Genomic DNA, 144,179 nt, shown 5'->3' with positions numbered 1-144,179 from the left:
AAATCTAATACCCGGCCAAGCCAAAAATGGCTGATTTTCATCCAAAATTTTTCTCCACAAATCAAACACGCACTATACCCCCTCTTTGGGAACTCTTTTGGGATGCTTTCCAACATAGTTTTAACCCTCTAGATGTAGAAGTAGGGGAATTAAGTGATTTTTCGCAAAACCTGAAAACGTCAAAAAATCTAATACCTGGCCAAGCCAAAAATGGCTGATTTTTAGCCAAAATTTTTTTTTCCACAAATCAAATACGCACTATACCCCCTCTTTGGAAACTCTTTTGGGATGCTTTCCAACATAGTTTTAACCCTCTAGATGTAGACGTAGGATAATTAAGTGATTTTTCGCAAAACCTGAAAGCGTAAAAAAATCTAATACCCGGCCAAGCCAAAAATGACTGATTTTCAGCCCAAATTTTTTTTCCACAAATCAAACACGCACTATACCCCCTCTTTGGGAACTCTCTTGGGAAGCTTTCCAACATAGTTTTAACCCTCTAGATGTAGAAGTAGGAGAATTAAGTGATTTTTTGCAAAACCTGAAAACGTCAAAAAATCTAATACCCGGCCAAGCCAAAAATGGCTGATTTTCAGCCAAAATTTTTTTTTCCACAAATCAAACATGCACTATACCCCCTTTTTGGGAACTCTTTTGGGATGTTTTCCAACATAGTTTTAACCCCCTAGATGTAGAAGTAGGAGAATTAAGTGATTTTTCGCAAAACCTGAAAACGTAAAAAAATCTGATACCCGCCCAAGCCAAAATTGGCAGATTTTCAGCCAAAAATTTTTTTTACACAAATTAAACACGCACTATACCCCCTCTTTGGGAACTCTTTTGGGATGCTTTCCAGCATAGTTTTAACCCTCTAGATGTAGAAGTAGGGGAATTAAGTGATTATTCGCAAAACCTGAAAACGTCAAAAAATCTAATACCCGGCCAAGCCAAAAATGGCTGATTTTCATCCAAAATTTTTCTCCACAAATCAAACACGCACTATACCCCCTCTTTGGGAACTCTTTTGGGATGCTTTCCAACATAGTTTTAACCCTCTAGATGTAGAAGTAGGGGAATTAAGTGATTTTTCGCAAAACCTGAAAACGTCAAAAAATCTAATACCCGGCCAAGCCAAAAATGGCTGATTTTCATCCAAAATTTTTTTTTCCACAAATCAAACACGCACTATACCCCCTCATTGGGAACTCTTTTGGGATGTTTTCCAACATAGTTTTAACCCTCTAGATGTAAAAGTAGGGGAATTAAGTGATTTTTTGCAAAACCTGAAAACGTCAAAAAATCTGATACCCGGCCAAGCCAAAAATGGCTGATTTTCATCCAAAAATTTTTTTTCCACAAATCAAACATGCACTATACCCCCTCTTTGGGAACTCTTTTGGGATGCTTTCCAACATAGTTTTAACCCTGTAGATGTAGAAGTAGGAGAATTAAGTGATTTTTCGCAAAACCTGAAAACGTCAAAAAATCTAATACCCGGCCAAGCCAAAAATGGCTGATTTTTAGCCAAAAAACCTTTTTCCACAAATCAAATACGCACTATACCACCTCTTTGGGAACTCTTTTGGGATGCTTTCTAACATAGTTTTAACCCTCTAGATGTAGAAGTAGGAGAATTAAGTGATTTTTCGCAAAACCTGAAAACGTCAAAAAATCTAATACCCGGCCAAGCCAAAAATGGCTGATTTTCAGCCAAAATTTTTTTTCCCACAAATCAAACATGCACTATACCCCCTCTTTGGGAACTCTTTTGGGATGCTTTCCAACATAGTTTTAACCCTCTAGATGTAGAAGTAGGGGAATTAAGTGATTATTCGCAAAACCTGAAAACGTCAAAAAATCTAATACTCGGCCAAGCCAAAAATGGCTGATTTTCATCCAAAATTTTTTTTTCCACAAATCAAACACACACTATACCCCCTCTTTGGGAACTCTTTTGGGATGCTTTCCAACATAGTTTTAACCCTCTAGATGTAGAAGTAGGAGAATTAAGTGATTTTTTGCAAAACCTGAAAACGTCAAAAAATCTAATACCGGCCAAGCCAAAAATGGCTGATTTTCATCCAAAAATTTTTTTTCCACAAATCAAACGCGCACTATACCCCCTCTTTGGGAACTCTTTTGGGATGCTTTCCAACATAATTCTCCTACTTCTACATCTAGAGAGTTAAAACTAAGTGATTTTTCGCAAAACCTGAAAACGTCAAAAAATCTAATACCCGGCCAAGCCAAAAATGGCTGATTTTCATCCAAAACTTTTTTTCCACAAATCAAACACGCACTATACCCTCTCTTTGGGAACTCTTTTGGGATGCTTTCCAACATAGTTTTAACCCTCTAGATGTAGAAGTAGGAAAATTAAGTGATTTTTCGCAAAACCTGAAAACGTCAAAAAATCTAATACCTGGCCAAGCCAAAAATGGTTAATTTTTAGCCAAAAACCTTTTTTCCACAAATCAAATACGCACTATACCCCGTCTTTGGGAACTCTTTTGGGATGATTTCCAAAATAGTTTTAACCCTCTAGATGTAGTAGGGGAATTAAGTGATTTTTCGCAAAACCTGAAAACGTCAAAAAATCTAATACCCGGCCAAGCCAAAAATGGCTGATTTTCATCCAAAATTTTTTTTTCCACAAATCAAACACGCACTATACCCCCTCTTTGGGAACTCTTTTGGGATGCTTTCCAACATAGTTTTAACCCTCTAGATGTAGAAGTAGGAGAATAAAGTGATTTTTCGCAAACAAACCTGAAAACATCAAAAAATCTAATACCTGGCCAAGCCAAAAATGGCTGATTTTTAGCCAAATTTTTTTTTCCCACAAATCAAATACGCACTATACCCCCTCTTTGGAAACTCTTTTGGGATGCTTTCCAACATAGTTTTAACCCTCTAGATGTAGACGTAGGAGAATTAAGTGATTTTTCGCAAAACCTGAAAGCGTAAAAAAATCTAATACCCGGCCAAGCCAAAAATGACTGATTTTCAGCCCAAATTTTTTTTTCCACAAATCAAACACGCACTATACCCCCTCTTTGGGAACTCTTTTGGGAAGCTTTCCAACATAGTTTTAATCCTCTAGATGTAGAAGTAGGAGAATTAAGTGATTTTTTGCAAAACCTGAAAACGTCAAAAAATCTATTACCCGGCCAAGCCAAAAATGGCAGATTTTCATCCAAAATTTTTTTTTCCACAAATCAAACACGCACTATACCCCCTCTTTGGGAACTCTTTTGGGAAGCTTTCCAACATAGTTTTAACCCTCTAGATGTAGAAGTAGGAGAATTAAGTGATTTTTCGCAAAACCTGAAAACGTCAAAAAATCTAATACCCGGCCAAGCCAAAAATGGCTGATTTTCAGCCAAAATTTTTTTTTCCACAAATCAAACATGCACTATACCCCCTTTTTGGGAACTCTTTTGGGATGTTTTCCAACATAGTTTTAACCCCCTAGATGTAGAAGTAGGAGAATTAAGTGATTTTTCGCAAAACCTGAAAACGTAAAAAAATCTGATACCCGCCCAAGCCAAAATTGGCAGATTTTCAGCCAAAAATTTTTTTTACACAAATTAAACACGCACTATACCCCCTCTTTGGGAACTGTTTTGGGATGCTTTCCAACATAGTTTTAACCCTCTAGAAGTAGAAGTAGGGGAATTAAGTGATTTTTCGCAAAACCTGAAAACGTCAAAAAATCTAATACCCGGCCAAGCCAAAAATGGCTGATTTTCATCCAAAATTTTTTTTCCACAAATCAAACACGCACTATACCCCCTCTTTGGGAACTCTTTTGGGATGCTTTCCAACATAGTTTTAACCCTCTAGATGTAGAAGTAGGGGAATTAAGTGATATTTCGCAAAACCTGAAAACGTCAAAAAATCTAATACCCGGCCAAGCCAAAAATGGCTGATTTTCATCCAAAATTTTTTTTTCCACAAATCAAACACGCACTATACCCCCTCATTGGGAACTCTTTTGGGATGTTTTCCAACATAGTTTTAACCCTCTAGATGTAAAAGTAGGGGAATTAAGTGATTTTTCGCAAAACCTGAAAACGTCAAAAAATCTGATACCCGGCCAAGCCAAAAATGGTTGATTTTCATCCAAAAATTTTTTTTCCACAAATCAAACATGCACTATACCCCCTCTTTGGGAACTCTTTTGGGATGCTTTCCAACATAGTTTTAACCCTGTAAATGTAGAAGTAGGAGAATTAAGTGATTTTTCGCAAAACCTGAAAACGTCAAAAAATCTAATACCCGGCCAAGCCAAAAATGGCTGATTTTTAGCCAAAAAACCTTTTTCCACAAATCAAATACGCACTATACCACCTCTTTGGGAACTCTTTGGGATGCTTTCCAACATAGTTTTAACCCTCTAGATGTAGAAGTAGGAGAATTAAGTGATTTTTCGCAAAACCTGAAAACGTCAAAAAATCTAATACCCGGCCAAGCCAAAAATGGCTGATTTTCAGCCAAAATTTTTTTTCCCACAAATCAAACATGCACTATACCCCCTCTTTGGGAACTCTTTTGGGATGCTTTCCAACATAGTTTTAACCCTCTAGATGTAGAAGTAGGGGAATTAAGTGATTATTCGCAAAACCTGAAAACGTCAAAAAATCTAATACTCGGCCAAGCCAAAAATGGCTGATTTTCATCCAAAATTTTTTTTTCCACAAATCAAACACACACTATACCCCCTCTTTGGGAACTCTTTTGGGATGCTTTCCAACATAGTTTTAACCCTCTAGATGTAGAAGTAGGAGAATTAAGTGATTTTTCGCAAAACCTGAAAACGTCAAAAAATCTAATACCGGCCAAGCCAAAAATGGCTGATTTTCATCCAAAATTTTTTTTTCCACAAATCAAACGCGCACTATACCCCCTCTTTGGGAACTCTTTTGGGATGCTTTCCAACATAATTCTCCTACTTCTACATCTAGAGAGTTAAAACTAAGTGATTTTTCGCAAAACCTGAAAACGTCAAAAAATCTAATACCCGGCCAAGCCAAAAATGGCTGATTTTCATCCAAAATTTTTTTTCCACAAATCAAACACGCACTATACCCCCTCTTTGGGAACTCTTTTGGGATGCTTTCCAACATAGTTTTAACCCTCTAGATGTAGAAGTAGGAAAATTAAGTGATTTTTCGCAAAACCTGAAAACGTCAAAAAATCTAATACCTGGCCAAGCCAAAAATGGCTAATTTTTAGCCAAAAAACTTTTTTCCACAAATCAAATACGCACTATACCCCGTCTTTGGGAACTCTTTTGGGATGATTTCCAAAATAGTTTTAACCCTCTAGATGTAGAAGTAGGGGAATTAAGTGATTTTTCGCAAAACCTGAAAACGTCAAAAAATCTAATACCCGGCCAAGCCAAAAATGGCTGATTTTCATCCAAAATTTTTTTTTCCACAAATCAAATACGCACTATACCCCCTCTTTGGAAACTCTTTTGGGATGCTTTCCAACATAGTTTTAACCCTCTAGATGTAGACGTAGGATAATTAAGTGATTTTTCGCAAAACCTGAAAGCGTAAAAAAATCTAATACCCGGCCAAGCCAAAAATGACTGATTTTCAGCCCAAATTTTTTTTCCACAAATCAAACACGCACTATACCCCCTCTTTGGGAACTCTTTTGGGAAGCTTTCCAACATAGTTTTAACCCTCTAGATGTAGAAGTAGGAGAATTAAGTGATTTTTTGCAAAACCTGAAAACGTCAAAAAATCTATTACCCGGCCAAGCCAAAAATGGCAGATTTTCATCCAAAATTTTTTTTTCCACAAATCAAACACGCACTATACCCCCTCTTTGGGAACTCTTTTGGGAAGCTTTCCAACATAGTTTTAACCCTCTAGATGTAGAAGTAGGAGAATTAAGTGATTTTTCGCAAAACCTGAAAACGTCAAAAAATCTAATACCCGGCCAAGCCAAAAATGGCTGATTTTCAGCCAAAATTTTTTTTCCCACAAATCAAACATGCACTATACCCCCTCTTTGGGAACTCTTTTGGGATGCTTTCCAACATAGTTTTAACCCTCTAGATGTAGAAGTAGGGGAATTAAGTGATTATTCGCAAAACCTGAAAACGTCAAAAAATCTAATACTCGGCCAAGCCAAAAATGGCTGATTTTCATCCAAAATTTTTTTTTCCACAAATCAAACACACACTATACCCCCTCTTTGGGAACTCTTTTGGGATGCTTTCCAACATAGTTTTAACCCTCTAGATGTAGAAGTAGGAGAATTAAGTGATTTTTCGCAAAACCTGAAAACGTCAAAAAATCTAATACCGGCCAAGCCAAAAATGGCTGATTTTCATCCAAAATTTTTTTTTCCACAAATCAAACGCGCACTATACCCCCTCTTTGGGAACTCTTTTGGGATGCTTTCCAACATAATTCTCCTACTTCTACATCTAGAGAGTTAAAACTAAGTGATTTTTCGCAAAACCTGAAAACGTCAAAAAATCTAATACCCGGCCAAGCCAAAAATGGCTGATTTTCATCCAAAAATTTTTTTCCACAAATCAAACACGCACTATACCCCCTCTTTGGGAACTCTTTTGGGAAGCTTTCCAACATAGTTTTAACCCTCTAGATGTAGAAGTAGGAGAATTAAGTGATTTTTCGCAAAACCTGAAAACGTCAAAAAATCTAATACCTGGCCAAGCCAAAAATGGCTAATTTTTAGCCAAAAAACTTTTTTCCACAAATCAAATACGCACTATACCCCGTCTTTGGGAACTCTTTTGGGATGATTTCCAAAATAGTTTTAACCCTCTAGATGTAGAAGTAGGGGAATTAAGTGATTTTTCGCAAAACCTGAAAACGTCAAAAAATCTAATACCCGGCCAAGCCAAAAATGGCTGATTTTCATCCAAAATTTTTTTTTCCACAAATCAAACATGCACTATACCCCCTCTTTGGGAACTGTTTTGGGATGCTTTCCAACATAGTTTTAACCCTCTAGATGTAGAAGTAGGAGAATTAAGTGATTTTTCGCAAAACCTGAAAACGTCAAAAAATCTAATACCCAGCCAAGCCAAAAATGGCTGATTTTCATCCAAAATTTTTTTTTTCAACAAATCAAACACGCACTATACCCCCTCTTTGGGAACTCTTTTGGGATGCTTTCCAACATAGTTTTAACCCTCTAGATGTAGAAGTAGGAGAATAAAGTGATTTTTCGCAAAAAAACCTGAAAACATCAAAAAATCTAATACCTGGCCAAGCCAAAAATGGCTGATTTTTAGCCAAAATTTTTTTTTCCACAAATCAAATACGCACTATACCCCCTCTTTGGAAACTCTTTTGGGATGCTTTCCAACATAGTTTTAACCCTCTAGATGTAGACGTAGGATAATTAAGTGATTTTTCGCAAAACCTGAAAGCGTAAAAAAATCTAATACCCGGCCAAGCCAAAAATGACTGATTTTCAGCCCAAATTTTTTTTCCACAAATCAAACACGCACTATACCCCCTCTTTGGGAACTCTTTTGGGAAGCTTTCCAACATAGTTTTAACCCTCTAGATGTAGAAGTAGGAGAATTAAGTGATTTTTTGCAAAACCTGAAAACGTCAAAAAATCTATTACCCGGCCAAGCCAAAAATGGCAGATTTTCATCCAAAATTTTTTTTTCCACAAATCAAACACGCACTATACCCCCTTTTTGGGAACTCTTTTGGGATGTTTTCCAACATAGTTTTAACCCCCTAGATGTAGAAGTAGGAGAATTAAGTGATTTTTCGCAAAACCTGAAAACGTAAAAAAATCTGATACCCGCCCAAGCCAAAATTGGCAGATTTTCAGCCAAAAATTTTTTTTACACAAATTAAACACGCACTATACCCCCTCTTTGGGAACTCTTTTGGGATGCTTTCCAGCATAGTTTTAACCCTCTAGACGTAGAAGTAGGGGAATTAAGTGATTATTCGCAAAACCTGAAAACGTCAAAAAATCTAATACTCGGCCAAGCCAAAAATGGCTGATTTTCATCCAAAATTTTTTTTTCCACAAATCAAACACACACTATACCCCCTCTTTGGGAACTCTTTTGGGATGCTTTCCAACATAGTTTTAACCCTCTAGATGTAGAAGTAGGAGAATTAAGTGATTTTTCGCAAAACCTGAAAACGTCAAAAAATCTAATACCGGACAAGCCAAAAATGGCTGATTTTCATCCAAAAATTTTTTTTCCACAAATCAAACACGCACTATACCCCCTCTTTGGGAACTCTTTTGGGATGCTTTCCAACATAGTTTTAACCCTCTAGATGTAGAAGTAGGAGAATTAAGTGATTTTTTGCAAAACCTGAAAACGTCAAAAAATCTAATACCGGCCAAGCCAAAAATGGCTGATTTTCATCCAAATTTTTTTTTTCCACAAATCAAACACGCACTATACCCCCTCTTTGGGAACTCTTTTGGGATGCTTTCCAACATAATTCTCCTACTTCTACATCTAGAGAGTTAAAACTAAGTGATTATTCGCAAAACCTGAAAACGTCAAAAAATCTAATACCCGGCCAAGCCAAAAATGGCTGATTTTCATCCAAAAATTTTTTTCCACAAATCAAACACGCACTATACCCCCTCTTTGGGAACTCTTTTGGGATGCTTTCCAACATAGTTTTAACCCTCTAGATGTAGAAGTAGGAGAATTAAGTGATTTTTCGCAAAACCTGAAAACGTCAAAAAATCTAATACCTGGCCAAGCCAAAAATGGCTAATTTTTAGCCAAAAAACTTTTTTCCACAAATCAAATACGCACTATACCCTGTCTTTGGGAACTCTTTTGGGATGATTTCCAAAATAGTTTTAACCCTCTAGATGTAGAAGTAGGGGAATTAAGTGATTTTGCGCAAAACCTGAAAACGTCAAAAAATCTAATACCCGGCCAAGCCAAAAATGGCTGATTTTCATCCAAAAATTTTTTTTTCAACAAATCAAACACGCACTATACCCCCTCTTTGGGAACTCTTTTGGGATGCTTTCCAACATAGTTTTAACCCTCTAGATGTAGAAGTAGGAGAATTAAGTGATTTTTCGCAAAAAAACCTGAAAACATCAAAAAATCTAATACCTGGCCAAGCCAAAAATGGCTGATTTTTAGCCAAAATTTTTTTTTCCACAAATCAAATACGCACTATACCCCCTCTTTGGAAACTCTTTTGGGATGCTTTCCAACATAGTTTTAACCCTCTAGATGTAGACGTAGGAGAATTAAGTGATTTTTCGCAAAACCTGAAAGCGTAAAAAAATCTAATACCCGGCCAAGCCAAAAATGACTAATTTTCAGCCCAAATTTTTTTTTCCACAAATCAAACACGCACTATACCCCCTCTTTGGGAACTCTTTTGGGAAGCTTTCCAACATAGTTTTAACCCTCTAGATGTAGAAGTAGGAGAATTAAGTGATTTTTTGCAAAACCTGAAAACGTCAAAAAATCTATTACCCGGCCAAGCCAAAAATGGCAGATTTTCATCCAAAATTTTTTTTTCCACAAATCAAACACGCACTATACCCCCTCTTTGGGAACTCTTTTGGGAAGCTTTCCAACATAGTTTTAACCCTCTAGATGTAGAAGTAGGAGAATTAAGTGATTTTTCGCAAAACCTGAAAACGTCAAAAAATCTAATACCCGGCCAAGCCAAAAATGGCTGATTTTCAGCCAAAATTTTTTTTTCCACAAATCAAACATGCACTATACCCCCTTTTTGGGAACTCTTTTGGGATGTTTTCCAACATAGTTTTAACCCCCTAGATGTAGAAGTAGGAGAATTAAGTGATTTTTCGCAAAACCTGAAAACGTAAAAAAATCTGATACCCGCCCAAGCCAAAATTGGCAGATTTTCAGCCAAAATTTTTTTTTACACAAATTAAACACGCACTATACCCCCTCTTTGGGAACTGTTTTGGGATGCTTTCCAACATAGTTTTAACCCTCTAGATGTAGAAGTAGGGGAATTAAGTGATTTTTCGCAAAACCTGAAAACGTCAAAAAATCTAATACCCGGCCAAGCCAAAAATGGCTGATTTTTAGCCAAAAAACCTTTTTCCACAAATCAAATACGCACTACACCACCTCTTTGGGAACTCTTTTGGGATGCTTTCCAACATAGTTTTAACCCTCTAGATGTAGAAGTAGGAGAATTAAGTGATTTTCCGCAAAACCTGAAAACGTCAAAAAATCTAATACCCGGCCTAGCCAAAAATGGCTGATTTTCAGTCAAAATTTTTTTTCCCACAAATCAAACATGCACTATACCCCCTCTTTTGGAACTCTTTTGGGATGCTTTCCAACATAGTTTTAACCCTCTAGATGTAGAAGTAGGGGAATTAAGTGATTATTCGCAAAACCTGAAAACGTCAAAAAATCTAATACTCGGCCAAGCCAAAAATTGCTGATTTTCATCCAAAATTTTTTTTTCCACAAATCAAACACACACTATACCCCCTCTTTGGGAACTCTTTTGGGATGCTTTCCAACATAGTTTTAACCCTCTAGATGTAGAAGTAGGAGAATTAAGTGATTTTTCGCAAAACCTGAAAACGTCAAAAAATCTAATACCGGACAAGCCAAAAATGGCTGATTTTCATCCAAATTTTTTTTTTCCACAAATCAAACACGCACTATACCCCCTCTTTGGGAACTCTTTTGGGATGCTTTCCAACATAATTCTCCTACTTCTACATCTAGAGAGTTAAAACTAAGTGATTTTTCGCAAAACCTGAAAACGTCAAAAAATCTAATACCCGGCCAAGCCAAAAATGGCTGATTTTCATCCAAAATTTTTTTTCCACAAATCAAACACGCACTATACCCCCTCTTTGGGAACTCTTTTGGGATGCTTTCCAACATAGTTTTAACCCTCTAGATGTAGAAGTAGGAGAATTAAGTGATTTTTCGCAAAACCTAAGAACATCAAAAAATCTAATACCTGGCCAAGCCAAAAATGGCTAATTTTTAGCCAAAAAACTTTTTTCCACAAATCAAATACGCACTATACCCCCTCTTTGGGAACTCTTTGGGGATGATTTCCAAAATAGTTTTAACCCTCTAGATGTAGAAGTAGGAGAATTAAGTGATTTTTTGCAAAACCTCAAAACGTCAAAGAATCGAATACCCGGCCAAGCCAAAAATGGCTGATTTTCAGCCAAAATTTTTTTTTCCACAAATCAAACACGCACTATACCCCCTCTTTGGGAACTCTTTTGGGATGCTTTCCAACATAGTTTTAACCCTCTAGATGTAGAAGTAGAAGAATTAAGTGATTTTTCGCAAAACCTGAAAACGTCAAAAAATCTAATACCCGGCCAAGCCAAAAATGGCTAATTTTCATCCAAAAATTTTTTTTCCACAAATCAAACACACACTATAACCCCTCTTTGGGAACTCTTTTGGGATGCTTTCCAACATAGTTTTAACCCTCTAGATGTAGCTAGATGTAGAAGTAGGAGAATTAAGTGATTTTTCGCAAAACCTGAAAACGTCAAAAAATCTAATACCCGGCCAAGCCAAAAATGGCTGATTTTCATCCAAAATTTTTTTCTCCACAAAACAAACACACACTATACCCCCTCTTTGGGAACTCTTTTGGGATGCTTTCCAACATAGTTTTAACACTCTAGATGTAGAAGTAGGAGAATTAAGTGATTTTTCGCAAAACCTGAAAACGTCAAAAAATCTAATACCCGGCCAAGCCAAAAATGGCTGATTTTTAGCCAAAAAACTTTTTTCACAAATCAAATACGCACTATACCCCCTCTTTGGGAACTCTTTTGGGATGCTTTCCAACATAGTTTTAACCCTCTAGATGGAGAAGTAGGAGAAGTAGGAGAATTAAGTGATTTTTCGCAAAACCTGAAAACGTCAAAAAATCTAATACCAGGCCAAGCCAAAAATGGCTGATTTTCAGCCAAAATTTTTTTTTCCACAAATCAAACACACACTATACCCCCTTTTTGGGAACTCTTTTGGGATGCTTTCCAACATAGTTTTAACCCCCTAGATGTAGAAGTAGGAGAATTAAGTGATTATTCGCAAAACCTGAAAACGTCAAAAAATCTAATACCCGGCCAAGCCAAAAATGGCTGATTTTCATCCAAATTTTTTTTTTCCACAAATCAAACACACACTATACCCCCTCTTTGGGAACTCTTTTGGGATGCTTTCCAACATAGTTTTAACCCTCTAGATGTAGAAGTAGGAGAATTAAGTGAGTTTTCGCAAAACCTGAAAACGTCAAAAAATCTAATACCGGCCAAGCCAAAAATGGCTGATTTTCATCAATAAAATTTTTTCCCCAATTTAAACACGCACTATACCCCCTCTTTGGGAACTCATTTGGGATGCTTTCCAACATAGTTTTAACCCTCTAGATGTAGAAGTAGGAGAATTAAGTGATTTTTCGCAAAACCTGAAACGTCAAAAAATCTAATACCCGGCCAAGCCAAAAATGGCTGATTTTCATTCAAAAATTTTTTTTCCACAAATCAAACATGCACTATACCCCCTCTTTGGGAACTCTTTTGGGATGCTTTCCAACATAGTTTTAACCCTCTAGATGTAGAAGTAGGGGAATTAAGTGATTTTTCGCAAAACCTGAAAACGTCAAAAAATCTAATACCCGGCCAAGCCAAAAATGGCTGATTTTCAGCCAAAAATTTTTTTTTCAACAAATCAAACACGCACTATACCCCCTCTTTGGGAACTCTTTTGGGATGCTTTCCAACATAGTTTTAACCCTCTAGATGTAGAAGTAGGAGAATTAAGTGATTTTTCGCAAAAAAACCTGAAAACATCAAAAAATCTAATACCTGGCCAAGCCAAAAATGGCTGATTTTTAGCCAAAAAACTTTTTTCCACAAATCAAATACGCACTATACCCCCTCTTTGGAAACTCTTTTGGGATGCTTTCCAACATAGTTTTAACCCTCTAGATGTAGAAGTAGGAGAATTAAGTGATTTTTTGCAAAACCTGAAAACGTAAAAAAATCTAATACCCGGCCAAGCCAAAAATGGCTGATTTTCAGCCAAAATTTTTTTTCCACAAATTAAACACGCACTATACCCCCTCTTTGGGAACTGTTTTGGGATGCTTTCCAACATAGTTTTAACCCTCTAGATATAGAAGTAGGAGAATTAAGTGATTTTTTGCAAAACCTGAAAACGTCAAACAATCTAATACCCGGCCAAGCCAAAAATGGCTGATTTTCATCAAAAAATTTTTTTCCACAAATCAAACACGCACTATACCCCCTCTTTGGGAACTCTTTTGGGATGCTTTCCAACATAGTTTTAACCCTCTAGATGTAGAAGTAGGAGAATTAAGTGATTTTTCGCCAAACCTGAAAACGTCAAAAAATCTAATACCTGGCCAAGCCAAAAATGGCTAATTTTTAGCCAAAAAACTTTTTCCACAAATCAAATACGCACTATAACCCATCTTTGGGAACTCTTTTGGGATGCTTTCCAACATAGTTTTAACCCTCTAGATGTAGAAGTAGGAGAATTTAGTGATTTTTCGCAAAACCTGAAAACGTCAAAAAATCTAATACCCGGCCAAGCCAAAAATGGCTGATTTTTAGCCAAAAAACTTTTTTCACAAATCAAATACGCACTATACCCCCTCTTTGGGAACTCTTTTGGGATGCTTTCCAACATAGTTTTAACCCTCTAGATGTAGAAGTAGGAGAAGTAGGAGAATTAAGTGATTTTTCGAAAACCTGAAAACGTCAAAAAATCTAATACCCGGCCAAGCAAAAAATGGCTGATTTTCATCCAAATTTTTTTTTTCCACAAATCAAACACACACTATACCCCCTCTTTGGGAACTCTTTTGGGATGCTTTCCAACATAGTTTTAACCCTCTAGATGTAGAAGTAGGAGAATTAAGTGATTTTTCGCAAAACCTGAAAACGTCAAAAAATCTAATACCGGCCAAGCCAAAAATGGCTGATTTTCATCCAAAAATTTTTTTTCCACAAATCAAACACGCACTATACCCCCTCTTTGGGAACTCTTTTGGGATGCTTTCCAACATAGTTTTAACTCTCTAGATGTAGAAGTAGGAGAATTAAGTGATTTTTCGCAAAACCTGAAAACGTCAAAAAATCTAATACCCGGCCAAGCCAAAAATGGCTGATTTTCATCCAAATTTTTTTTTCCACAAATCAAACACGCACTATACCCCCTCTTTGGGAACTCTTTTGGGATGCTTTCCAACATAGTTTTAACCCTCTAGATGTAGAAGTAGGAGAATTAAGTGATTTTTCGCAAAACCTGAAAACGTCAAAAAATCTATTACCCGGCCAAGCCAAAAATGGCAGATTTTCAGCCAAAATTTTTTTTTCCACAAATCAAACACGCACTATACCCCCTCTTTGGGAACTCTTTTAGGAAGCTTTCCAACATAGTTTTAACCCTCTAGATGTAGAAGTAGGAGAATTAAGTGATTTTTCGCAAAACCTAAAACGTCAAAAAATCTAATACCCGGCCAAGCCAAAAATGGCTGATTTTCATTCAAAATTTTTTTTTCCACAAATCAAACACGCACTATACCCCCTCTTTGGGAACTCTTTTGGGATGCTTTCCAACATAGTTTTAACCCTCTAGATGTAGAAGTAGGAGAATTAAGTGATTTTTCGCAAAACCTGAAAACGTCAAAAAATCTAATACCCGGCCAAGCCAAAAATGGCTGATTTTCAGCCAAAAATTTTTTTTCCACAAATCAAACACGCACTATACCCCCTTTTTGGGAACTCTTTTGGGATGCTTTCCAACATAGTTTTAACCACCTAGATGTAGAAGTAGGAGAATTAAGTGATTTTTCGCAAAACCTGAAAACGTAAAAAAATCTGATACCCGGCCAAGCCAAAATTGGCAGATTTTCAGCCAAAATTTTCTTTTCCACTAATCAAACACGCACTATACCCCCTCTTTGGGAACTGTTTTGGGATGCTTTCCAACATAGTTTTAACCCTCTAGATGTAGAAGTAGGAGAATTAAGTGATTTTTCGCAAAATCTGAAAACGTCAAAAAATCTAACACCCGGCCAAGCCAAAAATGGCTGATTTTCATCCAAAATTTTTTTTCCACAAATCAAACACGCACTATACCCCCTCTTTGGGAACTCTTTTGGGATGCTTTCCAACATAGTTTTAACCCTCTAGATGTAGAAGTAGGAGAATTAAGTGATTTTTCGCAAAACCTGAAAACGTCAAAAAATCTAATACCCGGCCAAGCAAAAAATGGCTGATTTTCATCCAAAAAATTTTTTTTCAACAAATCAAACACGCACTATACCTCCTCTTTGGGAACTCTTTTGGGATGCTTTCCAACATAGTTTTAACCCTCTAGATGTAGAAGTAGGAGAATTAAGTGATTTTTCGCAAAACCTGAAAACGTCAAAAAATCTAATACCTGGCCAAGCCAAAAATGGCTGATTTTTAGCCAAAAAACTTTTTTCCACAAATCAAATACGCACTATACCCCCTCTTTGGAAACTCTTTTGGGATGCTGTCCAACATAGTTTTAACCCTCTAGATGTAGAAGTAAGAGAATTAAGTGATTTTTCGCAAAACCTGAAAGCGTAAAAAAATCTAATACCCGGCCAAGCCAAAAATGACTGATTTTCAGCCCAAATTTTTTTTTCCACAAATCAAACACGCACTATACCCCCTCTTTGGGAACTCTTTTGGGAAGCTTTCCAACATAGTTTTAACCCTCTAGATGTAGAAGTAGGAGAATTAAGTGATTTTTCGCAAAACCTGAAAACGTCAAAAAATCTATTACCCGGCCAAGCCAAAAATGGCAGATTTTCATCCAAAAATTTTTTTTCCACAAATCAAACACGCACTATACCCCCTCTTTGGGAACTCTTTTGGGAAGCTTTCCAACATAGTTTTAACCCTCTAGATGTAGAAGTAGGAGAATTAAGTGATTTTTCGCAAAACCTGAAAACGTCAAAAAATCTATTACCCGGCCAAGCCAAAAATGGCAGATTTTCATCCAAAAAATTTTTTTCCACAAATCAAACACGCACTATACCCCCTTTTTGGGAACTCTTTTGGGATGCTTTCCAACATAGTTTTAACCCCCTAGATGTAGAAGTAGGAGAATTAAGTGATTTTTCGCAAAACCTGAAAACGTAAAAAAATCTGATACCCGGCCAAGCCAAAATTGGCAGATTTTCAGCCAAAAATGTTTTTTCCACAAATTAAACACGCACTATACCCCCTCTTTGGGAACTGTTTGGGGATGCTTTCCAACATAGTTTTAACCCTCTAGATGTAGAAGTAGGAGAATTAAGTGATTTTTCGCAAAACCTGAAAACGTCAAAAAATCTAATACCCGGCCAAGCCAAAAATGGCTGATTTTCATCCAAAAATTTTTTTCCACAAATCAAACACGCACTATACCCCCTCTTTGGGAACTCTTTTGGGATGCTTTCCAACATAGTTTTAACCCTCTAGATGTAGAAGTAGGGGAATTAAGTGATTTTTCGCAAAACCTGAAAACGTCAAAAAATCTAATACCCGGCCAAGCCAAAAATGGCTGATTTTCATCCAAATTTTTTTTTCCCACAAATCAAACACGCACTAAACCCCCTCATTGGGAACTCTTTTGGGATGTTTTCCAACATAGTTTTAACCCTCTAGATGTAAAAGTAGGGGAATTAAGTGATTTTTCGCAAAACCTGAAAACGTCAAAAAATCTGATACCCGGCCAAGCCAAAAATGGCTGATTTTCATCCAAAAATTTTTTTTCCACAAATCAAACACGCACTATACCCCCTCTTTGGGAACTCTTTTGGGATGCTTTCCAACATAGTTTTAACCCTCTAGATGTAGAAGTAGGAGAATTAAGTGATTTTTCGCAAAACCTGAAAACGTCAAAAAATCTAATACCCGGCCAAGCCAAAAATGGCTGATTTTCATCCAAAAAATTTTTTCCACAAATCAAACACACACTATACCCCCTCTTTGGGAACTCTTTTGGGATGCTTTCCAACATAGTTTTAACCCTCTAGATGTAGAAGTAGGGGAATTAAGTGATTTTTCGCAAAACCTGAAAACGTCAAAAAATCTAATACCCGGCCAAGCCAAAAATGGCTGATTTTCATCCAAATTTTTTTTTCCACAAATCAAACACGCACTATACCCCCTCTTTGGGAACTCTTTTGGGATGCTTTCCAACATAGTTTTAACCCTCTAGATGTAGAAGTAGGAGAATTAAGTGATTTTTCGCAAAACCTGAAAGCGTAAAAAAATCTAATACCCGGCCAAGCCAAAAATGACTGATTTTCAGCCCAAATTTTTTTTTCCACAAATCAAACACGCACTATACCCCCTCTTTGGGAACTCTTTTGGGAAGCTTTCCAACATAGTTTTAACCCTCTAGATGTAGAAGTAGGAGAATTAAGTGATTTTTCGCAAAACCTGAAAACGTCAAAAAATCTATTACCCGGCCAAGCCAAAAATGGCAGATTTTCATCCAAAATTTTTTTTTCCACAAATCAAACACGCACTATACCCCCTCTTTGGGAACTCTTTTGGGAAGCTTTCCAACATAGTTTTAACCCTCTAGATGTAGAAGTAGGAGAATTAAGTGATTTTTCGCAAAACCTGAAAACGTCAAAAAATCTATTACCCGGCCAAGCCAAAAATGGCAGATTTTCATCCAAAAATTTTTTTTCCACAAATCAAACATGCACTATACCCCCTTTTTGGGAACTCTTTTGGGATGCTTTCCAACATAGTTTTAACCCCCTAGATGTAGAAGTAGGAGAATTAAGTGATTTTTCGCAAAACCTGAAAACGTAAAAAAATCTGATACCCGGCCAAGCCAAAATTGGCAGATTTTCAGCCAAAAATGTTTTTTCCACAAATTAAACACGCACTATACCCCCTCTTTGGGAACTGTTTGGGGATGCTTTCCAACATAGTTTTAACCCTCTAGATGTAGAAGTAGGAGAATTAAGTGATTTTTCGCAAAACCTGAAAACGTCAAAAAATCTAATACCCGGCCAAGCCAAAAATGGCTGATTTTCATCCAAAATTTTTTTCCACAAATCAAACACGCACTATACCCCCTCTTTGGGAACTCTTTTGGGATGCTTTCCAACATAGTTTTAACCCTCTAGATGTAGAAGTAGGGGAATTAAGTGATTTTTCGCAAAACCTGAAAACGTCAAAAAATCTAATACCCGGCCAAGCCAAAAATGGCTGATTTTCATCCAAAATTTTTTTTTCCACAAATCAAACACGCACTATACCCCCTCATTGGGAACTCTTTTGGGATGTTTTCCAACATAGTTTTAACCCTCTAGATGTAAAAGTAGGGGAATTAAGTGATTTTTCGCAAAACCTGAAAACGTCAAAAAATCTGATACCCGGCCAAGCCAAAAATGGCTGATTTTCATCCAAAAATTTTTTTTCCACAAATCAAACATGCACTATACCCCCTCTTTGGGAACTCTTTTGGGATGCTTTCCAACATAGTTTTAACCCTGTAGATGTAGAAGTAGGAGAATTAAGTGATTTTTCGCAAAACCTGAAAACGTCAAAAAATCTAATACCCGGCCAAGCCAAAAATGGCTGATTTTTAGCCAAAAAACCTTTTTTCCACAAATCAAATACGCACTATACCACCTCTTTGGGAACTCTTTTGGGATGCTTTCTAACATAGTTTTAACCCTCTAGATGTAGAAGTAGGAGAATTAAGTGATTTTTCGCAAAACCTGAAAACGTCAAAAAATCTAATACCCGGCCAAGCCAAAAATGGCTGATTTTCAGCCAAAATTTTTTTTCCCACAAATCAAACATGCACTATACCCCCTCTTTGGGAACTCTTTTGGGATGCTTTCCAACATAGTTTTAACCCTCTAGATGTAGAAGTAGGGGAATTAAGTGATTATTCGCAAAACCTGAAAACGTCAAAAAATCTAATACTCGGCCAAGCCAAAAATGGCTGATTTTCATCCAAAATTTTTTTTTCCACAAATCAAACACACACTATACCCCCTCTTTGGGAACTCTTTTGGGATGCTTTCCAACATAGTTTTAACCCTCTAGATGTAGAAGTAGGAGAATTAAGTGATTTTTCGCAAAACCTGAAAACGTCAAAAAATCTAATACCGGCCAAGCCAAAAATGGCTGATTTTCATCCAAAATTTTTTTTTCCACAAATCAAACGCGCACTATACCCCCTCTTTGGGAACTCTTTTGGGATGCTTTCCAACATAATTCTCCTACTTCTACATCTAGAGAGTTAAAACTAAGTGATTTTTCGCAAAACCTGAAAACGTCAAAAAATCTAATACCCGGCCAAGCCAAAAATGGCTGATTTTCATCCAAAACTTTTTTTCCACAAATCAAACACGCACTATACCCTCTCTTTGGGAACTCTTTTGGGATGCTTTCCAACATAGTTTTAACCCTCTAGATGTAGAAGTAGGAAAATTAAGTGATTTTTCGCAAAACCTGAAAACGTCAAAAAATCTAATACCTGGCCAAGCCAAAAATGGCTAATTTTTAGCCAAAAAACTTTTTTCCACAAATCAAATACGCACTATACCCCGTCTTTGGGAACTCTTTTGGGATGATTTCCAAAATAGTTTTAACCCTCTAGATGTAGAAGTAGGGGAATTAAGTGATTTTTCGCAAAACCTGAAAACGTCAAAAAATCTAATACCCGGCCAAGCCAAAAATGGCTGATTTTCATCCAAAATTTTTTTTTCCACAAATCAAACACGCACTATACCCCCTCTTTGGGAACTCTTTTGGGATGCTTTCCAACATAGTTTTAACCCTCTAGATGTAGAAGTAGGAGAATAAAGTGATTTTTCGCAAACAAACCTGAAAACATCAAAAAATCTAATACCTGGCCAAGCCAAAAATGGCTGATTTTTAGCCAAAATTTTTTTTCCCACAAATCAAATACGCACTATACCCCCTCTTTGGAAACTCTTTTGGGATGCTTTCCAACACAGTTTTAACCCTCTAGATGTAGACGTAGGAGAATTAAGTGATTTTTCGCAAAACCTGAAAGCGTAAAAAAATCTAATACCCGGCCAAGCCAAAAATGACTGATTTTCAGCCCAAATTTTTTTTTCCACAAATCAAACACGCACTATACCCCCTCTTTGGGAACTCTTTTGGGAAGCTTTCCAACATAGTTTTAATCCTCTAGATGTAGAAGTAGGAGAATTAAGTGATTTTTTGCAAAACCTGAAAACGTCAAAAAATCTATTACCCGGCCAAGCCAAAAATGGCAGATTTTCATCCAAAATTTTTTTTTCCACAAATCAAACACGCACTATACCCCCTCTTTGGGAACTCTTTTGGGAAGCTTTCCAACATAGTTTTAACCCTCTAGATGTAGAAGTAGGAGAATTAAGTGATTTTTCGCAAAACCTGAAAACGTCAAAAAATCTAATACCCGGCCAAGCCAAAAATGGCTGATTTTCAGCCAAAATTTTTTTTTCCACAAATCAAACATGCACTATACCCCCTTTTTGGGAACTCTTTTGGGATGTTTTCCAACATAGTTTTAACCCCCTAGATGTAGAAGTAGGAGAATTAAGTGATTTTTCGCAAAACCTGAAAACGTAAAAAAATCTGATACCCGCCCAAGCCAAAATTGGCAGATTTTCAGCCAAAAATTTTTTTTACACAAATTAAACACGCACTATACCCCCTCTTTGGGAACTGTTTTGGGATGCTTTCCAACATAGTTTTAACCCTCTAGATGTAAAAGTAGGGGAATTAAGTGATTTTTCGCAAAACCTGAAAACGTCAAAAAATTTGATACCCGGCCAAGCCAAAAATGGTTGATTTTCATCCAAAAAATTTTTTTCCACAAATCAAACATGCACTATACCCCCTCTTTGGGAACTCTTTTGGGATGCTTTCCAACATAGTTTTAACCCTGTAAATGTAGAAGTAGGAGAATTAAGTGATTTTTCGCAAAACCAGAAAACGTCAAAAAATCTAATACCCGGCCAAGCCAAAAATGGCTGATTTTCAGCCAAAATTTTTTTTCCCACAAATCAAACATGCACTATACCCCCTCTTTGGGAACTCTTTTGGGATGCTTTCCAACATAGTTTTAACCCTCTAGATGTAGAAGTAGGGGAATTAAGTGATTATTCGCAAAACCTGAAAACGTCAAAAAATCTAATACTCGGCCAAGCCAAAAATGGCTGATTTTCATCCAAAAATTTTTTTTCCACAAATCAAACACACACTATACCCCCTCTTTGGGAACTCTTTTGGGATGCTTTCCAACATAGTTTTAACCCTCTAGATGTAGAAGTAGGAGAATTAAGTGATTTTTCGCAAAACCTGAAAACGTCAAAAAATCTAATACCGGCCAAGCCAAAAATGGCTGATTTTCATCCAAAATTTTTTTTTCCACAAATCAAACGCGCACTATACCCCCTCTTTGGGAACTCTTTTGGGATGCTTTCCAACATAGTTTTAACCCTCTAGATGTAGAAGTAGGAGAATAAAGTGATTTTTCGCAAAAAAACCTGAAAACATCAAAAAATCTAATACCTGGCCAAGCCAAAAATGGCTGATTTTTAGCCAAAATTTTTTTTTCCACAAATCAAATACGCACTATACCCCCTCTTTGGAAACTCTTTTGGGATGCTTTCCAACATAGTTTTAACCCTCTAGATGTAGACGTAGGATAATTAAGTGATTTTTCGCAAAACCTGAAAGCGTAAAAAAATCTAATACCCGGCCAAGCCAAAAATGGCTGATTTTCATCCAAAATTTTTTTTTTCAACAAATCAAACACGCACTATACCCCCTCTTTGGGAACTCTTTTGGGAAGCTTTCCAACATAGTTTTAACCCTCTAGATGTAGAAGTAGGAGAATAAAGTGATTTTTCGCAAAAAAACCTGAAAACATCAAAAAATCTAATACCTGGCCAAGCCAAAAATGGCTGATTTTTAGCCAAAATTTTTTTTTCCACAAATCAAATACGCACTATACCCCCTCTTTGGAAACTCTTTTGGGATGCTTTCCAACATAGTTTTAACCCTCTAGATGTAGACGTAGGATAATTAAGTGATTTTTCGCAAAACCTGAAAGCGTAAAAAAATCTAATACCCGGCCAAGCCAAAAATGACTGATTTTCAGCCCAAATTTTTTTTCCACAAATCAAACACGCACTATACCCCCTCTTTGGGAACTCTCTTGGGAAGCTTTCCAACATAGTTTTAACCCTCTAGATGTAGAAGTAGGAGAATTAAGTGATTTTTTGCAAAACCTGAAAACGTCAAAAAATCTATTACCCGGCCAAGCCAAAAATGGCAGATTTTCATCCAAAATTTTTTTTTCCACAAATCAAACACGCACTATACCCCCTCTTTGGGAACTCTTTTGGGAAGCTTTCCAACATAGTTTTAACCCTCTAGATGTAGAAGTAGGAGAATTAAGTGATTTTTCGCAAAACCTGAAAACGTCAAAAAATCTAATACCCGGCCAAGCCAAAAATGGCTGATTTTCAGCCAAAATTTTTTTTTCCACAAATCAAACATGCACTATACCCCCTTTTTGGGAACTCTTTTGGGATGTTTTCCAACATAGTTTTAACCCCCTAGATGTAGAAGTAGGAGAATTAAGTGATTTTTCGCAAAACCTGAAAACGTAAAAAAATCTGATACCCGCCCAAGCCAAAATTGGCAGATTTTCAGCCAAAAATTTTTTTTACACAAATTAAACACGCACTATACCCCCTCTTTGGGAACTCTTTTGGGATGCTTTCCAGCATAGTTTTAACCCTCTAGATGTAGAAGTAGGGGAATTAAGTGATTATTCGCAAAACCTGAAAACGTCAAAAAATCTAATACCCGGCCAAGCCAAAAATGGCTGATTTTCATCCAAAATTTTTCTCCACAAATCAAACACGCACTATACCCCCTCTTTGGGAACTCTTTTGGGATGCTTTCCAACATAGTTTTAACCCTCTTGATGTAGAAGTAGGGGAATTAAGTGATTTTTCGCAAAACCTGAAAACGTCAAAAAATCTAATACCCGGCCAAGCCAAAAATGGCTGATTTTCATCCAAAATTTTTTTTTCCACAAATCAAACACGCACTATACCCCCTCATTGGGAACTCTTTTGGGATGTTTTCCAACATAGTTTTAACCCTCTAGATGTAAAAGTAGGGGAATTAAGTGATTTTTTGCAAAACCTGAAAACGTCAAAAAATCTGATACCCGGCCAAGCCAAAAATGGCTGATTTTCATCCAAAAATTTTTTTTCCACAAATCAAACATGCACTATACCCCCTCTTTGGGAACTCTTTTGGGATGCTTTCCAACATAGTTTTAACCCTGTAGATGTAGAAGTAGGAGAATTAAGTGATTTTTCGCAAAACCTGAAAACGTCAAAAAATCTAATACCCGGCCAAGCCAAAAATGGCTGATTTTTAGCCAAAAAACCTTTTTCCACAAATCAAATACGCACTATACCACCTCTTTGGGAACTCTTTTGGGATGCTTTCTAACATAGTTTTAACCCTCTAGATGTAGAAGTAGGAGAATTAAGTGATTTTTCGCAAAACCTGAAAACGTCAAAAAATCTAATACCCGGCCAAGCCAAAAATGGCTGATTTTCAGCCAAAAATTTTTTTCCCACAAATCAAACATGCACTATACCCCCTCTTTGGGAACTCTTTTGGGATGCTTTCCAACATAGTTTTAACCCTCTAGATGTAGAAGTAGGGGAATTAAGTGATTATTCGCAAAACCTGAAAACGTCAAAAAATCGAATACTCGGCCAAGCCAAAAATGGCTGATTTTCATCCAAAATTTTTTTTTCCACAAATCAAACACACACTATACCCCCTCTTTGGGAACTCTTTTGGGATGCTTTCCAACATAGTTTTAACCCTCTAGATGTAGAAGTAGGAGAATTAAGTGATTTTTTGCAAAACCTGAAAACGTCAAAAAATCTAATACCGGCCAAGCCAAAAATGGCTGATTTTCATCCAAAAATTTTTTTTTCCACAAATCAAACGCGCACTATACCCCCTCTTTGGGAACTCTTTTGGGATGCTTTCCAACATAATTCTCCTACTTCTACATCTAGAGAGTTAAAACTAAGTGATTTTTCGCAAAACCTGAAAACGTCAAAAAATCTAATACCCGGCCAAGCCAAAAATGGCTGATTTTCATCCAAAACTTTTTTTCCACAAATCAAACACGCACTATACCCTCTCTTTGGGAACTCTTTTGGGATGCTTTCCAACATAGTTTTAACCCTCTAGATGTAGAAGTAGGAAAATTAAGTGATTTTTCGCAAAACCTGAAAACGTCAAAAAATCTAATACCTGGCCAAGCCAAAAATGGCTAATTTTTAGCCAAAAAACTTTTTTCCACAAATCAAATACGCACTATACCCCGTCTTTGGGAACTCTTTTGGGATGATTTCCAAAATAGTTTTAACCCTCTAGATGTAGTAGGGGAATTAAGTGATTTTTCGCAAAACCTGAAAACGTCAAAAAATCTAATACCCGGCCAAGCCAAAAATGGCTGATTTTCATCCAAAATTTTTTTTTCCACAAATCAAACACGCACTATACCCCCTCTTTGGGAACTCTTTTGGGATGCTTTCCAACATAGTTTTAACCCTCTAGATGTAGAAGTAGGAGAATAAAGTGATTTTTCGCAAACAAACCTGAAAACATCAAAAAATCTAATACCTGGCCAAGCCAAAAATGGCTGATTTTTAGCCAAAATTTTTTTTCCCACAAATCAAATACGCACTATACCCCCTCTTTGGAAACTCTTTTGGGATGCTTTCCAACATAGTTTTAACCCTCTAGATGTAGACGTAGGAGAATTAAGTGATTTTTCGCAAAACCTGAAAGCGTAAAAAAATCTAATACCCGGCCAAGCCAAAAATGACTGATTTTCAGCCCAAATTTTTTTTTCCACAAATCAAACACGCACTATACCCCCTCTTTGGGAACTCTTTTGGGAAGCTTTCCAACATAGTTTTAATCCTCTAGATGTAGAAGTAGGAGAATTAAGTGATTTTTTGCAAAACCTGAAAACGTCAAAAAATCTATTACCCGGCCAAGCCAAAAATGGCAGATTTTCATCCAAAATTTTTTTTTCCACAAATCAAACACGCACTATACCCCCTCTTTGGGAACTCTTTTGGGAAGCTTTCCAACATAGTTTTAACCCTCTAGATGTAGAAGTAGGAGAATTAAGTGATTTTTCGCAAAACCTGAAAACGTCAAAAAATCTAATACCCGGCCAAGCCAAAAATGGCTGATTTTCAGCCAAAATTTTTTTTTCCACAAATCAAACATGCACTATACCCCCTTTTTGGGAACTCTTTTGGGATGTTTTCCAACATAGTTTTAACCCCCTAGATGTAGAAGTAGGAGAATTAAGTGATTTTTCGCAAAACCTGAAAACGTAAAAAAATCTGATACCCGCCCAAGCCAAAATTGGCAGATTTTCAGCCAAAAATTTTTTTTACACAAATTAAACACGCACTATACCCCCTCTTTGGGAACTGTTTTGGGATGCTTTCCAACATAGTTTTAACCCTCTAGAAGTAGAAGTAGGGGAATTAAGTGATTTTTCGCAAAACCTGAAAACGTCAAAAAATCTAATACCCGGCCAAGCCAAAAATGGCTGATTTTCATCCAAAAATTTTTTTCCACAAATCAAACACGCACTATACCCCCTCTTTGGGAACTCTTTTGGGATGCTTTCCAACATAGTTTTAACCCTCTAGATGTAGAAGTAGGGGAATTAAGTGATATTTCGCAAAACCTGAAAACGTCAAAAAATCTAATACCCGGCCAAGCCAAAAATGGCTGATTTTCATCCAAAATTTTTTTTTCCACAAATCAAACACGCACTATACCCCCTCATTGGGAACTCTTTTGGGATGTTTTCCAACATAGTTTTAACCCTCTAGATGTAAAAGTAGGGGAATTAAGTGATTTTTCGCAAAACCTGAAAACGTCAAAAAATCTGATACCCGGCCAAGCCAAAAATGGTTGATTTTCATCCAAAATTTTTTTTTCCACAAATCAAACATGCACTATACCCCCTCTTTGGGAACTCTTTTGGGATGCTTTCCAACATAGTTTTAACCCTGTAAATGTAGAAGTAGGAGAATTAAGTGATTTTTCGCAAAACCTGAAAACGTCAAAAAATCTAATACCCGGCCAAGCCAAAAATGGCTGATTTTTAGCCAAAAAACCTTTTTCCACAAATCAAATACGCACTATACCACCTCTTTGGGAACTCTTTGGGATGCTTTCCAACATAGTTTTAACCCTCTAGATGTAGAAGTAGGAGAATTAAGTGATTTTTCGCAAAACCTGAAAACGTCAAAAAATCTAATACCCGGCCAAGCCAAAAATGGCTGATTTTCAGCCAAAATTTTTTTTCCCACAAATCAAACATGCACTATACCCCCTCTTTGGGAACTCTTTTGGGATGCTTTCCAACATAGTTTTAACCCTCTAGATGTAGAAGTAGGGGAATTAAGTGATTATTCGCAAAACCTGAAAACGTCAAAAAATCTAATACTCGGCCAAGCCAAAAATGGCTGATTTTCATCCAAAATTTTTTTTTCCACAAATCAAACACACACTATACCCCCTCTTTGGGAACTCTTTTGGGATGCTTTCCAACATAGTTTTAACCCTCTAGATGTAGAAGTAGGAGAATTAAGTGATTTTTCGCAAAACCTGAAAACGTCAAAAAATCTAATACCGGCCAAGCCAAAAATGGCTGATTTTCATCCAAAATTTTTTTTTCCACAAATCAAACGCGCACTATACCCCCTCTTTGGGAACTCTTTTGGGATGCTTTCCAACATAATTCTCCTACTTCTACATCTAGAGAGTTAAAACTAAGTGATTTTTCGCAAAACCTGAAAACGTCAAAAAATCTAATACCCGGCCAAGCCAAAAATGGCTGATTTTCATCCAAAATTTTTTTTCCACAAATCAAACACGCACTATACCCCCTCTTTGGGAACTCTTTTGGGATGCTTTCCAACATAGTTTTAACCCTCTAGATGTAGAAGTAGGAAAATTAAGTGATTTTTCGCAAAACCTGAAAACGTCAAAAAATCTAATACCTGGCCAAGCCAAAAATGGCTAATTTTTAGCCAAAAAACTTTTTTCCACAAATCAAATACGCACTATACCCCGTCTTTGGGAACTCTTTTGGGATGATTTCCAAAATAGTTTTAACCCTCTAGATGTAGAAGTAGGGGAATTAAGTGATTTTTCGCAAAACCTGAAAACGTCAAAAAATCTAATACCCGGCCAAGCCAAAAATGGCTGATTTTCATCCAAAATTTTTTTTTCCACAAATCAAACACGTACTATACCCCCTCTTTGGGAACTGTTTTGGGATGCTTTCCAACATAGTTTTAACCCTCTAGATGTAGAAGTAGGAGAATTAAGTGATTTTTCGCAAAACCTGAAAACGTCAAAAAATCTAATACCCAGCCAAGCCAAAAATGGCTGATTTTCATCCAAAATTTTTTTTTTCAACAAATCAAACACGCACTATACCCCCTCTTTGGGAACTCTTTTGGGATGCTTTCCAACATAGTTTTAACCCTCTAGATGTAGAAGTAGGAGAATAAAGTGATTTTTTGCAAAAAAACCTGAAAACATCAAAAAATCTAATACCTGGCCAAGCCAAAAATGGCTGATTTTTAGCCAAAATTTTTTTTTCCACAAATCAAATACGCACTATACCCCCTCTTTGGAAACTCTTTTGGGATGCTTTCCAACATAGTTTTAACCCTCTAGATGTAGACGTAGGATAATTAAGTGATTTTTCGCAAAACCTGAAAGCGTAAAAAAATCTAATACCCGGCCAAGCCAAAAATGACTGATTTTCAGCCCAAATTTTTTTTCCACAAATCAAACACGCACTATACCCCCTCTTTGGGAACTCTTTTGGGAAGCTTTCCAACATAGTTTTAACCCTCTAGATGTAGAAGTAGGAGAATTAAGTGATTTTTTGCAAAACCTGAAAACGTCAAAAAATCTATTACCCGGCCAAGCCAAAAATGGCAGATTTTCATCCAAAATTTTTTTTTCCACAAATCAAACACGCACTATACCCCCTCTTTGGGAACTCTTTTGGGAAGCTTTCCAACATAGTTTTAACCCTCTAGATGTAGAAGTAGGAGAATTAAGTGATTTTTCGCAAAACCTGAAAACGTCAAAAAATCTAATACCCGGCCAAGCCAAAAATGGCTGATTTTCAGCCAAAATTTTTTTTCCCACAAATCAAACATGCACTATACCCCCTCTTTGGGAACTCTTTTGGGATGCTTTCCAACATAGTTTTAACCCTCTAGATGTAGAAGTAGGGGAATTAAGTGATTATTCGCAAAACCTGAAAACGTCAAAAAATCTAATACTCGGCCAAGCCAAAAATGGCTGATTTTCATCCAAAATTTTTTTTTCCACAAATCAAACACACACTATACCCCCTCTTTGGGAACTCTTTTGGGATGCTTTCCAACATAGTTTTAACCCTCTAGATGTAGAAGTAGGAGAATTAAGTGATTTTTCGCAAAACCTGAAAACGTCAAAAAATCTAATACCGGCCAAGCCAAAAATGGCTGATTTTCATCCAAAATTTTTTTTTCCACAAATCAAACGCGCACTATACCCCCTCTTTGGGAACTCTTTTGGGATGCTTTCCAACATAATTCTCCTACTTCTACATCTAGAGAGTTAAAACTAAGTGATTTTTCGCAAAACCTGAAAACGTCAAAAAATCTAATACCCGGCCAAGCCAAAAATGGCTGATTTTCATCCAAAATTTTTTTTCCACAAATCAAACACGCACTATACCCCCTCTTTGGGAACTCTTTTGGGATGCTTTCCAACATAGTTTTAACCCTCTAGATGTAGAAGTAGGAAAATTAAGTGATTTTTCGCAAAACCTGAAAACGTCAAAAAATCTAATACCTGGCCAAGCCAAAAATGGCTAATTTTTAGCCAAAAAACTTTTTTCCACAAATCAAATACGCACTATACCCCGTCTTTGGGAACTCTTTTGGGATGATTTCCAAAATAGTTTTAACCCTCTAGATGTAGAAGTAGGGGAATTAAGTGATTTTTCGCAAAACCTGAAAACGTCAAAAAATCTAATACCCGGCCAAGCCAAAAATGGCTGATTTTCATCCAAAATTTTTTTTTCCACAAATCAAACATGCACTATACCCCCTCTTTGGGAACTGTTTTGGGATGCTTTCCAACATAGTTTTAACCCTCTAGATGTAGAAGTAGGAGAATTAAGTGATTTTTCGCAAAACCTGAAAACGTCAAAAAATCTAATACCCAGCCAAGCCAAAAATGGCTGATTTTCATCCAAAATTTTTTTTTTCAACAAATCAAACACGCACTATACCCCCTCTTTGGGAACTCTTTTGGGATGCTTTCCAACATAGTTTTAACCCTCTAGATGTAGAAGTAGGAGAATAAAGTGATTTTTCGCAAAAAAACCTGAAAACATCAAAAAATCTAATACCTGGCCAAGCCAAAAATGGCTGATTTTTAGCCAAAATTTTTTTTTCCACAAATCAAATACGCACTATACCCCCTCTTTGGAAACTCTTTTGGGATGCTTTCCAACATAGTTTTAACCCTCTAGATGTAGACGTAGGATAATTAAGTGATTTTTCGCAAAACCTGAAAGCGTAAAAAAATCTAATACCCGGCCAAGCCAAAAATGACTGATTTTCAGCCCAAATTTTTTTTCCACAAATCAAACACGCACTATACCCCCTCTTTGGGAACTCTTTTGGGAAGCTTTCCAACATAGTTTTAACCCTCTAGATGTAGAAGTAGGAGAATTAAGTGATTTTTCGCAAAACCTGAAAGCGTAAAAAAATCTAATACCCGGCCAAGCCAAAAATGGCAGATTTTCATCCAAAATTTTTTTTTCCACAAATCAAACACGCACTATACCCCCTCTTTGGGAACTCTTTTGGGAAGCTTTCCAACATAGTTTTAACCCTCTAGATGTAGAAGTAGGAGAATTAAGTGATTTTTCGCAAAACCTGAAAACGTCAAAAAATCTAATACCCGGCCAAGCCAAAAATGGCTGATTTTCAGCCAAAATTTTTTTTTCCACAAATCAAACATGCACTATACCCCCTTTTTGGGAACTCTTTTGGGATGTTTTCCAACATAGTTTTAACCCCCTAGATGTAGAAGTAGGAGAATTAAGTGATTTTTCGCAAAACCTGAAAACGTAAAAAAATCTGATACCCGCCCAAGCCAAAATTGGCAGATTTTCAGCCAAAAATTTTTTTTACACAAATTAAACACGCACTATACCCCCTCTTTGGGAACTCTTTTGGGATGCTTTCCAGCATAGTTTTAACCCTCTAGATGTAGAAGTAGGGGAATTAAGTGATTATTCGCAAAACCTGAAAACGTCAAAAAATCTAATACTCGGCCAAGCCAAAAATGGCTGATTTTCATCCAAAATTTTTTTTTCCACAAATCAAACACACACTATACCCCCTCTTTGGGAACTCTTTTGGGATGCTTTCCAACATAGTTTTAACCCTCTAGATGTAGAAGTAGGAGAATTAAGTGATTTTTCGCAAAACCTGAAAACGTCAAAAAATCTAATACCGGACAAGCCAAAAATGGCTGATTTTCATCCAAAAAATTTTTTTCCACAAATCAAACACGCACTATACCCCCTCTTTGGGAACTCTTTTGGGATGCTTTCCAACATAGTTTTAACCCTCTAGATGTAGAAGTAGGAGAATTAAGTGATTTTTTGCAAAACCTGAAAACGTCAAAAAATCTAATACCGGCCAAGCCAAAAATGGCTGATTTTCATCCAAATTTTTTTTTTCCACAAATCAAACACGCACTATACCCCCTCTTTGGGAACTCTTTTGGGATGCTTTCCAACATAATTCTCCTACTTCTACATCTAGAGAGTTAAAACTAAGTGATTATTCGCAAAACCTGAAAACGTCAAAAAATCTAATACCCGGCCAAGCCAAAAATGGCTGATTTTCATCCAAAATTTTTTTTCCACAAATCAAACACGCACTATACCCCCTCTTTGGGAACTCTTTTGGGATGCTTTCCAACATAGTTTTAACCCTCTAGATGTAGAAGTAGGAGAATTAAGTGATTTTTCGCAAAACCTGAAAACGTCAAAAAATCTAATACCTGGCCAAGCCAAAAATGGCTAATTTTTAGCCAAAAAACTTTTTTCCACAAATCAAATACGCACTATACCCTGTCTTTGGGAACTCTTTTGGGATGATTTCCAAAATAGTTTTAACCCTCTAGATGTAGAAGTAGGGGAATTAAGTGATTTTTCGCAAAACCTGAAAACGTCAAAAAATCTAATACCCGGCCAAGCCAAAAATGGCTGATTTTCATCCAAAAAATTTTTTCCCACAAATCAAACACGCACTATACCCCCTCTTTGGGAACTGTTTTGGGATGCTTTCCAACATAGTTTTAACCCTCTAGATGTAGAAGTAGGAGAATTAAGTGATTTTGCGCAAAACCTGAAAACGTCAAAAAATCTAATACCCGGCCAAGCCAAAAATGGCTGATTTTCATCCAAAAATTTTTTTTTCAACAAATCAAACACGCACTATACCCCCTCTTTGGGAACTCTTTTGGGATGCTTTCCAACATAGTTTTAACCCTCTAGATGTAGAAGTAGGAGAATTAAGTGATTTTTCGCAAAAAAACCTGAAAACATCAAAAAATCTAATACCTGGCCAAGCCAAAAATGGCTGATTTTTAGCCAAAATTTTTTTTTCCACAAATCAAATACGCACTATACCCCCTCTTTGGAAACTCTTTTGGGATGCTTTCCAACATAGTTTTAACCCTCTAGATGTAGACGTAGGAGAATTAAGTGATTTTTCGCAAAACCTGAAAGCGTAAAAAAATCTAATACCCGGCCAAGCCAAAAATGACTAATTTTCAGCCCAAATTTTTTTTCCCACAAATCAAACACGCACTATACCCCCTCTTTGGGAACTCTTTTGGGAAGCTTTCCAACATAGTTTTAACCCTCTAGATGTAGAAGTAGGAGAATTAAGTGATTTTTTGCAAAACCTGAAAACGTCAAAAAATCTATTACCCGGCCAAGCCAAAAATGGCAGATTTTCATCCAAAATTTTTTTTTCCACAAATCAAACACGCACTATACCCCCTCTTTGGGAACTCTTTTGGGAAGCTTTCCAACATAGTTTTAACCCTCTAGATGTAGAAGTAGGAGAATTAAGTGATTTTTCGCAAAACCTGAAAACGTCAAAAAATCTAATACCCGGCCAAGCCAAAACTGGCTGATTTTCAGCCAAAATTTTTTTTTCCACAAATCAAACATGCACTATACCCCCTTTTTGGGAACTCTTTTGGGATGTTTTCCAACATAGTTTTAACCCCCTAGATGTAGAAGTAGGAGAATTAAGTGATTTTTCGCAAAACCTGAAAACGTAAAAAAATCTGATACCCGGCCAAGCCAAAAATGGCTGATTTTCATCCAAATTTTTTTTTTCCACAAATCAAACACGCACTATACCCCCTCTTTGGGAACTCTTTTGGGATGCTTTCCAACATAATTCTCCTACTTCTACATCTAGAGAGTTAAAACTAAGTGATTTTTCGCAAAACCTGAAAACGTCAAAACATCTAATACCCGGCCAAGCCAAAAATGGCTGATTTTCATCCAAAATTTTTTTTCCACAAATCAAACACGCACTATACCCCCTCTTTGGGAACTCTTTTGGGATGCTTTCCAACATAGTTTTAACCCTCTAGATGTAGAAGTAGGAGAATTAAGTGATTTTTCGCAAAACCTAAGAACATCAAAAAATCTAATACCTGGCCAAGCCAAAAATGGCTAATTTTTAGCCAAAAAACTTTTTTCCACAAATCAAATACGCACTATACCCCCTCTTTGGGAACTCTTTGGGGAAGCTTTCCAACATAGTTTTAACCCTCTAGATGTAGAAGTAGGAGAATTAAGTGATTTTTTGCAAAACCTGAAAACGTCAAAAAATCTATTACCCGGCCAAGCCAAAAATGGCAGATTTTCATCCAAAATTTTTTTTTCCACAAATCAAACACGCACTATACCCCCTCTTTGGGAACTCTTTTGGGAAGCTTTCCAACATAGTTTTAACCCTCTAGATGTAGAAGTAGGAGAATTAAGTGATTTTTCGCAAAACCTGAAAACGTCAAAAAATCTAATACCCGGCCAAGCCAAAAATGGCTGATTTTCAGCCAAAATTTTTTTTTCCACAAATCAAACATGCACTATACCCCCTTTTTGGGAACTCTTTTGGGATGTTTTCCAACATAGTTTTAACCCCCTAGATGTAGAAGTAGGAGAATTAAGTGATTTTTCGCAAAACCTGAAAACGTAAAAAAATCTGATACCCGGCCAAGCCAAAAATGGCTGATTTTCATCCAAATTTTTTTTTTCCACAAATCAAACACGCACTATACCCCCTCTTTGGGAACTCTTTTGGGATGCTTTCCAACATAATTCTCCTACTTCTACATCTAGAGAGTTAAAACTAAGTGATTTTTCGCAAAACCTGAAAACGTCAAAAAATCTAATACCCGGCCAAGCCAAAAATGGCTGATTTTCATCCAAAATTTTTTTTCCACAAATCAAACACGCACTATACCCCCTCTTTGGGAACTCTTTTGGGATGCTTTCCAACATAGTTTTAACCCTCTAGATGTAGAAGTAGGAGAATTAAGTGATTTTTCGCAAAACCTAAGAACATCAAAAAATCTAATACCTGGCCAAGCCAAAAATGGCTAATTTTTAGCCAAAAAACTTTTTTCCACAAATCAAATACGCACTATACCCCCTCTTTGGGAACTCTTTGGGGATGATTTCCAAAATAGTTTTAACCCTCTAGATGTAGAAGTAGGAGAATTAAGTGATTTTTTGCAAAACCTCAAAACGTCAAAGAATCGAATACCCGGCCAAGCCAAAAATGGCTGATTTTCATCCAAAATTTTTTTTTCCACAAATCAAACACGCACTATACCCCCTCTTTGGGAACTCTTTTGGGATGCTTTCCAACATAGTTTTAACCCTCTAGATGTAGAAGTAGAAGAATTAAGTGATTTTTCGCAAAACCTGAAAACGTCAAAAAATCTAATACCCGGCCAAGCCAAAAATGGCTAATTTTCATCCAAAAATTTTTTTTCCACAAATCAAACACACACTATAACCCCTCTTTGGGAACTCTTTTGGGATGCTTTCCAACATAGTTTTAACCCTCTAGATGTAGAAGTAGGAGAATTAAGTGATTTTTCGCAAAACCTGAAAACGTCAAAAAATCTAATACCCGGCCAAGCCAAAAATGGCTGATTTTCATCCAAAATTTTTTTTTCCACAAATCAAACACGCACTATACCCCCTCTTTGGGAACTCTTTTGGGATGCTTTCCAACATAATTCTCCTACTTCTACATCTAGAGAGTTAAAACTAAGAGATTTTTCGCAAAACCTGAAAACGTCAAAAAATCTAATACCTGGCCAAGCCAAAAATGTTTAATTTTTAGCCAAAAAACTTTTTTCCACAAATCAAATACGCACTATACCCCCTCTTTGGGAACTCTTTTGGGATGATTTCCAAAATAGTTTTAACCCTCTAGATGTAGAAGTAGGAGAATTAAGTGATTTTTCGCAAAACCTCAAAACGTCAAAAAATCTAATACCCGGCCAAGCCAAAAATGGCTGATTTTCAGCCAAAATTTTTTTTTCCACAAATCAAACACGCACTATACCCCCTCTTTGGGAACTCTTTTGGGATGCTTTCCAACATAGTTTTAACCCTCTAGATGTAGAAGCAGGAGAATTAAGTGAATTTTTGGAAAACCTGAAAACGTCAACAAATCTAATACCTGGCCAAGCCAAAAATGGCTGATTTTTAGCCAAAAAACTTTTTTCCACAAATCAAATACGCACTATACCCCCTCTTTGGGAACTCTTTTAGGATGCTTTCCAACATAGTTTTAACCCTCTAGATGTAGAAGTAGGAGAATTAAGTGATTTTTCGCAAAATCTGAAAACGTCAAAAAATCTAATACCCGGCCAAGCCAAAATTGGCAGATTTTCAGCCCAAAATTTTTTTTCCCACAAATCAAACACGCACTATACCCCCTCTTTGGGAACTCTTTTGGGATGCTTTCCAACATAGTTTTAACCCTCTAGATGTAGAAGTAGGAGAATTAAGTGATTTTTCGCAAAACCTGAAAACGTCAAAAAATCTAATACCCGGCCAAGCCAAAAATGGCTGATTTTCATCCAAAATTTTTTTTTTCCACAAATCAAACACACATTATACCCCCTCTTTGGGAACTCTTTTGGGATGCTTTCCAACATAGTTTTAACCCTCTAGATGTAGAAGTAGGAGAATTAAGTGATTTTTCGCAAAACCTGAAAACGTCAAAAAATCTAATACCCGGCCAAGCCAAAAATGGCTGATTTTCAGCCAAAATTTTTTTTCCCACAAATCAAACACGCACTATACCCCCTCTTTGGGAACTCTTTTGGGATGATTTCCAAAATAGTTTTAACCCTCTAGATGTAGAAGTAGGAGAATTAAGTGATTTTTCGCAAATCCTGAAAACGTCAAAAAATCTAATACCCGGCCAAGCCAAAAATGGCTGATTTTCAGCCAAAATTTTTTTTCCCACAAATGAAACACGCACTATACCCCCTCTTTGGGAACTCTTTTGGGATGCTTTCCAACATAGTTTTAACCCTCTAAATGTAGAAGTAGGGGAATTAAGTGATTTTTCGCAAAACCTGAAAACGTCAAAAAATCTAATACCTGGCCAAGCCAAAAATGGCTGATTTTTAGCCAAAAAACTTTTTTCCACAAATCAAATACGCACTATACCCCCTCTTTGGGAACTCTTTTAGGATGCTTTCCAACATAGTTTTAACCCTCTAGATGTAGAAGTAGGAGAATTAAGTGATTTTTCGCAAAACCTGAAAACGTCAAAAAATCTAATACCCGGCCAAGCCAAAATTGGCAGATTTTCAGCCCAAAATTTTTTTTCCCACAAATCAAACACGCACTATACCCCCTCTTTGGGAACTCTTTTGGGATGCTTTCCAACATAGTTTTAACCCTCTAGATGTAGAAGTAGGAGAATTAAGTGATTTTTCGCAAAACCTGAAAACGTCAAAAAATCTAATACCCGGCCAAGCCAAAAATGGCTGATTTTCATCCAAAATTTTTTTTTTCCACAAATCAAACACACATTATACCCCCTCTTTGGGAACTCTTTTGGGATGCTTTCCAACATAGTTTTAACCCTCTAGATGTAGAAGTAGGAGAATTAAGTGATTTTTCGCAAAACCTGAAAACGTCAAAAAATCTAATACCCGGCCAAGCCAAAAATGGCTGATTTTCAGCCAAAATTTTTTTTCCCACAAATCAAACACGCACTATACCCCCTCTTTGGGAACTCTTTTGGGATGCTTTCCAACATAGTTTTAACCCTCTAAATGTAGAAGTAGGGGAATTAAGTGATTTTTCGCAAAACCTGAAAACGTCAAAAAATCTGATACCCGGCCGAGCCAAAATTGGCAGATTTTCAGCCAAATTTTTTTTTCCACAAATCAAACACGCACTATACCCCCTCTTTGGGAACTCTTTTGGGATGCTTTCCAAAATAGTTTTAACCCTCTAGATGTAGAAGTAGGAGAATTAAGTGATTTTTCGCAAAACCTGAAAACGTCAAAAAATCTAATACCCGGCCAAGCCAAAAATGGCTGATTTTCATCCAAATTTTTTTTCCACAGATCAAACACGCACTATACCCCCTCTTTGGGAACTCTTTTGGGATGCTTTCCAAAATAGTTTTAACCCTCTAGATGTAGAATTAGGAGAATTAAGTGATTTTTCGCAAATCCTGAAAACGTCAAAAAGTCTAATACCCGGCCAAGCCAAAAATGGCTGATTTTCAGCCAAATTTTTTTTTCCCACAAATCAAACACGCACTATACCCCCTCTTTGGGAACTCTTTTGGGATGCTTTCCAACATAGTTTTAACCCTCTAGATGTAGAAGTAGGGGAATTAAGTGATTTTTCGCAAAACCTGAAAACGTCAAAAAATCTGATACCCGGCCAAGCCAAAATTGGCAGATTTTCAGCCAAAAATTTTTTTTCCACAAATCAAACACGCACTATACCCCCTCTTTGGGAACTCTTTTGGGATGCTTTCCAACATAGTTTTAACCCTCTAGACGTAGAAGTAGGGGAATTAAGTGATTTTTCGCAAAACCTGAAAACGTCAAAAAATCTAATACCCGGCCAAGCCAAAAATGGCTGATTTTCATCCAAAATTTTTTTTTCCACAAATCAAACACGCACTATACCCCCTCATTGGGAACTCTTTTGGGATGTTTTCCAACATAGTTTTAACCCTCTAGATGTAAAAGTAGGGGAATTAAGTGATTTTACGCAAAACCTGAAAACGTCAAAAAATCTGATACCCGGCCAAGCCAAAAACGGCTGATTTTCATCCAAAATTTTTTTTTCCACAAATCAAACATGCACTATACCCCCTCTTTGGGAACTCTTTTGGGATGCTTTCCAACATAGTTTTAACCATGTAGATGTAGAAGTAGGAGAATTAAGTGATTTTTCGCAAAACCTGAAAACGTCAAAAAATCTAATACCCGGCCAAGCCAAAAATGGCTGATTTTTAGCCAAAAAAACCTTTTTCCACAAATCAAATACGCACTATACCACCTCTTTGGGAACTCTTTTGGGATGCTTTCCAACATAGTTTTAACCCTCTAGATGTAGAAGTAGGAGAATTAAGTGATTTTTCGCAAAACCTGAAAACGTCAAAAAATCTAATACCCGGCCAAGCCAAAAATGGCTGATTTTCAGCCAAAATTTTTTTTCCCACAAATCAAACATGCACTATACCCCCTCTTTGGGAACTCTTTTGGGATGCTTTCCAACATAGTTTTAACCCTCTAGATGTAGAAGTAGGGGAATTAAGTGATTATTCGCAAAACCTGAAAACGTCAAAAAATCTAATACTCGGCCAAGCCAAAAATGGCAGATTTTCAACCAAAAATTTTTTTTTCCACAAATCAAACACACACTATAACCCCTCTTTGGGAACTCTTTTGGGATGCTTTCCAACATAGTTTTAACCCTCTAGATGTAGAAGTAGGAGAATTAAGTGATTTTTCGCAAAACCTGAAAACGTCAAAAAATCTAATACCGGCCAAGCCAAAAATGGCTGATTTTCATCCAAAATTTTTTTTTCCACAAATCAAACACGCACTATACCCCCTCTTTGGGAACTCTTTTGGGATGCTTTCCAACATAATTCTCCTACTTCTACATCTAGAGAGTTAAAACTAAGAGATTTTTCGCAAAACCTGAAAACGTCAAAAAATCTAATACCTGGCCAAGCCAAAAATGTTTAATTTTTAGCCAAAAAACTTTTTTCCACAAATCAAATACGCACTATACCCCCTCTTTGGGAACTCTTTTGGGATGATTTCCAAAATAGTTTTAACCCTCTAGATGTAGAAGTAGGAGAATTAAGTGATTTTTCGCAAAACCTCAAAACGTCAAAAAATCTAATACCCGGCCAAGCCAAAAATGGCTGATTTTCAGCCAAAATTTTTTTTTCCACAAATCAAACACGCACTATACCCCCTCTTTGGGAACTCTTTTGGGATGCTTTCCAACATAGTTTTAACCCTCTAGATGTAGAAGCAGGAGAATTAAGTGAATTTTTGGAAAACCTGAAAACGTCAACAAATCTAATACCTGGCCAAGCCAAAAATGGCTGATTTTTAGCCAAAAAACTTTTTTCCACAAATCAAATACGCACTATACCCCCTCTTTGGGAACTCTTTTAGGATGCTTTCCAACATAGTTTTAACCCTCTAGATGTAGAAGTAGGAGAATTAAGTGATTTTTCGCAAAATCTGAAAACGTCAAAAAATCTAATACCCGGCCAAGCCAAAATTGGCAGATTTTCAGCCCAAAATTTTTTTTCCCACAAATCAAACACGCACTATACCCCCTCTTTGGGAACTCTTTTGGGATGCTTTCCAACATAGTTTTAACCCTCTAGATGTAGAAGTAGGAGAATTAAGTGATTTTTCGCAAAACCTGAAAACGTCAAAAAATCTAATACCCGGCCAAGCCAAAAATGGCTGATTTTCATCCAAAATTTTTTTTTTCCACAAATCAAACACACATTATACCCCCTCTTTGGGAACTCTTTTGGGATGCTTTCCAACATAGTTTTAACCCTCTAGATGTAGAAGTAGGAGAATTAAGTGATTTTTCGCAAAACCTGAAAACGTCAAAAAATCTAATACCCGGCCAAGCCAAAAATGGCTGATTTTCAGCCAAAATTTTTTTTCCCACAAATCAAACACGCACTATACCCCCTCTTTGGGAACTCTTTTGGGATGATTTCCAAAATAGTTTTAACCCTCTAGATGTAGAAGTAGGAGAATTAAGTGATTTTTCGCAAATCCTGAAAACGTCAAAAAATCTAATACCCGGCCAAGCCAAAAATGGCTGATTTTCAGCCAAAATTTTTTTTCCCACAAATGAAACACGCACTATACCCCCTCTTTGGGAACTCTTTTGGGATGCTTTCCAACATAGTTTTAACCCTCTAAATGTAGAAGTAGGGGAATTAAGTGATTTTTCGCAAAACCTGAAAACGTCAAAAAATCTAATACCTGGCCAAGCCAAAAATGGCTGATTTTTAGCCAAAAAACTTTTTTCCACAAATCAAATACGCACTATACCCCCTCTTTGGGAACTCTTTTAGGATGCTTTCCAACATAGTTTTAACCCTCTAGATGTAGAAGTAGGAGAATTAAGTGATTTTTCGCAAAACCTGAAAACGTCAAAAAATCTAATACCCGGCCAAGCCAAAATTGGCAGATTTTCAGCCCAAAATTTTTTTTCCCACAAATCAAACACGCACTATACCCCCTCTTTGGGAACTCTTTTGGGATGCTTTCCAACATAGTTTTAACCCTCTAGATGTAGAAGTAGGAGAATTAAGTGATTTTTCGCAAAACCTGAAAACGTCAAAAAATCTAATACCCGGCCAAGCCAAAAATGGCTGATTTTCATCCAAAATTTTTTTTTTCCACAAATCAAACACACATTATACCCCCTCTTTGGGAACTCTTTTGGGATGCTTTCCAACATAGTTTTAACCCTCTAGATGTAGAAGTAGGAGAATTAAGTGATTTTTCGCAAAACCTGAAAACGTCAAAAAATCTAATACCCGGCCAAGCCAAAAATGGCTGATTTTCAGCCAAAATTTTTTTTCCCACAAATCAAACACGCACTATACCCCCTCTTTGGGAACTCTTTTGGGATGCTTTCCAACATAGTTTTAACCCTCTAAATGTAGAAGTAGGGGAATTAAGTGATTTTTCGCAAAACCTGAAAACGTCAAAAAATCTGATACCCGGCCGAGCCAAAATTGGCAGATTTTCAGCCAAATTTTTTTTTCCACAAATCAAACACGCACTATACCCCCTCTTTGGGAACTCTTTTGGGATGCTTTCCAAAATAGTTTTAACCCTCTAGATGTAGAAGTAGGAGAATTAAGTGATTTTTCGCAAAACCTGAAAACGTCAAAAAATCTAATACCCGGCCAAGCCAAAAATGGCTGATTTTCATCCAAATTTTTTTTCCACAGATCAAACACGCACTATACCCCCTCTTTGGGAACTCTTTTGGGATGCTTTCCAAAATAGTTTTAACCCTCTAGATGTAGAATTAGGAGAATTAAGTGATTTTTCGCAAATCCTGAAAACGTCAAAAAGTCTAATACCCGGCCAAGCCAAAAATGGCTGATTTTCAGCCAAATTTTTTTTTCCCACAAATCAAACACGCACTATACCCCCTCTTTGGGAACTCTTTTGGGATGCTTTCCAACATAGTTTTAACCCTCTAGATGTAGAAGTAGGGGAATTAAGTGATTTTTCGCAAAACCTGAAAACGTCAAAAAATCTGATACCCGGCCAAGCCAAAATTGGCAGATTTTCAGCCAAAAATTTTTTTTCCACAAATCAAACACGCACTATACCCCCTCTTTGGGAACTCTTTTGGGATGCTTTCCAACATAGTTTTAACCCTCTAGATGTAGAAGTAGGAGAATTAAGTGATTTTTTGCAAAACCTGAAAATGTCAAAAAATCTAATACCCGGCCAAGCCAAAAATGGCTCATTTGTGGAAAAAAAAATTTTGGCTGAAAATCAATCACGCACTATACCCCCTCTTTGGGAACTCTTTTGGGATGCTTTCCAACATAGTTTTAACCCTCTAAATGTAGAAGTAGGGGAATTAAGTGATTTTTCGCAAAACCTGAAAACGTCAAAAAATCTGATACCCGGCCAAGCCAAAAATGGCTGATTTTCAGCCAAATTTTTTTTTCCACAAATCAAACATGCACTATACCCCCTCTTTGGGAACTCTTTTGGGATGCTTTCCAACATAGTTTTAACCCCCTAGATGTAGAAGTAGGAGAAATAAGTGATTTTTTGCAAAACCTGAAAACGTCAAAAAATCTAATACCCGGCCAAGCCAAAAATGGCTGATTTTCAGCCAAAATTGTTTTTTTCCACAAATCAAACACGCACTATACCCCCTCTTTGGGAACTCTTTTGGGATGCTTTCCAACATAGTTTTAACCCCCTAGATGTAGAAGTAGGAGAATTAAGTGATTTTTCGCAAAACCTGAAAACGTCAAAAAATCTGATACCCGGCCAAGCCAAAAATGGCTGATTTTCAGCCAAATTTTTAATTCCCACAAATCAAACATGCACTATACCCCCTCTTTGGGAACTATTTTGGGATGCTTTCCAAAATAGTTTTAACCCTCTAGATGTAGAAGTAGGAGAATTAAGTGATTTTTCGCAAATCCTGAAAACGTCAAAAAATCTAATACCCGGCCAAGCCAAAAATGTTTTTTTCCACAAATCAAACACGCACTATACCCCCTCTTTGGGAACTCTTTTGGGATGCTTTCCAACATAGTTTTAAACCTCTAGATGTAGAAGTAGGAGAATTAAGTGATTTTTCGCAAAACCTCAAAAAGGTCAAAAAATCTAATACCCGGCCAAGCCAAAAATGGCTGATTTTCAGCCAAAAGTATTTTTTCCCACAAATCAAACACGCACTATACCCCCTCTTTGGGAACTCTTTTGGGATGCTTTCCAACATAGTTTTAACCCTCTAGATGTAGAAGTAGGAGAATTAAGTGAATTTTCGCAAAACCTGAAAACGTCAAAAAATCTAATACCCGGCCAAGCCAAAAATGGCTGATTTTCAGCCAAAATTTTTTTTCCCACAAATGAAACAGGCACTATACCCCCTCTTTGGGAACTCTTTTGGGATGCTTTCCAACATAGTTTTAACCCTCTAAATGTAGAAGTAGGGGAATTAAGTGATTTTTCGCAAAACCTGAAGACGTCAAAAAATCTGATACCCGGCCAAGCCAAAATTGGCAGATTTTCAGCCAAATTTTTTTTCCACAAATCAAACACGCACTATACCCCCTCTTTGGGAACTCTTTTGGGATGCTTTCCAAAATAGTTTTAACCCTCTAGATGTAGAAGTAGGAGAATTAAGTGATTTTTCGCAAAACCTGAAAACATCAAAAAATCTAATACCCGGCCAAGCCAAAAATGGCTGATTTTCAGCCAAAAATTATTTTCCCACAAATCAAACACGCACTATACCTCCTCTTTGGGAACTCTTTTGGGATGCTTTCCAACATAGTTTTAACCCTCTAGATGTAGAAGTAGGGGAATTAAGTGATTTTTCGCAAAACCTGAAAACGTCAAAAAATCTGATACCCGGCCAAGCCAAAATTGGCAGATTTTCAGCCAAAATTTTTTTTCCACAAATCAAACACGCACTATACCCCCTCTTTGGGAACTCTTTTGGGATGCTTTCCAACATAGTTTTAACCCTCTAGATGTAGAAGTAGGAGAATTAAGTGATTTTTCGCAAAACCTGAAAACGTCAAAAAATCTAATACCCGGCCAAGCCAAAAATGGCTGATTAGTGGGAAAAAAAATTTTGGCTGAAAATCAATCACGCACTATACCCCCTCTTTAGGAACTCTTTTGAGATGCTTTCCAACATAGTTTTAATCCCTCTAGATGTAGAAGTAGGGGAATTAAGTGATTTTTTGCAAAACCTGAAAACGTCAAAAAATCTGATACCCGGCCAAGCCAAAAATGGCTGATTTTCAGCCAAAATTTTTTTTCCCACAAAAGAAACACGCACTATACCCCCTCTTTGGGAACTCTTTTGGGATGCTTTCCAACATAGTTTTAACCCTCTAAATGTAGAAGTAGGGGAATTAAGTGATTTTTCGCAAAACCTGAAAACGTCAAAAAATCTGATACCCGGCCAAGCCAAAATTTGCAGATTTTCAGCCAAATTTTTTTTTCCACAAATCAAACACGCACTATACCCCCTCTTTGGGAACTCTTTTGGGATGCTTTCCAAAATAGTTTTAACCCTCTAGATGTAGAAGTAGGAGAATTAAGTGATTTTTCGCAAAACCTGAAAACGTCAAAAAATCTAATACCCGGCCAAGCCAAAAATGGCAGATTTTCAGCCAAAATTTTTTTTCCCACAAATGAAACAAGCACTATACCCCCTCTTTGGGAACTCTTTTGGGATGCTTTCCAAAATAGTTTTAACCCTCTAGATGTAGAAGTAGGAGAATTAAGTGAATTTTCGCAAAACCTGAAAACGTCAAAAAATCTAATACCCGGCCAAGCCAAAAATGGCTGATTTTCAGCCAAAAATTTTTTTCCCACAAATGAAACAGGCACTATACCCCCTCTTTGGGAACTCTTTTGGGATGCTTTCCAACATAGTTTTAACCCTCTAAATGTAGAAGTAGGGGAATTAAGTGATTTTTCGCAAAACCTGAAGACGTCAAAAAGTCTAATACCCGGCCAAGCCAAAAATGGCTGATTTTCAGCCAAATTTTTTTTTCCCACAAATCAAACACGCACTATACCCCCTCTTTGGGAACTCTTTTGGGATGCTTTCCAGCATAGTTTTAACCCTCTAGATGTAGAAGTAGGGGAATTAAGTGATTTTTCGCAAAACCTGAAAACGTCAAAAAATCTGATACCCGGCCAAGCCAAAATTGGCAGATTTTCAGCCAAAATTTTTTTTCCACAAATCAAACACGCACTATACCCCCTCTTTGGGAACTCTTTTGGGATGCTTTCCAACATAGTTTTAACCCTCTAGATGTAGAAGTAGGAGAATTAAGTGATTTTTCGCAAAACCTGAAAACGTCAAAAAATCTAATACCCGGCCAAGCCAAAAATGGCTGATTTTCAGCCAAATTTTTTTTTCCCACAAATCAAACACGCACTATACCCCCTCTTTGGGAACTCTTTTGGGATGCTTTCCAGCATAGTTTTAACCCTCTAGATGTAGAAGTAGGGGAATTAAGTGATTTTTCGCAAAACCTGAAAACGTCAAAAAATCTGATACCCGGCCAAGCCAAAATTGGCAGATTTTCAGCCAAAATTTTTTTTCCACAAATCAAACACGCACTATACCCCCTCTTTGGGAACTCTTTTGGGATGCTTTCCAACATAGTTTTAACCCTCTAGATGTAGAAGTAGGAGAATTAAGTGATTTTTCGCAAAACCTGAAAACGTCAAAAAATCTAATACCCGGCCAAGCCAAAAATGGCTGATTTTCAGCCAAAATTTTTTTTCCCACAAAAGAAACACGCACTATACCCCCTCTTTGGGAACTCTTTTGGGATGCTTTCCAACATAGTTTTAACCCTCTAAATGTAGAAGTAGGGGAATTAAGTGATTTTTCGCAAAACCTGAAAACGTCAAAAAATCTGATACCCGGCCAAGCCAAAATTTGCAGATTTTCAGCCAAATTTTTTTTCCCACAAATCAAACACGCACTATACCCCCTCTTTGGAAACTCTTTTGGGATGCTTTCCAACATAGTTTTAACCCTCTAGATGTAGACGTAGGATAATTAAGTGATTTTTCGCAAAACCTGAAAGCGTAAAAAAATCTAATACCCGGCCAAGCCAACAATGACTGATTTTCAGCCCAAATTTTTTTTCCACAAATCAAACACGCACTATACCCCCTCTTTGGGAACTCTTTTGGGAAGCTTTCCAACATAGTTTTAACCCTCTAGATGTAGAAGTAGGAGAATTAAGTGATTTTTCGCAAAACCTGAAAACGTCAAAAAATCTAATACCCGGCCAAGCCAAAAATGGCTGATTTTCATCCAAATTTTTTTTCCACAGATCAAACACGCACTATACCCCCTCTTTGGGAACTCTTTTGGGATGCTTTCCAAAATAGTTTTAACCCTCTAGATGTAGAATTAGGAGAATTAAGTGATTTTTCGCAAATCCTGAAAACGTCAAAAAGTCTAATACCCGGCCAAGCCAAAAATGGCTGATTTTCAGCCAAATTTTTTTTTCCCACAAATCAAACACGCACTATACCCCCTCTTTGGGAACTCTTTTGGGATGCTTTCCAACATAGTTTTAACCCTCTAGATGTAGAAGTAGGGGAATTAAGTGATTTTTCGCAAAACCTGAAAACGTCAAAAAATCTGATACCCGGCCAAGCCAAAATTGGCAGATTTTCAGCCAAAAATTTTTTTTCCACAAATCAAACACGCACTATACCCCCTCTTTGGGAACTCTTTTGGGATGCTTTCCAACATAGTTTTAACCCTCTAGATGTAGAAGTAGGAGAATTAAGTGATTTTTTGCAAAACCTGAAAATGTCAAAAAATCTAATACCCGGCCAAGCCAAAAATGGCTCATTTGTGGAAAAAAAAATTTTGGCTGAAAATCAATCACGCACTATACCCCCTCTTTGGGAACTCTTTTGGGATGCTTTCCAACATAGTTTTAACCCTCTAAATGTAGAAGTAGGGGAATTAAGTGATTTTTCGCAAAACCTGAAAACGTCAAAAAATCTGATACCCGGCCAAGCCAAAAATGGCTGATTTTCAGCCAAATTTTTTTTTCCACAAATCAAACATGCACTATACCCCCTCTTTGGGAACTCTTTTGGGATGCTTTCCAACATAGTTTTAACCCCCTAGATGTAGAAGTAGGAGAAATAAGTGATTTTTTGCAAAACCTGAAAACGTCAAAAAATCTAATACCCGGCCAAGCCAAAAATGGCTGATTTTCAGCCAAAATTGTTTTTTTCCACAAATCAAACACGCACTATACCCCCTCTTTGGGAACTCTTTTGGGATGCTTTCCAACATAGTTTTAACCCCCTAGATGTAGAAGTAGGAGAATTAAGTGATTTTTCGCAAAACCTGAAAACGTCAAAAAATCTGATACCCGGCCAAGCCAAAAATGGCTGATTTTCAGCCAAATTTTTAATTCCCACAAATCAAACATGCACTATACCCCCTCTTTGGGAACTATTTTGGGATGCTTTCCAAAATAGTTTTAACCCTCTAGATGTAGAAGTAGGAGAATTAAGTGATTTTTCGCAAATCCTGAAAACGTCAAAAAATCTAATACCCGGCCAAGCCAAAAATGTTTTTTTCCACAAATCAAACACGCACTATACCCCCTCTTTGGGAACTCTTTTGGGATGCTTTCCAACATAGTTTTAAACCTCTAGATGTAGAAGTAGGAGAATTAAGTGATTTTTCGCAAAACCTCAAAAAGGTCAAAAAATCTAATACCCGGCCAAGCCAAAAATGGCTGATTTTCAGCCAAAAGTATTTTTTCCCACAAATCAAACACGCACTATACCCCCTCTTTGGGAACTCTTTTGGGATGCTTTCCAACATAGTTTTAACCCTCTAGATGTAGAAGTAGGAGAATTAAGTGAATTTTCGCAAAACCTGAAAACGTCAAAAAATCTAATACCCGGCCAAGCCAAAAATGGCTGATTTTCAGCCAAAATTTTTTTTCCCACAAATGAAACAGGCACTATACCCCCTCTTTGGGAACTCTTTTGGGATGCTTTCCAACATAGTTTTAACCCTCTAAATGTAGAAGTAGGGGAATTAAGTGATTTTTCGCAAAACCTGAAGACGTCAAAAAATCTGATACCCGGCCAAGCCAAAATTGGCAGATTTTCAGCCAAATTTTTTTTCCACAAATCAAACACGCACTATACCCCCTCTTTGGGAACTCTTTTGGGATGCTTTCCAAAATAGTTTTAACCCTCTAGATGTAGAAGTAGGAGAATTAAGTGATTTTTCGCAAAACCTGAAAACATCAAAAAATCTAATACCCGGCCAAGCCAAAAATGGCTGATTTTCAGCCAAAAATTATTTTCCCACAAATCAAACACGCACTATGCCTCCTCTTTGGGAACTCTTTTGGGATGCTTTCCAACATAGTTTTAACCCTCTAGATGTAGAAGTAGGGGAATTAAGTGATTTTTCGCAAAACCTGAAAACGTCAAAAAATCTGATACCCGGCCAAGCCAAAATTGGCAGATTTTCAGCCAAAATTTTTTTTCCACAAATCAAACACGCACTATACCCCCTCTTTGGGAACTCTTTTGGGATGCTTTCCAACATAGTTTTAACCCTCTAGATGTAGAAGTAGGAGAATTAAGTGATTTTTCGCAAAACCTGAAAACGTCAAAAAATCTAATACCCGGCCAAGCCAAAAATGGCTGATTAGTGGGAAAAAAAATTTTGGCTGAAAATCAATCACGCACTATACCCCCTCTTTAGGAACTCTTTTGAGATGCTTTCCAACATAGTTTTAATCCCTCTAGATGTAGAAGTAGGGGAATTAAGTGATTTTTTGCAAAACCTGAAAACGTCAAAAAATCTGATACCCGGCCAAGCCAAAAATGGCTGATTTTCAGCCAAAATTTTTTTTCCCACAAAAGAAACACGCACTATACCCCCTCTTTGGGAACTCTTTTGGGATGCTTTCCAACATAGTTTTAACCCTCTAAATGTAGAAGTAGGGGAATTAAGTGATTTTTCGCAAAACCTGAAAACGTCAAAAAATCTGATACCCGGCCAAGCCAAAATTTGCAGATTTTCAGCCAAATTTTTTTTTCCACAAATCAAACACGCACTATACCCCCTCTTTGGGAACTCTTTTGGGATGCTTTCCAAAATAGTTTTAACCCTCTAGATGTAGAAGTAGGAGAATTAAGTGATTTTTCGCAAAACCTGAAAACGTCAAAAAATCTAATACCCGGCCAAGCCAAAAATGGCAGATTTTCAGCCAAAATTTTTTTTCCCACAAATGAAACAAGCACTATACCCCCTCTTTGGGAACTCTTTTGGGATGCTTTCCAAAATAGTTTTAACCCTCTAGATGTAGAAGTAGGAGAATTAAGTGAATTTTCGCAAAACCTGAAAACGTCAAAAAATCTAATACCCGGCCAAGCCAAAAATGGCTGATTTTCAGCCAAAAATTTTTTTCCCACAAATGAAACAGGCACTATACCCCCTCTTTGGGAACTCTTTTGGGATGCTTTCCAACATAGTTTTAACCCTCTAAATGTAGAAGTAGGGGAATTAAGTGATTTTTCGCAAAACCTGAAGACGTCAAAAAGTCTAATACCCGGCCAAGCCAAAAATGGCTGATTTTCAGCCAAATTTTTTTTTCCCACAAATCAAACACGCACTATACCCCCTCTTTGGGAACTCTTTTGGGATGCTTTCCAGCATAGTTTTAACCCTCTAGATGTAGAAGTAGGGGAATTAAGTGATTTTTCGCAAAACCTGAAAACGTCAAAAAATCTGATACCCGGCCAAGCCAAAATTGGCAGATTTTCAGCCAAAATTTTTTTTCCACAAATCAAACACGCACTATACCCCCTCTTTGGGAACTCTTTTGGGATGCTTTCCAACATAGTTTTAACCCTCTAGATGTAGAAGTAGGAGAATTAAGTGATTTTTCGCAAAACCTGAAAACGTCAAAAAATCTAATACCCGGCCAAGCCAAAAATGGCTGATTTTCAGCCAAATTTTTTTTTTCCCACAAATCAAACACGCACTATACCCCCTCTTTGGGAACTCTTTTGGGATGCTTTCCAGCATAGTTTTAACCCTCTAGATGTAGAAGTAGGGGAATTAAGTGATTTTTCGCAAAACCTGAAAACGTCAAAAAATCTGATACCCGGCCAAGCCAAAATTGGCAGATTTTCAGCCAAAATTTTTTTTCCACAAATCAAACACGCACTATACCCCCTCTTTGGGAACTCTTTTGGGATGCTTTCCAACATAGTTTTAACCCTCTAGATGTAGAAGTAGGAGAATTAAGTGATTTTTCGCAAAACCTGAAAACGTCAAAAAATCTAATACCCGGCCAAGCCAAAAATGGCTGATTTTCAGCCAAAATTTTTTTTCCCACAAAAGAAACACGCACTATACCCCCTCTTTGGGAACTCTTTTGGGATGCTTTCCAACATAGTTTTAACCCTCTAAATGTAGAAGTAGGGGAATTAAGTGATTTTTCGCAAAACCTGAAAACGTCAAAAAATCTGATACCCGGCCAAGCCAAAATTTGCAGATTTTCAGCCAAATTTTTTTTCCCACAAATCAAACACGCACTATACCCCCTCTTTGGAAACTCTTTTGGGATGCTTTCCAACATAGTTTTAACCCTCTAGATGTAGACGTAGGATAATTAAGTGATTTTTCGCAAAACCTGAAAGCGTAAAAAAATCTAATACCCGGCCAAGCCAACAATGACTGATTTTCAGCCCAAATTTTTTTTCCACAAATCAAACACGCACTATACCCCCTCTTTGGGAACTCTTTTGGGAAGCTTTCCAACATAGTTTTAACCCTCTAGATGTAGAAGTAGGAGAATTAAGTGATTTTTTGCAAAACCTGAAAACGTCAAAAAATCTATTACCCGGCCAAGCCAAAAATGGCAGATTTTCATCCAAAATTTTTTTTTCCACAAATCAAACACGCACTATACCCCCTCTTTGGGAACTCTTTTGGGAAGCTTTCCAACATAGTTTTAACCCTCTAGATGTAGAAGTAGGAGAATTAAGTGATTTTTCGCAAAACCTGAAAACGTCAAAAAATCTAATACCCGGCCAAGCCAAAAATGGCTGATTTTCAGCCAAAAATTTTTTTTCCACAAATCAAACATGCACTATACCCCCTTTTTGGGAACTCTTTTGGGATGTTTTCCAACATAGTTTTAACCCCCTAGATGTAGAAGTAGGAGAATTAAGTGATTTTTCGCAAAACCTGAAAACGTAAAAAAATCTGATACCCGCCCAAGCCAAAATTGGCAGATTTTCAGCCAAAAATTTTTTTTACACAAATTAAACACGCACTATACCCCCTCTTTGGGAACTCTTTTGGGATGCTTTCCAGCATAGTTTTAACCCTCTAGATGTAGCAGTAGGGGAATTAAGTGATTATTCGCAAAACCTGAAAACGTCAAAAAATCTAATACTCGGCCAAGCCAAAAATGGCTGATTTTCATCCAAAATTTTTTTTTCCACAAATCAAACACACACTAAACCCCCTCTTTGGGAACTCTTTTGGGATGCTTTCCAACATAGTTTTAACCCTCTAGATGTAGAAGTAGGAGAATTAAGTGATTTTTCGCAAAACCTGAAAACGTCAAAAAATCTAATACCGGACAAGCCAAAAATGGCTGATTTTCATCCAAAAAATTTTTTTCCACAAATCAAACACGCACTATACCCCCTCTTTGGGAACTCTTTTGGGATGCTTTCCAACATAGTTTTAACCCTCTAGATGTAGAAGTAGGAGAATTAAGTGATTTTTCGCAAAACCTGAAAACGTCAAAAAATCTAATACCCGGCCAAGCCAAAATTGGCAGATTTTCAGCCCAAAAATTTTTTTCCCACAAATCAAACACGCACTATACCCCCTCTTTGGGAACTCTTTTGGGATGCTTTCCAACATAGTTTTAACCCTCTAGATGTAGAAGTAGGAGAATTAAGTGATTTTTCGCAAAACCTGAAAACGTCAAAAAATCTAATACCCGGCCAAGCCAAAAATGGCTGATTTTCATCCAAAATTTTTTTTTCCACAAATCAAACACACATTATACCCCCTCTTTGGGAACTCTTTTGGGATGCTTTCCAACATAGTTTTAACCCTCTAGATGTAGAAGTAGGAGAATTAAGTGATTTTTCGCAAAACCTGAAAACGTCAAAAAATCTAATACCCGGCCAAGCCAAAAATGGCTGATTTTCAGCCAAAATTTTTTTTCCCACAAATCAAACACGCACTATACCCCCTCTTTGGGAACTCTTTTGGGATGCTTTCCAACATAGTTTTAACCCTCTAAATGTAGAAGTAGGGGAATTAAGTGATTTTTCGCAAAACCTGAAAACGTCAAAAAATCTGATACCCGGCCGAGCCAAAATTGGCAGATTTTCAGCCAAATTTTTTTTTCCACAAATCAAACACGCACTATACCCCCTCTTTGGGAACTCTTTTGGGATGCTTTCCAAAATAGTTTTAACCCTCTAGATGTAGAAGTAGGAGAATTAAGTGATTTTTCGCAAAACCTGAAAACGTCAAAAAATCTAATACCCGGCCAAGCCAAAAATGGCTGATTTTCATCCAAATTTTTTTTCCACAGATCAAACACGCACTATACCCCCTCGTTGGGAACTCTTTTGGGATGCTTTCCAAAATAGTTTTAACCCTCTAGATGTAGAATTAGGAGAATTAAGTGATTTTTCGCAAATCCTGAAAACGTCAAAAAGTCTAATACCCGGCCAAGCCAAAAATGGCTGATTTTCAGCCAAATTTTTTTTTCCCACAAATCAAACACGCACTATACCCCCTCTTTGGGAACTCTTTTGGGATGCTTTCCAACATAGTTTTAACCCTCTAGATGTAGAAGTAGGGGAATTAAGTGATTTTTCGCAAAACCTGAAAACGTCAAAAAATCTGATACCCGGCCAAGCCAAAATTGGCAGATTTTCAGCCAAAATTTTTTTTTCCACAAATCAAACACGCACTATACCCCCTCTTTGGGAACTCTTTTGGGATGCTTTCCAACATAGTTTTAACCCTCTAGATGTAGAAGTAGGAGAATTAAGTGATTTTTTGCAAAACCTGAAAATGTCAAAAAATCTAATACCCGGCCAAGCCAAAAATGGCTGATTTGTGGAAAAAAAAAATTTTGGCTGAAAATCAATCACGCACTATACCCCCTCTTTGGGAACTCTTTTGGGATGCTTTCCAACATAGTTTTAACCCTCTAAATGTAGACGTAGGGGAATTAAGTGATTTTTCGCAAGACCTGAAAACGTCAAAAAATCTGATACCCGGCCAAGCCAAAAATGGCTGATTTTCAGCCAAATTTTTTTTTCCACAAATCAAACATGCACTATACCCCCTCTTTGGGAACTCTTTTGGGATGCTTTCCAACATAGTTTTAACCCCCTAGATGTAGAAGTAGGAGAATTAAGTGATTTTTCGCAAAACCTGAAAACGTCAAAAAATCTGATACCCGGCCAAGCCAAAAATGGCTGATTTTCAGCCAAATTTTTTTTTCCCACAAATCAAACATGCACTATACCCCCTCTTTGGGAACTATTTTGGGATGCTTTCCAAAATAGTTTTAACCCTCTAGATGTAGAAGTAGGGGAATTAAGTGATTTTTCGCAAAACCTGAAAACGTCAAAAAATCTGATACCCGGCCAAGCCAAAATTGGCAGATTTTCAGCCAAAATTTTTTTTCCACAAATCAAACACGCACTATACCCCCTCTTTGGGAACTCTTTTGGGATGCTTTCCAACATAGTTTTAACCCTCTAGATGTAGAAGTAGGAGAATTAAGTGATTTTTCGCAAAACCTGAAAACGTCAAAAAATCTAATACCCGGCCAAGCCAAAAATGGCTGATTAGTGGGAAAAAAAATTTTGGCTGAAAATCAATCACGCACTATACCCCCTCTTTAGGAACTCTTTTGAGATGCTTTCCAACATAGTTTTAATCCCTCTAGATGTAGAAGTAGGGGAATTAAGTGATTTTTTGCAAAACCTGAAAACGTCAAAAAATCTGATACCCGGCCAAGCCAAAAATGGCTGATTTTCAGCCAAAATTTTTTTTCCCACAAAAGAAACACGCACTATACCCCCTCTTTGGGAACTCTTTTGGGATGCTTTCCAACATAGTTTTAACCCTCTAAATGTAAAAGTAGGGGAATTAAGTGATTTTTCGCAAAACCTGAAAACGTCAAAAAATCTGATACCCGGCCAAGCCAAAATTTGCAGATTTTCAGCCAAATTTTTTTTTCCACAAATCAAACACGCACTATACCCCCTCTTTGGGAACTCTTTTGGGATGCTTTCCAAAATAGTTTTAACCCTCTAGATGTAGAAGTAGGAGAATTAAGTGATTTTTCGCAAAACCTGAAAACGTCAAAAAATCTAATACCCGGCCAAGCCAAAAATGGCAGATTTTCAGCCAAAATTTTTTTTCCCACAAATGAAACAAGCACTATACCCCCTCTTTGGGAACTCTTTTGGGATGCTTTCCAAAATAGTTTTAACCCTCTAGATGTAGAAGTAGGAGAATTAAGTGAATTTTCGCAAAACCTGAAAACGTCAAAAAATCTAATACCCGGCCAAGCCAAAAATGGCTGATTTTCAGCCAAAAATTTTTTTCCCACAAATGAAACAGGCACTATACCCCCTCTTTGGGAACTCTTTTGGGATGCTTTCCAACATAGTTTTAACCCTCTAAATGTAGAAGTAGGGGAATTAAGTGATTTTTCGCAAAACCTGAAGACGTCAAAAAGTCTAATACCCGGCCAAGCCAAAAATGGCTGATTTTCAGCCAAATTTTTTTTTCCCACAAATCAAACACGCACTATACCCCCTCTTTGGGAACTCTTTTGGGATGCTTTCCAGCATAGTTTTAACCCTCTAGATGTAGAAGTAGGGGAATTAAGTGATTTTTCGCAAAACCTGAAAACGTCAAAAAATCTGATACCCGGCCAAGCCAAAATTGGCAGATTTTCAGCCAAAATTTTTTTTCCACAAATCAAACACGCACTATACCCCCTCTTTGGGAACTCTTTTGGGATGCTTTCCAACATAGTTTTAACCCTCTAGATGTAGAAGTAGGAGAATTAAGTGATTTTTCGCAAAACCTGAAAACGTCAAAAAATCTAATACCCGGCCAAGCCAAAAATGGCTGATTTTCAGCCAAATTTTTTTTTCCCACAAATCAAACACGCACTATACCCCCTCTTTGGGAACTCTTTTGGGATGCTTTCCAGCATAGTTTTAACCCTCTAGATGTAGAAGTAGGGGAATTAAGTGATTTTTCGCAAAACCTGAAAACGTCAAAAAATCTGATACCCGGCCAAGCCAAAATTGGCAGATTTTCAGCCAAAATTTTTTTTCCACAAATCAAACACGCACTATACCCCCTCTTTGGGAACTCTTTTGGGATGCTTTCCAACATAGTTTTAACCCTCTAGATGTAGAAGTAGGAGAATTAAGTGATTTTTCGCAAAACCTGAAAACGTCAAAAAATCTAATACCCGGCCAAGCCAAAAATGGCTGATTTTCAGCCAAAATTTTTTTTCCCACAAAAGAAACACGCACTATACCCCCTCTTTGGGAACTCTTTTGGGATGCTTTCCAACATAGTTTTAACCCTCTAAATGTAGAAGTAGGGGAATTAAGTGATTTTTCGCAAAACCTGAAAACGTCAAAAAATCTGATACCCGGCCAAGCCAAAATTTGCAGATTTTCAGCCAAATTTTTTTTCCCACAAATCAAACACGCACTATACCCCCTCTTTGGAAACTCTTTTGGGATGCTTTCCAACATAGTTTTAACCCTCTAGATGTAGACGTAGGATAATTAAGTGATTTTTCGCAAAACCTGAAAGCGTAAAAAAATCTAATACCCGGCCAAGCCAACAATGACTGATTTTCAGCCCAAATTTTTTTTCCACAAATCAAACACGCACTATACCCCCTCTTTGGGAACTCTTTTGGGAAGCTTTCCAACATAGTTTTAACCCTCTAGATGTAGAAGTAGGAGAATTAAGTGATTTTTTGCAAAACCTGAAAACGTCAAAAAATCTATTACCCGGCCAAGCCAAAAATGGCAGATTTTCATCCAAAATTTTTTTTTCCACAAATCAAACACGCACTATACCCCCTCTTTGGGAACTCTTTTGGGAAGCTTTCCAACATAGTTTTAACCCTCTAGATGTAGAAGTAGGAGAATTAAGTGATTTTTCGCAAAACCTGAAAACGTCAAAAAATCTAATACCCGGCCAAGCCAAAAATGGCTGATTTTCAGCCAAAAATTTTTTTTCCACAAATCAAACATGCACTATACCCCCTTTTTGGGAACTCTTTTGGGATGTTTTCCAACATAGTTTTAACCCCCTAGATGTAGAAGTAGGAGAATTAAGTGATTTTTCGCAAAACCTGAAAACGTAAAAAAATCTGATACCCGCCCAAGCCAAAATTGGCAGATTTTCAGCCAAAAATTTTTTTTACACAAATTAAACACGCACTATACCCCCTCTTTGGGAACTCTTTTGGGATGCTTTCCAGCATAGTTTTAACCCTCTAGATGTAGAAGTAGGGGAATTAAGTGATTATTCGCAAAACCTGAAAACGTCAAAAAATCTAATACTCGGCCAAGCCAAAAATGGCTGATTTTCATCCAAAATTTTTTTTTCCACAAATCAAACACACACTAAACCCCCTCTTTGGGAACTCTTTTGGGATGCTTTCCAACATAGTTTTAACCCTCTAGATGTAGAAGTAGGAGAATTAAGTGATTTTTCGCAAAACCTGAAAACGTCAAAAAATCTAATACCGGACAAGCCAAAAATGGCTGATTTTCATCCAAAAAATTTTTTTCCACAAATCAAACACGCACTATACCCCCTCTTTGGGAACTCTTTTGGGATGCTTTCCAACATAGTTTTAACCCTCTAGATGTAGAAGTAGGAGAATTAAGTGATTTTTCGCAAAACCTGAAAACGTCAAAAAATCTAATACCCGGCCAAGCCAAAATTGGCAGATTTTCAGCCCAAAAATTTTTTTCCCACAAATCAAACACGCACTATACCCCCTCTTTGGGAACTCTTTTGGGATGCTTTCCAACATAGTTTTAACCCTCTAGATGTAGAAGTAGGAGAATTAAGTGATTTTTCGCAAAACCTGAAAACGTCAAAAAATCTAATACCCGGCCAAGCCAAAAATGGCTGATTTTCATCCAAAATTTTTTTTTCCACAAATCAAACACACATTATACCCCCTCTTTGGGAACTCTTTTGGGATGCTTTCCAACATAGTTTTAACCCTCTAGATGTAGAAGTAGGAGAATTAAGTGATTTTTCGCAAAACCTGAAAACGTCAAAAAATCTAATACCCGGCCAAGCCAAAAATGGCTGATTTTCAGCCAAAATTTTTTTTCCCACAAATCAAACACGCACTATACCCCCTCTTTGGGAACTCTTTTGGGATGCTTTCCAACATAGTTTTAACCCTCTAAATGTAGAAGTAGGGGAATTAAGTGATTTTTCGCAAAACCTGAAAACGTCAAAAAATCTGATACCCGGCCGAGCCAAAATTGGCAGATTTTCAGCCAAATTTTTTTTTCCACAAATCAAACACGCACTATACCCCCTCTTTGGGAACTCTTTTGGGATGCTTTCCAAAATAGTTTTAACCCTCTAGATGTAGAAGTAGGAGAATTAAGTGATTTTTCGCAAAACCTGAAAACGTCAAAAAATCTAATACCCGGCCAAGCCAAAAATGGCTGATTTTCATCCAAATTTTTTTTCCACAGATCAAACACGCACTATACCCCCTCGTTGGGAACTCTTTTGGGATGCTTTCCAAAATAGTTTTAACCCTCTAGATGTAGAATTAGGAGAATTAAGTGATTTTTCGCAAATCCTGAAAACGTCAAAAAGTCTAATACCCGGCCAAGCCAAAAATGGCTGATTTTCAGCCAAATTTTTTTTTCCCACAAATCAAACACGCACTATACCCCCTCTTTGGGAACTCTTTTGGGATGCTTTCCAACATAGTTTTAACCCTCTAGATGTAGAAGTAGGGGAATTAAGTGATTTTTCGCAAAACCTGAAAACGTCAAAAAATCTGATACCCGGCCAAGCCAAAATTGGCAGATTTTCAGCCAAAATTTTTTTTTCCACAAATCAAACACGCACTATACCCCCTCTTTGGGAACTCTTTTGGGATGCTTTCCAACATAGTTTTAACCCTCTAGATGTAGAAGTAGGAGAATTAAGTGATTTTTTGCAAAACCTGAAAATGTCAAAAAATCTAATACCCGGCCAAGCCAAAAATGGCTGATTTGTGGAAAAAAAAAATTTTGGCTGAAAATCAATCACGCACTATACCCCCTCTTTGGGAACTCTTTTGGGATGCTTTCCAACATAGTTTTAACCCTCTAAATGTAGACGTAGGGGAATTAAGTGATTTTTCGCAAGACCTGAAAACGTCAAAAAATCTGATACCCGGCCAAGCCAAAAATGGCTGATTTTCAGCCAAATTTTTTTTTCCACAAATCAAACATGCACTATACCCCCTCTTTGGGAACTCTTTTGGGATGCTTTCCAACATAGTTTTAACCCCCTAGATGTAGAAGTAGGAGAATTAAGTGATTTTTCGCAAAACCTGAAAACGTCAAAAAATCTGATACCCGGCCAAGCCAAAAATGGCTGATTTTCAGCCAAATTTTTTTTTCCCACAAATCAAACATGCACTATACCCCCTCTTTGGGAACTATTTTGGGATGCTTTCCAAAATAGTTTTAACCCTCTAGATGTAGAAGTAGGAGAATTAAGTGATTTTTCGCAAATCCTGAAAACGTCAAAAAATCTAATACCCGGCCAAGCCAAAAATGGCTGATTTTCAGCCAAAAATGTTTTTTTCCACAAATCAAACACGCACTATACCCCCTCTTTGGGAACTCTTTTGGGATGCTTTCCAACATAGTTTTAAACCTCTAGATGTAGAAGTAGGAGAATTAAGTGATTTTTCGCAAAACCTGAAAACGTCAAAAAATCTAATACCCGGCCAAGCCAAAAATGGCTGATTTTCAGCCAAAAGTATTTTTTCCCACAAATCAAACACGCACTATACCCCCTCTTTGGGAACTCTTTTGGGATGCTTTCCAACATAGTTTTAACCCTCTAGATGTAGAAGTAGGAGAATTAAGTGAATTTTCGCAAAACCTGAAAACGTCAAAAAATCTAATACCCGGCCAAGCCAAAAATGGCTGATTTTCAGCCAAAATTTTTTTTCCCACAAATGAAACAGGCACTATACCCCCTCTTTGGGAACTCTTTTGGGATGCTTTCCAACATAGTTTTAACCCTCTAAATGTAGAAGTAGGGGAATTAAGTGATTTTTCGCAAAACCTGAAGACGTCAAAAAATCTGATACCCGGCCAAGCCAAAATTGGCAGATTTTCAGCCAAATTTTTTTTCCACAAATCAAACACGCACTATACCCCCTCTTTGGGAACTCTTTTGGGATGCTTTCCAAAATAGTTTTAACCCTCTAGATGTAGAAGTAGGAGAATTAAGTGATTTTTCGCAAAACCTGAAAACATCAAAAAATCTAATACCCGGCCAAGCCAAAAATGGCTGATTTTCAGCCAAAAATTATTTTCCCACAAATCAAACACGCACTATACCTCCTCTTTGGGAACTCTTTTGGGATGCTTTCCAACATAGTTTTAACCCTCTAGATGTAGAAGTAGGAGAATTAAGTGATTTTTCGCAAATCCTGAAAACTTCAAAAAGTCTAATACCCGGCCAAGCCAAAAATGGCTGATTTTCAGCCAAATTTTTTTTTCCCACAAATCAAACACGCACTATACCCCCTCTTTGGGAACTCTTTTGGGATGCTTTCCAGCATAGTTTTAACCCTCTAGATGTAGAAGTAGGGGAATTAAGTGATTTTTCGCAAAACCTGAAAACGTCAAAAAATCTGATACCCGGCCAAGCCAAAATTGGCAGATTTTCAGCCAAAATTTTTTTTCCACAAATCAAACACGCACTATACCCCCTCTTTGGGAACTCTTTTGGGATGCTTTCCAACATAGTTTTAACCCTCTAGATGTAGAAGTAGGAGAATTAAGTGATTTTTCGCAAAACCTGAAAACGTCAAAAAATCTAATACCCGGCCAAGCCAAAAATGGCTGATTAGTGGGAAAAAAAATTTTGGCTGAAAATCAATCACGCACTATACCCCCTCTTTAGGAACTCTTTTGAGATGCTTTCCAACATAGTTTTAATCCCTCTAGATGTAGAAGTAGGGGAATTAAGTGATTTTTCGCAAAACCTGAAAACGTCAAAAAATCTGATACCCGGCCAAGCCAAAATTTGCAGATTTTCAGCCAAATTTTTTTTTCCACAAATCAAACACGCACTATACCCCCTCTTTGGGAACTCTTTTGGGATGCTTTCCAACATAGTTTTAACCCTCTAAATGTAGAAGTAGGGGAATTAAGTGATTTTTCGCAAAACCTGAAAACGTCAAAAAATCTGATACCCGGCCAAGCCAAAATTTGCAGATTTTCAGCCAAATTTTTTTTTCCACAAATCAAACACGCACTATACCCCCTCTTTGGGAACTCTTTTGGGATGCTTTCCAAAATAGTTTTAACCCTCTAGATGTAGAAGTAGGGGAATTAAGTGATTTTTCGCAAAACCTGAAAACGTCAAAAAATCTAATACCTGGCCAAGCCAAAAATGGCTGATTTTTAGCCAAAATTTTTTTTCCCACAAATCAAATACGCACTATACCCCCTCTTTGGAAACTCTTTTGGTATGCTTTCCAACATAGTTTTAACCCTCTAGATGTAGACGTAGGAGAATTAAGTGATTTTTCGCAAAACCTGAAAGCGTAAAAAAATCTAATACCCGGCCAAGCCAAAAATGACTGATTTTCAGCCCAAATTTTTTTTTCCACAAATCAAACACGCACTATACCCCCTCTTTGGGAACTCTTTTGGGAAGCTTTCCAACATAGTTTTAATCCTCTAGATGTAGAAGTAGGAGAATTAAGTGATTTTTTGCAAAACCTGAAAACGTCAAAAAATCTATTACCCGGCCAAGCCAAAAATGGCAGATTTTCATCCAAAATTTTTTTTTCCACAAATCAAACACGCACTATACCCCCTCTTTGGGAACTCTTTTGGGAAGCTTTCCAACATAGTTTTAACCCCCTAGATGTAGAAGTAGGAGAATTAAGTGATTTTTCGCAAAACCTGAAAACGTAAAAAAATCTGATACCCGCCCAAGCCAAAATTGGCAGATTTTCAGCCAAAAATTTTTTTTACACAAATTAAACACGCACTATACCCCCTCTTTGGGAACTGTTTTGGGATGCTTTCCAACATAGTTTTAACCCTCTAGAAGTAGAAGTAGGGGAATTAAGTGATTTTTCGCAAAACCTGAAAACGTCAAAAAATCTAATACCCGGCCAAGCCAAAAATGGCTGATTTTCATCCAAAATTTTTTTTCCACAAATCAAACACGCACTATACCCCCTCTTTGGGAACTCTTTTGGGATGCTTTCCAACATAGTTTTAACCCTCTAGATGTAGAAGTAGGGGAATTAAGTGATATTTCGCAAAACCTGAAAACGTCAAAAAATCTAATACCCGGCCAAGCCAAAAATGGCTGATTTTCATCCAAAATTTTTTTTTCCACAAATCAAACACGCACTATACCCCCTCATTGGGAACTCTTTTGGGATGTTTTCCAACATAGTTTTAACCCTCTAGATGTAAAAGTAGGGGAATTAAGTGATTTTTCGCAAAACCTGAAAACGTCAAAAAATCTGATACCCGGCCAAGCCAAAAATGGTTGATTTTCATCCAAAAAATTTTTTTCCACAAATCAAACATGCACTATACCCCCTCTTTGGGAACTCTTTTGGGATGCTTTCCAACATAGTTTTAACCCTGTAAATGTAGAAGTAGGAGAATTAAGTGATTTTTCGCAAAACCTGAAAACGTCAAAAAATCTAATACCCGGCCAAGCCAAAAATGGCTGATTTTTAGCCAAAAAACCTTTTTCCACAAATCAAATACGCACTATACCACCTCTTTGGGAACTCTTTGGGATGCTTTCCAACATAGTTTTAACCCTCTAGATGTAGAAGTAGGAGAATTAAGTGATTTTTCGCAAAACCTGAAAACGTCAAAAAATCTAATACCCGGCCAAGCCAAAAATGGCTGATTTTCAGCCAAAATTTTTTTTCCCACAAATCAAACATGCACTATACCCCCTCTTTGGGAACTCTTTTGGGATGCTTTCCAACATAGTTTTAACCCTCTAGATGTAGAAGTAGGGGAATTAAGTGATTATTCGCAAAACCTGAAAACGTCAAAAAATCTAATACTCGGCCAAGCCAAAAATGGCTGATTTTCATCCAAAATTTTTTTTTCCACAAATCAAACACACACTATACCCCCTCTTTGGGAACTCTTTTGGGATGCTTTCCAACATAGTTTTAACCCTCTAGATGTAGAAGTAGGAGAATTAAGTGATTTTTCGCAAAACCTGAAAACGTCAAAAAATCTAATACCGGCCAAGCCAAAAATGGCTGATTTTCATCCAAAATTTTTTTTTCCACAAATCAAACGCGCACTATACCCCCTCTTTGGGAACTCTTTTGGGATGCTTTCCAACATAATTCTCCTACTTCTACATCTAGAGAGTTAAAACTAAGTGATTTTTCGCAAAACCTGAAAACGTCAAAAAATCTAATACCCGGCCAAGCCAAAAATGGCTGATTTTCATCCAAAATTTTTTTTCCACAAATCAAACACGCACTATACCCCCTCTTTGGGAACTCTTTTGGGATGCTTTCCAACATAGTTTTAACCCTCTAGATGTAGAAGTAGGAAAATTAAGTGATTTTTCGCAAAACCTGAAAACGTCAAAAAATCTAATACCTGGCCAAGCCAAAAATGGCTAATTTTTAGCCAAAAAACTTTTTTCCACAAATCAAATACGCACTATACCCCGTCTTTGGGAACTCTTTTGGGATGATTTCCAAAATAGTTTTAACCCTCTAGATGTAGAAGTAGGGGAATTAAGTGATTTTTCGCAAAACCTGAAAACGTCAAAAAATCTAATACCCGGCCAAGCCAAAAATGGCTGATTTTCATCCAAAATTTTTTTTTCCACAAATCAAACACGTACTATACCCCCTCTTTGGGAACTGTTTTGGGATGCTTTCCAACATAGTTTTAACCCTCTAGATGTAGAAGTAGGAGAATTAAGTGATTTTTCGCAAAACCTGAAAACGTCAAAAAATCTAATACCCAGCCAAGCCAAAAATGGCTGATTTTCATCCAAAATTTTTTTTTTCAACAAATCAAACACGCACTATACCCCCTCTTTGGGAACTCTTTTGGGATGCTTTCCAACATAGTTTTAACCCTCTAGATGTAGAAGTAGGAGAATAAAGTGATTTTTCGCAAAAAAACCTGAAAACATCAAAAAATCTAATACCTGGCCAAGCCAAAAATGGCTGATTTTTAGCCAAAATTTTTTTTTCCACAAATCAAATACGCACTATACCCCCTCTTTGGAAACTCTTTTGGGATGCTTTCCAACATAGTTTTAACCCTCTAGATGTAGACGTAGGATAATTAAGTGATTTTTCGCAAAACCTGAAAGCGTAAAAAAATCTAATACCCGGCCAAGCCAAAAATGACTGATTTTCAGCCCAAATTTTTTTTCCACAAATCAAACACGCACTATACCCCCTCTTTGGGAACTCTTTTGGGAAGCTTTCCAACATAGTTTTAACCCTCTAGATGTAGAAGTAGGAGAATTAAGTGATTTTTTGCAAAACCTGAAAACGTCAAAAAATCTATTACCCGGCCAAGCCAAAAATGGCAGATTTTCATCCAAAATTTTTTTTTCCACAAATCAAACACGCACTATACCCCCTCTTTGGGAACTCTTTTGGGAAGCTTTCCAACATAGATTTAACCCTCTAGATGTAGAAGTAGGAGAATTAAGTGATTTTTCGCAAAACCTGAAAACGTCAAAAAATCTAATACCCGGCCAAGCCAAAAATGGCTGATTTTCAGCCAAAATTTTTTTTCCCACAAATCAAACATGCACTATACCCCCTCTTTGGGAACTCTTTTGGGATGCTTTCCAACATAGTTTTAACCCTCTAGATGTAGAAGTAGGGGAATTAAGTGATTATTCGCAAAACCTGAAAACGTCAAAAAATCTAATACTCGGCCAAGCCAAAAATGGCTGATTTTCATCCAAAATTTTTTTTTCCACAAATCAAACACACACTATACCCCCTCTTTGGGAACTCTTTTGGGATGCTTTCCAACATAGTTTTAACCCTCTAGATGTAGAAGTAGGAGAATTAAGTGATTTTTCGCAAAACCTGAAAACGTCAAAAAATCTAATACCGGCCAAGCCAAAAATGGCTGATTTTCATCCAAAATTTTTTTTTCCACAAATCAAACGCGCACTATACCCCCTCTTTGGGAACTCTTTTGGGATGCTTTCCAACATAATTCTCCTACTTCTACATCTAGAGAGTTAAAACTAAGTGATTTTTCGCAAAACCTGAAAACGTCAAAAAATCTAATACCCGGCCAAGCCAAAAATGGCTGATTTTCATCCAAAATTTTTTTTCCACAAATCAAACACGCACTATACCCCCTCTTTGGGAACTCTTTTGGGATGCTTTCCAACATAGTTTTAACCCTCTAGATGTAGAAGTAGGAAAATTAAGTGATTTTTCGCAAAACCTGAAAACGTCAAAAAATCTAATACCTGGCCAAGCCAAAAATGGCTAATTTTTAGCCAAAAAACTTTTTTCCACAAATCAAATACGCACTATACCCCGTCTTTGGGAACTCTTTTGGGATGATTTCCAAAATAGTTTTAACCCTCTAGATGTAGAAGTAGGGGAATTAAGTGATTTTTCGCAAAACCTGAAAACGTCAAAAAATCTAATACCCGGCCAAGCCAAAAATGGCTGATTTTCATCCAAAATTTTTTTTTCCACAAATCAAACATGCACTATACCCCCTCTTTGGGAACTGTTTTGGGATGCTTTCCAACATAGTTTTAACCCTCTAGATGTAGAAGTAGGAGAATTAAGTGATTTTTCGCAAAACCTGAAAACGTCAAAAAATCTAATACCCAGCCAAGCCAAAAATGGCTGATTTTCATCCAAAATTTTTTTTTTCAACAAATCAAACACGCACTATACCCCCTCTTTGGGAACTCTTTTGGGATGCTTTCCAACATAGTTTTAACCCTCTAGATGTAGAAGTAGGAGAATAAAGTGATTTTTCGCAAAAAAACCTGAAAACATCAAAAAATCTAATACCTGGCCAAGCCAAAAATGGCTGATTTTTAGCCAAAATTTTTTTTTCCACAAATCAAATACGCACTATACCCCCTCTTTGGAAACTCTTTTGGGATGCTTTCCAACATAGTTTTAACCCTCTAGATGTAGACGTAGGATAATTAAGTGATTTTTCGCAAAACCTGAAAGCGTAAAAAAATCTAATACCCGGCCAAGCCAAAAATGACTGATTTTCAGCCCAAATTTTTTTTCCACAAATCAAACACGCACTATACCCCCTCTTTGGGAACTCTTTTGGGAAGCTTTCCAACATAGTTTTAACCCTCTAGATGTAGAAGTAGGAGAATTAAGTGATTTTTCGCAAAACCTGAAAGCGTAAAAAAATCTAATACCCGGCCAAGCCAAAAATGGCAGATTTTCATCCAAAATTTTTTTTTCCACAAATCAAACACGCACTATACCCCCTCTTTGGGAACTCTTTTGGGAAGCTTTCCAACATAGTTTTAACCCTCTAGATGTAGAAGTAGGAGAATTAAGTGATTTTTCGCAAAACCTGAAAACGTCAAAAAATCTAATACCCGGCCAAGCCAAAAATGGCTGATTTTCAGCCAAAATTTTTTTTTCCACAAATCAAACATGCACTATACCCCCTTTTTGGGAACTCTTTTGGGATGTTTTCCAACATAGTTTTAACCCCCTAGATGTAGAAGTAGGAGAATTAAGTGATTTTTCGCAAAACCTGAAAACGTAAAAAAATCTGATACCCGCCCAAGCCAAAATTGGCAGATTTTCAGCCAAAAATTTTTTTTACACAAATTAAACACGCACTATACCCCCTCTTTGGGAACTCTTTTGGGATGCTTTCCAGCATAGTTTTAACCCTCTAGATGTAGAAGTAGGGGAATTAAGTGATTATTCGCAAAACCTGAAAACGTCAAAAAATCTAATACTCGGCCAAGCCAAAAATGGCTGATTTTCATCCAAAATTTTTTTTTCCACAAATCAAACACACACTATACCCCCTCTTTGGGAACTCTTTTGGGATGCTTTCCAACATAGTTTTAACCCTCTAGATGTAGAAGTAGGAGAATTAAGTGATTTTTCGCAAAACCTGAAAACGTCAAAAAATCTAATACCGGACAAGCCAAAAATGGCTGATTTTCATCCAAAAAATTTTTTTCCACAAATCAAACACGCACTATACCCCCTCTTTGGGAACTCTTTTGGGATGCTTTCCAACATAGTTTTAACCCTCTAGATGTAGAAGTAGGAGAATTAAGTGATTTTTTGCAAAACCTGAAAACGTCAAAAAATCTAATACCGGCCAAGCCAAAAATGGCTGATTTTCATCCAAATTTTTTTTTTCCACAAATCAAACACGCACTATACCCCCTCTTTGGGAACTCTTTTGGGATGCTTTCCAACATAATTCTCCTACTTCTACATCTAGAGAGTTAAAACTAAGTGATTATTCGCAAAACCTGAAAACGTCAAAAAATCTAATACCCGGCCAAGCCAAAAATGGCTGATTTTCATCCAAAAATTTTTTTCCACAAATCAAACACGCACTATACCCCCTCTTTGGGAACTCTTTTGGGATGCTTTCCAACATAGTTTTAACCCTCTAGATGTAGAAGTAGGAGAATTAAGTGATTTTTCGCAAAACCTGAAAACGTCAAAAAATCTAATACCTGGCCAAGCCAAAAATGGCTAATTTTTAGCCAAAAAACTTTTTTCCACAAATCAAATACGCACTATACCCTGTCTTTGGGAACTCTTTTGGGATGATTTCCAAAATAGTTTTAACCCTCTAGATGTAGAAGTAGGGGAATTAAGTGATTTTTCGCAAAACCTGAAAACGTCAAAAAATCTAATACCCGGCCAAGCCAAAAATGGCTGATTTTCATCCAAAAAATTTTTTCCCACAAATCAAACACGCACTATACCCCCTCTTTGGGAACTGTTTTGGGATGCTTTCCAACATAGTTTTAACCCTCTAGATGTAGAAGTAGGAGAATTAAGTGATTTTGCGCAAAACCTGAAAACGTCAAAAAATCTAATACCCGGCCAAGCCAAAAATGGCTGATTTTCATCCAAAAATTTTTTTTTCAACAAATCAAACACGCACTATACCCCCTCTTTGGGAACTCTTTTGGGATGCTTTCCAACATAGTTTTAACCCTCTAGATGTAGAAGTAGGAGAATTAAGTGATTTTTCGCAAAAAAACCTGAAAACATCAAAAAATCTAATACCTGGCCAAGCCAAAAATGGCTGATTTTTAGCCAAAATTTTTTTTTCCACAAATCAAATACGCACTATACCCCCTCTTTGGAAACTCTTTTGGGATGCTTTCCAACATAGTTTTAACCCTCTAGATGTAGACGTAGGAGAATTAAGTGATTTTTCGCAAAACCTGAAAGCGTAAAAAAATCTAATACCCGGCCAAGCCAAAAATGACTAATTTTCAGCCCAAATTTTTTTTTCCACAAATCAAACACGCACTATACCCCCTCTTTGGGAACTCTTTTGGGAAGCTTTCCAACATAGTTTTAACCCTCTAGATGTAGAAGTAGGAGAATTAAGTGATTTTTTGCAAAACCTGAAAACGTCAAAAAATCTATTACCCGGCCAAGCCAAAAATGGCAGATTTTCATCCAAAATTTTTTTTTCCACAAATCAAACACGCACTATACCCCCTCTTTGGGAACTCTTTTGGGAAGCTTTCCAACATAGTTTTAACCCTCTAGATGTAGAAGTAGGAGAATTAAGTGATTTTTCGCAAAACCTGAAAACGTCAAAAAATCTAATACCCGGCCAAGCCAAAAATGGCTGATTTTCAGCCAAAATTTTTTTTTCCACAAATCAAACATGCACTATACCCCCTTTTTGGGAACTCTTTTGGGATGTTTTCCAACATAGTTTTAACCCCCTAGATGTAGAAGTAGGAGAATTAAGTGATTTTTCGCAAAACCTGAAAACGTAAAAAAATCTGATACCCGGCCAAGCCAAAAATGGCTGATTTTCATCCAAATTTTTTTTTTCCACAAATCAAACACGCACTATACCCCCTCTTTGGGAACTCTTTTGGGATGCTTTCCAACATAATTCTCCTACTTCTACATCTAGAGAGTTAAAACTAAGTGATTTTTCGCAAAACCTGAAAACGTCAAAAAATCTAATACCCGGCCAAGCCAAAAATGGCTGATTTTCATCCAAAATTTTTTTTCCACAAATCAAACACGCACTATACCCCCTCTTTGGGAACTCTTTTGGGATGCTTTCCAACATAGTTTTAACCCTCTAGATGTAGAAGTAGGAGAATTAAGTGATTTTTCGCAAAACCTAAGAACATCAAAAAATCTAATACCTGGCCAAGCCAAAAATGGCTAATTTTTAGCCAAAAAACTTTTTTCCACAAATCAAATACGCACTATACCCCCTCTTTGGGAACTCTTTGGGGATGATTTCCAAAATAGTTTTAACCCTCTAGATGTAGAAGTAGGAGAATTAAGTGATTTTTTGCAAAACCTCAAAACGTCAAAGAATCGAATACCCGGCCAAGCCAAAAATGGCTGATTTTCAGCCAAAATTTTTTTTTCCACAAATCAAACACGCACTATACCCCCTCTTTGGGAACTCTTTTGGGATGCTTTCCAACATAGTTTTAACCCTCTAGATGTAGAAGTAGAAGAATTAAGTGATTTTTCGCAAAACCTGAAAACGTCAAAAAATCTAATACCCGGCCAAGCCAAAAATGGCTAATTTTCATCCAAAAATTTTTTTTCCACAAATCAAACACACACTATAACCCCTCTTTGGGAACTCTTTTGGGATGCTTTCCAACATAGTTTTAACCCTCTAGATGTAGAAGTAGGAGAATTAAGTGATTTTTCGCAAAACCTGAAAACGTCAAAAAATCTAATACCCGGCCAAGCCAAAAATGGCTGATTTTCATCCAAAATTTTTTTCTCCACAAAACAAACACACACTATACCCCCTCTTTGGGAACTCTTTTGGGATGCTTTCCAACATAGTTTTAACACTCTAGATGTAGAAGTAGGAGAATTAAGTGATTTTTCGCAAAACCTGAAAACGTCAAAAAATCTAATACCCGGCCAAGCCAAAAATGGCTGATTTTTAGCCAAAAAACTTTTTTCACAAATCAAATACGCACTATACCCCCTCTTTGGGAACTCTTTTGGGATGCTTTCCAACATAGTTTTAACCCTCTAGATGGAGAAGTAGGAGAAGTAGGAGAATTAAGTGATTTTTCGCAAAACCTGAAAACGTCAAAAAATCTAATACCAGGCCAAGCCAAAAATGGCTGATTTTCAGCCAAAATTTTTTTTTCCACAAATCAAACACACACTATACCCCCTTTTTGGGAACTCTTTTGGGATGCTTTCCAACATAGTTTTAACCCCCTAGATGTAGAAGTAGGAGAATTAAGTGATTATTCGCAAAACCTGAAAACGTCAAAAAATCTAATACCCGGCCAAGCCAAAAATGGCTGATTTTCATCCAAATTTTTTTTTTCCACAAATCAAACACACACTATACCCCCTCTTTGGGAACTCTTTTGGGATGCTTTCCAACATAGTTTTAACCCTCTAGATGTAGAAGTAGGAGAATTAAGTGAGTTTTCGCAAAACCTGAAAACGTCAAAAAATCTAATACCGGCCAAGCCAAAAATGGCTGATTTTCATCAATAAAATTTTTTCCACAAATCAAACACGCACTATACCCCCTCTTTGGGAACTCATTTGGGATGCTTTCCAACATAGTTTTAACCCTCTAGATGTAGAAGTAGGAGAATTAAGTGATTTTTCGCAAAACCTGAAACGTCAAAAAATCTAATACCCGGCCAAGCCAAAAATGGCTGATTTTCATTCAAAAATTTTTTTTCCACAAATCAAACATGCACTATACCCCCTCTTTGGGAACTCTTTTGGGATGCTTTCCAACATAGTTTTAACCCTCTAGATGTAGAAGTAGGGGAATTAAGTGATTTTTCGCAAAAAAACCTGAAAACATCAAAAAATCTAATACCTGGCCAAGCCAAAAATGGCTGATTTTTAGCCAAAAAACTTTTTTCCACAAATCAAATACGCACTATACCCCCTCTTTGGAAACTCTTTTGGGATGCTTTCCAACATAGTTTTAACCCTCTAGATGTAGAAGTAGGAGAATTAAGTGATTTTTTGCAAAACCTGAAAACGTAAAAAAATCTAATACCCGGCCAAGCCAAAAATGGCTGATTTTCAGCCAAAATTTTTTTTCCACAAATTAAACACGCACTATACCCCCTCTTTGGGAACTGTTTTGGGATGCTTTCCAACATAGTTTTAACCCTCTAGATATAGAAGTAGGAGAATTAAGTGATTTTTCGCAAAACCTGAAAACGTCAAAAAATCTAATACCCGGCCAAGCCAAAAATGGCTGATTTTCATCCAAAATTTTTTTTCCACAAATCAAACACGCACTATACCCCCTCTTTGGGAACTCTTTTGGGATGCTTTCCAACATAGTTTTAACCCTCTAGACGTAGAAGTAGGGGAATTAAGTGATTTTTCGCAAAACCTGAAAACGTCAAAAAATCTAATACCCGGCCAAGCCAAAAATGGCTGATTTTCATCCAAAATTTTTTTTTCCACAAATCAAACACGCACTATACCCCCTCATTGGGAACTCTTTTGGGATGTTTTCCAACATAGTTTTAACCCTCTAGATGTAAAAGTAGGGGAATTAAGTGATTTTACGCAAAACCTGAAAACGTCAAAAAATCTGATACCCGGCCAAGCCAAAAACGGCTGATTTTCATCCAAAATTTTTTTTTCCACAAATCAAACATGCACTATACCCCCTCTTTGGGAACTCTTTTGGGATGCTTTCCAACATAGTTTTAACCATGTAGATGTAGAAGTAGGAGAATTAAGTGATTTTTCGCAAAACCTGAAAACGTCAAAAAATCTAATACCCGGCCAAGCCAAAAATGGCTGATTTTTAGCCAAAAAAACCTTTTTCCACAAATCAAATACGCACTATACCACCTCTTTGGGAACTCTTTTGGGATGCTTTCCAACATAGTTTTAACCCTCTAGATGTAGAAGTAGGAGAATTAAGTGATTTTTCGCAAAACCTGAAAACGTCAAAAAATCTAATACCCGGCCAAGCCAAAAATGGCTGATTTTCAGCCAAAATTTTTTTTCCCACAAATCAAACATGCACTATACCCCCTCTTTGGGAACTCTTTTGGGATGCTTTCCAACATAGTTTTAACCCTCTAGATGTAGAAGTAGGGGAATTAAGTGATTATTCGCAAAACCTGAAAACGTCAAAAAATCTAATACTCGGCCAAGCCAAAAATGGCTGATTTTCATCCAAAAAATTTTTTTTCCACAAATCAAACACACACTATAACCCCTCTTTGGGAACTCTTTTGGGATGCTTTCCAACATAGTTTTAACCCTCTAGATGTAGAAGTAGGAGAATTAAGTGATTTTTCGCAAAACCTGAAAACGTCAAAAAATCTAATACCGGCCAAGCCAAAAATGGCTGATTTTCATCCAAAATTTTTTTTTCCACAAATCAAACACGCACTATACCCCCTCTTTGGGAACTCTTTTGGGATGCTTTCCAACATAATTCTCCTACTTCTACATCTAGAGAGTTAAAACTAAGAGATTTTTCGCAAAACCTGAAAACGTCAAAAAATCTAATACCTGGCCAAGCCAAAAATGTTTAATTTTTAGCCAAAAAACTTTTTTCCACAAATCAAATACGCACTATACCCCCTCTTTGGGAACTCTTTTGGGATGATTTCCAAAATAGTTTTAACCCTCTAGATGTAGAAGTAGGAGAATTAAGTGATTTTTCGCAAAACCTCAAAACGTCAAAAAATCTAATACCCGGCCAAGCCAAAAATGGCTGATTTTCAGCCAAAATTTTTTTTTCCACAAATCAAACACGCACTATACCCCCTCTTTGGGAACTCTTTTGGGATGCTTTCCAACATAGTTTTAACCCTCTAGATGTAGAAGCAGGAGAATTAAGTGAATTTTTGGAAAACCTGAAAACGTCAACAAATCTAATACCTGGCCAAGCCAAAAATGGCTGATTTTTAGCCAAAAAACTTTTTTCCACAAATCAAATACGCACTATACCCCCTCTTTGGGAACTCTTTTAGGATGCTTTCCAACATAGTTTTAACCCTCTAGATGTAGAAGTAGGAGAATTAAGTGATTTTTCGCAAAATCTGAAAACGTCAAAAAATCTAATACCCGGCCAAGCCAAAATTGGCAGATTTTCAGCCCAAAATTTTTTTTCCCACAAATCAAACACGCACTATACCCCCTCTTTGGGAACTCTTTTGGGATGCTTTCCAACATAGTTTTAACCCTCTAGATGTAGAAGTAGGAGAATTAAGTGATTTTTCGCAAAACCTGAAAACGTCAAAAAATCTAATACCCGGCCAAGCCAAAAATGGCTGATTTTCATCCAAAATTTTTTTTTTCCACAAATCAAACACACATTATACCCCCTCTTTGGGAACTCTTTTGGGATGCTTTCCAACATAGTTTTAACCCTCTAGATGTAGAAGTAGGAGAATTAAGTGATTTTTCGCAAAACCTGAAAACGTCAAAAAATCTAATACCCGGCCAAGCCAAAAATGGCTGATTTTCAGCCAAAATTTTTTTTCCCACAAATCAAACACGCACTATACCCCCTCTTTGGGAACTCTTTTGGGATGATTTCCAAAATAGTTTTAACCCTCTAGATGTAGAAGTAGGAGAATTAAGTGATTTTTCGCAAATCCTGAAAACGTCAAAAAATCTAATACCCGGCCAAGCCAAAAATGGCTGATTTTCAGCCAAAATTTTTTTTCCCACAAATGAAACACGCACTATACCCCCTCTTTGGGAACTCTTTTGGGATGCTTTCCAACATAGTTTTAACCCTCTAAATGTAGAAGTAGGGGAATTAAGTGATTTTTCGCAAAACCTGAAAACGTCAAAAAATCTAATACCTGGCCAAGCCAAAAATGGCTGATTTTTAGCCAAAAAACTTTTTTCCACAAATCAAATACGCACTATACCCCCTCTTTGGGAACTCTTTTAGGATGCTTTCCAACATAGTTTTAACCCTCTAGATGTAGAAGTAGGAGAATTAAGTGATTTTTCGCAAAACCTGAAAACGTCAAAAAATCTAATACCCGGCCAAGCCAAAATTGGCAGATTTTCAGCCCAAAATTTTTTTTCCCACAAATCAAACACGCACTATACCCCCTCTTTGGGAACTCTTTTGGGATGCTTTCCAACATAGTTTTAACCCTCTAGATGTAGAAGTAGGAGAATTAAGTGATTTTTCGCAAAACCTGAAAACGTCAAAAAATCTAATACCCGGCCAAGCCAAAAATGGCTGATTTTCATCCAAAATTTTTTTTTTCCACAAATCAAACACACATTATACCCCCTCTTTGGGAACTCTTTTGGGATGCTTTCCAACATAGTTTTAACCCTCTAGATGTAGAAGTAGGAGAATTAAGTGATTTTTCGCAAAACCTGAAAACGTCAAAAAATCTAATACCCGGCCAAGCCAAAAATGGCTGATTTTCAGCCAAAATTTTTTTTCCCACAAATCAAACACGCACTATACCCCCTCTTTGGGAACTCTTTTGGGATGATTTCCAAAATAGTTTTAACCCTCTAGATGTAGAAGTAGGAGAATTAAGTGATTTTTCGCAAATCCTGAAAACGTCAAAAAATCTAATACCCGGCCAAGCCAAAAATGGCTGATTTTCAGCCAAAATTTTTTTTCCCACAAATGAAACACGCACTATACCCCCTCTTTGGGAACTCTTTTGGGATGCTTTCCAACATAGTTTTAACCCTCTAAATGTAGAAGTAGGGGAATTAAGTGATTTTTCGCAAAACCTGAAAACGTCAAAAAATCTAATACCTGGCCAAGCCAAAAATGGCTGATTTTTAGCCAAAAAACTTTTTTCCACAAATCAAATACGCACTATACCCCCTCTTTGGGAACTCTTTTAGGATGCTTTCCAACATAGTTTTAACCCTCTAGATGTAGAAGTAGGAGAATTAAGTGATTTTTCGCAAAACCTGAAAACGTCAAAAAATCTAATACCCGGCCAAGCCAAAATTGGCAGATTTTCAGCCCAAAATTTTTTTTCCCACAAATCAAACACGCACTATACCCCCTCTTTGGGAACTCTTTTGGGATGCTTTCCAACATAGTTTTAACCCTCTAGATGTAGAAGTAGGAGAATTAAGTGATTTTTCGCAAAACCTGAAAACGTCAAAAAATCTAATACCCGGCCAAGCCAAAAATGGCTGATTTTCATCCAAAATTTTTTTTTTCCACAAATCAAACACACATTATACCCCCTCTTTGGGAACTCTTTTGGGATGCTTTCCAACATAGTTTTAACCCTCTAGATGTAGAAGTAGGAGAATTAAGTGATTTTTCGCAAAACCTGAAAACGTCAAAAAATCTAATACCCGGCCAAGCCAAAAATGGCTGATTTTCAGCCAAAATTTTTTTTCCCACAAATCAAACACGCACTATACCCCCTCTTTGGGAACTCTTTTGGGATGATTTCCAAAATAGTTTTAACCCTCTAGATGTAGAAGTAGGAGAATTAAGTGATTTTTCGCAAATCCTGAAAACGTCAAAAAATCTAATACCCGGCCAAGCCAAAAATGGCTGATTTTCAGCCAAAATTTTTTTTCCCACAAATGAAACACGCACTATACCCCCTCTTTGGGAACTCTTTTGGGATGCTTTCCAACATAGTTTTAACCCTCTAAATGTAGAAGTAGGGGAATTAAGTGATTTTTCGCAAAACCTGAAAACGTCAAAAAATCTGATACCCGGCCGAGCCAAAATTGGCAGATTTTCAGCCAAATTTTTTTTTCCACAAATCAAACACGCACTATACCCCCTCTTTGGGAACTCTTTTGGGATGCTTTCCAAAATAGTTTTAACCCTCTAGATGTAGAAGTAGGAGAATTAAGTGATTTTTCGCAAAACCTGAAAACGTCAAAAAATCTAATACCCGGCCAAGCCAAAAATGGCTGATTTTCATCCAAATTTTTTTTCCACAGATCAAACACGCACTATACCCCCTCTTTGGGAACTCTTTTGGGATGCTTTCCAAAATAGTTTTAACCCTCTAGATGTAGAATTAGGAGAATTAAGTGATTTTTCGCAAATCCTGAAAACGTCAAAAAGTCTAATACCCGGCCAAGCCAAAAATGGCTGATTTTCAGCCAAATTTTTTTTTCCCACAAATCAAACACGCACTATACCCCCTCTTTGGGAACTCTTTTGGGATGCTTTCCAACATAGTTTTAACCCTCTAGATGTAGAAGTAGGGGAATTAAGTGATTTTTCGCAAAACCTGAAAACGTCAAAAAATCTGATACCCGGCCAAGCCAAAATTGGCAGATTTTCAGCCAAAAATTTTTTTTCCACAAATCAAACACGCACTATACCCCCTCTTTGGGAACTCTTTTGGGATGCTTTCCAACATAGTTTTAACCCTCTAGATGTAGAAGTAGGAGAATTAAGTGATTTTTTGCAAAACCTGAAAATGTCAAAAAATCTAATACCCGGCCAAGCCAAAAATGGCTCATTTGTGGAAAAAAAAATTTTGGCTGAAAATCAATCACGCACTATACCCCCTCTTTGGGAACTCTTTTGGGATGCTTTCCAACATAGTTTTAACCCTCTAAATGTACAAGTAGGGGAATTAAGTGATTTTTCGCAAAACCTGAAAACGTCAAAAAATCTGATACCCGGCCAAGCCAAAAATGGCTGATTTTCAGCCAAATTTTTTTTTCCACAAATCAAACATGCACTATACCCCCTCTTTGGGAACTCTTTTGGGATGCTTTCCAACATAGTTTTAACCCCCTAGATGTAGAAGTAGGAGAAATAAGTGATTTTTTGCAAAACCTGAAAACGTCAAAAAATCTAATACCCGGCCAAGCCAAAAATGGCTGATTTTCAGCCAAAATTGTTTTTTTCCACAAATCAAACACGCACTATACCCCCTCTTTGGGAACTCTTTTGGATGCTTTCCAACATAGTTTTAACCCCCTAGATGTAGAAGTAGGAGAATTAAGTGATTTTTCGCAAAACCTGAAAACGTCAAAAAATCTGATACCCGGCCAAGCCAAAAATGGCTGATTTTCAGCCAAATTTTTAATTCCCACAAATCAAACATGCACTATACCCCCTCTTTGGGAACTATTTTGGGATGCTTTCCAAAATAGTTTTAACCCTCTAGATGTAGAAGTAGGAGAATTAAGTGATTTTTCGCAAATCCTGAAAACGTCAAAAAATCTAATACCCGGCCAAGCCAAAAATGTTTTTTTCCACAAATCAAACACGCACTATACCCCCTCTTTGGGAACTCTTTTGGGATGCTTTCCAACATAGTTTTAAACCTCTAGATGTAGAAGTAGGAGAATTAAGTGATTTTTCGCAAAACCTCAAAAAGGTCAAAAAATCTAATACCCGGCCAAGCCAAAAATGGCTGATTTTCAGCCAAAAGTATTTTTTCCCACAAATCAAACACGCACTATACCCCCTCTTTGGGAACTCTTTTGGGATGCTTTCCAACATAGTTTTAACCCTCTAGATGTAGAAGTAGGAGAATTAAGTGAATTTTCGCAAAACCTGAAAACGTCAAAAAATCTAATACCCGGCCAAGCCAAAAATGGCTGATTTTCAGCCAAAATTTTTTTTCCCACAAATGAAACAGGCACTATACCCCCTCTTTGGGAACTCTTTTGGGATGCTTTCCAACATAGTTTTAACCCTCTAAATGTAGAAGTAGGGGAATTAAGTGATTTTTCGCAAAACCTGAAGACGTCAAAAAATCTGATACCCGGCCAAGCCAAAATTGGCAGATTTTCAGCCAAATTTTTTTTCCACAAATCAAACACGCACTATACCCCCTCTTTGGGAACTCTTTTGGGATGCTTTCCAAAATAGTTTTAACCCTCTAGATGTAGAAGTAGGAGAATTAAGTGATTTTTCGCAAAACCTGAAAACATCAAAAAATCTAATACCCGGCCAAGCCAAAAATGGCTGATTTTCAGCCAAAAATTATTTTCCCACAAATCAAACACGCACTATACCTCCTCTTTGGGAACTCTTTTGGGATGCTTTCCAACATAGTTTTAACCCTCTAGATGTAGAAGTAGGGGAATTAAGTGATTTTTCGCAAAACCTGAAAACGTCAAAAAATCTGATACCCGGCCAAGCCAAAATTGGCAGATTTTCAGCCAAAATTTTTTTTCCACAAATCAAACACGCACTATACCCCCTCTTTGGGAACTCTTTTGGGATGCTTTCCAACATAGTTTTAACCCTCTAGATGTAGAAGTAGGAGAATTAAGTGATTTTTCGCAAAACCTGAAAACGTCAAAAAATCTAATACCCGGCCAAGCCAAAAATGGCTGATTAGTGGGAAAAAAAATTTTGGCTGAAAATCAATCACGCACTATACCCCCTCTTTAGGAACTCTTTTGAGATGCTTTCCAACATAGTTTTAATCCCTCTAGATGTAGAAGTAGGGGAATTAAGTGATTTTTTGCAAAACCTGAAAACGTCAAAAAATCTGATACCCGGCCAAGCCAAAAATGGCTGATTTTCAGCCAAAATTTTTTTTCCCACAAAAGAAACACGCACTATACCCCCTCTTTGGGAACTCTTTTGGGATGCTTTCCAACATAGTTTTAACCCTCTAAATGTAGAAGTAGGGGAATTAAGTGATTTTTCGCAAAACCTGAAAACGTCAAAAAATCTGATACCCGGCCAAGCCAAAATTTGCAGATTTTCAGCCAAATTTTTTTTTCCACAAATCAAACACGCACTATACCCCCTCTTTGGGAACTCTTTTGGGATGCTTTCCAAAATAGTTTTAACCCTCTAGATGTAGAAGTAGGAGAATTAAGTGATTTTTCGCAAAACCTGAAAACGTCAAAAAATCTAATACCCGGCCAAGCCAAAAATGGCAGATTTTCAGCCAAAATTTTTTTTCCCACAAATGAAACAAGCACTATACCCCCTCTTTGGGAACTCTTTTGGGATGCTTTCCAAAATAGTTTTAACCCTCTAGATGTAGAAGTAGGAGAATTAAGTGAATTTTCGCAAAACCTGAAAACGTCAAAAAATCTAATACCCGGCCAAGCCAAAAATGGCTGATTTTCAGCCAAAAATTTTTTTCCCACAAATGAAACAGGCACTATACCCCCTCTTTGGGAACTCTTTTGGGATGCTTTCCAACATAGTTTTAACCCTCTAAATGTAGAAGTAGGGGAATTAAGTGATTTTTCGCAAAACCTGAAGACGTCAAAAAGTCTAATACCCGGCCAAGCCAAAAATGGCTGATTTTCAGCCAAATTTTTTTTTCCCACAAATCAAACACGCACTATACCCCCTCTTTGGGAACTCTTTTGGGATGCTTTCCAACATAGTTTTAACCCTCTAGATGTAGAAGTAGGAGAATTAAGTGATTTTTCGCAAAACCTGAAAACGTCAAAAAATCTAATACCCGGCCAAGCCAAAAATGGCTGATTTTCAGCCAAATTTTTTTTTCCCACAAATCAAACACGCACTATACCCCCTCTTTGGGAACTCTTTTGGGATGCTTTCCAGCATAGTTTTAACCCTCTAGATGTAGAAGTAGGGGAATTAAGTGATTTTTCGCAAAACCTGAAAACGTCAAAAAATCTGATACCCGGCCAAGCCAAAATTGGCAGATTTTCAGCCAAAATTTTTTTTCCACAAATCAAACACGCACTATACCCCCTCTTTGGGAACTCTTTTGGGATGCTTTCCAACATAGTTTTAACCCTCTAGATGTAGAAGTAGGAGAATTAAGTGATTTTTCGCAAAACCTGAAAACGTCAAAAAATCTAATACCCGGCCAAGCCAAAAATGGCTGATTTTCAGCCAAAATTTTTTTTCCCACAAAAGAAACACGCACTATACCCCCTCTTTGGGAACTCTTTTGGGATGCTTTCCAACATAGTTTTAACCCTCTAAATGTAGAAGTAGGGGAATTAAGTGATTTTTCGCAAAACCTGAAAACGTCAAAAAATCTGATACCCGGCCAAGCCAAAATTTGCAGATTTTCAGCCAAATTTTTTTTCCCACAAATCAAACACGCACTATACCCCCTCTTTGGAAACTCTTTTGGGATGCTTTCCAACATAGTTTTAACCCTCTAGATGTAGACGTAGGATAATTAAGTGATTTTTCGCAAAACCTGAAAGCGTAAAAAAATCTAATACCCGGCCAAGCCAACAATGACTGATTTTCAGCCCAAATTTTTTTTCCACAAATCAAACACGCACTATACCCCCTCTTTGGGAACTCTTTTGGGAAGCTTTCCAACATAGTTTTAACCCTCTAGATGTAGAAGTAGGAGAATTAAGTGATTTTTTGCAAAACCTGAAAACGTCAAAAAATCTATTACCCGGCCAAGCCAAAAATGGCAGATTTTCATCCAAAATTTTTTTTTCCACAAATCAAACACGCACTATACCCCCTCTTTGGGAACTCTTTTGGGAAGCTTTCCAACATAGTTTTAACCCTCTAGATGTAGAAGTAGGAGAATTAAGTGATTTTTCGCAAAACCTGAAAACGTCAAAAAATCTAATACCCGGCCAAGCCAAAAATGGCTGATTTTCAGCCAAAATTTTTTTTTCCACAAATCAAACATGCACTATACCCCCTTTTTGGGAACTCTTTTGGGATGTTTTCCAACATAGTTTTAACCCCCTAGATGTAGAAGTAGGAGAATTAAGTGATTTTTCGCAAAACCTGAAAACGTAAAAAAATCTGATACCCGCCCAAGCCAAAATTGGCAGATTTTCAGCCAAAAATTTTTTTTACACAAATTAAACACGCACTATACCCCCTCTTTGGGAACTCTTTTGGGATGCTTTCCAGCATAGTTTTAACCCTCTAGATGTAGAAGTAGGGGAATTAAGTGATTATTCGCAAAACCTGAAAACGTCAAAAAATCTAATACTCGGCCAAGCCAAAAATGGCTGATTTTCATCCAAAATTTTTTTTTCCACAAATCAAACACACACTATACCCCCTCTTTGGGAACTCTTTTGGGATGCTTTCCAACATAGTTTTAACCCTCTAGATGTAGAAGTAGGAGAATTAAGTGATTTTTCGCAAAACCTGAAAACGTCAAAAAATCTAATACCGGACAAGCCAAAAATGGCTGATTTTCATCCAAAAATTTTTTTTCCACAAATCAAACACGCACTATACCCCCTCTTTGGGAACTCTTTTGGGATGCTTTCCAACATAGTTTTAACCCTCTAGATGTAGAAGTAGGAGAATTAAGTGATTTTTTGCAAAACCTGAAAACGTCAAAAAATCTAATACCGGCCAAGCCAAAAATGGCTGATTTTCATCCAAATTTTTTTTTTCCACAAATCAAACACGCACTATACCCCCTCTTTGGGAACTCTTTTGGGATGCTTTCCAACATAATTCTCCTACTTCTACATCTAGAGAGTTAAAACTAAGTGATTATTCGCAAAACCTGAAAACGTCAAAAAATCTAATACCCGGCCAAGCCAAAAATGGCTGATTTTCATCCAAAAATTTTTTTCCACAAATCAAACACGCACTATACCCCCTCTTTGGGAACTCTTTTGGGATGCTTTCCAACATAGTTTTAACCCTCTAGATGTAGAAGTAGGAGAATTAAGTGATTTTTCGCAAAACCTGAAAACGTCAAAAAATCTAATACCTGGCCAAGCCAAAAATGGCTAATTTTTAGCCAAAAAACTTTTTTCCACAAATCAAATACGCACTATACCCTGTCTTTGGGAACTCTTTTGGGATGATTTCCAAAATAGTTTTAACCCTCTAGATGTAGAAGTAGGGGAATTAAGTGATTTTTCGCAAAACCTGAAAACGTCAAAAAATCTAATACCCGGCCAAGCCAAAAATGGCTGATTTTCATCCAAAAATTTTTTTCCCACAAATCAAACACGCACTATACCCCCTCTTTGGGAACTGTTTTGGGATGCTTTCCAACATAGTTTTAACCCTCTAGATGTAGAAGTAGGAGAATTAAGTGATTTTTCGCAAAACCTGAAAACGTCAAAAAATCTAATACCCGGCCAAGCCAAAAATGGCTGATTTTCATCCAAAAAATTTTTTTTCAACAAATCAAACACGCACTATACCCCCTCTTTGGGAACTCTTTTGGGATGCTTTCCAACATAGTTTTAACCCTCTAGATGTAGAAGTAGGAGAATTAAGTGATTTTTCGCAAAAAAACCTCAAAACATCAAAAAATCTAATACCTGGCCAAGCCAAAAATGGCTGATTTTTAGCCAAAATTTTTTTTTCCACAAATCAAATACGCACTATACCCCCTCTTTGGAAACTCTTTTGGGATGCTTTCCAACATAGTTTTAACCCTCTAGATGTAGACGTAGGAGAATTAAGTGATTTTTCGCAAAACCTGAAAGCGTAAAAAAATCTAATACCCGGCCAAGCCAAAAATGACTAATTTTCAGCCCAAATTTTTTTTTCCACAAATCAAACACGCACTATACCCCCTCTTTGGGAACTCTTTTGGGAAGCTTTCCAACATAGTTTTAACCCTCTAGATGTAGAAGTAGAAGAATTAAGTGATTTTTTGCAAAACCTGAAAACGTCAAAAAATCTATTACCCGGCCAAGCCAAAAATGGCAGATTTTCATCCAAAATTTTTTTTTCCACAAATCAAACACGCACTATACCCCCTCTTTGGGAACTCTTTTGGGAAGCTTTCCAACATAGTTTTAACCCTCTAGATGTAGAAGTAGGAGAATTAAGTGATTTTTCGCAAAACCTGAAAACGTCAAAAAATCTAATACCCGGCCAAGCCAAAAATGGCTGATTTTCAGCCAAAATTTTTTTTTCCACAAATCAAACATGCACTATACCCCCTTTTTGGGAACTCTTTTGGGATGTTTTCCAACATAGTTTTAACCCCCTAGATGTAGAAGTAGGAGAATTAAGTGATTTTTCGCAAAACCTGAAAACGTAAAAAAATCTGATACCCGCCCAAGCCAAAATTGGCAGATTTTCAGCCAAAATTTTTTTTTACACAAATTAAACACGCACTATACCCCCTCTTTGGGAACTGTTTTGGGATGCTTTCCAACATAGTTTTAACCCTCTAGATGTAGAAGTAGGGGAATTAAGTGATTTTTCGCAAAACCTGAAAACGTCAAAAAATCTAATACCCGGCCAAGCCAAAAATGGCTGATTTTTAGCCAAAAAACCTTTTTCCACAAATCAAATACGCACTACACCACCTCTTTGGGAACTCTTTTGGGATGCTTTCCAACATAGTTTTAACCCTCTAGATGTAGAAGTAGGAGAATTAAGTGATTTTCCGCAAAACCTGAAAACGTCAAAAAATCTAATACCCGGCCTAGCCAAAAATGGCTGATTTTCAGTCAAAATTTTTTTTTCCCACAAATCAAACATGCACTATACCCCCTCTTTTGGAACTCTTTTGGGATGCTTTCCAACATAGTTTTAACCCTCTAGATGTAGAAGTAGGGGAATTAAGTGATTATTCGCAAAACCTGAAAACGTCAAAAAATCTAATACTCGGCCAAGCCAAAAATGGCTGATTTTCATCCAAAATTTTTTTTTCCACAAATCAAACACACACTATACCCCCTCTTTGGGAACTCTTTTGGGATGCTTTCCAACATAGTTTTAACCCTCTAGATGTAGAAGTAGGAGAATTAAGTGATTTTTCGCAAAACCTGAAAACGTCAAAAAATCTAATACCGGACAAGCCAAAAATGGCTGATTTTCATCCAAATTTTTTTTTTCCACAAATCAAACACGCACTATACCCCCTCTTTGGGAACTCTTTTGGGATGCTTTCCAACATAATTCTCCTACTTCTACATCTAGAGAGTTAAAACTAAGTGATTTTTCGCAAAACCTGAAAACGTCAAAAAATCTAATACCCGGCCAAGCCAAAAATGGCTGATTTTCATCCAAAATTTTTTTTCCACAAATCAAACACGCACTATACCCCCTCTTTGGGAACTCTTTTGGGATGCTTTCCAACATAGTTTTAACCCTCTAGATGTAGAAGTAGGAGAATTAAGTGATTTTTCGCAAAACCTAAGAACATCAAAAAATCTAATACCTGGCCAAGCCAAAAATGGCTAATTTTTAGCCAAAAAACTTTTTTCCACAAATCAAATACGCACTATACCCCCTCTTTGGGAACTCTTTGGGGATGATTTCCAAAATAGTTTTAACCCTCTAGATGTAGAAGTAGGAGAATTAAGTGATTTTTTGCAAAACCTCAAAACGTCAAAGAATCTAATACCCGGCCAAGCCAAAAATGGCTGATTTTCAGCCAAAATTTTTTTTTCCACAAATCAAACACGCACTATACCCCCTCTTTGGGAACTCTTTTGGGATGCTTTCCAACATAGTTTTAACCCTCTAGATGTAGAAGTAGAAGAATTAAGTGATTTTTCGCAAAACCTGAAAACGTCAAAAAATCTAATACCCGGCCAAGCCAAAAATGGCTAATTTTCATCCCAAAATTTTTTTTCCACAAATCAAACACACACTATAACCCCTCTTTGGGAACTCTTTTGGGATGCTTTCCAACATAGTTTTAACCCTCTAGATGTAGAAGTAGGAGAATTAAGTGATTTTTCGCAAAACCTGAAAACGTCAAAAAATCTAATACCCGGCCAAGCCAAAAATGGCTGATTTTCATCCAAAATTTTTTTCTCCACAAAACAAACACACACTATACCCCCTCTTTGGGAACTCTTTTGGGATGCTTTCCAACATAGTTTTAACACTCTAGATGTAGAAGTAGGAGAATTAAGTGATTTTTCGCAAAACCTGAAAACGTCAAAAAATCTAATACCCGGCCAAGCCAAAAATGGCTGATTTTTAGCCAAAAAACTTTTTTCACAAATCAAATACGCACTATACCCCCTCTTTGGGAACTCTTTTGGGATGCTTTCCAACATAGTTTTTACCCTCTAGATGGAGAAGTAGGAGAAGTAGGAGAATTAAGTGATTTTTCGCAAAACCTGAAAACGTCAAAAAATCTAATACCAGGCCAAGCCAAAAATGGCTGATTTTCAGCCAAAATTTTTTTTTCCACAAATCAAACACACACTATACCCCCTTTTTGGGAACTCTTTTGGGATGCTTTCCAACATAGTTTTAACCCCCTAGATGTAGAAGTAGGAGAATTAAGTGATTATTCGCAAAACCTGAAAACGTCAAAAAATCTAATACCCGGCCAAGCCAAAAATGGCTGATTTTCATCCAAATTTTTTTTTTCCACAAATCAAACACACACTATACCCCCTCTTTGGGAACTCTTTTGGGATGCTTTCCAACATAGTTTTAACCCTCTAGATGTAGAAGTAGGAGAATTAAGTGAGTTTTCGCAAAACCTGAAAACGTCAAAAAATCTAATACCGGCCAAGCCAAAAATGGCTGATTTTCATCAATAAAATTTTTTCCACAAATCAAACACGCACTATACCCCCTCTTTGGGAACTCATTTGGGATGCTTTCCAACATAGTTTTAACCCTCTAGATGTAGAAGTAGGAGAATTAAGTGATTTTTCGCAAAACTTGAAACGTCAAAAAATCTAATACCCGGCCAAGCCAAAAATGGCTGATTTTCATTCAAAATTTTTTTTTCCACAAATCAAACATGCACTATACCCCCTCTTTGGGAACTCTTTTGGGATGCTTTCCAACATAGTTTTAACCCTCTAGATGTAGAAGTAGGAGAATTAAGTGATTTTTCGCAAAACCTGAAAACGTCAAAAAATCTAATACCCGGCCAAGCCAAAAATGGCTGATTTTCAGCCAAAAATTTTTTTTCCACAAATCAAACACGCACTATACCCCCTTTTTGGGAACTCTTTTGGGATGCTTTCCAACATAGTTTTAACCCCCTAGATGTAGAAGTAGGAGAATTAGGTGATTTTTCGCAAAACCTCAAAGCGTCAAAAAATCTAATACCCGGCCAAGCCAAAAATGGCTGATTTTCAGCCAAAATTTTTTTTCCCACAAATCAAACACGCACTATACCCCCTTTTTGGGAACTCTTTTGGGATGCTTTCCAACATAGTTTTAACCCTCTAGATGTAGAAGTAGAAGAATTAAGTGATTTTTCGCAAAACCTGAAAACGTCAAAAAATCTAATACCCGGCCAAGCCAAAAATGGCTGATTTTCATCCAAATTTTTTTTTTCCACAAATCAAACACACACTATAACCCCTCTTTGGGAACTCTTTTGGGATGCTTTCCAACATAGTTTTAACCCTCTAGATGTAGAAGTAGGAGAATTAAGTAATTTTTCGCAAAACCTGAAAACGTCAAAAAATCTAATACCCGGCCAAGCCAAAAATGGCTGATTTTCATCCAAAATTTTTTTTTCCACAAAACAAACACACACTATACCCCCTCTTTGGGAACTCTTTTGGGATGCTTTCCAACATAGTTTTAACCCTCTAGATGTAGAAGTAGGGGAATTAAGTGATTTTTCGCAAAACCTGAAAACGTCAAAAAATCTAATACCCGGCCAAGCCAAAAATGGCTGATTTTTAGCCAAAAAACTTTTTTCACAAATCAAATACGCACTATACCCCCTCTTTGGGAACTCTTTTGGGATGCTTTCCAACATAGTTTTAACCCTCTAGATGTAGAAGTAGGAGAAGTAGGAGAATTAAGTGATTTTTCGCAAAACCTGAAAACGTCAAAAAATCTAATACCGGCCAAGCCAAAAATGGCTGATTTTCATCCAAAAATTTTTTTTCCACAAATCAAACACGCACTATACCCCCTCTTTGGGAACTCTTTTGGGATGCTTTCCAACATAGTTTTAACCCTCTAGATGTAGAAGTAGGAGAATTAAGTGATTTTTCGCAAAACCTGAAACGTCAAAAAATCTAATACCCGGCCAAGCCAAAAATGGCTGATTTTCATTCAAAAATTTTTTTTCCACAAATCAAACACGCACTATACCCCCTCTTTGGGAACTGTTTTGGGATACTTTCCAACATAGTTTTAACCCCCTAGATGTAGAAGTAGGAGAATTAAGTGATTTTTCGCAAAACCTGAAAACGTAAAAAAATCTGATACCCGGCCAAGCCAAAATTGGCAGATTTTCAGCCAAAATTTTTTTTTCCACAAATGAAACACGCACTATACCCCCTCTTTGGGAACAGTTTTGGGATGCTTTCCAACATAGTTTTAACCCTCTAGATGTAGAAGTAGGAGAATTAAGTGATTTTTCGCAAAACCTGAAAACGTCAAAAAATCTAATAACCGGCCAAGCCAAAAATGGCTGATTTTCATCCAAATTTTTTTTTTCCACAAATCAAACACGCACTATACCCCCTCTTTGGGAACTGTTTTGGGATGCTTTCCAACATAGTTTTAACCCTCTAGATGTAGAAGTAGGAGAATTAAGTGATTTTTCGCAAAACCTGAAAACGTCAAAAAATCTGATACCCGGCCAAGCCAAAATTGGCAGATTTTCAGCCAAATTTTTTTTTTCCACAAATCAAACACGCACTATACCCCCTCTTTGGGAACTGTTTTGGGATGCTTTCCAACATAGTTTTAACCCTCTAGATGTAGAAGTAGGAGAATTAAGTGATTTTTCGCAAAACCTGAAAACGTCAAAAAATCTAATACCCGGCCAAGCCAAAAATGGCTGATTTTCATCCAAATTTTTTTTTTCCACAAATCAAACACGCACTATACCCCCTCTTTGGGAACTCTTTTGGGATGCTTTCCAACATAGTTTTAACCCTCTAGATGTAGAAGTAGGGGAATTAAGTGATTTTTCGCAAAACCTGAAAACGTCAAAAAATCTAATACCCGGCCAAGCCAAAAATGGCTGATTTTCAGCCAAAAATTTTTTTTTCAACAAATCAAACACGCACTATACCCCCTCTTTGGGAACTCTTTTGGGATGCTTTCCAACATAGTTTTAACCCTCTAGATGTAGAAGTAGGAGAATTAAGTGATTTTTCGCAAAAAAACCTGAAAACATCAAAAAATCTAATACCTGGCCAAGCCAAAAATGGCTGATTTTTAGCCAAAAAACTTTTTTCCACAAATCAAATACGCACTATACCCCCTCTTTGGAAACTCTTTTGGGATGCTTTCCAACATAGTTTTAACCCTCTAGATGTAGAAGTAGGAGAATTAAGTGATTTTTTGCAAAACCTGAAAACGTAAAAAAATCTAATACCCGGCCAAGCCAAAAATGGCTGATTTTCAGCCAAAATTTTTTTTCCACAAATTAAACACGCACTATACCCCCTCTTTGGGAACTGTTTTGGGATGCTTTCCAACATAGTTTTAACCCTCTAGATATAGAAGTAGGAGAATTAAGTGATTTTTCGCAAAACCTGAAAACGTCAAAAAATCTAATACCCGGCCAAGCCAAAAATGGCTGATTTTCATCCAAAATTTTTTTTCCACAAATCAAACACGCACTATACCCCCTCTTTGGGAACTCTTTTGGGATGCTTTCCAACATAGTTTTAACCCTCTAGACGTAGAAGTAGGGGAATTAAGTGATTTTTCGCAAAACCTGAAAACGTCAAAAAATCTAATACCCGGCCAAGCCAAAAATGGCTGATTTTCATCCAAAATTTTTTTTTCCACAAATCAAACACGCACTATACCCCCTCATTGGGAACTCTTTTGGGATGTTTTCCAACATAGTTTTAACCCTCTAGATGTAAAAGTAGGGGAATTAAGTGATTTTACGCAAAACCTGAAAACGTCAAAAAATCTGATACCCGGCCAAGCCAAAAACGGCTGATTTTCATCCAAAATTTTTTTTTCCACAAATCAAACATGCACTATACCCCCTCTTTGGGAACTCTTTTGGGATGCTTTCCAACATAGTTTTAACCATGTAGATGTAGAAGTAGGAGAATTAAGTGATTTTTCGCAAAACCTGAAAACGTCAAAAAATCTAATACCCGGCCAAGCCAAAAATGGCTGATTTTTAGCCAAAAAAACCTTTTTCCACAAATCAAATACGCACTATACCACCTCTTTGGGAACTCTTTTGGGATGCTTTCCAACATAGTTTTAACCCTCTAGATGTAGAAGTAGGAGAATTAAGTGATTTTTCGCAAAACCTGAAAACGTCAAAAAATCTAATACCCGGCCAAGCCAAAAATGGCTGATTTTCAGCCAAAATTTTTTTTCCCACAAATCAAACATGCACTATACCCCCTCTTTGGGAACTCTTTTGGGATGCTTTCCAACATAGTTTTAACCCTCTAGATGTAGAAGTAGGGGAATTAAGTGATTATTCGCAAAACCTGAAAACGTCAAAAAATCTAATACTCGGCCAAGCCAAAAATGGCTGATTTTCATCCAAAAAATTTTTTTTCCACAAATCAAACACACACTATACCCCCTCTTTGGGAACTCTTTTGGGATGCTTTCCAACATAGTTTTAACCCTCTAGATGTAGAAGTAGGAGAATTAAGTGATTTTTCGCAAAACCTGAAAACGTCAAAAAATCTAATACCGGCCAAGCCAAAAATGGCTGATTTTCATCCAAAATTTTTTTTTCCACAAATCAAACACGCACTATACCCCCTCTTTGGGAACTCTTTTGGGATGCTTTCCAACATAATTCTCCTACTTCTACATCTAGAGAGTTAAAACTAAGAGATTTTTCGCAAAACCTGAAAACGTCAAAAAATCTAATACCTGGCCAAGCCAAAAATGGCTAATTTTTAGCCAAAAAACTTTTTTCCACAAATCAAATACGCACTATACCCCCTCTTTGGGAACTCTTTTGGGATGATTTCCAAAATAGTTTTAACCCTCTAGATGTAGAAGTAGGAGAATTAAGTGATTTTTCGCAAAACCTCAAAACGTCAAAAAATCTAATACCCGGCCAAGCCAAAAATGGCTGATTTTCAGCCAAAATTTTTTTTTCCACAAATCAAACACGCACTATACCCCCTCTTTGGGAACTCTTTTGGGATGCTTTCCAACATAGTTTTAACCCTCTAGATGTAGAAGCAGGAGAATTAAGTGATTTTTCGCAAAACCTGAAAACGTCAAAAAATCTAATACCTGGCCAAGCCAAAAATGGCTGATTTTTAGCCAAAAAACTTTTTTCCACAAATCAAATACGCACTATACCCCCTCTTTGGGAACTCTTTTAGGATGCTTTCCAACATAGTTTTAACCCTCTAGATGTAGAAGTAGGAGAATTAAGTGATTTTTCGCAAAACCTGAAAACGTCAAAAAATCTAATACCCGGCCAAGCCAAAATTGGCAGATTTTCAGCCCAAAATTTTTTTTCCCACAAATCAAACACGCACTATACCCCCTCTTTGGGAACTCTTTTGGGATGCTTTCCAACATAGTTTTAACCCTCTAGATGTAGAAGTAGGAGAATTAAGTGATTTTTCGCAAAACCTGAAAACGTCAAAAAATCTAATACCCGGCCAAGCCAAAAATGGCTGATTTTCATCCAAAATTTTTTTTTTCCACAAATCAAACACACATTATACCCCCTCTTTGGGAACTCTTTTGGGATGCTTTCCAACATAGTTTTAACCCTCTAGATGTAGAAGTAGGAGAATTAAGTGATTTTTCGCAAAACCTGAAAACGTCAAAAAATCTAATACCCGGCCAAGCCAAAAATGGCTGATTTTCAGCCAAAATTTTTTTTCCCACAAATCAAACACGCACTATACCCCCTCTTTGGGAACTCTTTTGGGATGATTTCCAAAATAGTTTTAACCCTCTAGATGTAGAAGTAGGAGAATTAAGTGATTTTTCGCAAATCCTGAAAACGTCAAAAAATCTAATACCCGGCCAAGCCAAAAATGGCTGATTTTCAGCCAAAATTTTTTTTCCCACAAATGAAACACGCACTATACCCCCTCTTTGGGAACTCTTTTGGGATGCTTTCCAACATAGTTTTAACCCTCTAAATGTAGAAGTAGGGGAATTAAGTGATTTTTCGCAAAACCTGAAAACGTCAAAAAATCTGATACCCGGCCGAGCCAAAATTGGCAGATTTTCAGCCAAATTTTTTTTTCCACAAATCAAACACGCACTATACCCCCTCTTTGGGAACTCTTTTGGGATGCTTTCCAAAATAGTTTTAACCCTCTAGATGTAGAATTAGGAGAATTAAGTGATTTTTCGCAAATCCTGAAAACGTCAAAAAGTCTAATACCCGGCCAAGCCAAAAATGGCTGATTTTCAGCCAAATTTTTTTTTCCCACAAATCAAACACGCACTATACCCCCTCTTTGGGAACTCTTTTGGGATGCTTTCCAACATAGTTTTAACCCTCTAGATGTAGAAGTAGGGGAATTAAGTGATTTTTCGCAAAACCTGAAAACGTCAAAAAATCTGATACCCGGCCAAGCCAAAATTGGCAGATTTTCAGCCAAAAATTTTTTTTCCACAAATCAAACACGCACTATACCCCCTCTTTGGGAACTCTTTTGGGATGCTTTCCAACATAGTTTTAACCCTCTAGATGTAGAAGTAGGAGAATTAAGTGATTTTTTGCAAAACCTGAAAATGTCAAAAAATCTAATACCCGGCCAAGCCAAAAATGGCTCATTTGTGGAAAAAAAAATTTTGGCTGAAAATCAATCACGCACTATACCCCCTCTTTGGGAACTCTTTTGGGATGCTTTCCAACATAGTTTTAACCCTCTAAATGTAGAAGTAGGGGAATTAAGTGATTTTTCGCAAAACCTGAAAACGTCAAAAAATCTGATACCCGGCCAAGCCAAAAATGGCTGATTTTCAGCCAAATTTTTTTTTCCACAAATCAAACATGCACTATACCCCCTCTTTGGGAACTCTTTTGGGATGCTTTCCAACATAGTTTTAACCCCCTAGATGTAGAAGTAGGAGAAATAAGTGATTTTTTGCAAAACCTGAAAACGTCAAAAAATCTAATACCCGGCCAAGCCAAAAATGGCTGATTTTCAGCCAAAATTGTTTTTTTCCACAAATCAAACACGCACTATACCCCCTCTTTGGGAACTCTTTTGGGATGCTTTCCAACATAGTTTTAACCCCCTAGATGTAGAAGTAGGAGAATTAAGTGATTTTTCGCAAAACCTGAAAACGTCAAAAAATCTGATACCCGGCCAAGCCAAAAATGGCTGATTTTCAGCCAAATTTTTAATTCCCACAAATCAAACATGCACTATACCCCCTCTTTGGGAACTATTTTGGGATGCTTTCCAAAATAGTTTTAACCCTCTAGATGTAGAAGTAGGAGAATTAAGTGATTTTTCGCAAATCCTGAAAACGTCAAAAAATCTAATACCCGGCCAAGCCAAAAATGTTTTTTTCCACAAATCAAACACGCACTATACCCCCTCTTTGGGAACTCTTTTGGGATGCTTTCCAACATAGTTTTAACCCTCTAGATGTAGAAGTAGGAGAATTAAGTGAATTTTCGCAAAACCTGAAAACGTCAAAAAATCTAATACCCGGCCAAGCCAAAAATGGCTGATTTTCAGCCAAAATTTTTTTTCCCACAAATGAAACAGGCACTATACCCCCTCTTTGGGAACTCTTTTGGGATGCTTTCCAACATAGTTTTAACCCTCTAAATGTAGAAGTAGGGGAATTAAGTGATTTTTCGCAAAACCTGAAGACGTCAAAAAATCTGATACCCGGCCAAGCCAAAATTGGCAGATTTTCAGCCAAATTTTTTTTCCACAAATCAAACACGCACTATACCCCCTCTTTGGGAACTCTTTTGGGATGCTTTCCAAAATAGTTTTAACCCTCTAGATGTAGAAGTAGGAGAATTAAGTGATTTTTCGCAAAACCTGAAAACATCAAAAAATCTAATACCCGGCCAAGCCAAAAATGGCTGATTTTCAGCCAAAAATTATTTTCCCACAAATCAAACACGCACTATACCTCCTCTTTGGGAACTCTTTTGGGATGCTTTCCAACATAGTTTTAACCCTCTAGATGTAGAAGTAGGGGAATTAAGTGATTTTTCGCAAAACCTGAAAACGTCAAAAAATCTGATACCCGGCCAAGCCAAAATTGGCAGATTTTCAGCCAAAATTTTTTTTCCACAAATCAAACACGCACTATACCCCCTCTTTGGGAACTCTTTTGGGATGCTTTCCAACATAGTTTTAACCCTCTAGATGTAGAAGTAGGAGAATTAAGTGATTTTTCGCAAAACCTGAAAACGTCAAAAAATCTAATACCCGGCCAAGCCAAAAATGGCTGATTAGTGGGAAAAAAAATTTTGGCTGAAAATCAATCACGCACTATACCCCCTCTTTAGGAACTCTTTTGAGATGCTTTCCAACATAGTTTTAATCCCTCTAGATGTAGAAGTAGGGGAATTAAGTGATTTTTTGCAAAACCTGAAAACGTCAAAAAATCTGATACCCGGCCAAGCCAAAAATGGCTGATTTTCAGCCAAAATTTTTTTTCCCACAAAAGAAACACGCACTATACCCCCTCTTTGGGAACTCTTTTGGGATGCTTTCCAACATAGTTTTAACCCTCTAAATGTAGAAGTAGGGGAATTAAGTGATTTTTCGCAAAACCTGAAAACGTCAAAAAATCTGATACCCGGCCAAGCCAAAATTTGCAGATTTTCAGCCAAATTTTTTTTTCCACAAATCAAACACGCACTATACCCCCTCTTTGGGAACTTTTTTGGGATGCTTTCCAAAATAGTTTTAACCCTCTAGATGTAGAAGTAGGAGAATTAAGTGATTTTTCGCAAAACCTGAAAACGTCAAAAAATCTAATACCCGGCCAAGCCAAAAATGGCAGATTTTCAGCCAAAATTTTTTTTCCCACAAATGAAACAAGCACTATACCCCCTCTTTGGGAACTCTTTTGGGATGCTTTCCAAAATAGTTTTAACCCTCTAGATGTAGAAGTAGGAGAATTAAGTGAATTTTCGCAAAACCTGAAAACGTCAAAAAATCTAATACCCGGCCAAGCCAAAAATGGCTGATTTTCAGCCAAAAATTTTTTTCCCACAAATGAAACAGGCACTATACCCCCTCTTTGGGAACTCTTTTGGGATGCTTTCCAACATAGTTTTAACCCTCTAAATGTAGAAGTAGGGGAATTAAGTGATTTTTCGCAAAACCTGAAGACGTCAAAAAGTCTAATACCCGGCCAAGCCAAAAATGGCTGATTTTCAGCCAAATTTTTTTTTCCCACAAATCAAACACGCACTATACCCCCTCTTTGGGAACTCTTTTGGGATGCTTTCCAGCATAGTTTTAACCCTCTAGATGTAGAAGTAGGGGAATTAAGTGATTTTTCGCAAAACCTGAAAACGTCAAAAAATCTGATACCCGGCCAAGCCAAAATTGGCAGATTTTCAGCCAAAATTTTTTTTCCACAAATCAAACACGCACTATACCCCCTCTTTGGGAACTCTTTTGGGATGCTTTCCAACATAGTTTTAACCCTCTAGATGTAGAAGTAGGAGAATTAAGTGATTTTTCGCAAAACCTGAAAACGTCAAAAAATCTAATACCCGGCCAAGCCAAAAATGGCTGATTTTCAGCCAAAATTTTTTTTCCCACAAAAGAAACACGCACTATACCCCCTCTTTGGGAACTCTTTTGGGATGCTTTCCAACATAGTTTTAACCCTCTAAATGTAGAAGTAGGGGAATTAAGTGATTTTTCGCAAAACCTGAAAACGTCAAAAAATCTGATACCCGGCCAAGCCAAAATTTGCAGATTTTCAGCCAAATTTTTTTTCCCACAAATCAAACACGCACTATACCCCCTCTTTGGGAACTCTTTTGGGATGCTTTCCAAAATAGTTTTAACCCTCTAGATGTAGAAGTAGGAGAATTAAGTGATTTTTCGCAAAACCTGAAAACGTCAAAAAATCTAATACCCGGCCAAGCCAAAAATGGCAGATTTTGAGCCAAAATTTTTTTTCCCACAAATGAAACAAGCACTATCCCCCTCTTTGGGAACTGTTTTGGGATGCTTTCCAACATAGTTTTAACCCTCTAGATGTAGAAGTAGGAGAATTAAGTGATTTTTCGCAAAACCTGAAAACGTAAAAAAATCTGATACCCGGCCAAGCCAAAATTGGCAGATTTTCAGCCAAAATTTTTTTTTCCACAAATCAAACACGCACTATACCCCCTCTTTGGGAACTGTTTTGGGATGCTTTCCAACATAGTTTTAACCCTCTAGATGTAGAAGTAGGAGAATTAAGTGATTTTTCGCAAAACCTGAAAACGTCAAAAAATCTAATACCCGGCCAAGCCAAAAATGGCTGATTTTCATCCAAATTTTTTTTTTCCACAAATCAAACACGCACTATACCCCCTCTTTGGGAACTCTTTTGGGATGCTTTCCAACATAGTTTTAACCCTCTAGATGTAGAAGTAGGGGAATTAAGTGATTTTTCGCAAAACCTGAAAACGTCAAAAAATCTAATACCTGGCCAAGCCAAAAATGGCTGATTTTCAGCCAAAAATTTTTTTTTCAACAAATCAAACACGCACTATGCCCCCTCTTTGGGAACTCTTTTGGGATGCTTTCCAACATAGTTTTAACCCTCTAGATGTAGAAGTAGGAGAATTAAGTGATTTTTCGCAAAAAAACCTGAAAACATCAAAAAATCTAATACCTGGCCAAGCCAAAAATGGCTGATTTTTAGCCAAAAAACTTTTTTCCACAAATCAAATACGCACTATACCCCCTCTTTGGGAACTCTTTTGGGATGCTTTCCAACATAGTTTTAACCCTCTAGATGTAGAAGTAGGAGAATTAAGTGATTTTTTGCAAAACCTGAAAACGTAAAAAAATCTAATACCCGGCCAAGCCAAAAATGGCTGATTTTCAGCCAAAAATTTTTTTCCACAAATTAAACACGCACTATACCCCCTCTTTGGGAACTTTTTTGGGATGCTTTCCAACATAGTTTTAACCCTCTAGATATAGAAGTAGGAGAATTAAGTGATTTTTCGCAAAACCTGAAAACGTCAAAAAATCTAATACCCGGCCAAGCCAAAAATGGCTGATTTTCATCCAAAATTTTTTTTCCACAAATCAAACACGCACTATACCCCCTCTTTGGGAACTCTTTTGGGATGCTTTCCAACATAGTTTTAACCCTCTAGATGTAGAAGTAGGGGAATTAAGTGATTTTTCGCAAAACCTGAAAACGTCAAAAAATCTAATACCCGGCCAAGCCAAAAATGGCTGATTTTCATCCAAAATTTTTTTTTCCACAAATCAAACACGCACTATACCCCCTCATTGGGAACTCTTTTGGGATGTTTTCCAACATAGTTTTAACCCTCTAGATGTAAAAGTAGGGGAATTAAGTGATTTTACGCAAAACCTGAAAACGTCAAAAAATCTGATACCCGGCCAAGCCAAAAACGGCTGATTTTCATCCAAAAATTTTTTTTCCACAAATCAAACACGCACTATACCCCCTCATTGGGAACTCTTTTGGGATGTTTTCCAACATAGTTTTAACCCTCTAGATGTAAAAGTAGGGGAATTAAGTGATTTTACGCAAAACCTGAAAACGTCAAAAAATCTGATACCCGGCCAAGCCAAAAACGGCTGATTTTCATCCAAAAATTTTTTTTCCACAAATCAAACATGCACTATACCCCCTCTTTGGGAACTCTTTTGGGATGCTTTCCAACATAGTTTTAACCATGTAGATGTAGAAGTAGGAGAATTAAGTGATTTTTCGCAAAACCAGAAAACTTCAAAAAATCTAATACCCGGCCAAGCCAAAAATGGCTGATTTTTAGCCAAAAAAACCTTTTTCCACAAATCAAATACGCACTATACCACCTCTTTGGGAACTCTTTTGGGATGCTTTCCAACATAGTTTTAACCCTCTAGATGTAGAAGTAGGAGAATTAAGTGATTTTTCGCAAAACCTGAAAACGTCAAAAAATCTAATACCCGGCCAAGCCAAAAATGGCTGATTTTCAGCCAAAATTTTTTTTCCCACAAATCAAACATGCACTATACCCCCTCTTTGGGAACTCTTTTGGGATGCTTTCCAACATAGTTTTAACCCTCTAGATGTAGAAGTAGGGGAATTAAGTGATTATTCGCAAAACCTGAAAACGTCAAAAAATCTAATACTCGGCCAAGCCAAAAATGGCTGATTTTCATCCAAAAATTTTTTTTTCCACAAATCAAACACACACTATACCCCCTCTTTGGGAACTCTTTTGGGATGCTTTCCAACATAGTTTTAACCCTCTAGATGTAGAAGTAGGAGAATTAAGTGATTTTTCGCAAAACCTGAAAACGTCAAAAAATCTAATACCGGCCAAGCCAAAAATGGCTGATTTTCATCCAAAATTTTTTTTTCCACAAATCAAACACGCACTATACCCCCTCTTTGGGAACTCTTTTGGGATGCTTTCCAACATAATTCTCCTACTTCTACATCTAGAGAGTTAAAACTAAGAGATTTTTCGCAAAACCTGAAAACGTCAAAAAATCTAATACCTGGCCAAGCCAAAAATGGCTGATTTTTAGCCAAAAAACTTTTTTCCACAAATCAAATACGCACTATACCCCCTCTTTGGGAACTCTTTTAGGATGCTTTCCAACATAGTTTTAACCCTCTAGATGTAGAAGTAGGAGAATTAAGTGATTTTTCGCAAAACCTGAAAACGTCAAAAAATCTAATACCCGGCCAAGCCAAAATTGGCAGATTTTCAGCCCCAAATTTTTTTTCCCACAAATCAAACACGCACTATACCCCCTCTTTGGGAACTCTTTTGGGATGCTTTCCAACATAGTTTTAACCCTCTAGATGTAGAAGTAGGAGAATTAAGTGATTTTTCGCAAAACCTGAAAACGTCAAAAAATCTAATACCCGGCCAAGCCAAAAATGGCTGATTTTCATCCAAAATTTTTTTTTCCACAAATCAAACACACATTATACCCCCTCTTTGGGAACTCTTTTGGGATGCTTTCCAACATAGTTTTAACCCTCTAGATGTAGAAGTAGGAGAATTAAGTGATTTTTCGCAAATCCTGAAAACGTCAAAAAATCTAATACCCGGCCAAATCAAAAATGGCTGATTTTCAGCCAAAATTTTTTTTCCCACAAATGAAACACGCACTATACCCCCTCTTTGGGAACTCTTTTGGGATGCTTTTCAACATAGTTTTAACCCTCTAAATGTAGAAGTAGGGGAATTAAGTGATTTTTCGCAAAACCTGAAAACGTCAAAAAATCTGATACCCGGCCGAGCCAAAATTGGCAGATTTTCAGCCAAATTTTTTTTTCCACAAATCAAACACGCACTATACCCCCTCTTTGGGAACTCTTTTGGGATGCTTTCCAAAATAGTTTTAACCCTCTAGATGTAGAAGTAGGAGAATTAAGTGATTTTTCGCAAAACCTGAAAACGTCAAAAAATCTAATACCCGGCCAAGCCAAAAATGGCTGATTTTCATCCAAATTTTTTTTCCACAGATCAAACACGCACTATACCCCCTCTTTGGGAACTCTTTTGGGATGCTTTCCAAAATAGTTTTAACCCTCTAGATGTAGAATTAGGAGAATTAAGTGATTTTTCGCAAATCCTGAAAACGTCAAAAAGTCTAATACCCGGCCAAGCCAAAAATGGCTGATTTTCAGCCAAATTTTTTTTTCCCACAAATCAAACACGCACTATACCCCCTCTTTGGGAACTCTTTTGGGATGCTTTCCAACATAGTTTTAACCCTCTAGATGTAGAAGTAGGGGAATTAAGTGATTTTTCGCAAAACCTGAAAACGTCAAAAAATCTGATACCCGGCCAAGCCAAAATTGGCAGATTTTCAGCCAAAAATTTTTTTTCCACAAATCAAACACGCACTATACCCCCTCTTTGGGAACTCTTTTGGGATGCTTTCCAACATAGTTTTAACCCTCTAGATGTAGAAGTAGGAGAATTAAGTGATTTTTTGCAAAACCTGAAAATGTCAAAAAATCTAATACCCGGCCAAGCCAAAAATGGCTGATTTGTGAAAAAAAAAAATTTTGGCTGAAAATCAATCACGCACTATACCCCCTCTTTGGGAACTCTTTTGGGATGCTTTCCAACATAGTTTTAACCCTCTAAATGTAGACGTAGGGGAATTAAGTGATTTTTCGCAAGACCTGAAAACGTCAAAAAATCTGATACCCGGCCAAGCCAAAAATGGCTGCTTTTCAGCCAAATATTTTTTTCCACAAATCAAACATGCACTATACCCCCTCTTTGGGAACTCTTTTGGGATGCTTTCCAACATAGTTTTAACCCCCTAGATGTAGAAGTAGGAGAAATAAGTGATCTTTTGCAAAACCTGAAAACGTCAAAAAATCTAATACCCGGCCAAGCCAAAAATGGCTGATTTTCAGCCAAAATTGTTTTTTTCCACAAATCAAACACGCACTATACCCCCTCTTTGGGAACTCTTTTGGGATGCTTTCCAACATAGTTTTAACCCCCTAGATGTAGAAGTAGGAGAATTAAGTGATTTTTCGCAAAACCTGAAAACGTCAAAAAATCTGATACCCGGCCAAGCCAAAAATGGCTGATTTTCAGCCAAATTTTTTTTTCCCACAAATCAAACATGCACTATACCCCCTCTTTGGGAACTATTTTGGGATGCTTTCCAAAATAGTTTTAACCCTCTAGATGTAGAAGTAGGAGAATTAAGTGATTTTTCGCAAATCCTGAAAACGTCAAAAAATCTAATACCCGGCCAAGCCAAAAATGGCTGATTTTCAGCCAAAATTTTTTTTTCCACAAATCAAACACACATTATACCCCCTCTTTGGGAACTCTTTTGGGATGCTTTCCAACATAGTTTTAACCCTCTAGATGTAGAAGTAGGAGAATTAAGTGATTTTTCGCAAATCCTGAAAACGTCAAAAAATCTAATACCCGGCCAAATCAAAAATGGCTGATTTTCAGCCAAAATTTTTTTTCCCACAAATGAAACACGCACTATACCCCCTCTTTGGGAACTCTTTTGGGATGCTTTTCAACATAGTTTTAACCCTCTAAATGTAGAAGTAGGGGAATTAAGTGATTTTTCGCAAAACCTGAAAACGTCAAAAAATCTGATACCCGGCCGAGCCAAAATTGGCAGATTTTCAGCCAAATTTTTTTTTCCACAAATCAAACACGCACTATACCCCCTCTTTGGGAACTCTTTTGGGATGCTTTCCAAAATAGTTTTAACCCTCTAGATGTAGAAGTAGGAGAATTAAGTGATTTTTCGCAAAACCTGAAAACGTCAAAAAATCTAATACCCGGCCAAGCCAAAAATGGCTGATTTTCATCCAAATTTTTTTTCCACAGATCAAACACGCACTATACCCCCTCTTTGGGAACTCTTTTGGGATGCTTTCCAAAATAGTTTTAACCCTCTAGATGTAGAATTAGGAGAATTAAGTGATTTTTCGCAAATCCTGAAAACGTCAAAAAGTCTAATACCCGGCCAAGCCAAAAATGGCTGATTTTCAGCCAAATTTTTTTTTCCCACAAATCAAACACGCACTATACCCCCTCTTTGGGAACTCTTTTGGGATGCTTTCCAACATAGTTTTAACCCTCTAGATGTAGAAGTAGGGGAATTAAGTGATTTTTCGCAAAACCTGAAAACGTCAAAAAATCTGATACCCGGCCAAGCCAAAATTGGCAGATTTTCAGCCAAAATTTTTTTTTCCACAAATCAAACACGCACTATACCCCCTCTTTGGGAACTCTTTTGGGATGCTTTCCAACATAGTTTTAACCCTCTAGATGTAGAAGTAGGAGAATTAAGTGATTTTTTGCAAAACCTGAAAATGTCAAAAAATCTAATACCCGGCCAAGCCAAAAATGGCTGATTTGTGAAAAAAAAAAATTTTGGCTGAAAATCAATCACGCACTATACCCCCTCTTTGGGAACTCTTTTGGGATGCTTTCCAACATAGTTTTAACCCTCTAAATGTAGACGTAGGGGAATTAAGTGATTTTTCGCAAGACCTGAAAACGTCAAAAAATCTGATACCCGGCCAAGCCAAAAATGGCTGCTTTTCAGCCAAATATTTTTTTCCACAAATCAAACATGCACTATACCCCCTCTTTGGGAACTCTTTTGGGATGCTTTCCAACATAGTTTTAACCCCCTAGATGTAGAAGTAGGAGAAATAAGTGATCTTTTGCAAAACCTGAAAACGTCAAAAAATCTAATACCCGGCCAAGCCAAAAATGGCTGATTTTCAGCCAAAATTGTTTTTTTCCACAAATCAAACACGCACTATACCCCCTCTTTGGGAACTCTTTTGGGATGCTTTCCAACATAGTTTTAACCCCCTAGATGTAGAAGTAGGAGAATTAAGTGATTTTTCGCAAAACCTGAAAACGTCAAAAAATCTGATACCCGGCCAAGCCAAAAATGGCTGATTTTCAGCCAAATTTTTTTTTCCCACAAATCAAACATGCACTATACCCCCTCTTTGGGAACTATTTTGGGATGCTTTCCAAAATAGTTTTAACCCTCTAGATGTAGAAGTAGGAGAATTAAGTGATTTTTCGCAAATCCTGAAAACGTCAAAAAATCTAATACCCGGCCAAGCCAAAAATGGCTGATTTTCAGCCAAAAATGTTTTTTTCCACAAATCAAACACGCACTATACCCCCTCTTTGGGAACTCTTTTGGGATGCTTTCCAACATAGTTTTAAACCTCTAGATGTAGAAGTAGGAGAATTAAGTGATTTTTCGCAAAACCTCAAAAAGGTCAAAAAATCTAATACCCGGCCAAGCCAAAAATGGCTGATTTTCAGCCAAAAGTATTTTTTCCCACAAATCAAACACGCACTATACCCCCTCTTTGGGAACTCTTTTGGGATGCTTTCCAACATAGTTTTAACCCTCTAGATGTAGAAGTAGGAGAATTAAGTGATTTTTCGCAAAACCTGAAAACGTCAAAAAATCTAATACCCGGCCAAGCCAAAAATGGCTGATTTTCATCCAAATTTTTTTTCCACAGATCAAACACGCACTATACCCCCTCTTTGGGAACTCTTTTGGGATGCTTTCCAAAATAGTTTTAACCCTCTAGATGTAGAATTAGGAGAATTAAGTGATTTTTCGCAAAACCTGAAAACGTCAAAAAATCTGATACCCGGCCGAGCCAAAATTGGCAGATTTTCAGCCAAATTTTTTTTTCCACAAATCAAACACGCACTATACCCCCTCTTTGGGAACTCTTTTGGGATGCTTTCCAAAATAGTTTTAACCCTCTAGATGTAGAAGTAGGAGAATTAAGTGATTTTTCGCAAAACCTGAAAACGTCAAAAAATCTAATACCCGGCCAAGCCAAAAATGGCTGATTTTCATCCAAATTTTTTTTCCACAGATCAAACACGCACTATACCCCCTCTTTGGGAACTCTTTTGGGATGCTTTCCAAAATAGTTTTAACCCTCTAGATGTAGAATTAGGAGAATTAAGTGATTTTTCGCAAATCCTGAAAACGTCAAAAAGTCTAATACCCGGCCAAGCCAAAAATGGCTGATTTTCAGCCAAATTTTTTTTTCCCACAAATCAAACACGCACTATACCCCCTCTTTGGGAACTCTTTTGGGATGCTTTCCAACATAGTTTTAACCCTCTAGATGTAGAAGTAGGGGAATTAAGTGATTTTTCGCAAAACCTGAAAACGTCAAAAAATCTGATACCCGGCCAAGCCAAAATTGGCAGATTTTCAGCCAAAAATTTTTTTTCCACAAATCAAACACGCACTATACCCCCTCTTTGGGAACTCTTTGGGGATGCTTTCCAACATAGTTTTAACCCTCTAGATGTAGAAGTAGGAGAATTAAGTGATTTTTTGCAAAACCTGAAAATGTCAAAAAATCTAATACCCGGCCAAGCCAAAAATGGCTGATTTGTGAAAAAAAAAAATTTTGGCTGAAAATCAATCACGCACTATACCCCCTCTTTGGGAACTCTTTTGGGATGCTTTCCAACATAGTTTTAACCCTCTAAATGTAGACGTAGGGGAATTAAGTGATTTTTCGCAAGACCTGAAAACGTCAAAAAATCTGATACCCGGCCAAGCCAAAAATGGCTGCTTTTCAGCCAAATATTTTTTTCCACAAATCAAACATGCACTATACCCCCTCTTTGGGAACTCTTTTGGGATGCTTTCCAACATAGTTTTAACCCCCTAGATGTAGAAGTAGGAGAAATAAGTGATCTTTTGCAAAACCTGAAAACGTCAAAAAATCTAATACCCGGCCAAGCCAAAAATGGCTGATTTTCAGCCAAAATTGTTTTTTTCCACAAATCAAACACGCACTATACCCCCTCTTTGGGAACTCTTTTGGGATGCTTTCCAACATAGTTTTAACCCCCTAGATGTAGAAGTAGGAGAATTAAGTGATTTTTCGCAAAACCTGAAAACGTCAAAAAATCTGATACCCGGCCAAGCCAAAAATGGCTGATTTTCAGCCAAAATTTTTTTTTCCACAAATCAAACACACATTATACCCCCTCTTTGGGAACTCTTTTGGGATGCTTTCCAACATAGTTTTAACCCTCTAGATGTAGAAGTAGGAGAATTAAGTGATTTTTCGCAAATCCTGAAAACGTCAAAAAATCTAATACCCGGCCAAATCAAAAATGGCTGATTTTCAGCCAAAATTTTTTTTCCCACAAATGAAACACGCACTATACCCCCTCTTTGGGAACTCTTTTGGGATGCTTTTCAACATAGTTTTAACCCTCTAAATGTAGAAGTAGGGGAATTAAGTGATTTTTCGCAAAACCTGAAAACGTCAAAAAATCTGATACCCGGCCGAGCCAAAATTGGCAGATTTTCAGCCAAATTTTTTTTTCCACAAATCAAACACGCACTATACCCCCTCTTTGGGAACTCTTTTGGGATGCTTTCCAAAATAGTTTTAACCCTCTAGATGTAGAAGTAGGAGAATTAAGTGATTTTTCGCAAAACCTGAAAACGTCAAAAAATCTAATACCCGGCCAAGCCAAAAATGGCTGATTTTCATCCAAATTTTTTTTCCACAGATCAAACACGCACTATACCCCCTCTTTGGGAACTCTTTTGGGATGCTTTCCAAAATAGTTTTAACCCTCTAGATGTAGAATTAGGAGAATTAAGTGATTTTTCGCAAATCCTGAAAACGTCAAAAAGTCTAATACCCGGCCAAGCCAAAAATGGCTGATTTTCAGCCAAATTTTTTTTTCCCACAAATCAAACACGCACTATACCCCCTCTTTGGGAACTCTTTTGGGATGCTTTCCAACATAGTTTTAACCCTCTAGATGTAGAAGTAGGGGAATTAAGTGATTTTTCGCAAAACCTGAAAACGTCAAAAAATCTGATACCCGGCCAAGCCAAAATTGGCAGATTTTCAGCCAAAATTTTTTTTTCCACAAATCAAACACGCACTATACCCCCTCTTTGGGAACTCTTTTGGGATGCTTTCCAACATAGTTTTAACCCTCTAGATGTAGAAGTAGGAGAATTAAGTGATTTTTTGCAAAACCTGAAAATGTCAAAAAATCTAATACCCGGCCAAGCCAAAAATGGCTGATTTGTGAAAAAAAAAAATTTTGGCTGAAAATCAATCACGCACTATACCCCCTCTTTGGGAACTCTTTTGGGATGCTTTCCAACATAGTTTTAACCCTCTAAATGTAGACGTAGGGGAATTAAGTGATTTTTCGCAAGACCTGAAAACGTCAAAAAATCTGATACCCGGCCAAGCCAAAAATGGCTGCTTTTCAGCCAAATATTTTTTTCCACAAATCAAACATGCACTATACCCCCTCTTTGGGAACTCTTTTGGGATGCTTTCCAACATAGTTTTAACCCCCTAGATGTAGAAGTAGGAGAAATAAGTGATCTTTTGCAAAACCTGAAAACGTCAAAAAATCTAATACCCGGCCAAGCCAAAAATGGCTGATTTTCAGCCAAAATTGTTTTTTTCCACAAATCAAACACGCACTATACCCCCTCTTTGGGAACTCTTTTGGGATGCTTTCCAACATAGTTTTAACCCCCTAGATGTAGAAGTAGGAGAATTAAGTGATTTTTCGCAAAACCTGAAAACGTCAAAAAATCTGATACCCGGCCAAGCCAAAAATGGCTGATTTTCAGCCAAATTTTTTTTTCCCACAAATCAAACATGCACTATACCCCCTCTTTGGGAACTATTTTGGGATGCTTTCCAAAATAGTTTTAACCCTCTAGATGTAGAAGTAGGAGAATTAAGTGATTTTTCGCAAATCCTGAAAACGTTAAAAAATCTAATACCCGGCCAAGCCAAAAATGGCTGATTTTCAGCCAAAAATGTTTTTTTCCACAAATCAAACACGCACTATACCCCCTCTTTGGGAACTCTTTTGGGATGCTTTCCAACATAGTTTTAAACCTCTAGATGTAGAAGTAGGAGAATTAAGTGATTTTTCGCAAAACCTCAAAAAGGTCAAAAAATCTAATACCCGGCCAAGCCAAAAATGGCTGATTTTCAGCCAAAAGTATTTTTTCCCACAAATCAAACACGCACTATACCCCCTCTTTGGGAACTCTTTTGGGATGCTTTCCAACATAGTTTTAACCCTCTAGATGTAGAAGTAGGAGAATTAAGTGAATTTTCGCAAAACCTGAAAACGTCAAAAAATCTAATACCCGGCCAAGCCAAAAATGGCTGATTTTCAGCCAAAATTTTTTTTCCCACAAATGAAACAGGCACTATACCCCCTCTTTGGGAACTCTTTTGGGATGCTTTCCAACATAGTTTTAACCCTCTAAATGTAGAAGTAGGGGAATTAAGTGATTTTTCGCAAAACCTGAAGACGTCAAAAAATCTGATACCCGGCCAAGCCAAAATTGGCAGATTTTCAGCCAAATTTTTTTTCCACAAATCAAACACGCACTATACCCCCTCTTTGGGAACTCTTTTGGGATGCTTTCCAAAATAGTTTTAACCCTCTAGATGTAGAAGTAGGAGAATTAAGTGAATTTTTGGAAAACCTGAAAACGTCAAAAAATCTAATACCTGGCCAAGCCAAAAATGGCTGATTTTTAGCCAAAAAACTTTTTTCCACAAATCAAATACGCACTATACCCCCTCTTTGGGAACTCTTTTAGGATGCTTTCCAACATAGTTTTAACCCTCTAGATGTAGAAGTAGGAGAATTAAGTGATTTTTCGCAAAACCTGAAAACGTCAAAAAATCTAATACCCGGCCAAGCCAAAATTGGCAGATTTTCAGCCCAAAATTTTTTTTCCCACAAATCAAACACGCACTATACCCCCTCTTTGGGAACTCTTTTGGGATGCTTTCCAACATAGTTTTAACCCTCTAGATGTAGAAGTAGGAGAATTAAGTGATTTTTCGCAAAACCTGAAAACGTCAAAAAATCTAATACCCGGCCAAGCCAAAAATGGCTGATTTTCATCCAAAATTTTTTTTTCCACAAATCAAACACACATTATACCCCCTCTTTGGGAACTCTTTTGGGATGCTTTCCAACATAGTTTTAACCCTCTAGATGTAGAAGTAGGAGAATTAAGTGATTTTTCGCAAAACCTGAAAACGTCAAAAAATCTAATACCCGGCCAAGCCAAAAATGGCTGATTTTCAGCCAAAATTTTTTTTCCCACAAATCAAACACGCACTATACCCCCTCTTTGGGAACTCTTTTGGGATGATTTCCAAAATAGTTTTAACCCTCTATATGTAGAAGTAGGAGAATTAAGTGATTTTATGCAAATCCTGAAAACGTCAAAAAATCTAATACCCGGCCAAGCCAAAAATGGCTGATTTTCAGCCAAAATTTTTTTTCCCACAAATGAAACACGCACTATACCCCCTCTTTGGGAACTCTTTTGGGATGCTTTCCAACATAGTTTTAACCCTCTAAATGTAGAAGTAGGGGAATTAAGTGATTTTTCGCAAAACCTGAAAACGTCAAAAAATCTGATACCCGGCCGAGCCAAAATTGGCAGATTTTCAGCCAAATTTTTTTTTCCACAAATCAAACACGCACTATACCCCCTCTTTGGGAACTCTTTTGGGATGCTTTCCAAAATAGTTTTAACCCTCTAGATGTAGAAGTAGGAGAATTAAGTGATTTTTCGCAAAACCTGAAAACGTCAAAAAATCTAATACCCGGCCAAGCCAAAAATGGCTGATTTTCATCCAAATTTTTTTTCCACAGATCAAACACGCACTATACCCCCTCTTTGGGAACTCTTTTGGGATGCTTTCCAAAATAGTTTTAACCCTCTAGATGTAGAATTAGGAGAATTAAGTGATTTTTCGCAAATCCTGAAAACGTCAAAAAGTCTAATACCCGGCCAAGCCAAAAATGGCTGATTTTCAGCCAAATTTTTTTTTCCCACAAATCAAACACGCACTATACCCCCTCTTTGGGAACTCTTTTGGGATGCTTTCCAACATAGTTTTAACCCTCTAGATGTAGAAGTAGGGGAATTAAGTGATTTTTCGCAAAACCTGAAAACGTCAAAAAATCTGATACCCGGCCAAGCCAAAATTGGCAGATTTTCAGCCAAAATTTTTTTTTCCACAAATCAAACACGCACTATACCCCCTCTTTGGGAACTCTTTTGGGATGCTTTCCAACATAGTTTTAACCCTCTAGATGTAGAAGTAGGAGAATTAAGTGATTTTTTGCAAAACCTGAAAATGTCAAAAAATCTAATACCCGGCCAAGCCAAAAATGGCTGATTTGTGGAAAAAAAAAATTTTGGCTGAAAATCAATCACGCACTATACCCCCTCTTTGGGAACTCTTTTGGGATGCTTTCCAACATAGTTTTAACCCTCTAAATGTAGACGTAGGGGAATTAAGTGATTTTTCGCAAGACCTGAAAACGTCAAAAAATCTGATACCCGGCCAAGCCAAAAATGGCTGATTTTCAGCCAAATTTTTTTTTCCACAAATCAAACATGCACTATACCCCCTCTTTGGGAACTCTTTTGGGATGCTTTCCAACATAGTTTTAACCCCCTAGATGTAGAAGTAGGAGAATTAAGTGATTTTTCGCAAAACCTGAAAACGTCAAAAAATCTGATACCCGGCCAAGCCAAAAATGGCTGATTTTCAGCCAAATTTTTTTTTCCCACAAATCAAACATGCACTATACCCCCTCTTTGGGAACTATTTTGGGATGCTTTCCAAAATAGTTTTAACCCTCTAGATGTAGAAGTAGGAGAATTAAGTGATTTTTCGCAAATCCTGAAAACGTCAAAAAATCTAATACCCGGCCAAGCCAAAAATGGCTGATTTTCAGCCAAAAATGTTTTTTTCCACAAATCAAACACGCACTATACCCCCTCTTTGGGAACTCTTTTGGGATGCTTTCCAACATAGTTTTAAACCTCTAGATGTAGAAGTAGGAGAATTAAGTGATTTTTCGCAAAACCTGAAAACGTCAAAAAATCTAATACCCGGCCAAGCCAAAAATGGCTGATTTTCAGCCAAAAGTATTTTTTCCCACAAATCAAACACGCACTATACCCCCTCTTTGGGAACTCTTTTGGGATGCTTTCCAACATAGTTTTAACCCTCTAGATGTAGAAGTAGGAGAATTAAGTGAATTTTCGCAAAACCTGAAAACGTCAAAAAATCTAATACCCGGCCAAGCCAAAAATGGCTGATTTTCAGCCAAAATTTTTTTTCCCACAAATGAAACAGGCACTATACCCCCTCTTTGGGAACTCTTTTGGGATGCTTTCCAACATAGTTTTAACCCTCTAAATGTAGAAGTAGGGGAATTAAGTGATTTTTCGCAAAACCTGAAGACGTCAAAAAATCTGATACCCGGCCAAGCCAAAATTGGCAGATTTTCAGCCAAATTTTTTTTCCACAAATCAAACACGCACTATACCCCCTCTTTGGGAACTCTTTTGGGATGCTTTCCAAAATAGTTTTAACCCTCTAGATGTAGAAGTAGGAGAATTAAGTGATTTTTCGCAAAACCTGAAAACATCAAAAAATCTAATACCCGGCCAAGCCAAAAATGGCTGATTTTCAGCCAAAAATTATTTTCCCACAAATCAAACACGCACTATACCTCCTCTTTGGGAACTCTTTTGGGATGCTTTCCAACATAGTTTTAACCCTCTAGATGTAGAAGTAGGAGAATTAAGTGATTTTTCGCAAATCCTGAAAACGTCAAAAAGTCTAATACCCGGCCAAGCCAAAAATGGCTGATTTTCAGCCAAATTTTTTTTTCCCACAAATCAAACACGCACTATACCCCCTCTTTGGGAACTCTTTTGGGATGCTTTCCAGCATAGTTTTAACCCTCTAGATGTAGAAGTAGGGGAATTAAGTGATTTTTCGCAAAACCTGAAAACGTCAAAAAATCTGATACCCGGCCAAGCCAAAATTGGCAGATTTTCAGCCAAAATTTTTTTTCCACAAATCAAACACGCACTATACCCCCTCTTTGGGAACTCTTTTGGGATGCTTTCCAACATAGTTTTAACCCTCTAGATGTAGAAGTAGGAGAATTAAGTGATTTTTCGCAAATCCTGAAAACGTCAAAAAATCTAATACCCGGCCAAATCAAAAATGGCTGATTTTCAGCCAAAATTTTTTTTCCCACAAATGAAACACGCACTATACCCCCTCTTTGGGAACTCTTTTGGGATGCTTTTCAACATAGTTTTAACCCTCTAAATGTAGAAGTAGGGGAATTAAGTGATTTTTCGCAAAACCTGAAAACGTCAAAAAATCTGATACCCGGCCGAGCCAAAATTGGCAGATTTTCAGCCAAATTTTTTTTTCCACAAATCAAACACGCACTATACCCCCTCTTTGGGAACTCTTTTGGGATGCTTTCCAAAATAGTTTTAACCCTCTAGATGTAGAAGTAGGAGAATTAAGTGATTTTTCGCAAAACCTGAAAACGTCAAAAAATCTAATACCCGGCCAAGCCAAAAATGGCTGATTTTCATCCAAATTTTTTTTCCACAGATCAAACACGCACTATACCCCCTCTTTGGGAACTCTTTTGGGATGCTTTCCAAAATAGTTTTAACCCTCTAGATGTAGAATTAGGAGAATTAAGTGATTTTTCGCAAATCCTGAAAACGTCAAAAAGTCTAATACCCGGCCAAGCCAAAAATGGCTGATTTTCAGCCAAATTTTTTTTTCCCACAAATCAAACACGCACTATACCCCCTCTTTGGGAACTCTTTTGGGATGCTTTCCAACATAGTTTTAACCCTCTAGATGTAGAAGTAGGGGAATTAAGTGATTTTTCGCAAAACCTGAAAACGTCAAAAAATCTGATACCCGGCCAAGCCAAAATTGGCAGATTTTCAGCCAAAATTTTTTTTTCCACAAATCAAACACGCACTATACCCCCTCTTTGGGAACTCTTTTGGGATGCTTTCCAACATAGTTTTAACCCTCTAGATGTAGAAGTAGGAGAATTAAGTGATTTTTTGCAAAACCTGAAAATGTCAAAAAATCTAATACCCGGCCAAGCCAAAAATGGCTGATTTGTGAAAAAAAAAAATTTTGGCTGAAAATCAATCACGCACTATACCCCCTCTTTGGGAACTCTTTTGGGATGCTTTCCAACATAGTTTTAACCCTCTAAATGTAGACGTAGGGGAATTAAGTGATTTTTCGCAAGACCTGAAAACGTCAAAAAATCTGATACCCGGCCAAGCCAAAAATGGCTGCTTTTCAGCCAAATATTTTTTTCCACAAATCAAACATGCACTATACCCCCTCTTTGGGAACTCTTTTGGGATGCTTTCCAACATAGTTTTAACCCCCTAGATGTAGAAGTAGGAGAAATAAGTGATCTTTTGCAAAACCTGAAAACGTCAAAAAATCTAATACCCGGCCAAGCCAAAAATGGCTGATTTTCAGCCAAAATTGTTTTTTTCCACAAATCAAACACGCACTATACCCCCTCTTTGGGAACTCTTTTGGGATGCTTTCCAACATAGTTTTAACCCCCTAGATGTAGAAGTAGGAGAATTAAGTGATTTTTCGCAAAACCTGAAAACGTCAAAAAATCTGATACCCGGCCAAGCCAAAAATGGCTGATTTTCAGCCAAATTTTTTTTTCCCACAAATCAAACATGCACTATACCCCCTCTTTGGGAACTATTTTGGGATGCTTTCCAAAATAGTTTTAACCCTCTAGATGTAGAAGTAGGAGAATTAAGTGATTTTTCGCAAATCCTGAAAACGTTAAAAAATCTAATACCCGGCCAAGCCAAAAATGGCTGATTTTCAGCCAAAAATGTTTTTTTCCACAAATCAAACACGCACTATACCCCCTCTTTGGGAACTCTTTTGGGATGCTTTCCAACATAGTTTTAAACCTCTAGATGTAGAAGTAGGAGAATTAAGTGATTTTTCGCAAAACCTCAAAAAGGTCAAAAAATCTAATACCCGGCCAAGCCAAAAATGGCTGATTTTCAGCCAAAAGTATTTTTTCCCACAAATCAAACACGCACTATACCCCCTCTTTGGGAACTCTTTTGGGATGCTTTCCAACATAGTTTTAACCCTCTAGATGTAGAAGTAGGAGAATTAAGTGAATTTTCGCAAAACCTGAAAACGTCAAAAAATCTAATACCCGGCCAAGCCAAAAATGGCTGATTTTCAGCCAAAATTTTTTTTCCCACAAATGAAACAGGCACTATACCCCCTCTTTGGGAACTCTTTTGGGATGCTTTCCAACATAGTTTTAACCCTCTAAATGTAGAAGTAGGGGAATTAAGTGATTTTTCGCAAAACCTGAAGACGTCAAAAAATCTGATACCCGGCCAAGCCAAAATTGGCAGATTTTCAGCCAAATTTTTTTTCCACAAATCAAACACGCACTATACCCCCTCTTTGGGAACTCTTTTGGGATGCTTTCCAAAATAGTTTTAACCCTCTAGATGTAGAAGTAGGAGAATTAAGTGAATTTTTGGAAAACCTGAAAACGTCAAAAAATCTAATACCTGGCCAAGCCAAAAATGGCTGATTTTTAGCCAAAAAACTTTTTTCCACAAATCAAATACGCACTATACCCCCTCTTTGGGAACTCTTTTAGGATGCTTTCCAACATAGTTTTAACCCTCTAGATGTAGAAGTAGGAGAATTAAGTGATTTTTCGCAAAACCTGAAAACGTCAAAAAATCTAATACCCGGCCAAGCCAAAATTGGCAGATTTTCAGCCCAAAATTTTTTTTCCCACAAATCAAACACGCACTATACCCCCTCTTTGGGAACTCTTTTGGGATGCTTTCCAACATAGTTTTAACCCTCTAGATGTAGAAGTAGGAGAATTAAGTGATTTTTCGCAAAACCTGAAAACGTCAAAAAATCTAATACCCGGCCAAGCCAAAAATGGCTGATTTTCATCCAAAATTTTTTTTTCCACAAATCAAACACACATTATACCCCCTCTTTGGGAACTCTTTTGGGATGCTTTCCAACATAGTTTTAACCCTCTAGATGTAGAAGTAGGAGAATTAAGTGATTTTTCGCAAAACCTGAAAACGTCAAAAAATCTAATACCCGGCCAAGCCAAAAATGGCTGATTTTCAGCCAAAATTTTTTTTCCCACAAATCAAACACGCACTATACCCCCTCTTTGGGAACTCTTTTGGGATGATTTCCAAAATAGTTTTAACCCTCTATATGTAGAAGTAGGAGAATTAAGTGATTTTATGCAAATCCTGAAAACGTCAAAAAATCTAATACCCGGCCAAGCCAAAAATGGCTGATTTTCAGCCAAAATTTTTTTTCCCACAAATGAAACACGCACTATACCCCCTCTTTGGGAACTCTTTTGGGATGCTTTCCAACATAGTTTTAACCCTCTAAATGTAGAAGTAGGGGAATTAAGTGATTTTTCGCAAAACCTGAAAACGTCAAAAAATCTGATACCCGGCCGAGCCAAAATTGGCAGATTTTCAGCCAAATTTTTTTTTCCACAAATCAAACACGCACTATACCCCCTCTTTGGGAACTCTTTTGGGATGCTTTCCAAAATAGTTTTAACCCTCTAGATGTAGAAGTAGGAGAATTAAGTGATTTTTCGCAAAACCTGAAAACGTCAAAAAATCTAATACCCGGCCAAGCCAAAAATGGCTGATTTTCATCCAAATTTTTTTTCCACAGATCAAACACGCACTATACCCCCTCTTTGGGAACTCTTTTGGGATGCTTTCCAAAATAGTTTTAACCCTCTAGATGTAGAATTAGGAGAATTAAGTGATTTTTCGCAAATCCTGAAAACGTCAAAAAGTCTAATACCCGGCCAAGCCAAAAATGGCTGATTTTCAGCCAAATTTTTTTTTCCCACAAATCAAACACGCACTATACCCCCTCTTTGGGAACTCTTTTGGGATGCTTTCCAACATAGTTTTAACCCTCTAGATGTAGAAGTAGGGGAATTAAGTGATTTTTCGCAAAACCTGAAAACGTCAAAAAATCTGATACCCGGCCAAGCCAAAATTGGCAGATTTTCAGCCAAAATTTTTTTTTCCACAAATCAAACACGCACTATACCCCCTCTTTGGGAACTCTTTTGGGATGCTTTCCAACATAGTTTTAACCCTCTAGATGTAGAAGTAGGAGAATTAAGTGATTTTTTGCAAAACCTGAAAATGTCAAAAAATCTAATACCCGGCCAAGCCAAAAATGGCTGATTTGTGGAAAAAAAAAATTTTGGCTGAAAATCAATCACGCACTATACCCCCTCTTTGGGAACTCTTTTGGGATGCTTTCCAACATAGTTTTAACCCTCTAAATGTAGACGTAGGGGAATTAAGTGATTTTTCGCAAGACCTGAAAACGTCAAAAAATCTGATACCCGGCCAAGCCAAAAATGGCTGATTTTCAGCCAAATTTTTTTTTCCACAAATCAAACATGCACTATACCCCCTCTTTGGGAACTCTTTTGGGATGCTTTCCAACATAGTTTTAACCCCCTAGATGTAGAAGTAGGAGAATTAAGTGATTTTTCGCAAAACCTGAAAACGTCAAAAAATCTGATACCCGGCCAAGCCAAAAATGGCTGATTTTCAGCCAAATTTTTTTTTCCCACAAATCAAACATGCACTATACCCCCTCTTTGGGAACTATTTTGGGATGCTTTCCAAAATAGTTTTAACCCTCTAGATGTAGAAGTAGGAGAATTAAGTGATTTTTCGCAAATCCTGAAAACGTCAAAAAATCTAATACCCGGCCAAGCCAAAAATGGCTGATTTTCAGCCAAAAATGTTTTTTTCCACAAATCAAACACGCACTATACCCCCTCTTTGGGAACTCTTTTGGGATGCTTTCCAACATAGTTTTAAACCTCTAGATGTAGAAGTAGGAGAATTAAGTGATTTTTCGCAAAACCTGAAAACGTCAAAAAATCTAATACCCGGCCAAGCCAAAAATGGCTGATTTTCAGCCAAAAGTATTTTTTCCCACAAATCAAACACGCACTATACCCCCTCTTTGGGAACTCTTTTGGGATGCTTTCCAACATAGTTTTAACCCTCTAGATGTAGAAGTAGGAGAATTAAGTGAATTTTCGCAAAACCTGAAAACGTCAAAAAATCTAATACCCGGCCAAGCCAAAAATGGCTGATTTTCAGCCAAAATTTTTTTTCCCACAAATGAAACAGGCACTATACCCCCTCTTTGGGAACTCTTTTGGGATGCTTTCCAACATAGTTTTAACCCTCTAAATGTAGAAGTAGGGGAATTAAGTGATTTTTCGCAAAACCTGAAGACGTCAAAAAATCTGATACCCGGCCAAGCCAAAATTGGCAGATTTTCAGCCAAATTTTTTTTCCACAAATCAAACACGCACTATACCCCCTCTTTGGGAACTCTTTTGGGATGCTTTCCAAAATAGTTTTAACCCTCTAGATGTAGAAGTAGGAGAATTAAGTGATTTTTCGCAAAACCTGAAAACATCAAAAAATCTAATACCCGGCCAAGCCAAAAATGGCTGATTTTCAGCCAAAAATTATTTTCCCACAAATCAAACACGCACTATACCTCCTCTTTGGGAACTCTTTTGGGATGCTTTCCAACATAGTTTTAACCCTCTAGATGTAGAAGTAGGAGAATTAAGTGATTTTTCGCAAATCCTGAAAACGTCAAAAAGTCTAATACCCGGCCAAGCCAAAAATGGCTGATTTTCAGCCAAATTTTTTTTTCCCACAAATCAAACACGCACTATACCCCCTCTTTGGGAACTCTTTTGGGATGCTTTCCAGCATAGTTTTAACCCTCTAGATGTAGAAGTAGGGGAATTAAGTGATTTTTCGCAAAACCTGAAAACGTCAAAAAATCTGATACCCGGCCAAGCCAAAATTGGCAGATTTTCAGCCAAAATTTTTTTTCCACAAATCAAACACGCACTATACCCCCTCTTTGGGAACTCTTTTGGGATGCTTTCCAACATAGTTTTAACCCTCTAGATGTAGAAGTAGGAGAATTAAGTGATTTTTCGCAAAACCTGAAAACGTCAAAAAATCTAATACCCGGCCAAGCCAAAAATGGCTGATTAGTGGGAAAAAAAATTTTGGCTGAAAATCAATCACGCACTATACCCCCTCTTTAGGAACTCTTTTGAGATGCTTTCCAACATAGTTTTAATCCCTCTAGATGTAGAAGTAGGGGAATTAAGTGATTTTTTGCAAAACCTGAAAACGTCAAAAAATCTGATACCCGGCCAAGCCAAAAATAGCTGATTTTCAGCCAAAATTTTTTTTCCCACAAAAGAAACACGCACTATACCCCCTCTTTGGGAACTCTTTTGGGATGCTTTCCAACATAGTTTTAACCCTCTAAATGTAGAAGTAGGGGAATTAAGTGATTTTTCGCAAAACCTGAAAACGTCAAAAAATCTGATACCCGGCCAAGCCAAAATTTGCAGATTTTCAGCCAAATTTTTTTTTCCACAAATCAAACACGCACTATACCCCCTCTTTGGGAACTCTTTTGGGATGCTTTCCAAAATAGTTTTAACCCTCTAGATGTAGAAGTAGGAGAATTAAGTGATTTTTCGCAAAACCTGAAAACGTCAAAAAATCTAATACCCGGCCAAGCCAAAAATGGCAGATTTTCAGCCAAAATTTTTTTTCCCACAAATGAAACAAGCACTATACCCCCTCTTTGGGAACTCTTTTGGGATGCTTTCCAAAATAGTTTTAACCCTCTAGATGTAGAAGTAGGAGAATTAAGTGAATTTTCGCAAAACCTGAAAACGTCAAAAAATCTAATACCCGGCCAAGCCAAAAATGGCTTATTTTCAGCCAAAAATTTTTTTCCCACAAATGAAACAGGCACTATACCCCCTCTTTGGGAACTCTTTTGGGATGCTTTCCAACATAGTTTTAACCCTCTAAATGTAGAAGTAGGGGAATTAAGTGATTTTTCGCAAAACCTGAAGACGTCAAAAAGTCTAATACCCGGCCAAGCCAAAAATGGCTGATTTTCAGCCAAATTTTTTTTTCCCACAAATCAAACACGCACTATACCCCCTCTTTGGGAACTCTTTTGGGATGCTTTCCAGCATAGTTTTAACCCTCTAGATGTAGAAGTAGGGGAATTAAGTGATTTTTCGCAAAACCTGAAAACGTCAAAAAATCTGATACCCGGCCAAGCCAAAATTGGCAGATTTTCAGCCAAAATTTTTTTTCCACAAATCAAACACGCACTATACCCCCTCTTTGGGAACTCTTTTGGGATGCTTTCCAACATAGTTTTAACCCTCTAGATGTAGAAGTAGGAGAATTAAGTGATTTTTCGCAAAACCTGAAAACGTCAAAAAATCTAATACCCGGCCAAGCCAAAAATGGCTGATTTTCAGCCAAAATTTTTTTTCCCACAAAAGAAACACGCACTATACCCCCTCTTTGGGAACTCTTTTGGGATGCTTTCCAACATAGTTTTAACCCTCTAAATGTAGAAGTAGGGGAATTAAGTGATTTTTCGCAAAACCTGAAAACGTCAAAAAATCTGATACCCGGCCAAGCCAAAATTTGCAGATTTTCAGCCAAATCTTTTTTTCCCACAAATCAAACACGCACTATACCCCCTCTTTGGGAACTCTTTTGGGATGCTTTCCAAAATAGTTTTAACCCTCTAGATGTAGAAGTAGGAGAATTAAGTGATTTTTCGCAAAACCTGAAAACGTCAAAAAATCTAATACCCGGCCAAGCCAAAAATGGCAGATTTTCAGCCAAAATTTTTTTTCCCACAAATGAAACAAGCACTATCCCCCTCTTTGGGAACTCTTTTGGGATGCTTTCCAAAATAGTTTTAACCCTCTAGATGTAGAAGTAGGAGAATTAAGTGATTTTTCGCAAAACCTGAAAACGTCAAAAAATCTAATACCCGGCCAAGCCAAAAATGGCAGATTTTCAGCCAAAATTTTTTTTCCCACAAATGAAACAAGCACTATACCCCCTCTTTGGGAACTCTTTTGGGATGCTTTCCAAAATAGTTTTAACCCTCTAGATGTAGAAGTAGGAGAATTAAGTGAATTTTCGCAAAACCTGAAAACGTCAAAAAATCTAATACCCGGCCAAGCCAAAAATGGCTGATTTTCAGCCAAAATTTTTTTTCCCACAAATGAAACAGGCACTATACCCCCTCTTTGGGAACTCTTTTGGGATGCTTTCCAACATAGTTTTAACCCTCTAAATGTAGAAGTAGGGGAATTAAGTGATTTTTCGCAAAACCTGAAGACGTCAAAAAGTCTAATACCCGGCCAAGCCAAAAATGGCTGATTTTCAGCCAAATTTTTTTTTCCCACAAATCAAACACGCACTATACCCCCTCTTTGGGAACTCTTTTGGGATGCTTTCCAGCATAGTTTTAACCCTCTAGATGTAGAAGTAGGGGAATTAAGTGATTTTTCGCAAAACCTGAAAACGTCAAAAAATCTGATACCCGGCCAAGCCAAAATTGGCAGATTTTCAGCCAAAATTGTTTTTTCCACAAATCAAACACGCACTATACCCCCTCTTTGGGAACTCTTTTGGGATGCTTTCCAACATAGTTTTAACCCTCTAGATGTAGAAGTAGGAGAATTAAGTGATTTTTCGCAAAACCTGAAAACGTCAAAAAATCTAATACCCGGCCAAGCCAAAAATGGCTGATTTTCAGCCAAAATTTTTTTTCCCACAAAAGAAACACGCACTATACCCCCTCTTTGGGAACTCTTTTGGGATGCTTTCCAACATAGTTTTAACCCTCTAAATGTAGAAGTAGGGGAATTAAGTGATTTTTCGCAAAACCTGAAAACGTCAAAAAATCTGATACCCGGCCAAGCCAAAATTTGCAGATTTTCAGCCAAATCTTTTTTTCCCACAAATCAAACACGCACTATACCCCCTCTTTGGGAACTCTTTTGGGATGCTTTCCAAAATAGTTTTAACCCTCTAGATGTAGAAGTAGGAGAATTAAGTGATTTTTCGCAAAACCTGAAAACGTCAAAAAATCTAATACCCGGCCAAGCCAAAAATGGCAGATTTTCAGCCAAAATTTTTTTTCCCACAAATGAAACAAGCACTATCCCCCTCTTTGGGAACTCTTTTGGGATGCTTTCCAAAATAGTTTTAACCCTCTAGATGTAGAAGTAGGAGAATTAAGTGATTTTTCGCAAAACCTGAAAACGTCAAAAAATCTAATACCCGGCCAAGCCAAAAATGGCTGATTTTCAGCCAAAATTTTTTTTCCCACAAATGAAACACGCACTATACCCACTCTTTGGGAACTCTTTTGGGATGCTTTCCAACATAGTTTTAACCCCCTAGCTGTAGAAGTAGGAGAAATAAGTGATTTTTCGCAAAACCTGAAAACGTCAAAAAATCTGATACCCGGCCAAGCCAAAAATGGCTGATTTTCAGGCAAATTTTTTTTTTCCCACAAATCAAACACGCACCATACCCCCTCTTTGGGAACTATTTTGGGATGCTTTCCAAAATAGTTTTAACCCTCTAGATGTAGAAGTAGGAGAATTAAGTGATTTTTCGCAAATCCTGAAAACGTCAAAAAATCTAATACCCGGCCAAGCCAAAAATGGCTGATTTTCAGCCAAAAATGTTTTTTTCCACAAATCAAACACGCACTATACCCCCTCTTTGGGAACTCTTTTGGGATGCTTTCCAACATAGTTTTAACCCTCTAGATGTAGAAGTAGGAGAATTAAGTGAATTTTCGCAAAACCTGAAAACGTCAAAAAATCTAATACCCGGCCAAGCCAAAAATGGCTGATTTTCAGCCAAATTGTTTTTTCCAAAAATCAAACACGCACTATACCCCCTCTTTGGGAACTCTTTTGGGATGCTTTCCAACATAGTTTTAAACCTCTAGATGTAGAAGTAGGAGAATTAAGTGATTTTTCGCAAAACCTGAAAACGTCAAAAAATCTAATACCCGGCCAAGCCAAAAATGGCTGATTTTCAGGCAAAATTTTTTTTCCCACAAATCAAACACGCACTATACCCCCTCTTTGGGAACTCTTTTGGGATGCTTTCCAACATAGTTTTAACCCTCTAGATGTAGAAGTAGGAGAATTAAGTGAATTTTCGCAAAACCTGAAAACATCAAAAAATCTAATACCCGGCCAAGCCAAAAATGGCTGATTTTCAGCCAAATTTTTTTTTACACAAATCAAACACGCACTATACCCCCTCTTTGGGAACTCTTTTGGGATGCTTTCCAACATAGTTTTAAACCTCTAGATGTAGAAGTAGGAGAATTAAGTGATTTTTCGCAAAACCTGAAAACGTCAAAAAATCTAATACCCGGCCAAGCCAAAAATGGCTGATTTTCAGCCAAAATTTTTTTTCCCACAAATCAAACACGCACTATACCCCCTCTTTGGGAACTCTTTTGGGATGCTTTCCAACATAGTTTTAACCCTCTAGATGTAGAAGTAGGAGAATTAAGTGAATTTTCGCAAAACCTGAAAACGTCAAAAAATCTAATACCCGGCCAAGCCAAAAATGGCTGATTTTCAGCCAAATTTTTTTTTACACAAATCAAACACGCACTATACCCCCTCTTTGGGAACTCTTTTGGGATGCTTTCCAACATAGTTTTAAACCTCTAGATGTAGAAGTAGGAGAATTAAGTGATTTTTCGCAAAACCTGAAAACGTCAAAAAATCTAATACCCGGCCAAGCCAAAAATGGCTGATTTTCAGCCAAAATTTTTTTTCCCACAAATCAAACACGCACTATACCCCCTCTTTGGGAACTCTTTTGGGATGCTTTCCAACATAGTTTTAAACCTCTAGATGTAGAAGTAGGAGAATTAAGTGATTTTTCGCAAAACCTGAAAACGTCAAAAAATCTAATACCCGGCCAAGCCAAAAATGGCTGATTTTCAGCCAAAATTTTTTTTCCCACAAATCAAACACGCACTATACCCCCTCTTTGGGAACTCTTTTGGGATGCTTTCCAACATAGTTTTAACCCTCTAGATGTAGAAGTAGGAGAATTAAGTGAATTTTCGCAAAACCTGAAAACGTCAAAAAATCTAATACCCGGCCAAGCCAAAAATGGCTGATTTTCAGCCAATTTTTTTTTACACAAATCAAACACGCACTATACCCCCTCTTTGGGAACTCTTTTGGGATGCTTTCCAACATAGTTTTAAACCTCTAGATGTAGAAGAAGGAGAATTAAGTGATTTTTCGCAAAACCTGAAAACGTCAACAAATCTAATACCCGGCCAAGCCAAAAATGGCTGATTTTCAGCCAAAAATTTTTTTCCCACAAATCAAACACGCACTATACCCCCTCTTTGGGAACTCTTTTGGGATGCTTTCCAACTTAGTTTTAAACCTCTAGATGTAGAAGTAGGAGAATTAAGTGATTTTTTGCAAAACCTGAAAACGTCACAAAATCTAATACCCGGCCAAGCCAAAAATGGCTGATTTTCAGCCAAAATTGTTTTTTTCCACAAATCAAACACGCACTATACCCCCTCTTTGGGAACTCTTTTGGGATGCTTTCCAACATAGTTTTAACCCCCTAGATGTAGAAGTAGGAGAATTAAGTGATTTTTCGCAAAACCTGAAAACGTCAAAAAATCTGATACCCGGCCAAGCCAAATTTTCAGGCAAAAATTTTTTTTCCCACAAATCAAACACGCACTATACCCCCTCTTTGGGAACTATTTTGGGATGCTTTCCAAAATAGTTTTAACCCTCTAGATGTAGAAGTAGGAGAATTAAGTGATTTTTCGCAAAACCTGAAAACGTCAAAAAATCTAATACCCGGCCAAGCCAAAAATGGCTGATTTTCAGCCAAAATTTTTTTTCCCACAAATCAAACACGCACTATACCCCCTCTTTGGGAACTCTTTTGGGATGCTTTCCAACATAGTTTTAAACCTCTAGATGTAGAAGTAAGAGAATTAAGTGATTTTTCGCAAAACCTGAAAACGTCAAAAAATCTAATACCCGGCCAAGCCAAAAATGGCTGATTTTCAGCCAAATTTTTTTTTCCCACAAATCAAACACAAATAGTTCCCCCTCTTTGGGAACTATTTTGGGATGCTTTCCAAAATAGTTTTAACCCTCTAGATGTAGAAGTAGGAGAATTAAGTGATTTTTCGCAAAACCTGAAAACGTCAAAAAATCTAATACCCGGCCAAGCCAAAAATGGCTGATTTTCAGCCAAAAATGTTTTTTTCCACAAATCAAACACGCACTATACCCCCTCTTTGGGAACTCTTTTGGGATGCTTTCCAACATAGTTTTAACCCCCTAGATGTAGAAGTAGGAGAATTAAGTGATTTTTCGCAAAACCTGAAAACGTCAAAAAATCTGATACCCGGCCAAGCCAAAAATGGCTGATTTTCAGCCAAAATTTTTTTTTCCCACAAATCAAACACGCACTATACCCCCTCTTTGGGAACTATTTTGGGATGCTTTCCAAAATAGTTTTAACCCTCTAGATGTAGAAGTAGGAGAATTAAGTGATTTTTCGCAAAACCTGAAAACGTCAAAAAATCTGATACCCGGCCAAGCCAAAAATGGCTGATTTTCAGCCAAAATTTTTTTTTCCCACAAATCAAACACGCACTATACCCCCTCTTTGGGAACTATTTTGGGATGCTTTCCAAAATAGTTTTAACCCTCTAGATGTAGAAGTAGGAGAATTAAGTGATTTTTCGCAAAACCTGAAAACGTCAAAAAATCTAATACCCGGCCAAGCCAAAAATGGCTGATTTTCAGCCAAAATTTTTTTTCCCACAAATCAAACACGCACTATACCCCCTCTTTGGGAACTCTTTTGGGATGCTTTCCAACATAGTTTTAAACCTCTAGATGTAGAAGTAGGAGAATTAAGTGATTTTTCGCAAAACCTGAAAACGTCAAAAAATCTAATACCCGGCCAAGCCAAAAATGGCTGATTTTCAGCCAAATTTTTTTTTCCCACAAATCAAACACAAATAGTTCCCCCTCTTTGGGAACTATTTTGGGATGCTTTCCAAAATAGTTTTAACCCTCTAGATGTAGAAGTAGGAGAATTAAGTGATTTTTCGCAAATCCTGAAAACGTCAAAAAATCTAATACCCAGCCAAGCCAAAAATGGCTGATTTTCAGCCAAAAATGTTTTTTTCCACAAATCAAACACGCACTATACCCCCTCTTTGGGAACTCTTTTGGGATGCTTTCCAACATAGTTTTAACCCTCTAGATGTAGAAGTAGGAGAATTAAGTGAATTTTCGCAAAACCTGAAAACGTCAAAAAATCTAATACCCGGCCAAGCCAAAAATGGCTGATTTTCAGCCAAAATTTTTTTTCCCACAAATCAAACACGCACTATACCCCCTCTTTGGGGAACTCTTTTGGGATGCTTTCCAACATAGTTTTAACCCTCTAGATGTAGAAGTAGGAGAATTAAGTGATTTTTCGCAAAACCTGAAAACGTCAAAAAATCTAATACCCGGCCAAGCCAAAAATGGCTGATTTTCAGCCAAAATTTTTTTTCCCACAAATGAAACAGGCACTATACCCCCTCTTTGGGAACTCTTTTGGGATGCTTTCCAACATAGTTTTAACCCTCTAAATGTAGAAGTAGGGGAATTAAGTGATTTTTCGCAAAACCTGAAAACGTCAAAAAATCTGATACCCGGCCAAGCCAAAATTGGCAGATTTTCAGCCAAATTTTTTTTTCCACAAATCAAACATGCACTATACCCCCTCTTTGGGAACTCTTTTGGGATGCTTTCCAAAATAGTTTTAACCCTCTAGATGTAGAAGTAGGAGAATTAAGTGATTTTTCGCAAAACCTGAAAACGTCAAAAAATCTGATACCCGGCCAAGCCAAAAATGGCTGATTTTCATCCAAATTTTTTTTTTCCACAAATAAAACACGCACTATACTCCCTCTTTGGGAACTCTTTTGGGATGCTTTCCAAAATAGTTTTAACCCTCTAGATGTAGAAGTAGGAGAATTAAGTGATTTTTTGCAAAACCTGAAAACGTCACAAAATCTAATACCCGGCCAAGCCAAAAATGGCTGATTTTCAGCCAAAATTGTTTTTTTCCACAAATCAAACACGCACTATACCCCCTCTTTGGGAACTCTTTTGGGATGCTTTCCAACATAGTTTTAACCCCCTAGATGTAGAAGTAGGAGAATTAAGTGATTTTTCGCAAAACCTGAAAACGTCAAAAAATCTGATACCCGGCCAAGCCAAAAATGGCTGATTTTCAGGCAAAAAATTTTTTTCCCACAAATCAAACACGCACTATACCCCCTCTTTGGGAACTATTTTGGGATGCTTTCCAAAATAGTTTTAACCCTCTAGATGTAGAAGTAGGAGAATTAAGTGATTTTTCGCAAAACCTGAAAACGTCAAAAAATCTAATACCCGGCCAAGCCAAAAATGGCTGATTTTCAGCCAAAATTTTTTTTCCCACAAATCAAACACGCACTATACCCCCTCTTTGGGAACTCTTTTGGGATGCTTTCCAACATAGTTTTAAACCTCTAGATGTAGAAGTAGGAGAATTAAGTGATTTTTCGCAAAACCTGAAAACGTCAAAAAATCTAATACCCGGCCAAGCCAAAAATGGCTGATTTTCTGCCACAATTTTTTTTCCCACAAATCAAACACGCACTATACCCCCTCTTTGGGAACTCTTTTGGGATGCTTTCCAACATAGTTTTAAACCTCTAGATGTAGAAGTAGGAGAATTAAGTGATTTTTCGCAAAACCTGAAAACGTCAAAAAATCTAATACCCGGCCAAGCCAAAAATAGCTGATTTTCAGCCAAAAATTTTTTTCCCACAAATCAAACACGCACTATACCCCCTCTTTGGGAACTCTTTTGGGATGCTTTCCAACATAGTTTTAACCCTCTAGATGTAGAAGTAGGAGAATTAAGTGAATTTTCGCAAAACCTGAAAACGTCAAAAAATCTAATACCCGGCCAAGCCAAAAATGGCTGATTTTCAGCCAAATTTTTTTTTACACAAATCAAACACGCACTATACCCCCTCTTTGGGAACTCTTTTGGGATGCTTTCCAACATAGTTTTAAACCTCTAGATGTAGAAGTAGGAGAATTAAGTGATTTTTCGCAAAACCTGAAAACGTCAAAAAATCTAATACCCGGCCAAGCCAAAAATGGCTGATTTTCAGCCAAAATTTTTTTTCCCACAAATCAAACACGCACTATACCCCCTCTTTGGGAACTCTTTTGGGATGCTTTCCAACATAGTTTTAAACCTCTAGATGTAGAAGTAGGAGAATTAAGTGATTTTTCGCAAAACCTGAAAACGTCAAAAAATCTAATACCCGGCCAAGCCAAAAATGGCTGATTTTCAGCCAAAAATTTTTTTCCCACAAATCAAACACGCACTATACCCCCTCTTTGGGAACTCTTTTGGGATGCTTTCCAACATAGTTTTAACCCTCTAGATGTAGAAGTAGGAGAATTAAGTGAATTTTCGCAAAACCTGAAAACGTCAAAAAATCTAATACCCGGCCAAGCCAAAAATGGCTGATTTTCAGCCAATTTTTTTTACACAAATCAAACACGCACTATACCCCCTCTTTGGGAACTCTTTTGGGATGCTTTCCAACATAGTTTTAAACCTCTAGATGTAGAAGAAGGAGAATTAAGTGATTTTTCGCAAAACCTGAAAACGTCAACAAATCTAATACCCGGCCAAGCCAAAAATGGCTGATTTTCAGCCAAAATTTTTTTTCCCACAAATCAAACACGCACTATACCCCCTCTTTGGGAACTCTTTTGGGATGCTTTCCAACATAGTTTTAACCCTCTAGATGTAGAAGTAGGAGAATTAAGTGATTTTTCGCAAAACCTGAAAACGTCAAAAAATCTAATACCCGGCCAAGCCAAAAATGGCTGATTTTCAGCCAAAATTGTTTTTTTCCACAAATCAAACACGCACTATACCCCCTCTTTGGGAACTCTTTTGGGATGCTTTCCAACTTAGTTTTAAACCTCTAGATGTAGAAGTAGGAGAATTAAGTGATTTTTTGCAAAACCTGAAAACGTCACAAAATCTAATACCCGGCCAAGCCAAAAATGGCTGATTTTCAGCCAAAATTGTTTTTTTCCACAAATCAAACACGCACTATACCCCCTCTTTGGGAACTCTTTTGGGATGCTTTCCAACATAGTTTTAACCCCCTAGATGTAGAAGTAGGAGAATTAAGTGATTTTTCGCAAAACCTGAAAACGTCAAAAAATCTGATACCCGGCCAAGCCAAAAATGGCTGATTTTCAGGCAAAAATTTTTTTTCCCACAAATCAAACACGCACTATACCCCCTCTTTGGGAACTATTTTGGGATGCTTTCCAAAATAGTTTTAACCCTCTAGATGTAGAAGTAGGAGAATTAAGTGATTTTTCGCAAAACCTGAAAACGTCAAAAAATCTAATACCCGGCCAAGCCAAAAATGGCTGATTTTCAGCCAAAATTTTTTTTCCCACAAATCAAACATGCACTATACCCCCTCTTTGGGAACTCTTTTGGGATGCTTTCCAACATAGTTTTAAACCTCTAGATGTAGAAGTAGGAGAATTAAGTGATTTTTCGCAAAACCTGAAAACGTCAAAAAATCTAATACCCGGCCAAGCCAAAAATGGCTGATTTTCAGCCAAATTTTTTTTTCCCACAAATCAAACACAAATAGTTCCCCCTCTTTGGGAACTCTTTTGGGATGCTTTCCAAAATAGTTTTAACCCTCTAGATGTAGAAGTAGGAGAATTAAGTGATTTTTTGCAAAACCTGAAAACGTCACAAAATCTAATACCCGGCCAAGCCAAAAATGGCTGATTTTCAGCCAAAATTGTTTTTTTCCACAAATCAAACACGCACTATACCCCCTCTTTGGGAACTCTTTTGGGATGCTTTCCAACATAGTTTTAACCCCCTAGATGTAGAAGTAGGAGAATTAAGTGATTTTTCGCAAAACCTGAAAACGTCAAAAAATCTGATACCCGGCCAAGCCAAAAATGGCTGATTTTCAGGCAAAAAATTTTTTTCCCACAAATCAAACACGCACTATACCCCCTCTTTGGGAACTATTTTGGGATGCTTTCCAAAATAGTTTTAACCCTCTAGATGTAGAAGTAGGAGAATTAAGTGATTTTTCGCAAAACCTGAAAACGTCAAAAAATCTAATACCCGGCCAAGCCAAAAATGGCTGATTTTCAGCCAAAATTTTTTTTCCCACAAATCAAACACGCACTATACCCCCTCTTTGGGAACTCTTTTGGGATGCTTTCCAACATAGTTTTAAACCTCTAGATGTAGAAGTAGGAGAATTAAGTGATTTTTCGCAAAACCTGAAAACGTCAAAAAATCTAATACCCGGCCAAGCCAAAAATGGCTGATTTTCAGCCAAATTTTTTTTTCCCACAAATCAAACACAAATAGTTCCCCCTCTTTGGGAACTCTTTTGGGATGCTTTCCAAAATAGTTTTAACCCTCTAGATGTAGAAGTAGGAGAATTAAGTGATTTTTTGCAAAACCTGAAAACGTCACAAAATCTAATACCCGGCCAAGCCAAAAATGGCTGATTTTCAGCCAAAATTGTTTTTTTCCACAAATCAAACACGCACTATACCCCCTCTTTGGGAACTCTTTTGGGATGCTTTCCAACATAGTTTTAACCCCCTAGATGTAGAAGTAGGAGAATTAAGTGATTTTTCGCAAAACCTGAAAACGTCAAAAAATCTGATACCCGGCCAAGCCAAAAATGGCTGATTTTCAGGCAAAAAATTTTTTTCCCACAAATCAAACACGCACTATACCCCCTCTTTGGGAACTATTTTGGGATGCTTTCCAAAATAGTTTTAACCCTCTAGATGTAGAAGTAGGAGAATTAAGTGATTTTTCGCAAAACCTGAAAACGTCAAAAAATCTAATACCCGGCCAAGCCAAAAATGGCTGATTTTCAGCCAAAATTTTTTTTCCCACAAATCAAACACGCACTATACCCCCTCTTTGGGAACTCTTTTGGGATGCTTTCCAACATAGTTTTAAACCTCTAGATGTAGAAGTAGGAGAATTAAGTGATTTTTCGCAAAACCTGAAAACGTCAAAAAATCTAATACCCGGCCAAGCCAAAAATGGCTGATTTTCAGCCAAAAATTTTTTTCCCACAAATCAAACACGCACTATACCCCCTCTTTGGGAACTCTTTTGGGATGCTTTCCAACATAGTTTTAAACCTCTAGATGTAGAAGTAGGAGAATTAAGTGATTTTTCGCAAAACCTGAAAACGTCAAAAAATCTAATACCCGGCCAAGCCAAAAATGGCTGATTTTCAGCCAAAATTTTTTTTCCCACAAATCAAACACGCACTATACCCCCTCTTTGGGAACTCTTTTGGGATGCTTTCCAACATAGTTTTAACCCTCTAGATGTAGAAGTAGGAGAATTAAGTGAATTTTCGCAAAACCTGAAAACGTCAAAAAATCTAATACCCGGCCAAGCCAAAAATGGCTGATTTTCAGCCAAATTTTTTTTTACACAAATCAAACACGCACTATACCCCCTCTTTGGGAACTCTTTTGGGATGCTTTCCAACATAGTTTTAAACCTCTAGATGTAGAAGTAGGAGAATTAAGTGATTTTTCGCAAAACCTGAAAACGTCAAAAAATCTAATACCCGGCCAAGCCAAAAATGGCTGATTTTCAGCCAAAATTTTTTTTCCCACAAATCAAACACGCACTATACCCCCTCTTTGGGAACTCTTTTGGGATGCTTTCCAACATAGTTTTAAACCTCTAGATGTAGAAGTAGGAGAATTAAGTGATTTTTCGCAAAACCTGAAAACGTCAAAAAATCTAATACCCGGCCAAGCCAAAAATGGCTGATTTTCAGCCAAAATTTTTTTTCCCACAAATCAAACACGCACTATACCCCCTCTTTGGGAACTCTTTTGGGATGCTTTCCAACATAGTTTTAACCCTCTAGATGTAGAAGTAGGAGAATTAAGTGAATTTTCGCAAAACCTGAAAACGTCAAAAAATCTAATACCCGGCCAAGCCAAAAATGGCTGATTTTCAGCCAATTTTTTTTTACACAAATCAAACACGCACTATACCCCCTCTTTGGGAACTCTTTTGGGATGCTTTCCAACATAGTTTTAAACCTCTAGATGTAGAAGAAGGAGAATTAAGTGATTTTTCGCAAAACCTGAAAACGTCAACAAATCTAATACCCGGCCAAGCCAAAAATGGCTGATTTTCAGCCAAAAAATTTTTTCCCACAAATCAAACACGCACTATACCCCCTCTTTGGGAACTCTTTTGGGATGCTTTCCAACATAGTTTTAACCCTCTAGATGTAGAAGTAGGAGAATTAAGTGATTTTTCGCAAAACCTGAAAACGTCAAAAAATCTAATACCCGGCCAAGCCAAAAATGGCTGATTTTCAGCCAAAATTGTTTTTTTCCACAAATCAAACACGCACTATACCCCCTCTTTGGGAACTCTTTTGGGATGCTTTCCAACTTAGTTTTAAACCTCTAGATGTAGAAGTAGGAGAATTAAGTGATTTTTTGCAAAACCTGAAAACGTCACAAAATCTAATACCCGGCCAAGCCAAAAATGGCTGATTTTCAGCCAAAATTGTTTTTTTCCACAAATCAAACACGCACTATACCCCCTCTTTGGGAACTCTTTTGGGATGCTTTCCAACATAGTTTTAACCCCCTAGATGTAGAAGTAGGAGAATTAAGTGATTTTTCGCAAAACCTGAAAACGTCAAAAAATCTGATACCCGGCCAAGCCAAAAATGGCTGATTTTCAGGCAAAAAAATTTTTTCCCACAAATCAAACACGCACTATACCCCCTCTTTGGGAACTATTTTGGGATGCTTTCCAAAATAGTTTTAACCCTCTAGATGTAGAAGTAGGAGAATTAAGTGATTTTTCGCAAAACCTGAAAACGTCAAAAAATCTAATACCCGGCCAAGCCAAAAATGGCTGATTTTCAGCCAAAATTTTTTTTCCCACAAATCAAACACGCACTATACCCCCTCTTTGGGAACTCTTTTGGGATGCTTTCCAACATAGTTTTAAACCTCTAGATGTAGAAGTAGGAGAATTAAGTGATTTTTCGCAAAACCTGAAAACGTCAAAAAATCTAATACCCGGCCAAGCCAAAAATGGCTGATTTTCAGCCAAATTTTTTTTTCCCACAAATCAAACACAAATAGTTCCCCCTCTTTGGGAACTATTTTGGGATGCTTTCCAAAATAGTTTTAACCCTCTAGATGTAGAAGTAGGAGAATTAAGTGATTTTTCGCAAATCCTGAAAACGTCAAAAAATCTAATACCCGGCCAAGCCAAAAATGGCTGATTTTCAGCCAAAAATGTTTTTTTCCACAAATCAAACACGCACTATACCCCCTCTTTGGGAACTCTTTTGGGATGCTTTCCAACATAGTTTTAACCCTCTAGATGTAGAAGTAGGAGAATTAAGTGAATTTTCGCAAAACCTGAAAACGTCAAAAAATCTAATACCCGGCCAAGCCAAAAATGGCTGATTTTCAGCCAAAATTTTTTTTCCCACAAATCAAACACGCACTATACCCCCTCTTTGGGGAACTCTTTTGGGATGCTTTCCAACATAGTTTTAACCCTCTAGATGTAGAAGTAGGAGAATTAAGTGATTTTTCGCAAAACCTGAAAACGTCAAAAAATCTAATACCCGGCCAAGCCAAAAATGGCTGATTTTCAGCCAAAATTTTTTTTCCCACAAATGAAACAGGCACTATACCCCCTCTTTGGGAACTCTTTTGGGATGCTTTCCAACATAGTTTTAACCCTCTAAATGTAGAAGTAGGGGAATTAAGTGATTTTTCGCAAAACCTGAAAACGTCAAAAAATCTGATACCCGGCCAAGCCAAAATTGGCAGATTTTCAGCCAAATTTTTTTTTCCACAAATCAAACACGCACTATACCCCCTCTTTGGGAACTCTTTTGGGATGCTTTCCAAAATAGTTTTAACCCTCTAGATGTAGAAGTAGGAGAATTAAGTGATTTTTCGCAAAACCTGAAAACGTCAAAAAATCTGATACCCGGCCAAGCCAAAAATGGCTGATTTTCATCCAAATTTTTTTTTTCCACAAATAAAACACGCACTATACCCCCTCTTTGGGAACTCTTTTGGGATGCTTTCCAAAATAGTTTTAACCCTCTAGATGTAGAAGTAGGAGAATTAAGTGATTTTTTGCAAAACCTGAAAACGTCACAAAATCTAATACCCGGCCAAGCCAAAAATGGCTGATTTTCAGCCAAAATTGTTTTTTTCCACAAATCAAACACGCACTATACCCCCTCTTTGGGAACTCTTTTGGGATGCTTTCCAACATAGTTTTAACCCCCTAGATGTAGAAGTAGGAGAATTAAGTGATTTTTCGCAAAACCTGAAAACGTCAAAAAATCTGATACCCGGCCAAGCCAAAAATGGCTGATTTTCAGGCAAAAATTTTTTTTCCCACAAATCAAACACGCACTATACCCCCTCTTTGGGAACTATTTTGGGATGCTTTCCAAAATAGTTTTAACCCTCTAGATGTAGAAGTAGGAGAATTAAGTGATTTTTCGCAAAACCTGAAAACGTCAAAAAATCTAATACCCGGCCAAGCCAAAAATGGCTGATTTTCAGCCAAAATTTTTTTTCCCACAAATCAAACACGCACTATACCCCCTCTTTGGGAACTCTTTTGGGGTGCTTTCCAACATAGTTTTAAACCTCTAGATGTAGAAGTAGGAGAATTAAGTGATTTTTCGCAAAACCTGAAAACGTCAAAAAATCTAATACCCGGCCAAGCCAAAAATGGCTGATTTTCAGCCAAATTTTTTTTTCCCACAAATCAAACACAAATAGTTCCCCCTCTTTGGGAACTATTTTGGGATGCTTTCCAAAATAGTTTTAACCCTCTAGATGTAGAAGTAGGAGAATTAAGTGATTTTTCGCAAAACCTGAAAACGTCAAAAAATCTAATACCCGGCCAAGCCAAAAATGGCTGATTTTCAGCCAAAAATGTTTTTTTCCACAAATCAAACACGCACTATACCCCCTCTTTGGGAACTCTTTTGGGATGCTTTCCAACATAGTTTTAACCCCCTAGATGTAGAAGTAGGAGAATTAAGTGATTTTTCGCAAAACCTGAAAACGTCAAAAAATCTGATACCCGGCCAAGCCAAAAATGGCTGATTTTCAGGCAAAATTTTTTTTTCCCACAAATCAAACACGCACTATACCCCCTCTTTGGGAACTATTTTGGGATGCTTTCCAAAATAGTTTTAACCCTCTAGATGTAGAAGTAGGAGAATTAAGTGATTTTTCGCAAAACCTGAAAACGTCAAAAAATCTAATACCCGGCCAAGCCAAAAATGGCTGATTTTCAGCCAAAAATTTTTTTCCCACAAATCAAACACGCACTATACCCCCTCTTTGGGAACTCTTTTGGGATGCTTTCCAACATAGTTTTAAACCTCTAGATGTAGAAGTAGGAGAATTAAGTGATTTTTCGCAAAACCTGAAAACGTCAAAAAATCTAATACCCGGCCAAGCCAAAAATGGCTGATTTTCAGCCAAATTTTTTTTTCCCACAAATCAAACACAAATAGTTCCCCCTCTTTGGGAACTATTTTGGGATGCTTTCCAAAATAGTTTTAACCCTCTAGATGTAGAAGTAGGAGAATTAAGTGATTTTTCGCAAATCCTGAAAACGTCAAAAAATCTAATACCCGGCCAAGCCAAAAATGACTGATCTTCAGCCAAAAATGTTTTTTTCCACAAATCAAACACGCACTATACCCCCTCTTTGGGAACTCTTTTGGGATGCTTTCCAACATAGTTTTAACCCTCTAGATGTAGAAGTAGGAGAATTAAGTGAATTTTCGCAAAACCTGAAAACGTCAAAAAATCTAATACCCGGCCAAGCCAAAAATGGCTGATTTTCAGCCAAAAATTTTTTTCCCACAAATCAAACACGCACTATACCCCCTCTTTGGGGAACTCTTTTGGGATGCTTTCCAACATAGTTTTAACCCTCTAGATGTAGAAGTAGGAGAATTAAGTGATTTTTCGCAAAACCTGAAAACGCCAAAAAATCTAATACCCGGCCAAGCCAAAAATGGCTGATTTTCAGCCAAAAATTTTTTTCCCACAAATGAAACAGGCACTATACCCCCTCTTTGGGAACTCTTTTGGGATGCTTTCCAACATAGTTTTAACCCTCTAAATGTAGAAGTAGGGGAATTAAGTGATTTTTCGCAAAACCTGAAAACGTCAAAAAATCTGATACCCGGCCAAGCCAAAATTGGCAGATTTTCAGCCAAATTTTTTTTTCCACAAATCAAACACGCACTATACCCCCTCTTTGGGAACTCTTTTGGGATGCTTTCCAAAATAGTTTTAACCCTCTAGATGTAGAAGTAGGAGAATTAAGTGATTTTTCGCAAAACCTGAAAACGTCAAAAAATCTGATACCCGGCCAAGCCAAAAATGGCTGATTTTCATCCAAATTTTTTTTTCCACAAATAAAACACGCACTATACCCCCTCTTTGGGAACTCTTTTGGGATGCTTTCCAAAATAGTTTTAACCCTCTAGATGTAGAAGTAGGAGAATTAAGTGATTTTTTGCAAATCCTGAAAACGTCAAAAAATCTAATACCCGGCCAAGCCAAAAATGGCTGATTTTCAGCCAAAATTTTTTTTTTCCACAAATCAAACACGCACTATACCCCCTCTTTGGGAACTCTTTTGGGATGCTTTCCAAAATAGTTTTAACCCTCTAGATGTAGAAGTAGGAGAATTAAGTAATTTTTCGCAAAACCTGAAAACGTCAAAAAATCTAATACCCGGCCTAGCCAAAAATGGCTGATTTTCATCCAAATTTTTTTTTACACAAATCAAACACGCACTATACCTCCTCTTTGGGAACTCTTTTGGGATGCTTTCATCCATAGTTTTAACCCTCTAGATGTAGAAGTAGGGGAATTAAGTGATTTTTCGCAAAACCTGAAAACGTCAAAAAATCTGATACCCGGCCAAGCCAAAAATGGCTGATTTTCAGCCAAAATTTTTTTTCCCACAAATGAAACACGCACTATACCCCCTCTTTGGGAACTTTTTTGGGATGCTTTTCAACATAGTTTTAACCCTCTAAATGTAGAAGTAGGGGAATTAAGTGATATTTCGCAAAACCTGAAAACGGCAAAAAATCTGATACCCGGCCAAGCCAAAAATGGCTGATTTTCATCCAAATTTTTTTTTTCACAAATCAAACACGCACTATACCCCCTCTTTGGGAACTCTTTTGGGATGCTTTCCAAAATAGTTTTAACCCTCTAGATGTAGAAGTAGGAGAATTAAGTGAATTTTCGCAAAACCTGAAAATGTCAAAAAATCTAATACCCGGCCAAGCCAAAAATGGCTGATTTTCAGCCAAATTTTTTTTTCCCACAAATCAAACACGCACTATACCCCCTCTTTGGGAACTCTTTTGGGATGCTTTCCAAAATAGTTTTAACCCTCTAGATGTAGAAGTAGGAGAATTAAGTGATTTTTCGCAAATCCTGAAAACGTCAAAAAATCTAATACCCGGCCAAGCCAAAAATGGCTGATTTTCAGCCCAAAATTTTTTTTTCCACAAATCAAACACGCACTATACCCCCTCTTTGGGAACTCTTTTGGGATGCTTTCCAACATAGTTTTAAACCTCTAGATGTAGAAGTAGGAGAATTAAGTGATTTTTCGCAAAACCTGAAAACGTCAAAAAATCTAATACCCGGCCTAGCCAAAAATGGCTGATTTTCATCCCAATTTTTTTTTTCCACAAATCAAACACGCACTATACCTCCTCTTTGGGAACTCTTTTGGGATGCTTTCCAACATAGTTTTAACCCTCTAGATGTAGAAGTAGGGGAATTAAGTGATTTTTCGCAAAACCTGAAAACGTCAAAAAATCTGATACCCGGCCAAGCCAAAAATGGCTGATTTTCAGCCAAAATTTTTTTTCCCACAAATAAAACACGCACTATACCCCCTCTTTGGGAACTTTTTTGGGATGCTTTTCAACATAGTTTTAACCCTCTAAATGTAGAAGTAGGGGAATTAAGTGATATTTCGCAAAACCTGAAAACGGCAAAAAATCTGATACCCGGCCAAGCCAAAAATGGCTGATTTTCATCCAAATTTTTTTTTTCACAAATCAAACACGCACTATACCCCCTCTTTGGGAACTCTTTTGGGATGCTTTCCAAAATAGTTTTAACCCTCTAGATGTAGAAGTAGGAGAATTAAGTGAATTTTCGCAAAACCTGAAAATGTCAAAAAATCTAATACCCGGCCAAGCCAAAAATGGCTGATTTTCAGCCAAATTTTTTTTCCCACAAATCAAACACGCACTATACCCCCTCTTTGGGAACTCTTTTGGGATGCTTTCCAAAATAGTTTTAACCCTCTAGATGTAGAAGTAGGAGAATTAAGTGATTTTTCGCAAATCCTGAAAACGTCAAAAAATCTAATACCCGGCCAAGCCAAAAATGGCTGATTTTCAGCCCAAAATTTTTTTTCCCACAAATCAAACACGCACTATACCCCCTCTTTGGGAACTCTTTTGGGATGCTTTCCAACATAGTTTTAAACCTCTAGATGTAGAAGTAGGAGAATTAAGTGATTTTTCGCAAAACCTGAAAACGTCAAAAAATCTAATACCCGGCCTAGCCAAAAATGGCTGATTTTCATCCCAATTTTTTTTTTCCACAAATCAAACACGCACTATACCTCCTCTTTGGGAACTCTTTTGGGATGCTTTCCAACATAGTTTTAACCCTCTAGATGTAGAAGTAGGGGAATTAAGTGATTTTTCGCAAAACCTGAAAACGTCAAAAAATCTGATACCCGGCCAAGCCAAAATTGGCTGATTTTCAGCCAAAATTTTTTTACCCACAAATGAAACACGCACTAGAACCCCTCTTTGGGAACTTTTATGGGATGCTTTCCAACATAGTTTTAACCCTCTAAATGTAGAAGTAGGGGAATTAAGTGATTTTTCGCAAAACCTGAAAACGTCAAAAAATCTGATACCCGGCCAAGCCAAAAATAACTGATTTTCAGCCAAATTTTTTTTCTCCCACAAATCAAACACGCACTATACCCCCTCTTTGGGAACTCTTTTGGGATGCTTTCCAACATAGTTTTAACCCTCTAGATGTAGAAGTAGGGGAATTAAGTGATTTTTCGCAAAACCTGAAAACGTCAAAAAATCTGATACCCGGCCAAGCCAAAATTGGCAGATTTTCAGCCAAAATTTTTTTTCCACAAATCAAACACGCCCTATACCCCCTCTTTGGGAACTCTTTTGGGATGCTTTCCAAAATAGTTTTAACCCTCTAGATGTAGAAGTAGGAGAATTAAGTGATTTTTTGCAAATCCTGAAAACGTCAAAAAATCTAATACCCGGCCAAGCCAAAAATGGCTGATTTTCAGCCAAAATTTTTTTTTTCCACAAATCAAACACGCACTATACCCCCTCTTTGGGAACTCTTTTGGGATGCTTTCCAAAATAGTTTTAACCCTCTAGATGTAGAAGTAGGAGAATTAAGTAATTTTTCGCAAAACCTGAAAACGTCAAAAAATCTAATACCCGGCCTAGCCAAAAATGGCTGATTTTCATCCAAATTTTTTTTTACACAAATCAAACACGCACTATACCTCCTCTTTGGGAACTCTTTTGGGATGCTTTCATCCATAGTTTTAACCCTCTAGATGTAGAAGTAGGGGAATTAAGTGATTTTTCGCAAAACCTGAAAACGTCAAAAAATCTGATACCCGGCCAAGCCAAAAATGGCTGATTTTCAGCCAAAATTTTTTTTCCCACAAATGAAACACGCACTATACCCCCTCTTTGGGAACTTTTTTGGGATGCTTTTCAACATAGTTTTAACCCTCTAAATGTAGAAGTAGGGGAATTAAGTGATATTTCGCAAAACCTGAAAACGGCAAAAAATCTGATACCCGGCCAAGCCAAAAATGGCTGATTTTCATCCAAATTTTTTTTTTCACAAATCAAACACGCACTATACCCCCTCTTTGGGAACTCTTTTGGGATGCTTTCCAAAATAGTTTTAACCCTCTAGATGTAGAAGTAGGAGAATTAAGTGAATTTTCGCAAAACCTGAAAATGTCAAAAAATCTAATACCCGGCCAAGCCAAAAATGGCTGATTTTCAGCCAAATTTTTTTTTCCCACAAATCAAACACGCACTATACCCCCTCTTTGGGAACTCTTTTGGGATGCTTTCCAAAATAGTTTTAACCCTCTAGATGTAGAAGTAGGAGAATTAAGTGATTTTTCGCAAATCCTGAAAACGTCAAAAAATCTAATACCCGGCCAAGCCAAAAATGGCTGATTTTCAGCCCAAAATTTTTTTTTCCACAAATCAAACACGCACTATACCCCCTCTTTGGGAACTCTTTTGGGATGCTTTCCAACATAGTTTTAAACCTCTAGATGTAGAAGTAGGAGAATTAAGTGATTTTTCGCAAAACCTGAAAACGTCAAAAAATCTAATACCCGGCCTAGCCAAAAATGGCTGATTTTCATCCCAATTTTTTTTTTCCACAAATCAAACACGCACTATACCTCCTCTTTGGGAACTCTTTTGGGATGCTTTCCAACATAGTTTTAACCCTCTAGATGTAGAAGTAGGGGAATTAAGTGATTTTTCGCAAAACCTGAAAACGTCAAAAAATCTGATACCCGGCCAAGCCAAAAATGGCTGATTTTCAGCCAAAATTTTTTTTCCCACAAATAAAACACGCACTATACCCCCTCTTTGGGAACTTTTTTGGGATGCTTTTCAACATAGTTTTAACCCTCTAAATGTAGAAGTAGGGGAATTAAGTGATATTTCGCAAAACCTGAAAACGGCAAAAAATCTGATACCCGGCCAAGCCAAAAATGGCTGATTTTCATCCAAATTTTTTTTTTCACAAATCAAACACGCACTATACCCCCTCTTTGGGAACTCTTTTGGGATGCTTTCCAAAATAGTTTTAACCCTCTAGATGTAGAAGTAGGAGAATTAAGTGAATTTTCGCAAAACCTGAAAATGTCAAAAAATCTAATACCCGGCCAAGCCAAAAATGGCTGATTTTCAGCCAAATTTTTTTTCCCACAAATCAAACACGCACTATACCCCCTCTTTGGGAACTCTTTTGGGATGCTTTCCAAAATAGTTTTAACCCTCTAGATGTAGAAGTAGGAGAATTAAGTGATTTTTCGCAAATCCTGAAAACGTCAAAAAATCTAATACCCGGCCAAGCCAAAAATGGCTGATTTTCAGCCCAAAATTTTTTTTTCCACAAATCAAACACGCACTATACCCCCTCTTTGGGAACTCTTTTGGGATGCTTTCCAACATAGTTTTAAACCTCTAGATGTAGAAGTAGGAGAATTAAGTGATTTTTCGCAAAACCTGAAAACGTCAAAAAATCTAATACCCGGCCTAGCCAAAAATGGCTGATTTTCATCCCAATTTTTTTTTTCCACAAATCAAACACGCACTATACCTCCTCTTTGGGAACTCTTTTGGGATGCTTTCCAACATAGTTTTAACCCTCTAGATGTAGAAGTAGGGGAATTAAGTGATTTTTCGCAAAACCTGAAAACGTCAAAAAATCTGATACCCGGCCAAGCCAAAATTGGCTGATTTTCAGCCAAAATTTTTTTACCCACAAATGAAACACGCACTAGAACCCCTCTTTGGGAACTTTTATGGGATGCTTTCCAACATAGTTTTAACCCTCTAAATGTAGAAGTAGGGGAATTAAGTGATTTTTCGCAAAACCTGAAAACGTCAAAAAATCTGATACCCGGCCAAGCCAAAAATAACTGATTTTCAGCCAAATTTTTTTTCTCCCACAAATCAAACACGCACTATACCCCCTCTTTGGGAACTCTTTTGGGATGCTTTCCAACATAGTTTTAACCCTCTAGATGTAGAAGTAGGGGAATTAAGTGATTTTTCGCAAAACCTGAAAACGTCAAAAAATCTGATACCCGGCCAAGCCAAAATTGGCAGATTTTCAGCCAAAATTTTTTTTCCACAAATCAAACACGCCCTATACCCCCTCTTTGGGAACTCTTTTGGGATGCTTTCCAACATAGTTTTAACCCTCTAGATGTAGAAGTAGGAGAATAAAGTGATTTTTCGCAAAACCTGAAAATGTCAAAAAATCTAATACCCGGCCAAGCCAAAAATGGTTGATTTTCAGCCAAAAAATTTTTTCCCACAAATCAATCACGCACTATACCCCCTCTTTGGGAACTCTTTTGAGATGCTTTCCAACATAGTTTTAACCCTCTAGATGTAGAAGTAGGGGAATTAAGTGATTTTTCGCAAAACCTGAAAACGTCAAAAAATCTGATACCCGGCCAAGCCAAAAATGGCTGATTTTCAGCCAAATTTTTTTTTTCCACAAATCAAACACACACTATACCCCCTCTTTGGGAACTCTTTTGGGATGCTTTCCAACATAGTTTTAACCCCCTAGATTTAGAAGTAGGAGAATTAAGTGATTTTTCGCAAAACCTGAAAACGTCAAAAAATCTAATACCTGGCCAAGGCAAAAATGGCTGATTTTCAGTCAAAATTTTTTTTTCCACAAATCAAACACGCACTATACCCCCTCTTTGGGAACTCTTTTGGGATGCTTTCCAACATAGTTTTAACCCTCTAAATGTAGAAGTAGGGGAATTAAGTGATTTTTCGCAAAACCTGAAAACGTCAAAAAATCTGATACCCGGCCAAGCCAAAAATGGCTGATTTTCATCCAAATTTTTTTTTTCCACAAATCAAACACGCACTATACCCCCTCTTTGGGAACTCTTTTGGGATGCTTTCCAAAATAGTTTTAACCCTCTAGATGTAGAAGTAGGAGAATTAAGTGATTTTTCGCAAATCCTGAAAACGTCAAAAAATCTAATACCCGGCCAAGCCAAAAATGGTTGATTTTCAGCCAAAAAAATTTTTCCCACAAATCAAACACGCACTATACCCCCTCTTTGGGAACTCTTTTGGGATGCTTTCCAACATAGTTTTAACCCTCTAGATGTAGAAGTAGGGGAATTAAGTGATTTTTCGCAAAACCTGAAAACGTCAAAAAATCTGATACCCGGCCAAGCCAAAATTGGCAGATTTTCAGCCCAAAATTTTTTTTCCACAAATCAAACACGCACTATACCCCCTCTTTGGGAACTCTTTTGGGATGCTTTCCAACATAGTTTTAACCCTCTAGATGTAGAAGTAGGGGAATTAAGTGATTTTTCGCAAAACCTGAAAACGTCAAAAAATCTAATACCCGGCCAAGCCAAAAATGGCAGATTTTCAGCCAAAATTTTTTTTTCCACAAATCAAACACACACTATACCCCCTCTTTGGGAACTCTTTTGGGATGCTTTCCAACATAGTTTTAACCCTCTAGATGTAGAAGTAGGAGAATTAAGTGATTTTTCGCAAAACGTGAAAACGTCAAAAAATCTAATACCCTGCCAAGCCAAAAATGGCTGATTTTCAGCCAAATTTTTTTTTCCCACAAATCAAACACGCACTATACCCCCTTTTTGGGAACTCTTTTGGGATGCTTTCCAACATAGTGTTAACCCTCTAGATGTAGAAGTAGGGGAATTAAGTGATTTTTCGCAAAACCTGAAAACGTCAAAAAATCTGATACCCGGCCAAGCCAAAATTGGCAGATTTTCAGCCAAAATTTTTTTTTCCACAAATCAAACATGCACTATACCCCCTCTTTGGGAACTCTTTTGGGATGCTTTCCAACATAGTTTTAACCCTCTAGATGTAGAAGTAGGGGAATTAAGTGATTCTTCTCAAAACCTGAAAACGTCAAAAAATCTGATACCCTGCCAAGCCAAAAATGGCTGATTTTCAGCCAAAATTTTTTTTTCCACAAATCAAACACGCACTATACCCCCTCTTTGGAAACTCTTTTGGGATGCTTTCCAACATAGTTTTAACCCTCTAGATGTAGAAGTAAGAGAATTAAGTGATTTTTCGCAAAGCCTTAAAACGTCAAAAAATCTAATACCCTGCCAAGCCAAAAATGGCTGATTTTCAGCCAAAATTTTTTTTCCCACAAATCAAACACGCACTATACCCCCTCTTTGGGAACTCTTTTGGGATGCTTTCCAACATAGTTTTAACCCTCTAGATGTAGAAGTAGGGGAATTAAGTGATTTTTCGCAAAACCTGAAAACGTCAAAAAATCTGATACCCGGCCAAGCCAAAAATGGCAGATTTTCAGCCAAAATTTTTTTTCCACAAATCAAACACGTACTATACCCCCTTTTTGGGAACTCTTTTGGGATGCTTTCCAACATAGTTTTAACCCTCTAGATGTAGAAGTAGGAGAATTTAGTGATTTTTCGCAAAACGTGAAAACGTCAAAAAATCTAATACCCTGCCAAACCAAAAATGGCTGATTTTCAGCCAAATTTTTTTTTCCCACAAATCAAACACGCACTATACCCCCTCTTTGGGAACTCTTTTGGGATGCTTTCCAACATAGTTTTAACCCTCTAGATGTAGAAGTAGGGGAATTAAGTGATTCTTCTCAAAACCTGAAAACGTCAAAAAATCTGATACCCGGCCAAGCCAAAAATGGCTGATTTTTAGCCAAAAATTTTTTTTCCACAAATCAAACACGCACTATACCCCCTCTTTGGGAACTCTTTTGGGATGCTTTCCAACATAGTTTTAACCCCCTAGATGTTGAAGTAGGAGATTTAAGTGATTTTTTGAAAACCTGAAAACGTAAAAAAATCTAATACCCGGCCAAGCCAAAAATGGCTGATTTTCAGCCAAAAATTTTTTTTCCACAAATCAAACACGCACTATACCCCCTCTTTGGGAACTCTTTTGGGATGCTTTCCAACATAGTTTTAACCCTCTAGATGTAGAAGTAAGAGAATTAAGTGATTTTTTGCAAAACCTGAAAACGTCAAAAAATCTAATACCTGTCCAAGCCAATAATGGCTGATTTTCATCCAAATTTTTTTTTTCCACAAATCAAACACGCACTATACCCCCTCTTTGGGAACTCTTTTGGGATGCTTTCCAAAATAGTTTTAACCCTCTAGATGTAGAAGTAGGGGAATTAAGTGATTTTTCGCAAAACCTGAAAACGTCAAAAAATCTGATACCCGGCCAAGCCAAAATTGGCAGATTTTCAGCCCAAAATTTTTTTTCCACAAATCAAACACGCACTATACCCCCTCTTTGGGAACTCTTTTGGGATGCTTTCCAACATAGTTTTAACCCTCTAGATGTAGAAGTAGGGGAATTAAGTGATTTTTCGCAAAACCTGAAAACGTCAAAAAATCTAATACCCGGCCAAGCCAAAAATGGCAGATTTTCAGCCAAAATTTTTTTTTCCACAAATCAAACACACACTATACCCCCTCTTTGGGAACTCTTTTGGGATGCTTTCCAACATAGTTTTAACCCTCTAGATGTAGAAGTAGGAGAATTAAGTGATTTTTCGCAAAACGTGAAAACGTCAAAAAATCTAATACCCTGCCAAGCCAAAAATGGCTGATTTTCAGCCAAATTTTTTTTTCCCACAAATCAAACACGCACTATACCCCCTTTTTGGGAACTCTTTTGGGATGCTTTCCAACATAGTGTTAACCCTCTAGATGTAGAAGTAGGGGAATTAAGTGATTTTTCGCAAAACCTGAAAACGTCAAAAAATCTGATACCCGGCCAAGCCAAAATTGGCAGATTTTCAGCCAAAATTTTTTTTTCCACAAATCAAACATGCACTATACCCCCTCTTTGGGAACTCTTTTGGGATGCTTTCCAACATAGTTTTAACCCTCTAGATGTAGAAGTAGGGGAATTAAGTGATTCTTCTCAAAACCTGAAAACGTCAAAAAATCTGATACCCTGCCAAGCCAAAAATGGCTGATTTTCAGCCAAAATTTTTTTTTCCACAAATCAAACACGCACTATACCCCCTCTTTGGAAACTCTTTTGGGATGCTTTCCAACATAGTTTTAACCCTCTAGATGTAGAAGTAAGAGAATTAAGTGATTTTTCGCAAAGCCTTAAAACGTCAAAAAATCTAATACCCTGCCAAGCCAAAAATGGCTGATTTTCAGCCAAAATTTTTTTTCCCACAAATCAAACACGCACTATACCCCCTCTTTGGGAACTCTTTTGGGATGCTTTCCAACATAGTTTTAACCCTCTAGATGTAGAAGTAGGGGAATTAAGTGATTTTTCGCAAAACCTGAAAACGTCAAAAAATCTGATACCCGGCCAAGCCAAAAATGGCAGATTTTCAGCCAAAATTTTTTTTCCACAAATCAAACACGTACTATACCCCCTTTTTGGGAACTCTTTTGGGATGCTTTCCAACATAGTTTTAACCCTCTAGATGTAGAAGTAGGAGAATTTAGTGATTTTTCGCAAAACGTGAAAACGTCAAAAAATCTAATACCCTGCCAAACCAAAAATGGCTGATTTTCAGCCAAATTTTTTTTTCCCACAAATCAAACACGCACTATACCCCCTCTTTGGGAACTCTTTTGGGATGCTTTCCAACATAGTTTTAACCCTCTAGATGTAGAAGTAGGGGAATTAAGTGATTCTTCTCAAAACCTGAAAACGTCAAAAAATCTGATACCCGGCCAAGCCAAAAATGGCTGATTTTTAGCCAAAAAATTTTTTTCCACAAATCAAACACGCACTATACCCCCTCTTTGGGAACTCTTTTGGGATGCTTTCCAACATAGTTTTAACCCCCTAGATGTTGAAGTAGGAGATTTAAGTGATTTTTTGAAAACCTGAAAACGTAAAAAAATCTAATACCCGGCCAAGCCAAAAATGGCTGATTTTCAGCCAAAAATTTTTTTTCCACAAATCAAACACGCACTATACCCCCTCTTTGGGAACTCTTTTGGGATGCTTTCCAACATAGTTTTAACCCTCTAGATGTAGAAGTAAGAGAATTAAGTGATTTTTTGCAAAACCTGAAAACGTCAAAAAATCTAATACCTGTCCAAGCCAATAATGGCTAATTTTCAGCCAAAATTTTTTTTCCCACAAATCAAACACGCACTATACCCCCTCTTTGGGAACTCTTTTGGGATGCTTTCCAAAATAGTTTTAACCCTCTAGATGTAGAAGTAGGAGAATTAAGTGATTTTTCGCAAATCCTGAAAACGTCAAAAAATCTAATACCCGGCCAAGCCAAAAATGGTTGATTTTCAGCCAAAAATTTTTTTCCCACAAATCAAACACGCACTATACCCCCTATTTGGGAACTCTTTTGGGATGCTTTCCAACATAGTTTTAACCCTCTAGATGTAGAAGTAGGGGAATTAAGTGATTTTTCGCAAAACCTGAAAACGTCAAAAAATCTGATACCCGGCCAAGCCAAAATTGGCAGATTTTCAGCCCAAAATTTTTTTTCCACAAATCAAACACGCACTATACCCCCTCTTTGGGAACTCTTTTGGGATGCTTTCCAACATAGTTTTAACCCTCTAGATGTAGAAGTAGGGGAATTAAGTGATTTTTCGCAAAACCTGAAAACGTCAAAAAATCTAATACCCGGCCAAGCCAAAAATGGCAGATTTTCAGCCAAAATTTTTTTTCCACAAATCAAACACACACTATACCCCCTCTTTGGGAACTCTTTTGGGATGCTTTCCAACATAGTTTTAACCCTCTAGATGTAGAAGTAGGAGAATTAAGTGATTTTTCGCAAAACGTGAAAACGTCAAAAAATCTAATACCCTGCCAAGCCAAAAATGGCTGATTTTCAGCCAAATTTTTTTTTCCCACAAATCAAACACGCACTATACCCCCTTTTTGGGAACTCTTTTGGGATGCTTTCCAACATAGTGTTAACCCTCTAGATGTAGAAGTAGGGGAATTAAGTGATTTTTCGCAAAACCTGAAAACGTCAAAAAATCTGATACCCGGCCAAGCCAAAATTGGCAGATTTTCAGCCAAAATTTTTTTTTCCACAAATCAAACATGCACTATACCCCCTCTTTGGGAACTCTTTTGGGATGCTTTCCAACATAGTTTTAACCCTCTAGATGTAGAAGTAGGGGAATTAAGTGATTCTTCTCAAAACCTGAAAACGTCAAAAAATCTGATACCCTGCCAAGCCAAAAATGGCTGATTTTCAGCCAAAATTTTTTTTTCCACAAATCAAACACGCACTATACCCCCTCTTTGGAAACTCTTTTGGGATGCTTTCCAACATAGTTTTAACCCTCTAGATGTAGAAGTAGGAGATTTAAGTGATTTTTTGCAAAACCTGAAAACGTCAAAAAATCTAATACCCTGCCAAGCCAAAAATGGCTGATTTTCAGCCAAAATTTTATTTCCCACAAATCAAACACGCACTATACCCCCTCTTTGGGAACTCTTTTGGGATGCTTTCCAACATAGTTTTAACCCTCTAGATGTAGAAGTAGGGGAATTAAGTGATTTTTCGCAAAACCTGAAAACGTCAAAAAATCTGATACCCGGCCAAGCCAAAAATGGCAGATTTTCAGCCAAAATTTTTTTTCCACAAATCAAACACGTACTATACCCCCTTTTTGGGAACTCTTTTGGGATGCTTTCCAACATAGTTTTAACCCTCTAGATGTAGAAGTAGGAGAATTTAGTGATTTTTCGCAAAACGTGAAAACGTCAAAAAATCTAATACCCTGCCAAACCAAAAATGGCTGATTTTCAGCCAAATTTTTTTTTCCCACAAATCAAACACGCACTATACCCCCTCTTTGGGAACTCTTTTGGGATGCTTTCCAACATAGTTTTAACCCTCTAGATGTAGAAGTAGGGGAATTAAGTGATTCTTCTCAAAACCTGAAAACGTCAAAAAATCTGATACCCGGCCAAGCCAAAAATGGCTGATTTTTAGCCAAAAATTTTTTTTCCACAAATCAAACACGCACTATACCCCCTCTTTGGGAACTCTTTTGGGATGCTTTCCAACATAGTTTTAA

The sequence above is a fragment of the Ranitomeya variabilis genome, chromosome 6 (assembly GCF_051348905.1).
Source record: "Ranitomeya variabilis isolate aRanVar5 chromosome 6, aRanVar5.hap1, whole genome shotgun sequence".
In the NCBI taxonomy this organism is placed as follows: domain Eukaryota; kingdom Metazoa; phylum Chordata; class Amphibia; order Anura; family Dendrobatidae; genus Ranitomeya; species Ranitomeya variabilis.
This window is presented reverse-complemented; position numbering follows the sequence as displayed.